The 109,921-nt window shown below is 42.4% G+C and overlaps 1 protein-coding gene across 5 annotated transcripts; it reads right to left on the reverse strand.

The window, feature by feature from the left end:
- Window positions 1-1,431: 1,431 nt before the first annotated feature.
- Window positions 1,432-102,748, reverse strand: LOC136774122 (uncharacterized). Of its 5 annotated transcripts, XM_066728231.1 has the most exons (8): window positions 102,656-102,744; window positions 97,256-97,332; window positions 96,698-97,147; window positions 58,209-58,323; window positions 32,081-32,205; window positions 2,727-2,974; window positions 2,453-2,588; window positions 1,432-2,357 (listed from the first exon to the last, which is right to left on the reverse strand). In XM_066728231.1, exons 3-8 carry the CDS (start codon window positions 96,933-96,935, stop codon window positions 1,573-1,575), a joined length of 1,647 nt encoding a protein of 548 aa, XP_066584328.1. In that variant the 5' UTR covers window positions 96,936-97,147; window positions 97,256-97,332; window positions 102,656-102,744; the 3' UTR covers window positions 1,432-1,572. The 5 variants fall into 5 exon arrangements, with proteins under 5 accessions (XP_066584328.1, XP_066584326.1, XP_066584327.1 ...); XM_066728229.1 differs by lacking the exon at window positions 97,256-97,332 and having other exon boundaries at window positions 102,486-102,748; XM_066728230.1 differs by lacking the exon at window positions 97,256-97,332 and having other exon boundaries at window positions 102,656-102,747.
- Window positions 102,749-109,921: the final 7,173 nt, after the last annotated feature.

A 109,921-nucleotide genomic window follows, 5' to 3' on the forward strand; every position in this document is an offset into this window, starting at 1 on the left:
CACTAATTGGCCGAGCAATTATGCGACGTTAATTAAACATTAGAAGGGTTTTCTGGTGATGTAGGTATGATGCCTTCGCCATCTGGTGAAAATTCACGTCACGTTATCCCGGAAGCTTTCTGCGAGTAACGCCATCTACAGGGTGCCACCAGTCATATCGGGATATTCTACTTTACCAAAAAATTGCTGAAATCCCTGGCTCGCACCGACACACGCACACACACAGACATTGGTATTTTATTTCTAGAAAGGGAGATTAAACGGTAAACTATAAAACAAACACTTTATTACACTCAACTACGTCCATAATATTATGCATATACCGCATTACATACAAGAGTAACATAGATTCCTGCGCGAGGAGAATGTCACATGTCGATTTCCATTCATTTTCATGGGGTCATAAAATAATTTACTCGTTTTCCGTTAAGTCAACAAGAAACCACTGTGCGAAACGAATGAAGATAGACTTTAATAAGAGTTAACGCGTTCCCCACTTATAATTCGTGCAATCAATACTTCTATGAAAATTTTGTCCTGTTTCCTCTTCTCGATTGATATGTTAAAATTTATTAGCTTTAAAGTCGTCCACCATATCACACAGCAATCTACCTTTGAAAACTTGAAAACGAGCCTCGAATTTTGTATTATAGTTCGATAATATTACATCGTTCCACATATTTAACGAATATTTCCATTCTGACTGATCTCTTTATTCATTTAGTTATTCAAGTAGAGTTTGTAAAAGTATAAATCAAGCGGATTTTATTTTAATACATAGTACGAAATCTAATTGTTAATAATGATATTGCAAGAATTTGAATTTTGATGAATAATGTAATGTACCCTCGAGAATTGAGCTTAGAGTGTCAATGTTTTGTCAGAATGTATAACTGCTTATACATAATTTATGTAATTTCTAGTCTAATTTATGTATAATACTATTCTTAGTTTATATTACGTGACAAACTGATTGGCACCGTACTCAATGATATTCCCTTGTATTCCAAATCGACAAAGAAAGCTTTTTCAAACATTGACTCAATATGTAAACGTTATCTGTATCTCTTAATTATTTACTATATATACAATTTCTCATCAAACGACAGATACATCCTAGTTAGTTTTCAATTTGTGTAGGTAGTTATGGGAGATTTCTATTCATTATATATATATATATATATATTTATATTTATATATAGATATACGATAGTTACTGTTATCACATCGTTTCGAGTTAAATCTTTTCTCTTTAGACTTTAGCTTGTATAATCAGTTGCTAAATCTTAAAATCGCGATCCACAGAATTATCAAACTTGTTACCAGTACATCGAAAGGTCGCATAGTACCGACGCATATCGGTATAAAGTTTGAGAAATGGTGGATATCGCAGGAACCGTAAACGAATCATTCACCGAAAAAAGTGAATCAGTCCATCCTTTAGGAATTCTCACTTCCTCCAAGCCGACCCCTTATAAAAGAAAAACTGCGCACTCTTTGAGAAAAGAACGAAGGCTAGAGCGGCGTCTCATCCTCCTTGAGTTACCTAGGGGTCGGTGGAGGAGGTGGTGGTCATACAGCACTACCCGCGTAAAATCCTGCTTTACCGGCCAAACCGCTGGCTCTCTTCGTCTTTTCACACTCCATGGTACTAAAGGTATTTTGAGCGATTTGAGATTTTCGTTTTGGGTTCTGCAGAGTCATGCTTCTCTGACTGGAGTTGGAGCTAGAACTCGTGCCAGGCTCGGAGACTCTCAAGATGCCCGAATGTATCGTGCCGAAGTTTTGATAGATGTACTGCGACTGAATCGCTGCGACCGATGGGTTTTGATGCTTCAAGGTTATCGGCACGGTCTGGCCGGCGAGACTGTTGTACCTCGTGTCGTAGCCGAACGGCGTGTCCAGGAGGGACTCACTGTTATCAACCGCGTAACCGGCCAGTCTCGAGTCCATCAGACCTTCCTTATCGACGAAGCCACTGAGCCTCGACTCAACGACCACTCCGTGCTCGACGGTGTTCCTCGCTGCGAACTCCACGCACCTCGGGTCCTGAGGCATGCAGTGCTCCTTGCTATCCGTAAAGGCAACCATACCCTGCTTGGCCTCCGTGAGGATCCTCGAGTCGATGAGACCGTCCTTGTCGACGAATCCACTGAGCCGCGAGTCGACCACGCTAGCCTCTGCCTTATCGATGAGAGTGTAGCGAGGGTCGGTGACCTTCGCTTCCGGATATGCCGGCAGAACGTGGGAGAGGTCTGCCTTATCGACGTAGCTGATGGCTTGAGGGTTCGACGCACAGATGTCGGGGGCCGATTTGCACAGGAGGGAAGTCCCCTCCTCGGCGAGACGTTGAGGTGCTGCAATGTGCACGGCAAACTTTTTATTTCAGGCTAACGATAATCAAATTTCTTGCATCACGAGGTTCCTCTATTATAGCAGGCTCTTTCCTCACCTTTACTCGCCGGCTGCACGAAACTCCTGGCCGGAGGAGGACCCGGCGATTTCTGATGGGCCCTCACCAAGTACTCCGAGCTCATGCCTCTCTGCTCCCTCAATTTCCTTTCAGCTCCGGGCACCATCACTCTTACCTAGAAAAGCAAAAGCGACATTGACGATGGGGGGGATATCCATGCGTTAAAGCCGAGACGAGCGAGACGAGGGTGAAGATCAACAAACTCGCGGTATCTCGGCTCTGTAGCATTGAAATTTTCCCATGAAAATCTTACCATGTCCTCGACCGTGGGGAATCGAGCCATGTACCCCGAGACTGTTAGAAGGGCCGCCACCTCAGCCAGAATTAAAGCCAATCCGGAGAGCTGAAGGCACCAGCCATAGTAATACTGAGGTAAGCCATTCTCCTCTGCCTGCAGACCGTCCATCGTGCCCGATGATAAGCTGTATCTCCTTGGCAGTTCGAGCGATGCGTCCGAAAGAGCGGATGCTAGCACTATTAAACCTCCGCCCAGTGACAGACCTACCGACAAATTCCAAATCAATTGAATGACGCGCTGATTAAACTTACTTCCCTATAAAACCTCCACTCGCGTTCTCCTTAAGATATTCCGGCAAACGTTTCATTATGGCTTATACAAGCGAAACATCTCATTGAATAATAAATCTGTAATGGCGTCAAGTTTTATGGACTATAAAAAATCATGTTGGAAAATGGTAAAGCCGAGGAAAAACTTCATTAACGATGGCCCTCGTTACATAAACCGTCCCGCGGAGCTTCAATTTACTTGTTTCTCCTTTATTCTCTTTTCGTTTCGTTATGCTTATGATTAGATTGCTCGAAGGAGCTCGTGCCGTTAACGATTCATTCGAGCATTAACTTCTGATCAAAGTAAATTCTAAATAGAATTCTAAATGTTGCGTGGAGCAATAAACAAGTGGGTCTTTAGTCGCGTGGCGCGAAGGAGGTTGAGTAGGAAGTGGTGATGTTGGAGGGGAAGGGGGGGGGGGGTAGAGGGAGAATATTAAAGCCGAAGGCAGCTAAAAGTCAAAGCCTCTCGAGTGCGATGTGAAGTTGGTCAATGGCACTGCACTGAAGTCAGTCGACGAGACACGGGCAAGCGCAAGAGAGTCGAGTCGAGTCGAGTCGAGAAGAGACGCAATCTGAATGCAAAATACTCTTTCGTCTTTATATCCCCTATTCTTTGCACAGAAGATCCATAAAATGACTGCAACGAAAACGCAGCTAGCGTGTCTTGTGTGCTGGCTCGTCAAAATTTCAGCTTTTTCTTTCCAGGGCTTCTCCTTTGCGCCTTCTCTCCCTCGTTTACGCTTTATCCCGTGTCCTTTGGGCGCGAACTGTGCTGCATAAAAATTTGCATACGCGTAAAACACCAAGCCTGGCATCACAAGCAACCTTACTGCAGCTACCTATTCAATTGCAAAGGGCCTTCTCGCAGTAGACGGGACTTTGTTATGACTGGGTTAGCTGCTACGTTATTGCGTCTTTAATGACTGATATCCCAGGCACGTCCTCGCCAGTTGTGAATTATACTGTCGTGCATAACGCGCAATGGCTACTGGAGTACAAAACGAGCCACGCCAATTCTCCTACTTAATGACGGTGCAATAGCTTAACGGTTTTTCATTATTCTTCCAGATTACACAATATATATGTCGTAGCCTATATATATACATATATACATCGGTGTTTCTTCAGTATGCACACACGGACTTTCCGGATACTGGCACGAATTTGTCTCTCTCACCGAAATATCTCCCTTTCACCCTCTGCAAGGTTCCAGTTATCCTAGCCTTCCTCCCCCCCCCCCCAACCACCCTCTCCCCCTTCCCTCTGCTTTTATAATAATGTTTGACGTGGCAAGAACGACGTGCCTTGAATGATAATATGGTTTTAGCGTTCATCATTTTCAAGCCACCCTGGCCTTCTCTATTGTGACATGTCGCTGCGTTGAGAAATAAGCAGAGACGATAGAGTTTCCGCTCATCGTTACCGTCCGTGCTTTGCAGCTCTCCTAGTTGCTTCATCAAATTTCACGAGCCGCTTGTCTTTATCCCGTGGCTGTTTATCAATTAGCCCTAGTTAGTTTCTACAACCCACCCTCGGTTTACTGGCCTCTTTCTACCGTGCTGCCAGAAAACAGGCTTCTTCGGTATCAGGTTAATTGCAGGGCATCCGAGAAGAAACGATTTTAGAACACACCTCGTTAAGATGCCGCAACAACAACATCGACCAGCTCAAAGCTCGTGCGTTTTAACAGTCGCTGCAAATTCTCCTTCATTTTCTACTAATTTAACTGGTTTATATATCTAATTAGGGAACATTGTTCTCACGCAATATTCGAGGACAATACATCGTTTGTCCAATGCATTTTCTTATTTTCTACAATTCAATTGTCCCTCGACGAAGGATCGATCCAGAAGTTAAAGAATGAAATATATTCGATAATTTGATCCTTTACATCGTATTGTTGCTGAGATGCTCCAACAACGACATCGTACAGCATTGAATTCAAAATTCAATACGTTTCAGCACAGTTCCTACAAATTTTCCTCCATTTTCTACCAATTTACCTATGTATCCACTCAGGAAACATTTGTATTCATCGTTTGACGAGATTATATATTGTGTCACTAATACGCTTTCTACAAATGAATTGTCCTTCGATGAAGGTTTGTACGAGGCAGGTCGAGCGAGAGGACAAAGAGTCGGATATATTCGGTGGCTTGATCTTTTAGATCTCGCCTTTCAGCAAAGGGCGTTGTGCCCGGACGAATGGCGAGTAGAAGACAATGGCTCCAGGTTCGCAATTCTTTTTCCTCGAGGATGCCAGTCGCCATTTACTTAGACTTTACTTAGCAGATTCAGACTGGCTCGCTTGCGAAAGTCGTCATCGTGAAACTCGGCTAGAATGACTCATTGGTGCTAAAACGAAAAGTGTACGCTCAATTCGTACCGTTTGTTTTACGAATTTATGCGAAAGTAATTGGCCGGGCTTGGCTAAGCTATAATCCAACGTTATAGAAAGCGAAATTCAACTTTGCACCTAATTGTCGCCACGTGTGTGTGTGTGTGTGTGCTTTAGAGGGCAGTACGTACACGTCGACATGACGACGCACGTAGCGCCAAATAATCAAGCTGTGCCTATAATAGCGAGTATTAGAAACAACTTTCCTCTCCCTGTGTTGATATAGAAATTTCAAGAAAGCTGGGATATAAGACATTGAACGGGGGAAAGGTTGCTGGATGAAAAATATTTTATCGTTCTTTTCTTCCATGCTTTCCTTTTCTTTATAGAAGTGATGCACTTAAAGCTTGGCTGGTTTCGAGGAAGAATGGCAATGCTCGGGTACGATTGGTGCTCGATATCGAAAGCACATCCATCATACTGTAAACATTTTTGCCTTTCCTCTTCGTTTCCTAATTCATTTCCTTGTTTGCCCGCTCACACATATTGACAGACTATTATACACGTTTTATCGTGCTTTCGCATCGCGCTACAAACCTCCTAAAGCCTGGACCAAGGCTCAAAGCCAATTCTATTCTTCAACATATATTCTTCATTCGTCGAAACCGAATTTTTGTTGCCCGATAAAAAAGTAACGCGCGCGCGCGCGAGAGAGAGAGAGAGAGAGAGAGAGAGAGAGAGAGAGAGAGAGAGAGACAAAAAGATATAGGAGAAGGGGAAGAAACAACAAGTTCGTATCGGCTTACGATAAAGCATCGCGCTTAAAATATGATAGCTGCAAGCTCCAGCGTTTCCAAGATTTATAATGGCCTTGGTACATACAAATACAATTTTATATGCACGACGGGATTCCCTAACCCGTTTTCTCTACAATCTTATGGCAAATATTTGCTAGTCAACTCAAGCTCTGCTTCCCGCCTAGGCGCCATTCCAGGACGCGAGGGCAAATAACTTTTTTACAAGTCATGCGCTAGCTTCGGAATTGAACACCTTGCTTTCTAACGTTTCTAACTGAAAATAGAGGCTTGGGAAGAAGGGAAGGGAGAGCTCGGTGAGGTAGAGCATAGCCCACGGTGGTATCCGCGTCCCTTTTCCAACTTTTGCTATTTTCTAAGTTTGCCCGGTCGGAGCGCCAAACGGTACTCGTCTGTGTCCCAAAATAAACTAATACAGTTGACCTCTCGTGCGTAAAGTCAAGTTTATCGGCACGTTTCTGCAGGGATTACACATCTCTAATATTCGAAAGTTTGCGCAGTATCGTTTTTTTTTTAAATACCAGAAAGCTTTTAAGCTTTGGCAAGCATAGTGCGCCGGTTAAAGTTAAATTTCCAATGTAGCGTGTAACGGACGTGTCTCTCGTAGATGTTGAAGATTCTATACTAATCAGGGGCCGCAGGAAATATCGTCAGAAAAAGAGCCACGCGATATTATTGATCACACAAATGAATCAAAATTTCCGACTTTTATTCTACATATATATATATATATATATATATAAATATACATGAGGTTCAGCGATCCAATCTCTCACCGTATACTTTGAACCCTTCCGTATCCCTGATGGCTATTCGTCCAATTAATTAGCGCTGATTACAATCTCGACGCGAAGCAGAGGAGGGACGTAAAATTAAGAGCGTTAAAGCAGATTAAAAAAATCTGGTGCTTATAAGCGATGCTGTTTAAATCCGTCATTTTCCCCCAAAGCACTCAACTCTTTATCCCTTCAAGTTTTTCATGCACGCCTGCACGCCAGACCCAAGACTTAGTCGCGAGTTGTTGTAATTCCTGAGTGACCGCTCGACCCTCTACTTGGCTAATTATGAGTGATTGCAATCCAGTGAACGAGCACGAACGCGGAAAAGGGACCTAAAGTTAGCGAGCGATGTGAGCACAGTCAAATCCGTCAACTATACTTAGTCAAACATCCCGCATTGCATACGAAAACACTGTCTTGACATTGCAACAATTTCATTACAATATTGATTAATTATTCTACAGAAATAATAGCTTTGTTTTACGAGCAAATATCCCGCAGTGCATACTTGTTTATCATCATACTCGACTATATTGCTCTCCGCTAGAATTTCAGTTGTCCTTTTCTTAATGGTCAAACAAATTGAAATTTCGGAGGAGTTGTAAATTCCTGAAGAAGATCCTTCGCTATATCGGCAGCGAATTTCGAGGATGGATAAGGGATCGGTGCGAGATTTTTCCGCAACATCGGTTTGCCTAGCGTTACAACGATGTTTACTCTGAAAAGAAGGCTGTCATTAGTGAGACTCCAAGTGCTTTATTGTGGCAGGGTAAATCAGTTACTCGGTCGTTTGGTGACACTTGTCGAGGCTCGATTATAATCAACAATAATTGCTAGCCACTCGTGGAAAGTGGTGAGCAGGCTTGGCTGAAATTGTCGCTCGTACAATCTATGGTAAGGTCCTTTATTGATGCCAGTGTGCGCAATGTAACCTGTGTTCAGGAACGTGGTTCCTCGCTACGGTGAAGTCGCCAAGTGCCTTAGATCAAAGTTGACAAACTTGATTCACCTTATCGAAGCCCGAAGGAGAGACAGCGTGTAGCAGAATACAGCTAGCGATTCGGTGGCTCCAGGAGATGTCTGGATGCTAGTCGACCCTAGCAATCTTCACTAATCAAACTGCTCCTTCTGCCTCGGGAACTCTTGTTCAAAATGGACCCTTCGCTTTTCGTCAAATTCTACTTCCTCGAATCAACTGCCGAGACAGTTTCTTCTGCACACACACACACACACACAGAGCATGCATGCCATCCACACGTACGTACCCAAAATAACCGAGGAGGAACTTTTACAATATTATTCAAAACTTTTTCCCAGAAACTTTCGCAAGCTTTGATTACAATCGGCACATGCCAATATTATTATTATACCATTGTTTTATATTTAAAGCAGGTTGAACATTTGTTGGAAAACTTGTTGAATTTTTGGGGAAAGTGTAGGAATTGCAGGGTATGCTTGTCTGACAGGAATGGGAGCTGGTCAAAACCATCAGAAATTCGGCGAGTCTCAGTTGGACAGGAGGAATAACATTGAAGCTCGAGGGCTTCACAATCTTGGGTAATGAAACTTCTTCCGATAAGTCCGAAACGTGAGCGTAGGACGAATGGAGCAGGGACAATCCACGTAGAAAATATACAGTATATACAGTAAATATACTATATCTCGTAATAGGAGCCCTCGCACCGATCTACAATGCTGCAAGATAAATTGGCCTATTATTAAATTGTCCTTGCATCAAAGAGTATTATCACACTCGAACAATTTTGTCCCTCGAAATCTTGCAAAATTTGATTCTGCGACCGAGAATGAATTCTTTGAAGAAGCAAGTGCGAATGAGACGATATTTCAAGGCTGTGGAACAGGTAGCTCGATACACGTAGGAAGCTCTCGCAATCTTAGCTAATCAAACTGCAACGGGCAATCCGGAAATGCTGGTAAGGCAGAACGAATTTAGATGGATGACCGAAAGTGGTTTGCAATTCCTCAGTTGGCTGCATCCCTTCAGTTTCTGACTAGCTACGTTGGTTTGCAGTGTTACGCAAACATTCCGAGCTTTCTGCTCCACGCGAAGATTAACATGCAATAACATCACAGAATGTAATTCGTCGAATAAAAGTATCCGCGTAGGTATATATATATATATATATATACCCAAATCACAGAGGGGTATTCCATTATTATTTAAATTCCATCGCAAAAGAAATTTCTCAATCGATATTTTTCGAGTTATCGTTCGAATTCTCGCAATTATTTCAGAATGAAATTCGCCTTTGGCCAGCCCCGGAACATCCAATTCGATTGCTAGCGGCGCATACATTGTAAACGTTATCATCGGCTAGGTTCACCCGAAAGGCAATCTCCCAGCGCGGTCATCCGTTTCCACAGGGTTTTTCAACGAACTCGCATAATCGCAGGCCGATCTTTCTGATATTCGCAGATATTTCAGGTTCGAATGCGCTCTTCTGTGAGCGTGTTAGTGCCTATATATTTGTACACATAAATTTTATATATATGTATACGTGTATGTAGTCGTACCTAGAGGTACATTCTGTTGCAACGCGTTGCATAAATTTCGTGCGTGCCGGCTATGGTTTATGTCTGTAGGATTAAATAACTTGACCCAGTGGCAACATATCACTGCTTCAGTATTAGCGAATGTGCGTACAAGTATGTGTGTATGTGTTCGAGCACGCGCGCACGCATTTCGAAACGAAGCCGATCCTGCGCGCGATCGCACAATCGCACTTGTACAAGCGCACACACACACACACACACTCGCTTACTTTACGAGTGTTTATAGGGTAGTACATACGCACATCTCTACGATTTTCCGCGCCCGCACTCGTGAGAGACGCTCGAGAGAGGGAGAGGACTCTGAATGTATTGGTATTCCACGTGTGAGCTGGTTTGCATACAAGTTTGCTTTTCTGAACACGTCACGCGCGAACCGCAATGTGCGTTTGAACATACACGTTTCTCCCTTGAAATAGCATGTTTCTACGGCTAGCATTATATTATAAATAGGCAATACGCGATAACACAGATCGTGCATATTTTACTGGCTAGTGATATATAGTATATAGATATAGTGGCCCGGTACACATGCGTGTATAGTGCGTGGAGATGTACGCTTTATTCGCGAGTGCGCGTCATCCGTCCTTGAATATGGAAATGTTTGACCGTAATGAATCTGGCAGCGACAGATGTATATTTTCGTCGATCGATGAATAAATTTGCATATATAGGTAAGATTCGGAGGGGAATGCGTGCTTCGTCGGGATGCTCCGATTTGCCCGTGTAAGCGGAAATGTCGGAGAGGCTGAAGATTCCTAGGATGTGCGTTCTCCGATATGTTGCGTGGCTGGCGAACGCTCCTAACGCTCTTGTCGTAGTGGAAATTGGATCGGTCACTCGATATCGCAGACGGCATTCTCGAAACTCGATACGCTCGGTTCTCGTCTTCCCTATATTAATATTAAATTCCCTTCCCAGCCACCCTCGAGCACTCATAACTTACCCTTCAGCGGGAAACTATCGGCCTCTTAAATAATTTCAAATTAGCCAGCCTCGCTTCCAATCTATATAGCTATATCTAATTATTATCGTGGCAAAAATTCAGTTATATATATACAGATTCATCGAACTGTTTATATTAATGAAATATTCGATGCTGCTTCGTTTATCGATCTCTCAACCACATTATTTATTGCTAATGACTGTTGCAACTTTGTATTTCTTTTGATATAGCTCATTTATTATTTGCGCTGCTCGTCAATATTGGATTCTCTCGCTGGATTCTTAATAAAGAAGTTGCGTACGTTCTGCGTCGAAAGGTATACTACATATATATATATATATAGTAGTAGTACTGCAGTATAAGGGAGCAAAAAATTCTGAACTTGTTTTTACGGGAAATAGGGTCGCCCGCTGGTCGATACATATCGGGATCGCGATATGCTTGAAAATCTCCAAGCTCTATATACTTCTGCCCGCTCGACACAGCTTCGCTATGTTAATATAAAATTCCGCTTGCATCTCGCTGTAACAAGAACTCGATGACTCTCGTTCGAATATCCTGGAGCGTCTGCTGTTCCTCCTCCACCGTGAGAATCCAGACTGCTGTGTATGTAGCGTGGGGAGGATGGACAAGTGGAAAGGAGGCAATGCACTCATTCACTCGTTATTATAATGAATGTGGATTTTCCAGACAGAAATAATCTTGGCATTGCTGCTAGTCGACAAACGTGCAGGCAATCCATGCGAGTTGCGCTAAACCTGCTATTCAGCAGAGTTTCGAAGCTTAAACCAACAGAATTTCAAGGAATAAAATTCGATAATTTTATTTCATTGCTATGCATACGTACTTTACCCTGTATACCGGTAGAATTTGTTTTTTCAGTCACATCCACGGTATAACAGGTATATGTATATATATATATATAGGTACGTATGTTACACACCGTCAATCCTGATCCACAAAGACCAATTTTTATTGGTTTACGTTTATTTTCGCGCGATCTCTCGTTAACGGTAAATCGGAGGGATTCGCAAAAAAAAAAATAGAGACCAGTGGTCGCATGCAGGATTGAGATGTAAAGAAACGAATTGAAATGGGAAAATGAAAGTGGTGCTTGGTCCCGCGATCGCGAGTTGACAAGCGTTTGGCGAAAGATCGGAATTCACGTGTATGATGGGCCGTAACAGTGGACCGGAACGGCAATTGCAAACGATCAATTTTGCAAGCTTTGTCACCGAAGCAGAGCCATAAGTAGAGATCGCAGTAGTAAAGCATTGGTCGAGTCAGACATTATCCCGGATGCACTGTTACTATCGGTGCCCTACCATTCCCGTTGCAGCGGCACAAATTACACGCTCCGGCGCAGCTCCCGCTGACCATTGACTACATCGCGCGCGCAAATCTACCAGTCGATAATCGATCCTATCTTCAACTAATTCAATCCTTCAAATATTACTGCGTGCAATACCGAGCTTACCAATCCCTCCCTCTCCCCGCCAGATGAAGAGATATAGCCACATTTTTGTTTTCTCGCATTTCAAGCACGCGCACACACACACACACACACACACACACGCGCGCGCGCGCTTCTGCTCGAACCTCGTCTCGTTATTTTCTTCCTGCATATTAATTCCTTTGAAATTTACTGCAGCTACTGTTTTCTACCGCTCACATTTATTATTAAATATGTTAATACAAGCCATTCCTTTTTACAGAATTTTTCAGTTCTTTAATTATGAGCAGAGCCACAACTCGTTATACCGTGTACTGTTTTCAGGCTAACTTGATAATCTCATTAATTTAACTGATTTTAATTTAATGAGAATGGCTCTCTGCTTGTTGCGTATACAAAGCAATACGTCATAGTGTAAACGCAATTACGTAAATTATAAAACATATGGAAATTGATTGATTCAATTGCGTTATTTAATTGAATATAAATATACGTCGTTTCTTGCATTCTAGCTCATTTGTAGTGGTTACCTATGCTGTAATAAATAATTAGCTGTATCGGCCAGGCTGCTCCGCGCTTTGGACTATACGCACACATTGTCCTTCTTGCTAATTTTGATCATTACCTGGTTAATGACTTCGTAACTCAATGTCCGCTGAATAATACGCAGTAACAATGGAGTAGGTAACACGGTGTATTCGTAAATAGAAGTTGCAATCGTATTCATGAGTCTTGATGGATCGATATCACAGGAATAGTTCACACGGTTTACTATTCAGGGTTAATAATGTAATACTCTATATTGCTCCTCGTGCACTCCCACTAAAACCATGCATTATTAAGATGGTCGCTTCTCGTTATATCATAAAAATTATTATTAAACGTAAATCAGGCTCTGCAAATTCGAAATTACACACACACACACACACATATATATAGATATATATAGTATATTTGATCTCGCGTGGGTTTTCACGTACAAGATTTTTACTCGAAGCTATCGATGGCTACTCCTACACGAAGAAACGAGAGTGAGCTCTGTGAATTTTTGAGGATCCACGAAGATGGAAGTGGCATTGGGTCTAACGATGTTGTTATTATTACGTGAGACTTCCCCCCTTCATGGTACTCCAAGATGACATACTTGACGTTACTCGACTTGGCAGCCAACCACTGCTTAAGGGTCTGAATCTAGACCCAGATTCCAAAGAAAATCACGAAAAACCCGAGCATATCGTATATCACCCTTCCCATCCCCGTTAACGTGGACACGGAACGGGAATATAATATATCGTTCGCGCTTAATATCGTAGAAATTGAATTGGACTATACTTGGACAAGTGCGTAATCAAGTGAACAATTTTTAATTAAAACTTACAATGCCTCCTGGTTTTTTTCTTTTCGTCGAACAAAATGAAAATCAGTGAAAGAAGTCAACGGACAGGCAGTCATAATACGAGTAAGATACGAGCAATGCTGCAAAAATGTTGCAAACACCCGTAACACGCACACACACACACACACACACATATATATATATATATATATATATATATATAGCGCATAAATTGAAAGACAGTTGAATGTTGGTCGATTGGCTGATGCGGTTCGTAACGTTACACACTTTCAAGTTATATACATGCATGCCAATGGAGCTTTTGATCAGTCTTGCGTGAAATGTCATTCATTGTGAAGACTCGGGAAATCAGGCAGGCATTCGTTTGCACGACCACATTAATTCGCGTGCCATTGTTTCGCTTTCCGTTCTGTTCTCCCGGCACACAGATTGCAGTCGCACGTCCCTTGAAGACTGCGTTCGTTCACACGGGCTATATTAATTCGCAGACCATTGTTCCATGCTCTGTCGCGTCTAGCTTACGCGTAAGCATGCATTAATTAGCCTGATCGCCAAAATAGACGAGGCGAGCCAAAGTGAACTATACATATATATATATATATATATTTGTTTGCAAACCTCTCGGAAAACAACCATAGCTGCGTGTGTATATATTCAGGCAGGGGTAGAGAAAGGAGGAACGCGCGACTAAAGCTCTCACCCTCTCAACCATAGCCCAATCTTCTTCAGCCCGACTGTTAAACAAACGCCCCTGTAAAAACCACGTGCTCGGAGACAAACTCTCCCGAAAGCTTTGCCTACCCCAACACAGTTACACACACGCGAGAAGTTTCTCCATCGAGAGTTCGTTGCCCCGAAGCCATTGCAAAACGATGGAGGGAGCAATTGAATCGCAGAGAGCGAACGCTTCGCAGCATTTTCTTCGATGCAAAGACAAGCGTGGAAATTTTGCTGGAATTTCCGAGCGGAATTTATGCGCTCGGATATATATCGTCGGCTATATGATTGCCGAATGACGAGCGTTCGTTCGTTCATCGAGCTCGGCGTTAATTCGTGTGTGATTGTGCGCTACGTTCCGGGACATCTGGTTGTCAGCGGTGCGACGCGGTGCGGCGCGGTGCGGCGTTGGCGGTTCAGCTCGTTAATTAGGTCGATCGCATGTTAGCGGACACCGAAGAGGGACGACGAGACAAAGAGGTGGTGAATGGCGGCTGGGGAATGATTGTGCCAGGAGAGGGTGGTGGAGGGATGATTCGAGCTGAAAATAGAATGATAGGGAGTAGAATGGCCGAGTGGCGGAGAGTTGGAAGGGGGGATGCATGGGCAGTTTCGGAGAGACAGCTTGGCCCGCGCGTGCAAGCGTACGTACGTACGAAGGTATAGCTACGTATTAGGTATATATATAACGTAGGTTTGTTGTTGTTGTCGTCGTCCGTGAACCAGCTGCTTTGGGCCTGAAATAACATCGCTCAAACACCATTATCCGTGGTCCAAGGTAGAACTTAACCGGGTCTGCTGCACGATCGCAAATCTGCCTGACTGATTTCATTCGCGCCCCGATCGAGCTAGCCCACCCCTATCCCATCCCTTTACAGCAGAGGACACGCTTTATCAAATGTGCGCCGTTCATTGTCCCACGACTAACTCGATTCCCGAATTTTCCCAACCCTGTTTTTCCATCGACCAGTCTCGCCATGAATATCTCCCGAACTCAACCTCAATTTTCTCCCGCCCCAACTATTTGCCCTGCGATTCAACAAGGATCCTCTTTCCCAAAGGTGGCTTTTATTTAACCTCGACACTTCATTTACTGAAAATACTGCAACCGTCAATTTTTCATTTCTAACGAATTTACTCCCATCTCTCGATCAGTTTACCCGTGCCAACAGTATTGTTGGTTATTGAGCGATAAAACCTTTTGTTAACAAGCTGTTTTTTTTTCTCTAGAATTCCCATTTTCTTGTAAAGCGCGAAATGGGGAGGAGCGGCAGCGTTTTACGCGTTATTTCGATAGAAAAAATCGTTCGCCAGGCAATTTCATCAGGGAGTAAAGCGTATAGCTATGCTTATACGATATACATACGTATAGGAGGATAGGTTGAAAAAGCTGAAATTTGTTCTCGCGCATTGCTTAGGCGCCCGCTTTAAAAGGATATTTGGTCGAGGAACAAAGCACGAGGGTACCGTGGAAAAATTGGCTAGTGTGTTTTACGTGCAGCTTTCCCGATGTCTGTGAGACGAAATAGGAAGAAGCCCGAACGTTATCGGGGCACGTGATTCCTTTTTTGGCCCGATGGAAGGGAGGGAGTGGGAATTTCGACAAGGATAGAAAAATCCTACCTATACACACACATACACACGCGCACACACATATGGAAGATAGCGCAGTAGATATACCTATCGTTATACGTTACGTGTGTGCATCACTGTGTACAGAGTACACGTACATCTATATGTGTGTATGTGGCGAGTGCGAATTGTGCTCGGTTCGAACGATTCGTATCGATCTTGGAACGAAGTGAAAATTTATCGTTCGATGCTTGGCCCAAAAAGCATTTCGATATATTGAAAATTTTCTGGCGCGTTCCAGACGTCAGACTCGGTCGCCGGAAGCTGGAACGATCTTGGGCATCGCTTCGGCTTAGGCTGTAATATAGGTGGATGGAGTATAACACCTTAACGGCATATGGGACATAAATTATCGCTGAATACAATCCTGGGGAAAACGTTTTGATCATATTTCTGCCGGCTCCCCGGGGGTTTGTCGGCTCGGCTGCCTCCAACTCGGAACTCTCCGGGAGGGTGGAAAGTTTATGAAAGGACAGGACGCCCTTAATTGGATGACATTGAAATTTTGCCGTGGCCAAGAAGTGCGCGCAAAAACTGCGGAATACGATAGTATACCACAAATATGCTTGCGGAGGGAAGTCCGGCTTTATCGAGCTGCATGCTTGGCAGCCGAGCAAATTTCTTCCGCTATTTAACTAAATTGTATTACCTGTGTTGGAAACCTTACACAATCTTGCAATTCTCCTGCCATTATACGTAAATTTATCGGACGTTGACGTACCGTACCTAAATTGCTGTTTAACGACTCACCGCCGCTTTATCACTTTTCCACTGAAAAACTTCATGGCAGTTATACTATAGTATATACACGCGCATATATATATATATATATATACGTTATAGGCATCGTGCGGCAAACTGTATCAGGAATCTTCGCGCATAGTCTCCATAATTTTAATGAAAAGCGTTTCTATTGTTATAATATATGCTATGTTGCTGTAACCTTAAATAATGCAGCTGCAGGTTTCCGCTGGAAAACGCTGATTGTGTTTCCATTACTAATAAATACTCCCGGAGGACGTTGCTGCTCTTGTTCGTTGCGCGCTTTCGAATTCGCCAAGTTCCTAATAAACGCTCTCCAGCTTAATTGTGAAAGAGCGTATACGCCGCGCTCGTAATTAAGCGATATTAAACGATATTGATTAAGTCTATACCATTCTCAATTATTATACAGATGTTAACTCGATTCCGATCTCAGAACGATATAGACTTATTGCTCGTACCAGAGAACTATATATACCTCCTTTCAAATAATAATAACTTTCATAACGAACGTACAGCGATTAATATTTCCTGCGTTTAATTCTTTCGAGTCATTCACAGTTTTCAAGTGGTCTTTGTGAAAGATAATATACAGATAACATTGGTACGGTTTATTAATATTTTAGCAGCAATCAGCATTCGTTTGTCCTTGAAAAGATTACTGCGATACGCGCAGGATTCATTTCGAAGCAATTATCGGGGCGAGCTTTTAATTGGGAAAGTTTCATAGCTTCACTCGTGTACCTCTATTTACTTATTTCAATTAATAAATTGTTACAAAATGTGGTTCCTAAATGAATATCAATTGGTGCAAGTTATCGCTAGCGAAGCATTGGAAATGGTCTACGCACGGGCCGCTCTACCTGTGCAGTTATAATGAAAAACAGGAATATATATATAGCCTTGGACAAAAAGCTGCTAGAAAATTCAATTAACCTTTGTTTCTTATTGTATCCGTATGTTAATTCAACCCTAGAATATTTAGAAAAGTAGCGGAGCTTTTGCAAGCTTGATAACGCTACAGCAGTGAAGCCTCGTATAGGTCTAGGCAAGACCGCAAAAGGACTCGGGAACACAGAATTGAACCGCAACAGGGGAGCACTGTCGCATTCCGAAATCTACGAATACAGGAATAGTCCTGTGGGGAGATTTTCTACCTTAGATTCAACTGGTAAGCACTCTAGGAATAGCCTCGAGTTTAAAGATTTCCTCGACATCATGCAAATAGACTTTGTGCAGATATCCGTGGGAAAAAAGTCTCCTGCAGAGAGAGAGAGAGAGAGAGAAAGAGAGTGGCGTACATATACATTCATATGTATATATCCATGTGCAAATAGATATATATATAGGTACATAAGAATTTGGTTTAATCAAACCTGGAGGCATGTACCTACCAAGGGGTTTGTTGATTTTGGGTGTAGCTATGATAAAATCTAAAATGATCATTAAGCGAACGTGTATGGAAAGGCGAATCAGCGGTCCTCGTCGTTCATCATCTTGATGGCCTGGGTCGACGACGAATTTAATCAAAAGGTAATTTAAAGACTGTCAGCCAATTTGGAGCGACCCCATCGAAGAAGTGGGTACACTGTGATGGTAGTGTCGAGGTCTTACGCTTGGTTAGAGAGCTGACGTGCTCTCGCCCTTAGGGGAAGACTGGTGTCGACAAGCACTTGAAGCCGTCCCAGGATGAACGGACGAAAGGTTGCCATGAGTAAATAGAGGAACGATTATCGCCGGAAGGGTTTCGCAGACAAAGTGCTCTCGCCCCCTTCCATGGACGGAAGCAGCGCTTTGACAGAACTGCCTTATATGGAAAAGTCACTTCATCTTCCCCCAAAAATACTCCACACGCACCTCACATTTTCAGCCTTCCGCACAGCTGTGCTCCGCTTATATATCGCATATTTATACCTTCTCCGACTTAACGCGTATATAATTATATATATTCGAAAAATGTCACTGCCCACGCTCCAAAGTAGAAAACCTAGTCGTCGCTCTTCCACTATGTGGACACGAGATCACTGCTCTTTTTCATTTTCATCTTTTTTTTTTTTTTTTAAGTTGGCCCGTTGACAGAGACCCGTGAAATTTGTTGAGGGAAGAACGAGCGATTCTCCCATAGTAGGAAGAAATCAAGTTGGAAAGTATGGCAGTCGATGGATAGGGCGACAAGACATTGTTGCCATTTGAATAAAGTTGGAAAGAATAGCAAGTCGGCGCTGACTGAAATGACGCGAGCTGCTGGCTCGGTGGATGGGGAAAACGAAGAAGAGAGAAGGGAAGAGAACAGTGTTGCTATTCAAATTGCACGTGACAGAAGCGAAGTGTCTACTGCCGCAGGTTGTCAACTTTCCATTTTAAGTTTCTTGACGTATCTAGTCGAAGTTCTTCTCGACATGTTCAACGCTCTGCTTACATTTTCCTCGTTGGCCCACTACCCTCGAGACAAGAGATATTGCGAGAAATAAAATATTGTTCTACCACTTTCCTCTTGGCGTTCGACTCCTACGAAATCTCCGAGATTGATTTCATTCGTTCCTCACCCTCCGGTCTATATCGTCTCTTCCTCTCTACATACGTACCGCGTATAACGCCGCAAACGTTGTGACTATATATAGCGTGAAACGTCGAAGGAAAGGAGAAAAGTACCGGACTATTTTTGGTCACGATGAAATTCGACTGTCGATCTGTTTAATAATTTATAATACTATATATATATATATATATATATATATATATATATATATATATTATACACGAATCGATAGATCTTTCACGGGTAATAATTTATGCATTATTTATAATGTAGCCGCGACACGCCAGATTGAACAACTCCCTCTCATAATTCTCCATTTTTCTATTTGCTAGGCAAAGTTTGGGAAAGATTTCATGGTCGGTTTCGCAGAGTTGAAGCGGAAGACTGGATGAGCATTGGCTAAAAGCAGCAAGGAACGGGGAGCGGGAGGGGAAAGGGGAGAACGAAGAAAGGGCGGCGAAGGTCTCACGGTGTTTCGAGGCTATTTCAGCGTGGTAGCTCGGCGAAACTCTTGTCGAGCGACTGTCGGAGGTCCGGACGATATATGTAGTCAGCGTCGGGTGTAAGTGTCGAGATATTGTGATTTAGGGATGAAAATGCTGGCTCGCTTACTGGAAGAAGGATAGAAGTGGCACGGCCAGCACTCATCCCTTCCTGTTGGTCGGGCAGCTCTCGAAAATGTAGCTGGGTATCCAGCAACCAGCACGTTTTTGATATTCAAAACCACCTTCGCAACGAGTAATACACGTAAATCTCCCCTCCTTCCCTCCACCCTTGCCCTGTACCCTAACACCCTCTGCATATTCCTGCGAACGATCTCAACAAACGATCTCTGCCATCCTCCAAAACATTTTCATATTTTCCTGAGAATTGTTTGTGTATATGAACAATTAATAGTACCTTTATATTTCTAATTATCAATTGGGACGAAGAAGCATTCAATTTACAAATTCCACGACGAACAGGGAGTGAATTGTTCGTTTGGTTATTTTCTATCCGAAAATAAGAGAGGGGGAGAGAGGGGGAGGGATGAAATTTATCAAGTAGTTCGGGCAACTTAATAAAGGTCTCATCGGTATACTCGAGCACAGGGGGTATGTGCTTGATATTCAAAAGCAGGTTCCTGGAAAGTAATACGCGTAAATCTCTCGTGTCCGTATAGCGTCCACGCGTGCCAAGCTGCATCCTCCTTCGCGCAGAGTTATATATATATATATATATAAATGTAGGAGCACTCCCTGGATACTTCTGCAGTATGATCGCTGCTGAAGAGTCGTATTATGATTTCCGCCTCTAGTCATCCGTAAATGCAGCATGATAGTTCTCGGCAGTAGTAAACGTCAAAAGTTTGTAAGCCTGCACCCCCTTCAACCCCCTCCCCCTTTCCCCCACCAACTATTCCGATCTTCTCTCTTTTCTTCCAGTTTTTTAGCAGCTCGTAAAATAATGGCCATTTCGTTATTGCTCAAGTAGAAACACTTGAATCTTTTAGCGCAACGTTGGTGCTTCAAACTTCGGCTCTCGATCGAGCCAAACTTTGAGGCCATAATAGAAATTACGGGTGACCGATTAAAAAATCAGTCCGATGAATAAAACAGCCAGGGATGTGTACAGGCTACTCCATTCTGTTTTGCAAAATTTCTTAGATTATAATTAAGGGAAGCTGACTCGTGGAAAAAGGAGCATTATAATATCCATTCGATGAGGTTTTCGCTTAATTATTTTTAGTGGTAACGACGTTTGAAGATCTCACCAAATGAGGAAAGTTTGTCAGAAGCCGATCTCTTAGGCAAGTTAATAATGAAAGTACGACGACGATATTCCTGCTATTACTTGGCAGTAACGAAAACTCTCTCGAGAGTTATGATTACGTTGAAGTTTGAGCTTATTGTTAGTGAGCTTGCATTAGTGGCAAGCAAGCGAGAGACGAAGAGAAGAAGAGAGTGCTCGCGTTTTTCCGTGGAGCAGCGATAGGCGAGTGAGAGAATTATGGGGATCGCACCACGTCACTTTGCTCGATTTTTGCACTTTCTTCGTCATCATATCGTCTTTCTGGCGATAGAAGTCGAAAAACGACGACAGCCTGCCGGACGCTGCAAATGAAACGCCTTCCTGCATCGCGGCGGCTATCCCTCGGGACTCTTTTTGCTGGAAGGACGCTTCAGTGGATAGCGTTCAAGCAAGCCCAATGCCATACGTCAGCGAATCTATCAATAAATCACCCAGCTCTCCAACGCTGGTACGCAAAAACCACATGGGATTTGACGTCTATCGGAATAACTTTTTGCAGTAAAGCTCCTTGACAAAATCGAAACATTTCTTGCAATTCCATTTGCTGAAATCTTAAATTCCCGTAATCTTTATTACGGTCCGGCGAGAAAGGTGGGTAATCGAATATATATATGTATATATACGCGATATAGATAATAAAGAATCAAATGAATAATATTCGTTCCGAGTGATCAATCGCGATGTATTTATATACTCGGTAGGAAGGTTCTTTGATCCTTGTCGTAGTTTATTTTCCGTCGAAACGCTGAATACATTAAGCTTGAGCGTGTGCTTTGTGGTGCAAGCTCTTTGGTACTTGAGAGGTAGCTCGGTGGGAAGAGAGCCGGGGTCTGTTGACAAACTGCCAAAAGTAGCCGCGTAGCGAGGTTTTTACGGTGTTGGCTCGTTTTAATAAAGCCGCGCTAGCCGCCGAAAAAGCTACGGTGTGATCGATGCGGTCGCTCGCGGATGGGAAAAAGCGCTGCTTAGCATAGGAAGCTCATCTCCGCCAACTCGCAGTCTGCTGCACAAGCTTTGCTCGAGATTCCACGACTACTAAAATTTCGCTAATGCCCTGCGGTACATTCCACGCGACGCAACTTTTCTCTCTCTCTCTCACTCTTTCTCATTTCTCGCAAATTTTTTCAATGCCTCGCATTCACAAATGTAAAGCTTCGCATCTGATAAGCTAAAAGCTGCTGTGTTGCCTTGTTGCTTCCTTCGATCAAAATTGCTGCCCAGCCATGCAAAAGCCACCTGTAAATTCTTACTAATCTTTTTCCCTACTTATGATATACACACATCATTCACATTCATACATACACACACATATATATGATTTATATATACGTTGAATATATTCGAGACGTTGCACGTTAAAGAGATTGAGGAGCCATTTAAATATTAAACCAGAGATTTTTCCCTTTTCCCTCTCAAATTATACTCCACGCATTACGTATATATCGCTAATTGTATACGTGGGCAATTTTTAAAGTTTCGTCAGTCGACGGAATTAGATTAGCTTCTAAAGTTGTTTTCAAGTGTTTCGCAATAGAGCGTGGTTGAAGATTTCTCGCGGAAGAGCATAAAACGTCAGCGAGCGGTCCCTTTGGTCCATTCAGTTTGACGCCACTGGCGTAACCATCTACACCCTACCTTGTGGATGTCTTTCTAGCCCGAGGAAACTTCATCGTCTTGCTCGTTGAGGTCGACGACAAAACCGCGGGTGGCTTTTATTAAAATGTTCAATCCAGAGGTCTCTCCCCCTCTATTTTTTTCATCTCTCCGCTCCCCTCCCTCTTTTCACATCAGTTTGACTATTGGCAAACTCGATATTACTGCGTACCAACCTCCCTGCTTTCGTTCATCGACTTTCCTTCTCCTCCTCTCTCCATCCCTCGCACCCTCCCTCCATCTCGTTCTCTTTACCGTCCTTGATTTCTATTTTTTTCATTGTGCCATCCACTCCTCTTCAGCTTTCACTCTCTTTCTCTCCTTCATTTTTCTACTCACTTTATTATACTCACTCGCAATTTCTCCGAATTTCTCTCGACGCCCCTTTTCTCCGGTATTCCTTCATTTTGATTTCCATTTCGCACGATCCCAGCAACAGTATCGACTTACTCGACGGATTATCCAAGGGCGAAGTCAGATTTGAGCAGATGACGCGCGAACTGACGCAGCCGAGAGAAGCTATCGTGTTCTTAGTGTACTTAGGATCCTATGCTCTCCCTCGAAGAAGCTGGCGGGTATAATCCCTGTAATCCTACCGTTCAGGGCTGCAAAAAGATCATTTCGCGCATTCATGCGTGAAAATCGCCTCTTTCCCGGCATACTTCAACTTACCGCATCTTTGGATTACGATTTCCATTCTCGCACACATAACTCCACTCGTACGTAACGTACATCTCTCTCTACTTACTTTTATCATATACTATCTACATATATATGTGCATGTGTATATACATGATTCTTGCTGCTCTTGAGAAAGGAAAAATAAGAGCCAAGCAAATTCAATGGTTTAGCTCGGTTACATTGCAAATATTAACCCAAATTGCTGCAGCCTCTAATTTATGCCGCTTTAACGATAAAACTGAAGCCAGAATTATCCTTGGCAGAGCTCGAGTCAAAGTTCACAATCGATATGAAATCCGGGGATAAAAGTCAGGGTGAAAAAAAGGATTCGCGAATTTGAGACTGTTGATTTACAATGTTTGGCTTCGAATATTAATTTAAAGTTGGCGAAACCAGTTATATAGAGAGGGAAGGAAGAGGTCTCGAGTGGAGCCAGGCATCCGACGAAAGTTTCGCGAGTACTTTTGCATAATTGAACATTCTTTTTCGCGGGGAAGGACGCCTGTTCTCGAGAAGCTTCGTCCAAGAAAAAGAAGGGAAAAGTAAAAATAAAAGAAGAAGGGGTAGATAGCACCCAGCTCGTTCGGCTTGTCTATGGGTTCGCGATAAAATTCCGTACTTTTCAAGTGCGCAACCTCCGGCTAAATCCCCCTTCTCCCGTCCCAATGCCAGACTACCTTCACCCCCCCCCCCTCTCTCTCAACCTCCCACACACACTCTCTCTCTCTCTCTCTCTCTCTCTCTCCCTCTCTCGAAATCTTCCACCAATTCGCCAACGCCGTATCAACGCGGAGCAATTTCGTAACGGATTTCGAAATCGTTCTCACGGGGGATAAACCGCTTCAGTCGACTTGACTCACGCTCGATTACTACCCCTCTTATCGCGTGCTATTTTAAAATTCTACAGTTTAACCCTTAATTCTACTCGCGAAACATCGCATTGCAAAAAACATGCCGAATATTTTTCATTTCACAAATGGAACTGCGAAACCCTAGCTCTCTTTGTCATAGATAAAGACATGTATATATACACATTTTAGTAAAACACTTTCAACGTAATATCATTATCTCCATCTCTCTTCTCTTTTCTCCACGTGCTTGACGGTAAAAAATCCACGAGTCGAATCAACTGATTTTGAAAGCAATTTTTAGCTTAATGAAAGCCCCACGAGTAATCCTTCATGGAGCTCTCTTGCAGGATTTGCACAGTTGCTGTTTCGACATTTTTTTTGTAACGTATCAGAGTACGAGATATGGAATTTTAATTGGCGTTGTACCTACTTGCACCTCGCCTCGCCACTCGTCCAAAAGGACGAACAGTTTTTGCAGAATACGCGCAGCGTGCAGATAGCCTCTAATCTTTTTTTTCTTAGCAGAGCGCGGAGAGGAGCGTTTCACTTGTAATTCCAACCTATATATATATATATATATATAGTATATAGCATTCGTTTGGTTTTGCACTTGTAATACAGTGGAGTGTATTTCGATTGGCAAAATAGCTCGTGGAGGTAACTACTTTTTCGAGGATTCGCGAAGGCATCTTAGCGGTTTTCGTGGAGCAACGGGAGAGAAAAGTGGAAACGCGTCCAAAGCAAGAGGGTGGAATGTGAAAGATGGAAGAAGAAAATAGAGGAAAGAAGAAAGAAAGGGGAGAGAACGTGAAACGCAAACGGAGGTCGTCCGTCGCGGTCGAGGGGGATGAAATCGCTAAAAGGAATGCGCAGTGGAGCGAAAGGGGCCTCGAAGGGATAGTGAAGAATGAAATAATGTAGGAAGAGCTTTAAAAAGCTTCGCTTGAAACGACTAGAAAACTCGTGAAGGCATTCTCGCTATTTTTTTCCTACAATCTACTCCGCCATCGTCAAACTCCTATCTGCCAGCTATAATCTAGGCTCTTTCTCCGCAGCATAATCATAGATTTTTGTTTGAATTAAAACGTTATTATTAAAACGTCGTAGCTTTCTTCTTTTCCATCGTAAAGACATTTATTCGTGTGTATTTTACGATTTTATATTATTTTTAATGTTATCAAACTTTTTTTCCTATTATTAACATTTTTCGTTAGCTTGGATTATCGCCTGCAAATTTTATCCAATACTCGATAATGTAATTATAAAGTAAATTGGAATATAATTAGGTACGTGTTACCGAACGAAGCTTTTATTGTCAAACAAACATGTTTATTATACTTTAATACACGTATACTACAGCTCAGACTTTATATCTATGAATGTAGATCGAAATGAAAATAATGAGTTATGGTATGATGATTCGGGACATTGAAACGTTTAGTAATGTGCCAAACAAGGGCACTTTAGGTGTCTGGTATTTTTATTTTATGATAAAACATTGGAAATTATATTAATGATTTCAGAAATATATTATCGCTTATCTGGACTGCCGGCATAATAATCCATATATGAGTTTATGGTATTATTTAATTATTCGTTCGTTAGCACATAATTATCGGTAGTTAATTTTATTCCGCATAAAATATTCAAAAATCTATATTCTTGTGTATAAACACAATCTCAAATACTATTAATTCCTAAAATATTATTCCTTGTTAAACAACGTAATCGATTATCCCATATTTGCGATATACCGTTCGATTCGTAAAAGTTTCAAGAGAATTTCTTAAGAATTTAAGGTCAGACTATACATATATCTATATATATATAAAAAAAAGAAAAAACGCCCGAGTATATTTAATCGTGTTTTTTTAGCAAGTTTTGGCCTCTGAGAAAACCCGAAGAAGAGTTCGAAAATCTCGAGAGAGCGGTTTCGGGTTTATTAAGGTCATACACAGCGTCTTGGAGTGGGCCATGCCGCACTTATTATTACAATCTTTAGTGGTTTCGCATGGTTACTTAAGTTGTGACCTCCTCTTAGTGACTTAATTAAGATATCTCCAGAGACTTATGCAATAATTTCTCAGCCAGTGATGGAATTATGCAATGAACACCCTCGGCGCATAAATATATATAAAAACTGAAATAAAATGCAAGCTACATTATATTTTTTCCTTATTCTAATAAATACTGCAGATACTGACAAAATATTAGCAACAAAACTCACCATATAATGATATAAATCATAACGAGAGGAATTTGTATGAAATATCTCATAAATTTGTGCCCATGTAATATGTGAAGCATAATAATAATGTTGCCTTACAATGATAGAGTTTAGCTTTCTTCGTAAGCACTCTATAATGCACTCCTTGGTACATTAACCCCGACTTACACACAAACTCCTGACTACTTACACTCATTTACTATGATGCATAACGAGCTTATGAGGAAAATACAACTAACAGAATTAAACGTGAGTTAACAACAAATACATAATATCGCCCTATGAAGTATGCCAAAGTCTACAATGTATTTGTATAAAATGGGAAAAATTAAAATCCGGGCTGAATAAATATTAAACAACATTGTAAAACAAATGCAAGCGTATATTTACAGTTGAAACGAAAATTCGATTCAATCCATTCGCAACGACGAATCATAATTAATTAGAATACACTGGCATTTTCAGATTAATCTTAGCTATATACATACCTATAAGTGAAAATCAAGCAAGGCAAATAAGTATAGTTTGTGGCGAACGGTCGATCAATTAGGTTGACACACCTTAAATGTAACGACTTATCAAGTCGTTCAATTGATACGAGTGACGAGAACAAGTTGGTGTATGTACCTATAAACACATCGATCTCCCATCGTGATTAGAAGTAATCTATATCCGGCAGCATAACGCAAATGATATTCTCCAAAGCCGAAACTCTATCAGGACGCGCGTATATACTTCTTTATGCCTGCGCATTCGTTAATTAAAACTTACACAAGTAGAGAAATTTCGTGAATAAAGGTGGAGGTATCATTAATGCAAATGAAGTCATTACAAAAGCAAGGATTCGTCGTAGAGGTTCGTATATGCAAAAGTTAATTATTAAAGCGCGGGGTAGAGAATTTATTAGGTCCCTCGTTCAGCATTATTGGCAATAAATGCACGTCGCAGAAATTTCTACGGGTTCTTTGCTGGATCTGGGGTAGATTTCCCGTCGAAGAAATAGCGTGTATGCTAACGCTGGACAAACACGCTAACGCGCTCAGCCATATATATTATAGAGTATAGTATATGTATATATATAGCCTTGAAGGAGCATTTAAGGTGGTGGTGGGCTCGGAGAGCAATGGGAAAGGGCCGCACAGTGATTCATGCCGTGCTTCTCAGTCTCGCGCGAAACAATTACAACTATGCCCCAACAATTTATATTTCCACGCTTTCCAACACAATCCTCACCTCCCGCCCACCTCCTCCCTCGCGTTTGGCGCAGTTAAATGCTATTACTTCAGCTGTTGCAGATAATTTCCCTCGTTTGTCCGTTGTTGGATTCTGTCTCGCTCAGGTTGCTGGGAGAAATTTGTGAATTCAGGCCAGGACGTCCGGGTAAGGAAGAAGCGAGAATAAGAGACTAATTTCAGGATTAATTGTTAATGCGATGAAACGCCTTGCGGCTAAATGTCAGACTCATTCCAGCTTTGAGGGAGCCTCGCTCCATCCATTTCACAATGAACAAGCCGAGCTTAACTTTCGTTAAATTGTGATTAAAAGGATTAGTGCGTGTTTTTGCGTGAATCCATCTCCAATGCACTTGTAAAATCTTGAGTGAAAAAAGTTTCTCGCCGACTCGCTCGTCCGCTCGCTCGCTGATGAATGCCAGAATTTCCACGCGTTACATTTTGTAATCAGATTTTATAGAGAAGTTATGGTAACGCCCGACACGCTTGAGCTATGACAATAATTAACGCAGACGTGCCGAGGCTCGGGGACTGCCGCCGACGACGCACGGCTAATTGTTGCACTTTCGGCTATTATTTTCGTAATACAGACTCATCTCGCGTCTTCCGCTCCGTTAATGCTAATTGTTGCTCGCCTACCCCTTTGTCAGCAAAGCGAGCAAGAAATGCAGTTTATTCTTAGCTCGACAGGCGCCATGCAATTTATGCATGAGTAATCTGCAAATCAGGGCTTTTTAAGCATTTATTAAGCCATCTTTCTCTCCTTCTTTCAGCTTCTCTACTTTTTAATGGCGTATTAAAAAATTCATTGCGAGTGTTTCGCCAGGTACCATAATAATGATGAAACTATTAGACACATACTCATTCTATTCCGCACTTATACTGTATATATATATATATATATATATATACATGTACATTGCGAGTAACAGCAGCGAAAAATGTATATATATATATATATAAAGATTTTGGCCAGCAATAAAAACGGCTAGCAAGAATGATGTTGACGGGTTGGCTATCGATTTAAAGTGTGTAGCGTCTTTGCTATCGAGATTCCTGGATAATATATTGCACGAGGCTCGTTCGTGCAACCTAAAAGCGATTGGTCCATGGCTCGCATTATTGGGGTCGAGGAAATCGACCCTGTATTGCATACCTCTTCCTTCCTATTTCTTCTTCTTTTTCTTCTTATCCTACCTCTATATATACTTTCTTCTTTTTTCTCAAGGCTGCTTTTGATCTTTCCAGCGAGGGATCTTTTCGGTACGCCGGAATAGGTACACAAAATTGCCAGAAGCTCCATCGTCTCAAAGTCCCATAGTCAAATATCGAGCTTCCATTACTTACATATATCGCTTGCGGTTTTATCCAGAATTGTTCGAGTCTCGAATACGCCTCTTCGCTACATCGCTTAATTTACCCATACACGGTTATATTCGAGAACCTATATAGCTATATGTATAATATATTGTAGATACTACATGTACGTATATTGTACATTACGCTCGCACTGGTTGCGACAAAAATGAAGGAATTATAAGCTGCGCGCTATATACATAGATATATATATATATATAGCGTTATCCTTTGCTGGCAATCATCTGTTTTCTCAGCATCTCGCTGAGGTAAAAGAGCTTTCTGGTAGGTGCAATGTAAACCTTCGAAAGCCCGGAGATCGGCGTGGTAAGCTCGATATAAATCAGAGAGGCTCTATGCCCCCATCTTAACCGGATGCTGCACTCTCGTCCTCCTAGCGATATCTGCCGTGTCCATCTTTTCCCTCTTGCCAGAGAGACCTCTGCGTTCACTGCTCGGACACGTAATTACAAGCCTTAGGTGGAGCACTTCTGAGTTCCGGTGCTTTCAGAGTTAGCGTACCTTTTGACCCAGCCTCGAGAGAAGCTAAAGGATCAGATCGCTACCCACGAGGGGATCCGTTCCTCCTTTCTTCCATTTCTCCTCCCCCACCCACCCCAACTCACCCCTCCTCCTCCATCTTCTTCTTTCTGCTTCACTGAAACATTTTAGCCAGAAGGAAAAGACCTTATTGCATCCTATTTTACGATCTGCCACTCTAGTAAAATAAATCGTGCAAAAAAAACCTATCTTGTTATTTCTGCCTATCCGGCTGCCATGCCAGCATCACCACTCCTGCTCTTGTTTGTTCACCACTGTACTATATATATATATATATATATACGGACCCACCACCACTCTTTGCCGCACTCGCAATGTTTATATATAACATACTTTGTTCGCTGATTTATTCATTTACCATAGCACTTAGGAATACAAATTTGTTTATCGAAAATTGATGCATGAAATTGCGTGTACTTGGCTAAAAGCCGAGTCGAAGGGCGGGCTTTCTTCCACGTGAAACAGAACGTGTTTACCTTGACAATAATTCGGTTAATTCTCTCAAGCTCGCTGCGAGGCGCTCCTTATATATACGTACATATATATGTACATGTATATAGAAGCTTTTTATCGCATTTTTGCTAGAATAAACAGGTAAAATATAAGGAGGTAGAGAGGGAGGGGGGGGGGAGACAAAGAGTAGGATAAATTTGAGTGATTGGAAGAATTGAGTTGGGGTAATCCACATGGAAACCTTTTACGAATTTATCTATTTGAATCCTCCCTGGTGAATTAACGAATACTCAGCTCCTTATTCGTTTAGCCGGTACAGCTGAACGTGTCGGTTTTCTTAAAAGGAAAGACAAGGGAAGCCACATATCCTACTCCTCTCCATACTCGCACACAACACGCACACCCACACACACATATATATATATCTTGTATAGCTTTGCGATTTGCTAAATTCAATGTAGCAGCGAGGAGAGAATACAAAGCATCTCGAAATATCAGGGAAATACGTATATGAAATCGATGGAAATGCGAGAAAAATTATAAATCCATTATTGAAAAGTTAGCACGGCCATTGTGTGGAAAGATTTGAAGAATAATTTAAAAAGACAATGAGACTATAATTCGAGAAATTGATTTCAAGTACGAATCGGAAAACTGTTGAGATATTTGAATGCGTTTAAAAGGATGGAGATGATGCTTTACTCAATTCAGGATCGATCCTTAATTACAAGCCCGGCAATAGGGACGGCTGAATTGCTTGCTCGGTAGTCGAGGTTTGTCTAAAGTGACGTCATTTCCGAGTGAGCAGCTACACGATCGGACTGATTTTTAATCGAGCCATTTCATTATAGAACGAATTGAGGCAGTCGCTGCGTCGTCGCTTCGCAAATCCGTTGATCGATACTCGGCCAGTTTTTTGCTCACGGTGCTTTTCGTAAAAAGAGGGATATAAAGAGAGAGAGAGAGAAAGGGAAAAAAGAAAGAGCGCGTGGGGGGGGGGGGAACCCAATTTCTCCGCTTAAATATCGTAAACAGCGGCAATCTCCGAGCGAATGGTCACGCAATAGCGTGTAAAGCTATAAAGTATAAGGGTTGGAAGAAATAAGCAGTCGGAGTTGGTTTTGCATGGGCATGCGAGGCCGCCGAGTTAAAAGGAAAATCTTAAAGATTGGAGGAGACGTACGTTGACGGAAGTAAATCCCCTCATTGCGCATTCTGGATTCGATTGAAGTGGACCGCAACGATGGCATTAGGGACGGATTTGGAGTGGCTGTGTTCTCCGATTAATTCTGGATCTTCTTGGCCGGTTACTGGTCATTTTCAGGGCTCTATGGCTTTCCCGAGCTCGCCGTACGACTCTGCGCGGCATAAAGTGGCTGGCCAAGGATGAGTGGACTTGCGACTTCACGAGCATCCATTGTCCCTGCCAGAGCTCGAGCATTGTTCGGGCTGACGCGGACAGAGGGGGATCGCTCTATCTACCCCTCTACGTCTGATGCCGTTACTGCGCGCCGTTCTTCCACTAGCTGCTGCCCAACAGTCTCCATATGTATGGCCAATATTTGAAGTCGAACCTTAAGTCCTGTGCGCGGAGGTCATGACTGTTCCCCAACTAACTCGCAAGATCAAAACTCGACGGCGTGGATCAGCCAACACATTGTTGGTTTCCCGCAAAACTCCAGGAGAGAGAGAGAGAGAGAGAGAGAGAGAGAGAGAAGGGGAGAGAGAGACTGCAGATACAGCACAACAGCCAGAGCTGCTACGTGAACAGCTTGCAAACGTCCCGTCGCCACCTCCAAAGTCACTCTCCATCCCTCCAGCCTATACTTTTTCTTTTTACCTCCACCCCCACCCCTTTCAACCCCCTACAGCTGCCTCTGCTGCCTTCATATTTCTCCCGCTTCTTTTCCTTACTCCTCACGTGCTGAAAAAGTCTCTCCTTTTAATCGCCACCTTTGCCTTATTTTTCTTCCGATGCCCATTCATCAGCGACACAGCTTGCTTCGAGTTAAACGATCAAATCCTAGTTCCAATCGATACCTCATATATAGCGTGTGTGTACTGTACCTTCACTATTTATATATATATATATATATATATATATATATGTATGTACCTTTCTCGATCTTCCAGTCCTTAAATTTATTTCTATACGTATATATAAATATATACACACACAAACACATGTAACACTAATTTCCTTGCCTCTCTCGTTCTTCGCTTCATGGAAAAACTTGGTATTTGCTTCTAAACGTTCAAAGTAGTTCGAATATATATAAGATTTTTGTACCGAGATGATTTATCGATTGTTCGGTTAACTCACCGCCGAGAAGAAAAAGGCCGCAAGCTACCAGCGTTCTGTGATCGGAATAGCAATGACCGATGAGAGCCGAAATGGTACCAGCCAGGATCAAAGTAACGGCGACTACTTGAAATGGAGCTGAAATTCTGAAACAATAAAGACTCGAGTTATTATCGCAGTCAATTTATCGAAATTTATGGAGAACATTTGGATAGAGTGCAGTGTGGGGGCAAACGTAATAATCATTTGTAATAATAGTTGCACGTATGCTTGATAAATGTTTTAGCATAGGCCTATATAAGGTCTATTGTCGTGCCGTTGACAGGCTTTAAATAGTTTCGCTCGGGAAGTGAAAATGGATAAAGCAGGCAGCCAACGCACCGTTTGCATTTCCGAGTATATATGCGTTAGTTTATATATATATATATATATGTGAGCGTGTGTATGCGTGTACAACGCTTGCAGCAAAATAGTTTAAACCGCACACACAACCCACAGCCTGAAATATCAATAAAGCTACTTATCCGCAGCCAATAGATGCAAAAATCTTTCTCTCCCATTGGTACATGTAGCTATATGACATCTGAAATTATAAAAGTGGCGCATTTTTCTCTATACTGGATAATTGACAATAATTGGAAAAGTCGTTGAATCTTTGCTTTATAGCGAAGATACTGGAGGAGAAAAAAGATGGAAAGGGGGAGGGGGGGGGGGGGGGAGCAAGGACACAGGGGACATCGTAAAATTTTTGATCGATACTCTCGTTGACTGGGGACTCCTGCCAAACTCTCGTTGATGATCGCGCATTCTCCACTGAGCATCGGAGGCAAGAAAGAACGAAGGAAGGCCTCTCCAGAGTTAAATTTATTACCTTTTTACGTGCTCCGTAAAGTCTCGATGACGTGACGGACCCCCACCTAATTCTACGCTTTTTCCTCGCTCACCAGCACCTTGTTCGACTCATACTTTATGGTGACTGATCGGGAAATTGGAAACGGGGCTCGGAGCTTCGAGATGAATGTCCCGAAGCTTCCAGTCCATGATTATCGTTATCGACGCGCTATCTTCCCATATCGATCGGTTACATTTTAATAACGTTCAATCTCCCGTCGGCTAGAGTTTATCCAAGCCAGGGGAAAGCCAGCCATCCGAGAAAACGATTGTTATTGAAAAATTTTCCGCGGGCAATGTTTCTTCGCAAGTATTTTTAAAGTGATTTCTTCATCATCCTATATATGTTCCGCTCGGAGTTGGAAAACTTTTCTGAGAAATGTACGTCGAAACAGAGCGGATATTATGCGGCGACGGAGGCTTCTGACTGTGGGTGGAATAGTTGGCGACGCCTGGGGGTGGTTGAAATGGCGCGAGTATACCGAGGGCTTGTGCGGAGTCTGCCAGTTGGGCTGTAGGGAAATTTCCAACTCTGGCTATAATACGCGTATTCCTACATATCAGGGTAAATGGCGCGTGCAGGCTAACGACTTAAAGTGCCCGTGTAACCTCCGATTCGTCTAATTCTCCAATCTTCGAGATCGACGACCATCGAATACCGATTTTATTCCCATGCATCTCATCTATACCTATACTATATACGCGATATACAAATTTACCAGCTATATAATAATCGTCAAATTATTAACGACCACGATTTTCTTCACGCCGCTCTCGAATCACGAGACATCAATTTTTATTACACAGGTACACGGGTACTACCTAATGACCCTGACGCTTATAACTCAATGAAATATCGAGTTGCGGGAAAATCGTGCACTTAACGCGCGGCGTCACGAGGATGTATGTAAATTCAAGTAAAAATCCAATGAATATCAAGTGCGGAACATAAAAAAAAGCTTGGCGAGAAAAATCTTCTATCAGCGTGAGCGCGGTATCCATTGTGCGATCGAAACAAACTGGATGGACGAGAACAATTGGTAGTAGCCGTGCGATAAATGAAATGAATATGATGGTAATAGAAGATAATTGGAGCGCCATTGCGGACACACAGTCACGGAATCGGCGGACTACCAGCAGATAACTCTCGCGTGTTCCTCTGCTACTGCATGGTGTAGCCCTCCACATATATATGTATATATAGCTTTGTTGTTTTGGTAGGGAAGCCAGATTGAACGTTTTCCCGTTAGCAGTTTATAAGTTGGAAGTGCAGGAGGGAACCGCGCGGCAAGTTGGACGGATCCAATAATTCCGTCACTGTCCAGGAGGTAGCAATGGTGCAGGTCTCTCGTTAATAACGCCCCGTTGTCACAGTAAATAACAATAAAACTCTATTAATGTGGTAGTACCGGTAGTTACCGGTTCTGGCTGTGAGCCAGGAACATACCAACGGAGCACGGCTATTCAGGCCGCGAAATACACGTACGGGAGGAGCTTGGGACTCCTGCTGGTGGACCTCGACACACACACACACACGAGTCTCTTTCCTCCTTGGTATTGAGGTATGTCGTCCGTTCCCTTGCTCTCCGCCAGATGACCATGATGTCGCTGTAAGCGCTAATGTAGGTGTCGACGTACCCCCTCCCCCCTCCCATACCACCCCAACCACTACACAGAAACTTATTGCTGCAGCCAGCTTCTCCCCCGCACATACCTTTATCTTGAAAGCGTGTGTGCAGTATATCTATACGCGTACAACGATTATGCATCGACACCGATCCACCCCCACGATTATCAACCAATGGCACTGCGGCTTTTCGTCGGGATATTCGTGAAATTGCTCCAATTGATTCCGCAAACAGTTTGACTTAGACGACCAGCAGAGCGGCGCGTGAAGTTTCACTCCCCCGAAACCACCACCACCATTTCCCACGGAGTTTCTTTTTCAAAGTTCGCCAGGGATTATCTAGAATTTACCGGAGTCAATGCGTGGAAGCATCAGGCTTAAAGGCGAAGTGTGACGATTCTTAAAGGAATGGGAGGTAGCTGTGTGCACCGAGCAAACGCTCGTCGGTTTCTTTCCCTCGTGCCCCCCCCCCCCCCCCCCCCTCGCCCTCACCCTCTCTCTTTTCTATGTCGTCTGACCAAGCGTGAATTATTATATCCACTCGAATACCTTTTCGCTTCTTGACAATATCTTTTGCCAAGAGAACCCATGTTTTCCTTATAGCTCCGTGTAGCTCGAGAAACGGAAGACTTATTATTATTGCCGTAATACATCGATGATTCAATATATATATATTTCACTCTCCTCCCTTTCTGCGCTTTTATCTCCGTGGACAAACAATCATCCAAAGCGAAAGTCCATCGAGTCGAGAGGATGAGCAAGGTTTGTGCCGTTTGTTGGCCGCGGTTGATCGTATATCGATGATTAAATTTAAGAGAGGATCTCGGCGGTCACTTTGCGCGATTGCGATAAACGTGGATGCGAAAACTGTTGAGCTAGGAAGGGCGGCGCGGCGGTATAATAGCACCGGGGGAGGAGGTCTTCGTAACCTCTTTCGCCGGGAAATCCTGGTTTCTTTTCTAGCGTGGTTAGCGAAGCGAAACGCCGCCAGCCGAACGGTAGAAAAAGTCGTGCTCCAGCGGCGAAGAAGGAAAGTTTCTTTTTCAGTGGGCGGTGCCGGCGACAAATATCGTTTCCACCTCGATTCGATAGCAATCGAGAGAAAACAAACGCTTAAGCGTCACCGGAACAGCCAATGGAGGAAGGCCTTGTCCTTTTTTCGATGGATTATCCAGAGGATTCTATTTCTTCGCCGCCGTTGCCGCGCGCTCCCCTCCCCCCCCCCCTCCATTGCTTTTATCTCTTCCCAGCCTAAGCCCTGGTCCTAAGACCTTGGCGCGTAAACGCCAATTTTTTTCACTGCCCACCCTCCTCCCTCGACCATTAAGAAGCATACCCTCCCAAAGCTCGAAACGTTACACTGGAAATGTCGCAGTTTATCCGTGCGATTTAGCCTAACCCAACTCGGAATTGCGTATAATTGATAAAATCTCTCCGGGAGAAGAGTGGAAGAGCCCCTCGTGTCGCTCTCCGGAGCGGAATTATGCTTTATTCGGGACACGCGTAAATAGCAAATCATTATACCAAATGGATACTTCATTCGGTAATTTTATAATATGTAATAAAATTGAGAGGAGGAGCTCGCTGCGCGTTATTTCATTGCAAATTCCGGATGAATTAATCAGGGAAGTGGTTTTATCGGGGGAACGGATGCTAGACTTTCAACTTTAATTCGAGCGATTCTCTAATACCACCGGTTTGGTATACTATATATATATATATATATACACTAGGTATATATAGGTGCACGGGTGTACAGAAAAGACAAGGGAGAAAAAAAGCGATGGCAAGAAGATGGAGGATAATTGATACAAGTTTGGTCATGGGATTAAATGGAGCGTAACACGCAGGTACGTATAGGACCATAGAGTTTCTTCGTCGAATAAAAGGTCCTCGAGATTAATTTCCCGTTACCTCGACACTGGATTCTCTTTGCCAGTGGCAGCGATAGAAATGGCGCTTCGGCGCGGAAGGACCGAGCTACCAGGTGGATAGATAGAAAAAAGGAGGGACCGATGGAGAATGGGATAGTTTCCTAGGCCGGGAAGATAAGGGTGTTGAGCAGCGAGCGGAATAATAAAAAAAATTAAAGAAGAAAGAATAAAAGGTGAGAGAGAGCGAAGCTGAATAGCCTTGGAGAGAACGAACTTTCGACGTTCTCCCCCCTCCACCCCACGAACCTCTTCCACCGTGCAGTGCGCAGAGTCTCGGAAGAAGAAAGACAATCTTTTCCATTAAGTCTGCCTGCCCTTCCCTGTTGAGAGAAAGATATGCCGGCAATAGAATTGCTAATCCGGCGATAAACACTTTCCAACGGCTCTGGGACGAGTGCTTTACTTGCTCCTTGCAACCTGCATCCGGAGTCATTAATGCACTCACTGAGAATAGCCTTTGTCAAAGCACTCCTACCGAGCAAAATAAATTTGCAGCTAATATTATCTTTAAATGCTTCCAAGATTGAACAGCGCGGCTACGCTTTGTACCAATCGAGCCATTGCAAAACCAATTCGTATTACTCAACGGTTGACACGGAAAAAAAAGTGAAGAAAAAATACGGGCTCTCTGGTAATTCCGCAAATAGAACGAGATACGCGACAATTTGACTCTATATGTTATTGCACCAATCTGTATACCGCGGCTTATGTGTGACGCTATACGTATATATATATATATATAGTATATATACTATATATACATACAGTATCAACGCTCCTGCAAGTATTTATTTGGGCTCACTTAATTACTCTTGGAGTAGCGTGTTCCTCGGAAGCAGCACGCCAGACTAATGGTATAATCAAACGAAATGAAGTCTGTAGATAAAACGCACTGGAAAGAGAAACGCTATCCAAACCATCGATGCAAATGAAAAAGCTTTCAATGGAAATTGGATAGCTTCGCTGAAATGACAGTCGGAGGGCCGCATACGCTTTACAAGCTGAGATTTGCCTTTACGCGATGTTTTGCATCGCAGATATGCCGACATCGACGTAGACGACTCTTTTCTAACATGGGATTATTATAAATGAGAAGTGGTTCGGCGAATTGCAATGAATGTAACCGGTCCCAAGGGAAGAAAGAGAGTGGGAGAAGGGGAGAGGGGGACGGGGGGCACTTTTACGAGCTTACCGTTCAGATTTATAGCGTAAGACCGCGCAAGCGTTTGATGTTTCTCCACGCTGTGGGATTAAAAGCTTTATTAATACTTAACAGGCTGACAAAGCGGTATATTACTACTAGCCGCGGAGTCTCTCATATATATCATCCGGCAGGCTCTCCAAATATAGTACACCTATAATATAGCTGTACATTTAACCAATACCGTGTACAGTCAGTGGAATACATATAGTATATCTATACATATATATATAGTAGTGGAGTAGCGCGTCCGATAGTAGTGGTAATAGCGACGTTGGTCCCTACTGATCCTGTCCCATCCAGCACCTTTCCTTCCCAGCCAAAACTATTAATTTTGGTCTGCCGGACCGTATCCTACGGCTAATTCAATTTGCGGCCTGCCCCCGCAAAATTAGCGAGCGATATCGTTACGCTCGACCCAATACAGCAGCGCGCGTTCGATGTCATTATTCTACCATGCTGTTTTCTCTTGGCAAACACTTCATGACTCATACACTGCTACACGCTTAATCTATGCATTCTGTACCGTAGTCCTCGATACGATACGCCACTCGTTGATTTTATACTGCAGTGCCAAATATTTGCGCTATCGTTGCGATAATTATCATATTTTCGTTATTTATATACACATGTCGAACGTAACAGCTGCAGCATGCACGGTGCGGCGATCGAGGATCCGCGATGGAGCTGGAAAAGAGTTGAAATAAAAATGTTTTAGTTGGCTGCGGCGTGCAGGAACGAGTCGCACGGGGGACATATTCGCTGCTTTCGCAGTCTGAGTAGACAGGTAGATAGTTAGATATATATATATATATATATTGCTAGAGGGGTACACGGTGGGTTTGTACACAGACTCGACGCCTCTATGCATTTCTATCGGCTACTTAACCCCTTCTTGCCCACTGGAAAGGCTCCGCTCCTCTGTTATTTCCGACGAAACACAGAGCGATGCTCCCATTCTCCGCGCGCGCCTCGCATACATGCTCTCTGAGCTTCCGCAGCTCTCTCTCTCCCTCTCTCATTTGCTCGCTGGGAATAACCATTACAAGCCCTATGCAGCTAATGTGCAAGTACCATGGGAACGACGGTAGCGTCTTGGACTCTCATTGATCAAGAAGCTGCAGCATGCAACAGCTTCGTTCCATTCGCCATTGGTCACATCCCCGCGTCTACTACGATCACGTTCACGCTCGCACATCCATATCCACTTCCGGATTAAATTCATATACCACTCCGGCGGCCATGGAATATCGATGCTACGGGATTAGCAAGTAAAATTCGACGGGTATATATATATATATATATATACAGCGAACGCTTTCAAATTTTCTCGCCGGATTAAATTTCTCGATGGCGCTATAAAAGATTTTTCAAGTATCGCGGAGGCGAAGCATTTCTTCAGGGTCGATATATGCGCGTTTATCATTGGGCATTTGTAATTGTCAAAAGCGAGCTAAAAGCTCCTGCAGCTCTAACCGTATGTTCCATCTGTCCGCGTTTCCGAAACGCTTATGGCATTTCCAATGAATCGCTCGCCATTAATCCTGACCTGCGCCGGATTGCGAGAAGTCCATTAGCAATCGTTGAAAGGCGACGTAAAATAATTTACGCCTGCACAGTGGAAAAATTGGCGCCAAGTCCGCGTGCACCGTTGTTGCCCTCAGCCTCTCTCTTTATTCTCTCGAGCCCTTTTTCTCCCTTTGTTTTCCCTTGGCTTTCGCGCGCGCCCCCCAACAACCCCTTCTTCATTTGGCCTTTTTCGCTCCTCGCTTTTTACTAAACTTTCCACTACGAATTAATCCAACAACGCCTCGGACTGTTGCGCGCTTATCGAATAAATGGACAGCACCAAGCGCGTAAACTTCCCATTGCGCCACTGCTCTGCCACTCCAAACGGGGAATCTCGTTAAATCAATGTGGATATAAGCAACGGGTGATACTTATAGCTACTGTGCGCGATATAGTTTCACGTATTTCACCCACAGCGACTATATATATACGTACGAGTATCGAAATTTAATTTAACCTTTGATAGGGAAGATGCGAGGAGTTTCGTCTGTTTCCTCGCGCGTTCAGGCAAATAAAGCCGAAGGGGCTTCGTCGATTCCTTATCAGAGATAAGCAATTTGCCAAGGGTTCAAAGCAGATTTAGTTTAATTAGATACGGCAGGAATAGCGTAGCGAGATTCTCCAGCCTTCACCGTGCGTTGATATTCGATCGCGTTAACGAGCTCTACTTTCTAATCATCGCCCAATATTTTGCATTCATTTGCCTGCCCGGTATCCCAGATGAAGCTATAGACTATATTTATATATAAGCGCCCTCTATGCCTCTATCTTCTCACTGAACATTATAATTTACGATCATCAAAATAGAAGCGAAGGCCTGCTTTAATTACAAGACATCCCACTTGCAAAGAGAAATATTCCAGAAGCATTAAAGTGTTTAATTATGCATGTTAAGCTGCCTCTCGTGGCCAGATTGCAAATTAATACCGAAATTTACGATCTTTTCTGCAACCTTGGACCAAAAAAAGACAACAAGAAACGGAAGAACCACTCCCCGAACTCATTTAAATTTCTAAATATTTCCATTAAATTTGCAAAATAGGCTTCGGTTATTACTTACTTTTTCCACTTTTTTTTGCATCTCGCTCTTCAATCCAGCAATATATATTTCAATATCGGTGGATATCCTTTCGCGGTGATTTTTTTATCTGGTTAAGATTATATTGGGATTAAGCTTATCGAGGCGAACCAAATTTCAATGAGAGAGGCAAAGAGGGTAAATGTTGAGAATATTCTCAAGTAGCTGAAATATCCAGCAGGTTGAAAAAGGGAGATGCTTAAAATTGGCTTTTTTTTCACAGCGACTATTTTTCTATATCACTTTTTTCAGTTGAATTTCGAAATTCCGAATGATAAACGCGCGTTATTTAACTAGTCGATCTTCCGTGAAAGGTCAACAGTTCTGAAGTGAAAGCAGTGTCAGTTGACACGTAGTGACACTATCCTGAGTGGCACTTTCGTGAAATCTGAACTGCTCGTTCTCTCACTCACATACATACACAAACACACACACACCGAAACACATATTCTCCCTCTCTGTCTACCTCGTCGTTGTCAACGAGACATCTGAAGTTGCAGGCTAAAGTACAAGTAGCTGTAAACCGAAGAGCCGATATTCTAAAGGAAGATGAGACACAATACTCCAGTAGCGTGCATAGATGCTTGCGAATAACGAAGCTATAAAACGTTTTCCTCAAGTGCAACGTAATTCTCCGTTCCACCTGATCGCATTATTCTCGCACTCGTCTCTTGTTAGGTTGCCCGTGCAGTACGTAGAAATTGATTGCCATCATCGTGAGAATCTATGCAAGGATAAACTAAATTAAATATATAGTTAATTTGGATAGTCACGCGAAGCAATGACGACGGTCTATTGAGAAAGTGAGGTAATTCGTAAGATTTTCGTATTACAGTTGTGACCGAGGAAACTTCTGTACGGAAGATGGGAGAGAGAGCTGGGGGATGATTCTTGTGAATACGAAATGGAAAGCCGGTGAGATTATCCAGGGTGAAATACAATTGGATCCCTGATGACGTTTGACAAGCGATGTGATTGCTGAAGGCAAAGATGACAAAGAGATAAGGGTAAGGAGGGGGTGGTGGTGGGTTGAAAGAAAAGAAACGCGAGGTCTTGCGGTCCTATCGACCTCGAGGAGAAGGAAGAGGAGAGCCTGGGGCCAGGAGAGCTCGAAATCTCAAGGTGATTCCCAAGGGACCTTTTCACCATTCTTCCAGATGGCTATTCAGCTACATGTTAAATGGTGCCGAGTCCTCCTGTCTTCCCCCTTGCACTGCTGTCGCTCGGGACTCATCATTCGTGTCCCGTTCCAACCCCCGTTTCACTTGCCAGCCCCTGGGTCTACTCTTTTTCTCTATACTCCACCCCTCTCCCCATTCGTATCATCTACTCTCACCCCTTCCGAGGAACTATTGTTGGCATTCGCTCATTGTCTCTTGTCTCGGCGTCAGCGTGCGTTCGTACTACTACGTGTGTGCCACGTCGAACAGCGGGACCAACCGACAACCTGGCTCGGTGGATCAGCCTCTTGCTTACCTGCTGCTCCACCTACCATATATAGAAAACTTACGGGAGTTCTTTAACCGTACACGCACGATCGCCCGCTCTTAAAAGCGTCGTCAAGACTCGCCTAACGAGACGCGAAAACACACGCGAAATTCTCATCTCGACGGGAAGAAAAAACAAAAAAAAACAAAAAAAGAAGCAAGTGGAAGAAGAATTCACTCAGCGGGGAACTTTTACGATAGAGCTTTGGAAGTTGCACCACTAGGCCCTTTTATATTCAGCAGCCATTAATAGTGAATGCAGGTTAATGCACGAAATTGTAAAAGCGGCATTTGATAACCTTCCCGTGAAATGTTTCAGAGACTCGCGTAATAGGGGCATTATGAATTTTGTTGAAATAACGCGCTGGTCCATCTATCGAGCTTTCAGTTTTGTTTTCACTCCCATTGTTTAAAGCTCGACGCTTTGTGCGAGCGTTGTTAGCATTGATAAATAATGAGTCACACGCATTGCACGTACGAGGCTCGGGGCTGGCGGAGGATGTAAGGCCTTGGGTCCAGCTCGTGCATTGAACGTCGGCTGGTGAATGGGAAAGGAAGGGTTGCCAGAATAGCGTCGAGTCTTGGACAGCTTGCCAAGAGCCTGGATTAAAAACAGCCAAGACTTTAAGTAGACAGATTGGAAATTACCTACTTATACAATGCTACACTATATAAATCACACCTCCCCCGACTACCGAGAAAAACACAAAAATACCCAAAGTACTGTGCAGTTATCCAGCTGGACAAAATGGGAACGAAAAAAATGATTAAAAATGCGAAATTTAGCACATTAGAATAAGGGGTGAGATGGATCGAATGAAAAGTTTTCGAAGAGCTTAGGTGCATGGGAGGGGGTTGTACGTTCACCTCATTAAAACTTGACGAAAAGTACGCATTTGTGGGCATGTTGAACAGAAACCATAATGAACAAGGCTAATTAATTTTAGATTAAATGGAAAGTAGCTTCACAACGCAGCTCAAAATGAGATAAGTACGCCGCTTTCAGTAGTTTTGCTTTGGGTAATTTGCAGTGATTCTAGATTGGCCGAGGTAAATATGAACCGGCATTTTAAGAGTAGACATAAATTTATATTACTCAGGCGTGACGCATGAGTCGTATTACAATTATAAATGCGGGAGTCTAGCATGAAAAGTTTCGCAGAGCAGTCTGATTTTTTAAAGCACTGTAATTTACGGTTGAACGAGTACGGTACGACGAATGAAGCTTGTCCTGCCGACGCCAGTCTGAATAATAAAACACCGTCCAGCGCAAGCCCTTTCTCGTCCAGAGTGGACTCACCCTGGCAACACGCTACGGTGCCTCTGCACTATGACTATAGAGTTGCCAAAACATAAAGCTGTGCAGCAGAGGCAACTGGAAACACGGCCAAAGAGATGGGAATCAATTAAAAATAATGAGATTTTTCGCTGGCCCGTATTCAATACAGTAGGAGCTATCTCTCTCTCTCTCTCTCTTTCTCTCTCTATATATATATACAACTATATCGCCAGAACACTATAGCGTAATAACGAAGGGGTGCATCTCGACGATTACTATCAGTGGCAAGTCTTTAACACTGGAGTCGAGAACGCCATCCAGAATGGCAATAGAACCTTGTCGCCGTTACAGAATAAGCGATGATACCAAAGCAAATCTCCTTATAGAACGTAGTACGACTGACCGATTCTACGTCCATTTTCCTCTCAACCAATGACAGTCGGGGATTTTGGTTTTTCATTAATCTAACTAAATCCTGATGGGAGCTACCGCTGGCCTGACCACCTTTATCCGGCGAGTTATATCGTTAGCGCATAATCCAATCGTCCAGGCTGCGGAGTAATTAAAAAGTCAGCAGTGGAATTGAGACTGCGAGATATGTGTCTCGTCGTCGAGGTGACGTTGGAGAAATGTCTCGTAGGGAAATCAAAGTTACGCCTGGGGGAACCGACTTGGTCCTGCTGGATGGCTATATATATATATATATATATATAGAATAGCTGATTTCGCTGCTGCCTTTCAATTATGGGCCTGGCAAGGCCGTGGACCGGCCCTAATTACATCAAACGCGTCCGACAATTTCATTTGCGCGTGATTCGTCAATTAGCCTGCAACGTGCGACCGGTCGAGAATTCACCGGCTGCCCGATGATACGTGCTGATCTGATCACTGCTCGGCCTTCGATCCCCCAACATTATGCGCCGCACTGGACGTTACTCAGTTCCATTACCAAATACATCGATCGCCGTGAAATCCACTCACTCTGCTTTCCCAGCTATGCACAAATATATATAACTAACATATACCTTAATAAATTGTAAAATTTACACCTATATAACCATTGAAACCTAGAGAGAGAGAGAGAGAGAGAGAGAGAAACTCGTCGACATAATGACAGCTTCGAATGTAATTTTGCAATTCAATTAGCGCTGATTGGCATTTGTTACAAAATCCTTCGAGAACTCATCGTAGTAGAAAATACTGGATAAAATTTGCAGTGTATTGCATTTTACGCAATTTAACGATGCGTGTTCGCTTCGATCATTACATGTTTATGCAACAATCGTAGCCAGTTATCGGTGCATGGTATCAATGCTGCGTTTACGAAACGCGGGTTTTGTGGTGTAATTAAAACTATATCGCGCGCGCTTACGGTGTTAAAGTAAAAGCTGTGTATATATACATATATATATATATATATATATATGTATACCTGTAAGTTGAAATTTCAAGCTGATAAAGACACGATCGACAATTTTACAAGTGCATCATCATGTACGAAGATTACGACGTTTCGCTTACTTTGGAACTTGTTTGGCAAAGTATGGAGTTCGGTAAACCGCGAAAGCTGTACAGGGCGATCGCTGGAATTCAAGCTCAAAGCGGTTTGATACTGTTATTGCTTTGTTGGCCGACCAGAACTGATCCAGTCTTTCAGTTGATTACAGGCAAAGTTCGGATATTGCTCTAACACGATTTATACTGCCTACTATGCAAAAGTTGCATGTATATATATATATATATATATGATGCACGTACTGGGTGTTTCAAAAATTCATATTAATAAGGACTATATATATACACAGATGCACAGGCATCTTAAGCTCACGCATATATCGATGGATGTACCGAGGAATAGCTTTCTCCTGACTTTTCGACTTGAGTGGACGCTGAATAGTTGTAGAACATCTGAATTATTACAACGATAATTACCGAGCTCCGTCGGGAGCTCATCGGCGTGTTTGAGTTTTCGATTACGCCAGCACCTAACAGCTTTTAACTCACACTGTCCAAAGCCCGCATCCGGAGAAATCGAGTAACAAACTTTGATGAAGCTGTGAAAGCTCCCAGGGAATCATCGGTTTTGCAGCTTGTATTCGCAACTTTATGAACAAGAAGGCTTCACGGATGGTTACTGCGAGAGCAGGACACGCTCTGCGACTGGAAAATAAAGTACACTCCACTGTTTGACCTCTCATTTCGGATTCTCCACGCTCTCTGTTTCTTAGTTCTTCGAGCAGCCATCCGAATTTCCCTCTGACGACGATCTGCTATCGATTGTTGTGTGTGTGTGTGTGTGCGCGCGCGCGCGCGGAAAGAATAAAAATATTTCTACAATAATTCGATGATTAGTATAGTATAAAGAGGAAAGAGACGGTCTAAGGGCTCCGTTAATTATAGCGGAGTCAGGAAAGCTTGGTGGATCTTTCGAAAAGTTTGCTCGGAGAAAGGTTTCGGCCGTGCAGCGAAGTCGACGCGAGACTTCTTTATTTGTACTCTTGGCAGCACTTTGAAATTCCAGGTACCCACTTGTAAAATTCTTCAAGCGATAACTGATTTATTGCCGCTATCATTATTGCGCCTCTGAAACTTTGACTCTGCTTGAGTTGGCCAACTCTTTCCGTGGTTCATAAGCGATCTCGATTGCGAAATAAACAGCAAACAAATATAATGAGCGTGCTGAGAGAAGACTCGTTTACAGTGACGTAACACAATATTCGATTAAAGGGAAATAAAGAATGCTCGAGGGGCCAATTGTTAATGATAAGACATATCGTAACCTCGTAGTCTTGCTCGAAGAAGAAAATAACGGAGAGCGCAGTAGCAATGTATATATACATGTATACTGTAGAGAACCAGCGGGGTGCAGGGGGTAGGATAAAAAGAAAATATCAACTAAATGCGTTTCACTGTTACTGCGTTACGAGTTGCTCGCAAGAGGAAATGAGAACATCTTTTGAAGATTAAACGTAAAACAGAAAGCTTTAGTGGGGCAGGAAGGGGTAGTGAGACGGGGTGGGAAAGAGAGTAAGCCATCATCAGGTAGAAACTTTGGCTGTAAAGCTCCATTGTTCATGCAGCGGGGTAAAACTTTCCACTGAGTATAGTATAGCAATGTTATAAATCACGTGCAAAAGAGATCGGTCTGACAGAGCGAAGGAGAGACGATGAGATTCAAAGGATACATTTGACGAAGAGGCAGAGAGTGGAGTGTAGGTCAAGGGTAGAGGAATTATAATAGTATATACATTTAAGAGGAAGCCGCGGAGAAATAAAGATATCCAGTGCGAGGGAAACAAAGGAGAGAGCGAGACGGACAAAGCTTAATCGTGTATCACTAATGTTGAATAAATGTAGTGTAAGCAAAACAAAGACCCTTTGCGCCATCATCAACTTGACTCGATGGGCAAAATTACTTCGTACATGCTGGCTCTCGTCATTAATCTTGATCAGTTGATAGTCGGTACCGTAACGAACGACCGGACAGCATTGACAGCGAACTTTGTCCATAAATCTCAGTCAAAATTCAACGGGACATTTTTATTTCCAGCGCATTACGTATTGCGATGCTCGGACGGATGGATGGAAAGACAGACAGACGCACGCGTGGGCGCGCTCACGTCAAAGCCCGATCTGCGACAACGACGACGACGTTACGGTAATTTGTGCTCGCGCACTGTACCTGCATAATTTACAACTGCTGTCGCTAATGCAAAATAACCTCCTATCTTTATCCATATACATGCACCCTGAGGAACGACGCAGCGTCCCTTAATTTCCCGACGAAAAATCCCCGCGCGAATTAAAAACGGTTCGGGGGCGAAAAATCCATCGATGCTCCCACGTGGATTTTGAAAAAACTACCCCTCCCCCCCCCCCCCTCCCCCTCCCCAATAACGCGTGGTACATACGCCGGCCGATGCAGGAGATAAATGGCGACCGATTTGCTTCTGTCAGAACTTACAATATTTCGACAGAGGGATAACTTATTGTGAGTTATCGCTGTCAGTAATTACTCTAACACTAGTCACGATGCCACAACCGTCGACAGCAGTTTCAAATCGTCCAATCTAGTTTACTGCTGAAGCTTCGGTGTCCAATAACTGGGCAAACTTCGCCGAAGCCACTGAAACTCAAAAGTTACGTTACGTATTCGAACTTTCGTCAATTAACCAAGGATAGTACCAGTGTTATTGATAACCGGCTTCTTCTTGGTAATGCATATGTTAGTCCTGCTGGAGTATAGCCACCGTTAAGAAACTGACGAGAATGCTGCGTTGATAAAAGACAATATAACAATGGGTAAAGTGTGCGTGTATTGGTTCTATAGATGCACGTACGTGTATAGATATATTTTCTTGGATTGAATATCGTTGAAGTTTCTATAAGAGCTATTCAGTTGGAATTTGAGATTAATTGTATGAAATTAAACACTACCTGCTAAAATCTTAAAGTGAAATGAAGAGGAATGGACCTGAAAGGAGTCTTACTTCCGAAGGCTTTAGTGCGCGATATCGTACACCTTTCGAATTTATGAAGCAGGGGCCACGGCTTTAAGCGTGAAAGTTTTCGATGGCAATTTGCCGCAGACGAGACGCTATCAACGACAATCACATTGTATTATACCGCGACCTGATTACGGAGATGGACTTACGGGAATCTTTGATAGTCTCCCGAGACCTTTCGAGACTTCCAACAAAACGGAACTTTGTCAAAGCCACCAAAATTTCCAAGTATAAAGCGACGAATGAAAGCCTCCTAAGCTCAAAACTTACTCCCGCAAAAGATATCTCTGGCTATTTTCTTGAAAAACAAAAGAATATTTTTTCCCCTTTGCGTACTATACGTGCGCTCATACGTCGCACATCCGTTACACACAGACGCATATCCGCGCGTGGTCGTTCGAGCCGAGCGAAGAAATTCCATAGTCATTGGCCGCGTGGCTTATACCCTTATCCATTTGGCACGCTGCCAAGTCTTATAAATTTTTAACAATCCAGTTGTCCGAGGGTTAAATGGAACAATAAATAAAGCTGTAAAATGGTTATGAAAGCCGATAGAGTATAGAATTTGGGGTGTATAAAGCGAATTGACCGGTTGTCCAAGACACGAGGTGCTAAGACGTTATTGGATGGCTATAGGGAACTCTCGTTCATCAGACTTCATCAGCAAGCACCTTGGCCAATAACCGAGTTATTGCCGGAGCGGACGATACACGAATGAGACGGTTGCGCGTTGGCAGGCCGTTATGCGTCTTATCGCCGGCCTTTTGTGGCCTCATCTCACGCTCACGCAACGCTTCACCTCCAGCACAACGCCAGCGCAATGTGTAAACGTTCCGCAATTCTATCCTGTGCACGTACGCGCTTATTCCCGACTACGTGATCTCTAACGACAACGAATAAACCGCCCCACTTGACGCCCCACACCCATTCACTATACTGTCGCACATACCCCTCTATACTCATTACTTCATTTTCCCCTTATTCCTCAACAGAGCCACAACAAGCGTCTATTGATTCCCACCTCGACACTCCACTTTCCCACTTTCATTCCATTCTACGCTCGATCATCTTGTCCTAGTTAGCATTTTCAGAGACTGCAGTATTACTGCTCGCGCAGGAAACTTACAGCTACTACACGTACTCTCGCAGGAAATAGAAAATGCACTTTGAATAGTTCTTTTCTCCTTCTCAGCTGTCTCTTTTTATTCGATTTTGTTTCCTCGCTTCTCGGTACACACCGAGCATTGCTTACTCGCACTCGTTACGTCAGAGCTTACCCCCTGTTAATTTCTCGTTTACAGCCACTTAAAGATTGCACTCGCTCTAGACACGCTTTCGATGTAATAAAAAGTTACGTTCTGACTTTAGCCGGGCTACTCCTTTCCCGGGCAAAAAAGATCTCCGGCAAATTGATTCTTTGGCTCTCTCAGGAAACCACTTTTATTTGTCAGATGTTGCAGGTAGTTAGTAGACTCCTTGCCTGAATGCCTCGAGGAAATTCCTTTGGCACAATGCCTCCATTCGACCTAAAGCGAATCTACTTTTGTTTAGTTTCCCGTTCAAGGATGACACTGCATAAGCCGATTGCACTTGGTATTTTAAAAGCTGGTCCTTTATTCACTCCAAGGTCTCAAGATAATTTGCTTCACGATAATGATGTACCTGGCATTCTAATATGCTCTATACATTTTCTGCATCTTCCCTTTAGTTATATCGAGCTTTCGCTAAATTCTTCTTCCCTCGACAAACCAACCACAATTAGCTCACTTTTTTCATTCCCGTAATTACTTGCCAGGGGCAAATTTTACGTATGTTAATTCCATTTGAAAGCGTACCTTAATTCCACAGCGTGCTGAAGAAATATTTCGACCAAGCGGAGAAAGAAAATAATGTATGAGCTTTTCCTGCTGCGGAGCATTCTTTCGGTCAGTTTTCCCCCTTACTGTGAAACGCCGATGATACACGCGACAAATATATCAGGTAAAAGATGAGAGCGGATCAGGGAGAAAATGTTGCAGGGTCGGAGAGAAGCCCGGAAGAATATCACTTTTTAAAGAGTCTTGCGAGCACGACAGACTTCGGCTGGTCCTGGCATTTCGCGACTCGTTATTCGGGACAGATACAGAATATAATGAGAGAATATACTGCTGTATCCAATTTTTCCCTCAAGTATATACCTGCAAGATATATCTACGGTATATTATACAGAGAACCTCTTGCTTAAACAGCCAGTATTTAACTAAGCATTGAAATTGTAGATACGACTTGTGCTTTGCAGAAATTGTGTGCATGACTGCTACGCACACCCACGCATATTACATTCGCTCGCAATATATAGATTATTTCAAATTCAAATACTTTATAAATTTGCTGTAATTTTCTATAAAAAAGCTCTCGAATGGATAGAGTCGGCAAACAAAATTTATCAACCTTCGAATTATACTTGTATCAAGGTCAAATTGAAATACCATATTTTTAAATAAAAGCATTTACAATTATTTATACAGCAGACATCGCGCGTCTGAAAGGATTCTTAATAAATCGATGGGACGTACCCCATGCAGAGGCCGAAGAGATTTGGTCACGGTCTGGGCTGTCCGCGAACAGAGAAAAACTGGAAAATTGATGAATTATTTATTGATCGTTTCGTCTGTTTTCGAGAGAAAATGGCGATGCTCGGGTAAAAGCTCAGCGTTTTTTGGATACTTTTGTCCAGCCTGTCGGATCCAGACTCGTTGCTGCTGTCGAGGATGGCATTATATTCTTTTAGCGGAAACTGTCCTTGGTCTGACCGATATATACGTGAGTCACGTGACTGCAATTAGGAAACTTGACGAGCCTTCCAGTTGCGTTACTGGGTTTGTTAGTCAGTCGACTATAGAGACCGTGCACACCAACACAATGATAGCGAAGTGTCAATGTATAACTGTATACGTATAAATAAATTACACTGAAAAACTGCGAAAATTGACTGATAGTTTGCGCTGATAGTATGCATATACACCAATATACATTCTTATCTCACTGTCATTGTGTTGGTGTGCACGGTCTCTATAGGTGCATGTCCAGTAATAAGGCTTATTATTAACTGGCCGAAATTAAGCTGACCACATACGTGGATCTCGCAGAGTGTGAAATTCCCTGTTGAGAATATAGCGAAACTCGGCTGATTTTCGCGCTAAAATTTTCTATGGTGGGTACAAAGGGCCTGCGGAATACTTGGCAGCGCATAACGCTGGATTAACGTTCAAAGTCAAACTCGAGGAAAGTTGGGAGTTCGATTGCCCGCGGTGAACGAGACGATGAACTGGAAATTAGTCGGAGCTTCAGGGGAATGCACGCACATTTCAAGATGGCTGCTAGGGAAAGATGAGGAACCGGAGGTTTGCCGCGAAGGAATGAGAAGATGGCGTACATTCTCCCTGATCTAATTTCGAAGGAAGCCACTTAATTTAAATGTCTGGCTTCCGTGCCCCTCCCACCCTTTATCGTTCCTTGGGGGATGGAATTAATTGCTTCTTAAGGAACTGGAATTATGTTTTCAGGAGTCCCTCATTCCACAAAAGCCCCGCCCACTTTCCACCTTCCTCGTCTATGTTTTGTCCCCCTCCCCTCCTTTCTTCCACCTTCTTTTTCTACCTCTCACCTACCGCTCTGTACCACCCGCTACTAGCTGGACATAAATAAGATTAAACAGTTTCTTTGTAAATGCTAGTAAATACTTGCAAATTCCTCTCACTCTGCCAGCCAGTGTGTCAGACTGTACTGCACAACTACCCTACTGCATTCTCCGCTTAACTTTATTCGATCTAATATTTCCTGCTTTTCTCCTCATAGTTTTCCAAAGCTCCTCGATCTTTAACTGTGCATATAGATATATAAGTGTACCTTGGAATATATATATATAAGCTTTTTCGGCACGATCTATAAATATGAAATAATATCGGTCAAAGATTGGGAGAGCATTAAAGAAATTGCTATGAGTAAACAGAGTACATCTCTATACGTATACCTATATATATTGCAGAGAATATATTTTTGGAGTGTAGCGAAAGGCGGTTGGTATGCTCCGAAAGAGATTCGAGATTGTTTAAAGAGTCGCGATTCCAGGATGGTTATAAGTGTCAAGAAGCGGAGTGAATGACGAAAGGGTAGCATGGAAATAAGCAGTAAGAGCAGCGGAGTGCCGCTGTGGGTCGATGTGGTGATGGCGACGACAGTGGTAGTGGTAGCGGTAGCAGCGTACGCATCAGAATTGCAAATGCAATCACTAGAATAAAAATTGGCTGTCATCTGATCTGGAGCGAGAGGGAAGGAGCAGCGGGAGAGAAAAGTAAAAAGAGAAGAAAAAAAGCTGAAGGTAAGCGTTAGACGCATCGCTTGGAAATCGATTTGGTCCCCGCACACTTCTTCCTCTATCTCTCTCTCTCTCTCTCTCTCTCTCTTTCTTACTCGGTAGTTGCGGTATTCTGCGTGGCCCGAATTGCTCGAAATTGCACGCAGCCACCTTTGAACCAATTTACCGTTTCCCCAATGTCGAAAAATTCACATTTGACAAGAGAACTCCTACCTCGCCGTGCTTCTTCATCCTTCTCCGCTTTATAACCTCCTTTCTTTCAACCAATGTATTTTTATACTATAATAACTTCGGGGGGTCTTAGCAATATCATATTATATATTGAAACGCCCGTTTGCTTCTCTCGGATTTTTTAACTTTGAGCAGTTTCGGATAATTCATGAGACGGTTGACTAATATGTTTTCTAGCGCGAGGAATATAATAAAGCGCGCGTGCTCAAATTGATTGAGACTTTGCGGTGTTTTGCGAGCACGATAAATCAAATAAAGTCCGCAGCTCGCGGATAAATTCTCGCAGCACACAGGCGTGCGCGCGCGCTCGCGAGAAGCCAATCTTCCAGGGTAGAAAATCTGTAGTTGAAGGAAAAAAATAAGGAATGTAGGTCGAGAGGGTGGAGTGATACCCGCAGGGTCAGAATCCAGCCGAAATCCTGTGGCTGATAAATTGTTCAAGGGGGTTGGAGCAGGTTACATACCGAGGTGTCCATACATATACACCCACACGCACAGACACACACGATCGTCGGTCCTGCAATTTTTTCCTCCAACATCTTTATCGTCTAATCTGATCCGTATTTAACTCTTTGTCGGCGGGGATCCTGTATTTTATCTCTTCACACCGCAGTAATTATAAAAGCTCCCTCTCACTCATTAACATTACCATTATTATTGCACGTATCAAATTCAACCACTCAGCGCCTCGGCTACTTTTCAATAATTAATTTTGTTCCTGTCGCTCTTGCAAAAAGCTACGTTAATTATTACGGACAAATATCAGATTATCATCTTAACTGTAGAACGAAGAACAATTGGATTATATTTTAAAATACCAACCACGTCCCTTTAAAAACAGTTTAATATCTGGCGTTCCCTTACACGAGCTCCGTGAAATTATCTGCATTTTACACCAAAGAAGATTTTAATATAAATTCGATGAAAAGGCCTTGGAATTGAAGAGAGAAATAAGCGAGCTTTTGATAAACGCTCGATCGGTTAAAGGAATTATTTCTCGTATATAAATAATAATAGGGAGGTTTCGTAACACGTATATATATATATATATATATATGTATAGATTATATAAATTGGATATGAATGTATTATGGAGTTTGATATAGATGTCTGGGAGTCAATGTTTTACGTATAGGCTGGTGATTTGTTTGGAAAGTAGAGATAAATGTCTCCGGACGAGAGAGTAACCGGTAGTGCAGCTTCCCTGCGCTGGCACGAAGGATGCCTCTGTAATTTTGTGGCCGTAGTTTCTCCGCTGTAAACGTATCGCTGTAAAATTTCCAAACGACGCAACACAACGCGATTGCAGGTATAACGCGTACTGCACCAACGCCGTAACCGTAAACGTCAAGTCCTCTATCGGTTTTTAGGCTGTTTTACGTTAGCTGACGTTTACGACTATTTATTCATACGACCAACTAATCCAAACTTATATAACGAAATACCATCCCGAAGCTGACAATTAACAACCCCTCGGAAAGTGCAATGTCAGCCGATCGAGTCCACGGGATAATTTTGTTAACCTTTCATATTCGATGGATCACATTTGCATCTATACGTAAAGTTTACTGTCAGCCGCTCTCTTTTTCAATCACGCTGCTCTTCAAGGTAGGCGGCCGTTCTGAATTTAGCGCTACTTACCCTGGAAACAGAGATTGGTGAATTTTTACGGTCGTTCTCCAGCAGTTTGAAGGCAGGCAGGAGTATTAAGTATCCCCTAATAATGCACGGCTGAAGGCGAATTGTATCTGTGCAACAGGTGACGTGCACGAAATTGTCAGCGATTCGTTGGACGATAAAATCAGGTCGTAATTTGCACCTTATACAAGAGAAGCGGAGAAACAACGCTTGCTTGAGAAATATCGGTCTCGCGACGTCGTTACATCCACCTTCGGCAACTTTATTTGTACCATTTAAAACTGTTAGCATAATTACTGTCATGCAAACATAATTAAGGATTTTCGCCAGATGAATTTTAATCCAATTAATGATGCGGAACGCGAAGCAGAAACGGGATTTAGTAATTGAAAATTTTTAAGGTGCGAAAGGAGGGAATGGAGCAAACGATTCAAAATGTTTATGATGGCAGCACGTAGCTGGCGTAAAGTCTGATTAAAATGAAAGGGGAAAAATGGAGGTGCTAGGCGGAGATTGGTAGAAGAGTAAATGAGACTGACTGTGAAATATGTGGCTTCGCTATTACGAAGACATATATGCCAGCTTCATGAAGCAACCATTGCTTCACTCGACAACGTTTTTCGTCCTTTACTCTATATTTATGCAAATAATAAACCTTTAAAGGATGAAATGATCATTTCGCGCGCTTCATCATGCCGCCCAATTTCTCTCCTTTCCTATAAATATCAGAAATTTATACATTGTTAAAATTCAATCAAAAACTAGATTTTCCCTTACGGCTAAAGGCGTGAAAACTTTCGAATATCACTATGTGTGATTATATAATTTGTTGGAAAAGAGCTTTGATTAAAAGTGTCTTGAAGCAATTACTCTATTTTGGCACTGAAAGCAATATTTAAATTTCAGTTTTTTTATCTATGAGAGAGCTTTCCCCCGCCCTGTTGTAATTTCATTCGTCTCCCTGTTAGCCGGAGAGAATTTTCGGCAGAAACAGGACCGAGATGAATTATTGACGGGTCTGCGGTCGACTTCGTCTCGCTGGAAAACTAATTTATGGTTTGTCCCCAACCTCCTAGTGAAGCTTGTAATAGCAACTTTGGAGTCGATCGAACAGTCTGCTATATATGTATATATATATATATAGTCATATAAGTTGTAAGTCGGTTAAAAAGAAACAACAAAAATTAAAAACAAAATAATAACAAAATGAAGAAACTTTAATTATGGCGAGAATTGTCGCGATCTATTATCCCAGCCGAAGGGAAACTTTTTTAAAAGTTTCTCTTTCGGTATTTGCGGGCGATAAGATATATTTCACAGTCTGTCAAAGACTAGAGGAATATAGGGCAAACATAAGACTGGCAGGTTCCATTTTGTAATATGATAGAATGAAAGCGAGTATATCGATGCTCTACCGGTATTCGAAAAAAGGACACAAAGGCAAGCCGGAAAGGAGAAGAATAACGGCTTGAACGATTTTCAATCTTCTCGGTCGAAAATCGTCCTGATCCTTCGCGGCAAGGATGTGGTACTGATGAAACTTTTTGACTTCTTTCCTGGCTATAGCCTAGCGTGAGTCGAAGAAAGAGAGAGAGAGAGAGAGAGAGAGAGAGAGAGAGAGAGAGAGAGAGTTTGGATTACAGGCAAAATAACGCTGAAACGAAATCTCTTCATCCCTTAATGCCGGCTGCTTGGACCTTGAACGCGGAGCACCCCTGACTCAGGAAGATATTCCGAAGAGTCGGGCCGCTTCCTAGAAAGACACGGAAAGCACTGAAGATGGACTCTTGAAATTTCGTGGCTTCCATCTTCAGATTCCACTTTCTCTCTCTCTCTCTCTCTCTCTCTCTCTCTCTCTCTGACTTTATTTCTTTCTTCTATACTATATAGGTCTCCTTATCCCTCCTTTAAACGCTTTCGCTTTGCCTTGTGTACCATCTCTCTTCAGCTTTTGGAGATGCTTCATCTTATTTGCCGTCTCGGGGCGCGAATAAACCCCCGTTGAGAAGATAAAGAGTCCACACTCGGAGTTATACGGAGAGTGCAGGGCGGCTAGAAGGTGGCTGAGCAGAAATGAAGGGAAAGACGAGAGAAAAGAAAAGTCCATGGACATTTATTATATTCCAAAGAGAGCTTAGGGCGCCTCAAAGCAAACACAGATTAAATCATACGAGCTAGCGGAAACTACTGCTAAGGAGTACGTACGGTGCACCAGAGCTATAAAATAAACTCAGACCGCTGCGTCGCTGCAAAGAAAGTAAATCCGCGTCCTAACAATGTGAAATAAAATAGAGCCACGTAAAAAAGATGTTTACCCAAGCTCGCGCATCTTTATACCAATCAAGTCACATGGCCGATTAAATTCTTCCGGACCAAATGAATATCAATTTTGCGCAAACTTACTTGTTACCGCTAAGTAAGCCATGAACTTTTTGCATCGAAATAGGAAAACAGTGATTTAGCCGGTGGGATATGAATAGATACATATATATAGTGGTGGAAAGAAAGCTCGTAAAGCTCGGCTAAAGTAATGGTGTGCGAGGGGGAAAAAGACGAAGTATCGGAATAAATATGTATTTATCTTTCTTAAAGTTTTAGAACGTACGAGTTTGCTTAGGGAAGTTATGAGGAAGGGGATGGTAGGAGAAAGGAGACACACACACACACACACACATGTATAAGAGCAAGGGAAATGGATAATGAGGAAAAGTGTGTAACTATCTTTCCTGCAGGGGGAAGTGAAGAAGCAGATTACCAAGCGTATCATCTCGCGAAGGACTGTCAGGTCCGATGCAGCTATACGAACTACCACGGGGGTAATCGAGTTTGCAGTGCGATGTAATAACGGGCCGCTACTCCACTGGGCTTCCTTCGGGCGAACTGCTAAAACGTGGGATGAAATAGTAATTGTATTTCTCCACTAACGTATCATTAATTACGTATAATCTTGCACGTTGAACTCTCTGATTTTACTCTCTCCAAGACTCTCTCGCGAATATGACAGTCAACCGATTATATCTTCGAAAATTCATGCCCGCGAGCATATAATGCTATACGCCCTCTGCAAACAAAGCCATGTGATGCATTAACTAATAATCGCTATTATTAACTAATAATTTTACTAATGAATGCTGCTAATAAATGTTATTTGCTGCTATAGTGGCTTTCAATAGGAATTTCATTAAATAATTTAATTAATCCCATCGTTAATCTATTACACCGAATGATCATACGCTTCTGTTTTGTTATTATCATTGTTACTATTATTATATATTGTTATCGTTATAGTTGTTCAACGAAATACGTCATTTTGGATTTTGGCATAGCTGTAAAACTATTGATATGGCTCCTGATGTAATTTCCCTCTGCGTTATTTCATAGTATATGTGTGTACTATGGTGCAGCATTATTAATTGCTGAACCGATGGCCAATATTATCGTGGAATAAAAGTTACGAGAATAATGAAATCTTGATAATATTACATTAGTGGTGTAATGGGTAATGGTAAAGTTGGTCCATTTGGGGGGGAGCTATGCGGTATGGCACGACCTAAGTAAGTGTTGGGAAAACGTGGAAACCGGCAGTGGCTAGCTTTCGGAGCTAATGAAAAGTGACTTTTAATAACTGAACGTTTTAACGACTGCGTTAAGACCTACTTGGACCAGGCTTGCATGTGTCAGGAAGGAGTGTTTGGTTGTGTTTGCCGGAATCGAGAGGGTGGTTCCTCGTGATGCGAGAGTGTAAAGTGCGCTTGGAGGGGGATGAATCGGAGGGAGGGGATGGTGGGGGGTTAGAGGGAAGAGCTGAAAGAGCCTGAGCAGGAAGGAGGAGTAGGGGAGGGGACGCTGGAAGGGTGAAGGGGAAAGGAGGGTGGGAGGGAGAGAGAGAGAAAAGATGGAATTAGCGAAAGCGTCGAGGAGAGGGGGGCAGCTTTTGTTTCTCACTCCTCGTTTTGTTTTAGGATTACGAGCTTATGAAGTATTCGCGTTTATCTACAGTTACTTCAACGTCAGTGCGCGGAGGAGGTTGCATTAAAAACCGACGCACCAAGCGGTCTAAGCGAGAGGCCGAAAGCAAACTGGAATGAATCCGCCAAATTGAGGCTTCTGCTTATAAATCTCCAACGCGTGCCGTAGACTACGAATAAGGAATTTCAAATTCTATCTATGTATACGTATAAGCTTATTCCAGCAATATCAATAATTCTCGCGAAACTATTATAGTATATACAGTCTATAAATAGCTATAGCAACCATGTGTACATAAATTTTTCCCCCTTGCCTCTCGTCGTTGTTTCGAACAACCATACGATTGTAATTATTTTGTAATAAGCGTGTATGCGTATATGTACCTTATTTTCGAAATGACGGTCGGTGTGAAGTCCAATTGGCCAAATCCAAGCTCCTGCGATTTAACGTCCTCCAAGCTATTGTACCTCACGTAGCTGCAAGCAGGTGTAGGAATATCTGAAAGGACGGATAATGAATCCATTAAAAATCGCAAGGAAGATGGATTGTCATAGAAAAAACGTAGCTGCTATATCGAAAAAGTAATAAAGGCACTTTGTAAACATATGTTGCGAGGCGAAACGGATTAAATATTTCATTGCTCTCTAATCGATTATTTGATTTCTATATTGAAGTTATAGCCCATTTAAAGCGATTGCAGCTCGTTCCGCATATTAGTCAGTTTAAAAGCGATCAAATATTTATCCCCAACATGCCTCTTTCCATATTTCACTGCTTTTTTGCTTTTATATCTGCCACTGATAAAAGATTGCCATTTTTTCTATTGCTTTAGCGCGAGTAACATAATTCGCATAGTGCTCATTTTCCGATAATAATCGGCTAAAGTCTTTTTCAGCTTTTACCGGCACATTTTCAGAAGCTTTATTTCACAGAGAATGCTAAACTGAATATGAAAGGCTGACGTGCACACGAGAGTAGGACCGCCACTGCCACAAATACGAAAAATCAATAAGCGTGCTTACATTTCTAATAAATAAATATGAATATTGCGTATTGCCGACCAGTCTCTATGGAGATCCAGCATAAATGTATTATAAACTACCGTGCACACATAGAGCTCGCGTGCTACGCATGTTCAAAATTCGTGTATTAAAGTGAAAGCCGTACATATATATATATATATATATATATACAGTTACACCGTAATAAATATCAGTGTTTTCGCAGTAATAAACTAACTCCCTCTTCTCAACTGTGCTCCTCATTTTTCTTACTTGCGCTAAATGAAAGTGAATTTAAGATGGATTTTTCAGACTGGAATATAAATGGTCGGTATAACGAATCAAATATAGCTCGTATACCGCTGTCCAAGTCTTTTCTCTAAACGCTACAGCAAAAAGTAAGAAGCTATATAAACACACACACACATATATATAGTATACGAGGGCTATAGACGCGCGAGAGGGCCAAGTTGGAGAATGGGATGAGAAAATTAATATGTGAAACATTAAGCAGCTAATTTAAGTGCGTATCACTGTGCCTCGGGCAGAGAGCGAGCGATGAGGGAAGAACGCGCGATAGTGCACTGCAAGACTCGAATTATAAGAGATAGATGGCAAGAAGATTTTGACTGTTGGCACACAAGCTGTGTAATCCTTTGACCAGGCATCGATCGTTCCTCGAGAGAATAATAATATATGCATAGAGAGACTAGGGAGAGGGCAGGGGTGTGTCTGGTTGCTGCAGGAGAAAGAAAAAATCGAGATTTTACGATGGAGGTTCGAAAGGTGAGCGTGAAAGAGTCTCATCGATTTTACAATCTTTCTGTCTAGCGACCCTTCTTGTCTTTCCAGGCCATCCCCGTTTTCGCTTCCATCCCAGGATAATTCTCCTACCTCTCGTTGCCTCTCGCATCCCTCTCGTACCGTTTCTACTTTCTTTTTTGCCCCTTTTATCTTTTTTCATCGTATTATGTTACGCTGATCCGCAGTTAATGAGCCGAGAGCAGACGCCAGTGAATAACTGATAAACTAGCGTGGCTTGCATCCATCCCATCCAAGCTTCCCTGCGCGCACATGTAGTGCTCTTGTATTAACGCCAACCTGTACATCCACGCTATATATGTATATATATAAATGTGTATGTGTACCAGCCTCGGACTCGAGTGTGTGCTTCAACGTAGCAGCATCTTGCCCAGCGATTATAATTATTCAACAATTAAAAACGAAACAACGGATTATTATACACGGTCGCCATTATGCTATATCACAAACTTATCTCCTTTATTATCCATTTTACAATCAGTGACGTTTTACGAGTAGAGAGGCTCTCGTCGAGGACCGTTAAATTACCAAAACGCAAAAACCAAAATCTCTCACTGTTTTGTTTTCAACTACCAGTGCAAGAGCGAAGTGTATTAGCCGTAATTAATATTTGATACGGAAGAAACTGATTGTGAACAAATTATGCATTTCCGGTATATTTTATAACGCCGTAGGCACGGAGCGGGAATAATATTCGCTATTTGCAGGGATATAATTGGCAGCCAGTTTCCGATAAATCAGCCGTGGAACTTTTGTGCAATGCAGTTTTATGTATATATATATATATGTGCCGTTATAATTGTCGAATAACCGGCGAGCACGCGTGTGTGTTTCTACTCCGTGTTTCGATGGAAGGGAGCGCTTGGCATGTATCGGTGCTGAATTTTCTATGGAGCTTCCGGAAATTCGAATTAGCGGCACCAGGTGCGAAACCGCTGCACTATAGTTGGCCCGCATAACGAACGTGTTCATTAAATAATTAGTGGCTCTGTTCTGCAAAAAGCCTGGCACTCGAAACGTCCGGGCAAAATTTACGCGCGACGGTCATCGCGAAAATGTCAGCTTTCGAGGAGAGTAAAAAATGGTGGAAGACGAGAGTCGTGTTATTGCTGATGCTTAACGACTACTCGCGCGTGCCTCATCTGAAACGATGAGAGATCGACTCGAGTATCGCGTGAATTCGACAAAGAATTTAGCGGTCTTTGATGCGCTTAGCGACACGATATACATCGCTCCTTATGTGTGTATATATATATATATAGTCACCAAGATAAAGTATATAGGGTCTGAAAAAGATCTGCTTGAATCTCGCAATAAAGCAGCTCTCCATTGACGACGACACCGAAACGCTTTCGAAGCCATTTATTGTATCGCGTACACTCTAAGCAGGCCAAAGAAAAAACCTCGAATCACGGGATCGTGAAATACCAATTTTCTTCTATTAGAACAATTTTCCATTCACGAGAGCGGTCCATTGATACGTTCAATGCGATCCTGTGAAATCGCTATAGATATGGATGTATGTCGGTAGGAGGGGGGGGGGGGGTGAAAGGATCAAATGATATAATCGAAAAAAGACAAGCTGCATACGTCACGCGATAAAGATAGAAATGGAGTTATATAGTACTGATAGGGGGGGGGGGGGGGGGGGAGTTTGAAAAAGCGGATTAAAAGGTAGTTGGAGCAGAAAGGCAGTATTGCGGAAGTATGTGCGAAAGTGGCGGAGAATGCGTTGAAAAGTGGAGAGTGATGAGGTGATGGCGGGAGTGCGGCTGGAATTGAGAGAGAAAGAGAGAAAGAGAGAGAGAGAGAGAGAGAGGGGGAGAGTTCTGGCCAATTTTGGTGAGTGCAGGCTGAAATAATCATAGCAGCCGGATAAGTGGTGTTTGTAGGTGTGTATTGAAATTTCAAGTAGATGCGCGAGAAGGCTTGAAGTGAGACACGCGTAAATGCGGTAAGTTGGCGAAAGGAAAGGAAGGCGATGTTATGTACGTGTGCGTGTGTATATAGTGTTGGTTTAGGAGTAAAGGTTGGTAAGGCATGGGTGGGCGCGCGAGGTAGATGGTGGTCGTGCGGATGTATATAATATTCATGCAGCGATATTGCATCTTGAGTGGTGCCATTAGAGCGCAACGTCAGCCATCGCGGTCTTGCGGCTGCTTGCTGTTCTCCCGGTTCTCTCCTGGTGCCTTTGCCAGATCCTGCAGCATCCACACGCTTCATCCACCCCCACCGCATGCACAGCCACCACTATTACATCTCGCAAACTCGCGTTCTTTTCGCCACGCGTCGTGGTCTCCCTTCAATTTATAATATCTTGGGGAACGCGTCGAGGGGGAGGAGGGGGGGGGGTGGGTTAACGTATTAGCAAAACTTCGTTTTTGCCAACTTGCCGACTAGCGTGGAATGACGAATGGCTCGCGAGTCTCGCGACTCCGGACGTCTAGCAGTCCTCGGAGACGCAGGCTTAAATATTCATCAAGCGTTTTCGCGACTTCGTGCCGCCACGTGACGCCACGTGGCATGCCTGCAAAAGTGGCAATCCAAAGACGCCACGACGTAACCCCCGTTATCCCCTTGATCCTTCTCCGCTTGTCGAAAACCTCTTCCCTGTATTCTCTTTATGGCGAATGGAGGAGGCAAAAACAGAGTTCGGCAGACGCACGGCCATGATCGAATGATGGGGAGGGAAAAAATTGAATTTCTGCCAATACTGTAATGAATTGGATTGTTGGGCGATATAGCAGCCGATATAGCCGCCCGACGTTACTCACTAATTAACCTGGCAGCGATCCTTTATGTAATGGCAATGCATGGCGAAAACTTTGCTTGATTATAATATAATTGATGGGGTAGAGTTTTCCATTTAATTATGTGCACCAGGCCGATATTACATAAAAGCGTAATTGCTGTGTGTAGAAAATTCACATTAACGCACAGCAGGCGAGGAATAAGGGTAATGGCTGGATATATCAGGTTTCCTGTACCGTCGAGGGCTCTGCAGTTATTTTCGCCATTGTTTTCCAGGAAACGAGGAAAGTTTCTCGCCCGATCGTGTTCGACTTCCAATAGGCGAGCATCGCGAGAAATAATTGCATTTAGCCTGATTGCAAGCTTCTCTTAAATTGTCGGGCTCCATTTGCTGTGTTTCGCCCCTGCTGGATGCTAACCCACGCCGACACGCTAAGAGTTTCCTGCCATCTACTCCATTCTCCTCCGCAGCTTTACCGGATTCTCCGGCTTTTCCCGATGGCCAATAGCGCCTCAAAAACTCTTAAGCCAAATGGACATTTGGCCATGTCCTGCACCGATATAAGATTCGAACTCGCCCCTCTAATTTCTGCAAATGGCACCAAGCACCACCCTCCCTCTCCACTCTATTACACACATGCAGCTATAGTATATACATTGCACGTGTAATAACGGACCGTAGTTGCAGGTGCTTCAATCCAGCGTAGAGTGGATCGACAGCGACGACAAAATTAGCTCGATGATAATCGATAGTCGATAGGGAAAAACTTCAGTCGTTATATGATTATATATATACACGCCGAGCGCCGATGGGTCGCTATATAATCCTTTATATATATATATATATTTTTATACACGCGAATTAGACTACGAAGCGTGTAACAGGGGATAGTAAAAGGATGAGTTAGAAGCTGATGCAGAAGCAGGGAATACTGCAGGCTGCTGGGATGCGTCGGATAAAAAAGTTGCTGAACGCGAACAGTGGCACACCTCTGTTCACTATTCACTATTTTCTCCGTGGCGTTCTCGTTCTTTTCAGAACAACAATATGGCCGCCGAAACAAAGAGCTGGGAATGACGTTGTTTACGGGTCCGATTGTTTTTAAAAGGGACGAGGGAGAGGGTGAGAGGGTGAGAGAGAGAGAGAGAAAGAGAGAGAGAGAGGAGCATCGCTAGCAGTCGTCCGCTGCTATACCGCCACCGCCACATCCACCGCGAGTAGTGGGAAAGAGGACAAGTGGGAAACATAGGGCAGCGAACGCGAGGAGTGTAACTCCCAAACGGAATGAGACAAGAAGCAACGGAGAGCCAGGACTTTAGGATACCTCGTTGAAAAAATACGAGAAGGCCCAATTTTCGACAATTCCACTTTATACCATGAAATAACCTAGCCGAATTCCTGCGCTGCACAGACTCTGTCTCTATTTTCTCCCTTGTCATTATATCCATTGTCAAAGCCAAGACTTTGCACGCTCTCTCGCAACGAGAAAAAGAAAAAAGCTTGAAAGTACGGAAGAACTTTTATGCAGAAAATTGTCATCTCCGACTGTGTTGTGTGCGCGCATGTCTGAATAATTCGGTATAAAACGGTCGCTTAAAAAATTCAATATTCGTATCCAGTGCCAAGCGAAGCCCTTATAGAGTCAAATTTTCGCGCCGCTTGGCCAATATTTATAACGCTTGTATACATATATCCATCTATTATATATATATATATATGCACGTAAAGAGCGCATTCTGGAAGAGAGGCGCGCAGTCTAGCCACTCCTAAATCAAGAGAGACGCACGCGTATACGTACATGTATACATCGTTGACAGGATTTTTGCGAAAAGCGATGATAATTCTTCCGGGCGCGTTGACGACATTACGGTGCTGTTCCGCGGCGCGGCGCGGCGCGAGTGGGCGGGCGGCGGAGTCCTGGGAGGCCCCACGGCTATAATTTCAATTTACTCGGCCTCTCCTAGAGGCCGGCATTGCCGCGACATTTATTGCACCGATGAAGCATCGTTCGCAATTATTATGCCCAGGCCGGCTGCATTCTTATACGAAGCTTAATCGCCCCTGCTCAACACCCCGCGACCATTTATTTTTACGATCGTTTGGCAACGATCTGCCGACCAGAGCTAACCGCGCAGAACACATTAAGATGCAGTGGCTCTTTTAGACCGAAAACTCGGCGAAAAAACCAGCCAAACGTACCGAGCGATAGATCACACGGCTCTTTATCGAGCTGGCGCGAAACACGATAAAATTGGATTCGCCAGTGGCAAATCGTAGCTCTCCCCTTGTAATTCTAATTAATCGGAGCCGAGATTCGATCGGATACCCAGGTGTCGATTCGCTTCCAATCGAATCGCGAGAGGATCCAAGAAAATGAGAGGGTTCGTTAAGGCGTAAAATTAGTATAGTGATTTGCTCCTGCTGTCGAGTGTCATTGAACAACTCGTATATGATAGCTGGGTGTGTGTGTGTGTGTGTGCGATGCCGAGCTTTTCATAAAAAGCATCGCGTTGTAGTCCAATCTAAAGCGGCATGCCGTTCCACGATCACGCGCACGTGGAATTAAGCTGCCATTGAGGCTGGACCTATCCACCCTTCATCCGAGCTATTCCTGCTATTGCTGCCATTGCTGGCGCTGCTGCTGCTGCTGCTGGTTGGTGCTGCTGCTGCTGTTGAAAACTGAAATCAAGCCAGGCATGCGGGATACGTGGAAAAGCAGAAAGCAGCAGCAGCAGAAGAGGAAAGAGAGCGAGGGGATTGGGAGGTTAACGAGCGTTTCTGACTTGTTTCGATCGATTTCCTTCCATCTGGAGCTCTCGTTTCTTCGCAATTCCTCGATGCACTCACCTACGCTAAGCCATCCCTGATGGGAAATCACTCGCGTAAAGTGACTTCGCCAATATATTCCCCGGTTCTCTCTCTCTCTCTCTCTCTCTCTCTCTCTCTCAATACCATTGCCAATTCATCCCGCGATCCGTCGCGCTATTCCACTCGAAAATCCTCGTGTTTAGAGCAGTAAGCTTCCTGGCCAAAGCCTTTTTCGATACTGCTAATGAGCGACCTCTGCAATATGTCCTTGACCTTTGCGCTATTTGTATATATATATGCATTTATAAATATAGCTACACTTTTTTTCTCGCAGAATCGCAAAATTCTTGATCTCTTTGATTCTTACACTCGCGTGTCGCAGGAAGCAATTACGCGTCGAATGGAAGAAACGAGGAAGGTGTGGAGATAAGCGAGCGACACTAGCTTGCAAAAGTAGCATATTCGATGAATCACCAATTGATCCGAGCTGGTGTTATCCGGCTTATCGCCTCTATGAACTGTGATTCCCTTTCAAGGTGGAGGATAAGCCTCGTTATCCATGCACTCACTTCCCAGCGAACTTTGGCAAGCTTTTAACGATCGAGACGCATATATATATATATATATATATATATGCTTACAGGAAGCTGATAAGACTCGGTTTTGAGACTGACGGAGGCACGCGGCAAAGAGCATTCATAAATCCACGAGGATCAGTCGTTGAATTATACAAGGCAAAATTCATTGGAGGGTGGTTAATGGCGTGATCCAATCAGAGTCCTACTATATATACACGCATACCTATACACATCTATCCCTGTTGATCATCCTTGGACCAGGCGTGTGCACACGCGCCTCGTAAAAGTCGACACACAGCTCGGCAGTAAATTCAAACTACCCGGTGATCAGGGAAAGATTGCTGAGTTGGCAGAGCGTCCAAGCACGATGTGATCGAAGAACGGAATAAAGGGAGGATTATCCCCACACTACTCCGCCGCACCGACAAACGCCCACGTTAATCCGACTCTAACACTGATTCCACGTAAATTAAATCTTTGCCGGAAATCCTAGCCCGCGTTTTCGCCTTGCGAATGGCTGATAAAACCCTTAGCTCTCGCCTCGACTTCTTCAACTTTATAAACAAGCTGCTATATACTGTATAATAGTACCTCTCGATTTAACGCCTTTCTATCAGCTTCACAGATCGAGCTGCATTTAATTACAATTGCAACTGAGTGTCCATTAATCGCACGGCGCGAGCGACGTAATACTCGCCGCGTACGGGACACCGAGGAACGAAACGAATAAGCTGAGACCGCACGGAAAAAAACTGATCTTATACCTCAAGAATGAGTGAGAAAACTCTTGGTTCTCCTCGACTTTACAAAAATACTGCAGGTATAGTTTGTATTCCGAAAACAATTTTTATCGGTGAAATAACATCTTCCGATTTAACGAGTTTTAATCTGTTTTGGCTCTATCTGTATTTAACTACTGCTGCAGCTAAGCTTCGACTAATCGCGCGGAATAAGCCACGCGATACCGCGTACGGGACACTCAGGAAAAATATATATATAAATAAAACGAAACCGAACGGAAGACAAAGTGATATTGACTCGTACATGAGTGACAAAGCCTTTGGCTCTACTCAACATCGACTTCACAAACACGGCAATATAGTTTACATATTAAAAATAATGTTTATCAATGCAATCGTCTCTTCTTCGTTCAACGGGATTCCTTCAGCTTCCCAGGTCGAGATACGTTTAATTACGATTGCAGCCAAGCCTCGGTTAGTCTTGCAACACGAGCCACGCGATGCTTGCCGCGTACGGGACACTGAAGAAGGATATATATAAACAGGACGAGACCGCAAGGAAGAACGGGGATCTTTGTAAGGCTGCAGGACGACGATGCGACGAGTCGCGAAGCCAGTGAAGCGGAACGTCTGGATGAGCGCCAAGGATCGAATACGCGTGTCTCGACGGAGTTGTTGATGCTTTCTGATACCCAACAATGCTATCACGAACGAGCAGCTCTAAAAGGAAGTAACGCAGCGATATTTGCAATTTGCTCGCCAGTTTCACATAACGATTTCCAGCTCCCTGAACTAATGAAGTGTCAGGATAATTCTCCTTCCTTCCGATTCCTAAAACACGTACATCGATACCATTTTCGCTCAAAGTCACGGCTGATTTTGCAGCGATAATGGGATCAACGTAAGCGGATAAATAGCTAATCTGTTAAGATCATTAGTGGAAAATTTGCGAGTCCCTGGGCTTCCCGTATATGTGTATATATATATAGAATACGTGTATCGAATTTTCAAATCACTGGATTTGGCTAAAGCTAATATCACAGACGGATCCGATCCACTAGCTATCACCGACTAAGTAGCATTTGGATTTCATGGAAGTTAGGGCCGAGTGTCACCAAGGTGGTACCGTATAGGTACGTGTATTTGTATTTGTATATATATATACACACACACACACATACCGTATATCAGCGGTGCACCTTTGGTAGCTTCATTGATTTCCGGATTTGATACAGCTAACAACTCAAAGCTGTCCATATGCCGCCGGTTTACGACGCGTCGCTCGTAAACCACCGACTCGCGTGTGAGCTTGTTGTCTACCAGTGACACGTGGTGTACGAGCAAGAGGTACGAGCTGGTATTAGGATGATCAAAGGAATACTGGAAGGACGAGACAGACCGCAACTCTCAGTCGGCAACACCGGACCGATTGTACTTGCTTACTGCGAGAGGACTGCATTGACTGCAACCAAATTCAAACAACTATCTATCGTCTTTTGTCACCCCAATAAACATCCAAGAACAATGTTATCTTGCCGAAAATTCAATTCCAAGGCGTTAAGTAGGACGACTACGGTGGAAAGGTGTCAACTTTCCCTGTGTGTGTGTGTGTTCGATATATAACAATGAAGGTAAAGGGGGAGGGGGGAGATTTTTTTAGAAAAGCCAGCAGGATTTTCAATCTACGATAATGATGTTCTGGTATGTAGAAACTACTCGAAGAGCAACGAGTCTCTCCGTTTATATTCGAATGCAAGTAGCAACACTCCAGTCACAGTATAGTTGATAGACTCATTGTTCTCCGCTTGAGATTGAAAGTGGTTGGGTAAATCGTTGAGCAATTAAACCTAGTTAAACGTCCCGTGTCACTGCTAATAATTTAACCATTCGACCCCAGCGTTGAATTAAACCACCGCGGGAAATCTCGCTTAATATAATCTTCTTATTAGTCCTTCCATCACTATCGCTACCTAATTTCCTGCCTCCATCAGACACCTATCAACAGCCGGAGCATCATTTATGTTTTCCCGCTCGCAGATAATAAAGCTTCGCTGATTATATGATAGCTCGTTGGAAATAATTTAAAAAATCAATGTATGAGTTTATATATATATATATATATATATAGAATCGAAGATATAAAATTGAGGAGGGAAGTAAATTTCGTTATAGAATGGTCAGAAATTTATAAGAGAAGGCTTTAATCGGTTCACCAATTTCGTTGTCAGAGTTCGTAGTCGTCGACCTGTAAAGTTCGATAAGACCTACGAAGCGATAAGGTCGGCCTTAAGGTTGGTCGACTGCAGGGTGTGGCTTATCGGGCCGGTCTTAAATCGCTCCTCGAAAGCCTCGCTAGACCCGCAACGTGACCAGCTGTGGACCCAACAAGTTTCCTGGCAATTACATACATTTCTATCCTTCCCCATAACCCACGTTTTATCATCAAGATTTTATATACGCCCGTCCCAAACATAAAATCTCGCCTATCGTTAATAAAATTTTCCCCATTTTATTTATAGCATTCATTTCTTTAAACCTCTGGTCCGCGGCTGGCATTTAAAAATAAGGCGGCCATTGGCGAAACGATCTGGATAAATAAGGGTTGTGGAGAACCGTTTCCGGTAAGTTGGTGGGATTAGCAAGGTTACCGAGTTTTCCGAAAATTCGTCTTGCCAACCTTTCGCTTGGTAGGCTGCTATGAAATGCCGCTGCCGGTTTGTTGCTGCAAAATCAATATCACTCCGCCCATACTATACTAGCTGTGATTCTCTTCCCTTCACCCCTCTAGCAGCCCTCCTGCTGTAGCTCCTGTGCAACCCTGCAGCATCGTTGCTCCGTTTCCTCTCACTCTTCCATTCGCTAACCCTGTGTCTCTCTACCCCCCTCTCCCCTCTCCCCTTCCCCACCTCTCTTCTCTCTCTCTCTCTCTCTCTCTCACTCTCTTGCTCTCTTGCTCTCTTACCCTTTCTTTGCCCGAAACCCCATCTTTCTCACTTACACTTTCCCTCATTGCCTCATCTCTCCTCCCCTCTCCTTGTTACTCTATCAATTTCTCTCTCTCTCTCTCTCTTACTTCTTGCTCCTCATCCTTCACTATTGCACACCTCCGCCTCTGTTCCTGCAGCTGCTTCCATCAAGATCCTCCTGAAAATGCTGGCGGTGCACTATGTAATTAAGTCGTAACGACACCAAAGTGGTGCACTGAAGAAAATGCCGCTAAAATTAATATCATATATAACTGACAGTTATCAAACAAGCCACCGCCGTCACGTTTAATTCAAAAAAGTTTTCCGCAAAAAATTTCAGCTCATCCTTTGTTCTATATATATATATGTACGTAAAAGAAACTACTCCCCGGTATCGTAAGTATTTAATTATGAGATAGGTTTATATGAATCGATTTTCTTGGTGAAAATTTCTCGAAACTTTGGAGCTTCGTGAAAACTTAAAGCTTATGTCTCGGTGTATAAGATGCGGACACGTTGGAGTATCGGGAGATGAGAGTATCCAGGGATTACTATGGCCCGAATCGTAGGAGGACAACGATACGCAAGAGAAGGAAAAAAATCAAGCGTTACCAACGGTCGTTCGTCGACAAGAAAACTGCATTAGGAAGGCCCGAAGTACTCACCGCCGTCGACCGTAAAAACTTTTCGTTAGACAAAGGTTTCTCCGAGGATACAGAAAGAGTTTGTTATAAAGAACTATAGACAATTCTCACGCTTTTTTTCTACCTTATTTCCTCCCAGAGCTCTCGTAATCGTTCTTCTGATTGAAACAGCTAAAATGTGTCTAATGGTTACAACGGTTAATTGATTAGATCGCAATGAGTCTCGATAAATGGAATAAAGAGGAAAATACGAATGTAATGTACATTCATTTTACTGGGAGTTTCTATTTTTCCTAGTTTTTCTCTTCATCCAATCTGCACCTTTCACAGAAGCCAATAATGTCGAATGGATGAAAACCTTAATACATATAGCATGAGCTGTATTGATGCAGCTTCGCTTTTCTCTCCTACATTACAGTTCGGTTCTGTGCCCGATAGTTTTTCTTTTTTCACCCGCGACAGACACGACTTCTCTCAGTGCAAATACCAATTAAACCTATTATGCATTCATGAGATGGATAAGCTAAAATTAAGTAAGTCTGAATGCTCGTTATTTCCTAAGCTTTTTAGGTAAAAATAAAAATTGCAAATGTATAAATAATTAACAGATAACTCGGGGAAAAAAGCGTAGCGGTATAAGGTGAAGCTTGTGATACCGCAAGGGAATAAATACTGAAAGTTGAAAAAGTGCGGGTTTAAATTATTGGGGGAGTTGGAGAAAAATTGATGATGCTACGAACGTATTAAAATTTGTTTAGCTGGTCTATTGGAATTGCTTTACGAGTTACGAGCTTTTTTGTTTGGTCCGTGAGAGTTTCCTTCTCTCTTTTTGTGTTTTTTTTTTATTAATAACCACGAGCATTTCTGAGAAGACTTTATTTTTTCATTTTTATATCGATCTATTTTCCAATGGATTCGTTAGCTTTTTTACCGAAGTCAGACACGAACCGAGGTCGAATATTTTAAATGAAACCCCGAAAACATGAGCTATTGAAGCTGCCAGTCTCGCCCCATCCATCAATTTCTACTTTCAGCAGGAAGCAACTACGCGTAAGCTTTCTAATCAACTTTCAACGCGATGATTCTCCATTTTCCTCCGTGACTAATAGCAGCTTTAATTAGGTATCTCCAAGCTTTCGCCGGCAGTAAAGATTTTAAAGAAACGAGTCGCACGTCGCTTATCTAGAAAAGTTATCTGAACCTTTGAAAAGCGAGGGCTGCGGAGTTAAATCGTGACTGCTTTTAAAGGCTGTTGCTCTCACTCCCATATACATTCTCAGCATCTTCCACGATCGATTCGACAAGATCGATCTGCTGCAACGACAATTTGCAAAACGAATGACGTCACTTGTCGAAAGGTTTATTTTCTCCGAGGTAGGCGACCCAACGACATCGTTCTCATTGTACCTATTTCTACTTCTCTTTTCCAAGTTTTTCCTGCAGGAAAACGTTGGTACAACTATAAACTATACATAGAATCTCATGCAAATGGATGCTTTGAGCAATCCGGAATACTCCGTGGAATCGATTCCTTGCAAAAATTGCGATAACGAATTAAGAAAGGGCATCTCTTTCGAAACTTATTCGAAGGTCTAAACAAGATACGGAAAGGGCTAAAAAAGAATTCGTTGCAATTTCATCAGACACGATCAGACCGCGTTACTCGAGGAATTCCGAATGGGTGGAGTAGACTTCGGTCTCCAAAGGACTTAAGAGACGTGCTCGAGAAATTGCAACCGCGGCTGAGTATTACACGGGAAAAGATCCTCTTGGGAGTTACCGTGGACATCCGACTCCTGCGGCAGGACGGAAGCAACTTGCCCTTCGCCAGCGGCCAAGAAAAGTATGAATGGTTTCTTTCCTGCTTGCACGATGTTATCACTGAACGAAATCGGATTAAGAAAACCTTGAATTTTATCCAGAGTCTGTGAGAAATTCTTATCTCCCTCTCTCTTTTTTCTACTAACTTATCTCATTTAGACCAACTAAAATATGAACAATACTCATTAGAAAGATGTAGCGTCGACTACGAGAAGTCCACAATATTTTTAATTTCTTAAGATTGATGGATAGTACAGCGAACTCGAAGTAAAATAATATAATGCGTAATTACAAGATTTTATTAAGATATGGTATGTACACCTGGATTAAATATATGAAATTTAGTCAAAGAAATGTAAAGGGTCATATCGTTCATAAAATCTAAAATAATTGACGATTTGTTTAGAATGCAATATGAAGGATGTTCAATGCTCGATGCGAGTCGACCAATCTCTCGATGCATTGGAAATTAAATCTCTGCATGGCCAACCAATACATAAATAAATTACAGTCGTCAGGGTGATATATGTATATATTAAAACGCTTTAAATTTCTGTAGTTTCCTACAAATTAATTGATGATAAATTGGTCGTCGTAAGAAGAATGCGGTGTAAACATAGCACAATTCTCTCAAGGTACAATGCAGATATGAAAATAAACATATGTAAATTAGACAAAGAACTGGAAGCATCATCGATACAACCCAAAATAATTGGCAAACTTTTTGGGATCCAGTATAAAGGATGTAGTTCTTTTAAGGCATGGCCAATGCCCGATGAGCCGGTCAGCCCTTTGGTGCATTGGAAATTAGATTTCCACACAAGCCAAGGCCAACTTCAAAGAATCTTTTGACTTTTTCAGTCCTTCCGAAGCGAGTGGCATAACGCGACCAGGTACCTGATCGGAATTTGCTCAAAGCAACCAGGGATTTTCTTCTCTTCCGTATTCCTATCCACTCTCATCATCTACGACAGCTTATTCAAACGACGTCTAAGCCGAGACTACCGATTGTCGAATAAAGTTCTTTGGATACCATTCAAACGCAAGCGCGATCTATGAAAATCTCAGTAGTTCCACGATTTATTGTTGCCGCAACGATATCGAGTTCGAGTGAAATAGGTTAGTCCGTATATTGATAATAATTGATAAAGAAGCGAATATGAGGTTGAACGTGCTTAAGGGTTCGAATAAGCTATAATAATAAAGTAGGAGGATCAGACTATATCTATGTATGTATATAGTCGAAGGAAAGAGGGAGTGTATGGGTGGAAAAGGGAAGGAACGATTGGGGTAGGGTATGAGGGGTGAAAGGAGGGGGCAGATGGTTAATCTTTGCAATCTGAGGCAGCACGTGCAGGCGGTCGGGCGAAGGAAACACGATGAGGCTTCCGGGCGATTAGCGGAATCGGCCAGTTGCAAACACATTTCCGAAGCGTGCCGCGGAACGGTTTGTGGGAATTCGTAGCTAACTTAACGAGCATAATACGTGTCAAAGTTCTAGGGAAGCAGAGAGCACCTGGAACTCGGATAGTGTATGGCAGAGCTCGCAATGCACGGACCCCGACCCAACTCCCCAAGTTGCCGCTAACTTGCCGGCAAAGTGCGTGATCCGGGCGCGGACGTTAAGCTACGAAAAGGAAACGAGCTTACTTACTTACTTACTGCCAGTCTACCTCTGCCTGCTTCGGCAAACTTTCAGGATTCTACGATCTCGAATAAAGAAAGCGATCCTAACGGAAGCATCGAGCTCCGCTTCCTGGAACTACCCGAAGATCCACGGGGAATCCTGCAATTTTCACGGCGCCCTAATCCCGACCTAGCTCAGATCTCGAAACTCTGTCAACAGAAGAACGACGCAAGCGACGAAAAAAAACTCCGAGCACTGAAAGAACTCTCTTCTTGACTTCTCGATATCAACTCGACGACGACGTTCTTTTTCATAAATAAAAACTTTCTGGATTAATAAAGAATTTAAAACTAATTCTCGCAAAATTTTCAGCGAGTTTTCCAACGAGCTTTCCATGATGAAAATAAGAAAAGGGAACTCCATCAACGGCTGTACGATTGCCTTTCTATCTTCGTCTTACTTGACTATTAATGGGGAGTCTGCTCCCGTGCTTTCAGACCCTTTTTTCCTCTTTTAAACTTTCCCACAGAGTAATCCCTTTGGGTTATTGCGTTATTATTTCGTATGCGCGCGGCACGTTTTACTGCCTTTGAAATCCTGATTTTTCACCTTTCGTGGACACTTTCGCGCTGTGATAAATCAAAACCGATGTGCTTACGACGAGCTCGAGTCTCATTTTCTCTCTCTATCTCTCTCTCTCTCTTTAACTTCTTACTTTTCTTTTCTTAAGGTACTGACGTGTATATACGTAATACCGGAGACTCCGATAGGTCCAGAAGGTCTCGGAGGCTCGTTCGCGACACAATAATATATCGTGGAGGTTCGAGTACACCTGAATCCGAGACTCTATGGGGAGTTAAATCGATTGGTTGAGACGAGTGAATACTTGCTGGCATAACTCCGTCTATGAGGAACTCCTTTTCATCCACCTTACCACCACCCCCTACTCTTCTTTCTCAGCCGAGCACATGGAAATAAAAGTGATTTTATTATACGTAACGGGAGCACCTTCTTTATCCCAGCACCTTATAGAGAGAATGTGTATATGCATTCGAAGAATTTAATAACATCGGGAAACGAGAATGAAATTTGATCTACGTCGCATTACCAATGACTGTTCGTAATATGCATCTATATATATTGAATTTTTAGGGGAAGCTTTAAAGGGAAGGGAAAATTGAGGGCCTGGTAATGTATATAGAAGGGATTTTTATTTCCATTGAATTTCTTTCCTGAATCGATGAACGAGCTGCGTTCCGTTATCGCTGCAGGAGCTGATTCACTTGAGCGAGCCTCTTTAATGACTTTAATGACGAAAGAATGAGAAATATAGATACTATATATAAGCATATAATAGAGCAGGCATTGAAATTCACGATGGCTTTTGCTATACCTCTCGCGTGGAGGGACGGCAGTGTATACGTCTATATATATATATATATATATATATAGGCTCACGGCATTCGGTAACTTTTAAAGTGTCGTTACTAAGAGGCGACAAGCCACTCTTCTCTGTATATGTATATATATACCATAACCACCCCAACTGTGATCCCATTCGAATACATGTACACCTATATATACACATATACCACCATATGAACGCGACTCACTTTCACAGATATCAACACACGCGTGCCCCACTCCCTCGCGAACCTGTCCTGAATACCAGAGTCCGCTTTCGAAACTTTTCGCAAAACTCTACTTTTTTCTAATTTACATCGAGCCACCGATATATAGCACAGCACTGGGCGAGCTATAAAAAGAAAGAGGAAGATCCTGGTTGACGTCGAGGATCGAGCGAGACAGACAATATTTTTCACGCTTTGCACTTCACCCTTTTTTCACTCGTTCATACCCATCAGCCGTCTCTTGCATTTTTAGCCCAGAGTAAAACTCGTCGTTTCTTTTTTTGTTTCTAACTACGACGAGGGAGGCAATCTTTCTTTTTTTTCCTCGATAACGAGTATTTAGCAAAAATTCTACCCATCCTGCAGGATAGCAGGAGAAACTTTCAGTCAGCGTTGTTAATGAATTTGATAGTGCGATCAGGGCTCAGGATGGAGATTAAACCAGATATATCGAGTGCTGGAACTAACGACTACTTCGCCATAGGAAGGGAGTACCGTTGTTTGACCGTATCACTCCTTTACTACTGCCAGTTAGCCGCAAAGCTGTCATACTTGTCTGACAATGACTCTCGCTATAGCAGTATAAGCAGAATTCAGTAGCCTAGCAGCTGAGTAGTCACACAGTATCCAGTGAACCAGCAACGTTGCTTCTGTTTGCAACTTACGAAATTAACGGAATATCGTGCTTCAGCAGTACTTGCCGTTAACTAAATATTGAGAAGATTGAAATAGATCCAGTTAGCCTGGGGCTCCCATAGTACAATATCGTATACAGCTATTAACGGATGCCAATGGAGTAAGGCATTATTAAATAAGATGATTACATCCAGACGAGTGCTTAAGTTGCTTTTTTTTAACAATCAACATTCCGAGAACTCTATAAAATATTCTATATAATATGGAGAATGTTTATTCCTCCGAATCCTCGGATGCGTTATATTCGCGAAGCATCGCGTTTAACGCGATTTCAGAGATTTAACGCGAGGGACTCGGAGAGTGAGATTTTTCTAGAAAATTTTTAGGCGTACTAACAGTGCTTCTCACGTCGAACGCAGCGATTTCCATTTGGCTTTTACCGCCGCGTCTTTTCGCGAGCAACTTTCGCGTAGATTCACGCTCGTAAAGTTCAATTTGCCGGGAGACAAAGGAAGGTATATGTAGACAGCGTGGAGAAGGAGGCGAAAGTTTCTGGCATCCCTCTCTGAAGCGCCTAAGAGAGACGGCAAAAAGGTTAGGGAGCTGCTGACTGTACCGGGAAGAGAATAGGTGAATCGACGCCGCACGAGGCGAGTAGCGCCGCGAGAAACCAAAAGGCAGAAAGTAGTGGAGGTAAAAAGAAAAAATTCTCCTGTTAAAGTCGCGCAAGTACCGATCCGTGTCGGCGATATAAGATAAGTAAAGAGAGCGTTATTCGCCTTTGTCCTTTTTCCACGAAGAATCCCAAAGTGGATATCGCAAAACCATTTTGTCGCGATATTAACGTTTATTTAGTACGTTTGCTTAACTCTCAGCTATATTCCCCACGAAATAAGATTCGTCGGTGAATTTTCAAATGCTCGTTTCGCCTTCCTTAAATACATATTTTACGCTCCGCATCAGACTCCAGAGCTATCTCTTCTTGGATTACACCCTTCAACAATTTATTTTTACCAACATTCGCCTCGAAAGCTCGAGTTTAACGCAGTTCAATGATGAGAAAGGAGAAAAATATATGAGTGCTTCTTCGATTGGAAACTTTCAGTGTTTGTTTCGCCAAGCATATTTGACTTGGCACTTGGAAATTCTCCCTGAAAAGGCTTTTTCGTCTCAAAAAACATTTGATCCGGCTAAGTTGAATATGTGCTAAAGTGTCAACTGCGATCTTCCCAATACAGTTTTTCGCTGGCAAAAACTTTGTCCAAGCGTCGCAAAGTTCCTAAGCTTTTTATGCAATTCAAATGTTCGTAGAGTAGAGGAGCTTTATTGCATAATGGTTGATCGCGAGGTTCGAAAAGACGTGTAGATCCTCTCGAATTGCTGTGGTACCGCGTAATAGTATATATACCTACACAAATAACATATTAAAAATAAACACGTGTAGAGAGCATACATAATAGAAGAATAGCAGTGTTTTAATAAATCGAGCGAGAGAAAAATGTGGAGAGAGCCGCGAGAGAGGAGATCATTGGTGTGAATCGTAGAGTATAATTCTAAGATAGAAATTCCGTATTGACAATGCAATAATCGGACACGTGAGTGGAATCGGTAGGTATATAAGGAGAATCGATTATTGCCAAGGCAAGGAGAAGGCAGAGGGGTAAGCTGCTCGTTTGAGTTTAATTGCTGTGAAACATAAATTCTTAGAGGGTTTCTATGGGGCGTCGGGTATTGGTTGCGGGTCGACGAGATGGCTCTCTGGGAAAGCCATATTAATTTGAGGCTGCGAGATGAAAGTGAGCGCAAACGAGCACGCTTGATCCTGTACAGGCTGCTAATAGTAGCGATCGAACGGTAGCACCTTTATTGCCGTAAAAACTTCGGTTTTCGTCGTTTACCAGCGCTACGTCGCTCAGACAAAAAAAGTAAAACAAGAAAAAAATATGTAAAAAAGAGAAACGCCTAAAACGAGCTGGGACTTTAACCGGACCTCTTTGTTCTCGTTACTTTTTACACGCAAGAATCGCGCCACTTCACTACACAGCTCCAGTTTTAATATACCTAGCTCTCTCCTGCCCCGCATCTATATAACTATATACCTTCCACTACCTCACACCCCCCCCCCCCCCTCCCATCATCGCTATAAAAAACTTCATCCATCGCATATTAGTTCCATACTCGTATATCTCGTGCATTATTAAAGTCGCGCAACCTCTGATTGATATGTACCGTTTGAAACGGCTTTTTTGATAATAGAACGCTAAAACATGGGTCCGACTCCGTTTGAAATTCGAATTAACCCGTGAAATTTTCCATTCCATTGACGAAACGAAATGTTCATGGAGGCCATAGGCCACAATGCACGGAATCAAAAATTCAAATGTAATCAGCGAGTCATGGAGGTGAGTGCAATAAGGTCGAAAATAAATAAAGTACCAGTCGACCTTCGATTTTGCAAATCTGAAAATGGAAAGAAATCTGGCTACGGGTGCGTTTGATGATCGGGAAATAATGGATTTTCATCTTATACTCTCGCTCGATCGGTCGTTCGTTTGTACAAGGAACGTTTTCTCCCCCTCGAAAGTATATCGAGAGAATTGTGTCGGTGGAAATGATTAAACCAAATGACACGTTGCAAACGACGCGTCATTAGATCGTCATTAAAGACTTCTGGATCCGCGATTTAGCGAGTGTATCGATCGATCTTTTCTTTCAGAATAAGCGGAAGTGTCTTTTGCGGCGATGCCACGCATTCCCCGCGCGTATCTCGAATCGAGCCCGATTCGAGGCGAGCTTTGAACGAAGTTAACTAACCGGAAGTGACGCGCAGATAGGCACGGTGAATGCTGCTCGAATCAGATTCAGAAAGTCCACGTGGTATTCATACTCGATCTTCTCGTATATACCATGTACGTGCACCAAACGGAAATAGACATGTAACCATTTTAATCAACTACGTTGAGAAACTCTGCGAGAAACATTCTTCATGGTAACGCCGGTTTTTATTCTGGATATATATATATACATACCGAGACTTAAGCCGAGAGAGAATTAAGTATCCGGCTGATATTATTTGTCATCGTCGCATCAGGCAGTAGCTAAACTTTCCAACTGTATAATAAGAATGCTTATCAAATAATTCCCTCCATCTTGCTGAATTTTAATATTCTTCGGCGAGAGCGAGAAGGGCAATAAAATGTATAATTCAATTATTTTCAGAAATTTAATAAAGGGGCGAATTTTCTTACGGCAGAGTTGAAGCTGAATAATCGATACCTAAAACGGCCTTACACTTTAATCTGCTCCACTAGTCGATTACATTTGAATGTCTGAAGTAACAATGAACAATAATTAGAAGAATAATTGAACTTTGAAAAAAGTGGAAAGCCAGGATCCTTGGCAAATTGATCTCTTAGGGTCAGCCGAACAAAGGAGAGAGACTAAAGATGAACCTTTCGTAATCTTAATTGCGTTTCCCAACTAATAGACGAACTTCAAACAATACTGTGCTATTAATGACCTCTCACAACCGTGAACGTCCGACCAGCCACTTCTTAACCTATCCATCAATCCCTAAAGACCATAAAAAATTAAAACAGTCCTTTTTCCCATTATCAAACAATTTATTTCACCGAAGAAATCTTTTCAGCCAAGTTGTCGCTACTCGCCTATATAATGTTTCCCCAGCTGATAGAATTCAAGCTGCAGAATCGTTGTGGAGCCATTCCCTGTTTCGATACTATATTTCTTCCTGTGGATACGGATTTCCTTCGGATGAAAAGAATATGATGGGATACAGAAAAATAATCGTGAATTATTAAGGTCCTACCTGCTGTGCAGAGTAGATAAAACTACTAGAAAATTCATGAGTCACTATACGTATATATACATACATATATATATATATATATATATAGTGAAAAAGAAGTTTCTCATTGTTGAGAGTCAGCGTTGTTTTCAGCGCTATGCAAGTTGCAAAAGGTTCGCTTCGTTTGGGGCTACAGTTAATCACTTTCCTCCGGGTCCTTTCAAGCCTCGTACATCAAGATTTGCGCTTGGCAAGCAAACAGTGCGGCTCAGCCGTTAATTGTCGGTGAATAAAGGCAATAAGGAGAGTTTCGGGTGACAAATTATCCCGACAGGCGGTACAACGATGAAGGACTTGGGAAATCAATTTTCGGGGCTGAGAAAAAGCGTGAAAAATTATCGAGTGTCTAAGTGTGTGAGAGAGTCGCGCGCGGCCAGAAGGTGAATGCGAAGTGTGGACGTGGAGGTTTTAGGGTGGTAGTGAAAAAGCGAGCACGCAAAATTGATCGTCCTGGTGGTTGGGTAGCAAAAGTTTCGCTGCCATGCGTCATCTTAATTGGCTTAATGCCGCCAAGTTACAGGGCGCTATACCGATGTGGCCGGCATGGCAGAGAATCACCCCTCTGTCCTACTTCTCCCCTCTCCCCCCTTTCCTTACCTAACCAAACACTACTTCACAAAGTCCAGTTCCTGTGCCTCCTATCTCCGTGACTTCCTCAGCTGCACCACCTTATTTTTTCCTCGACTTTTCCCTCTCCTGGGAAAAGGAATCATCTCAAAGTTTTTCCCCATGACGTACGTGTCTTTCCCCTCTGGGCAATTTTTACTTTGACCATGTGTTTCTCTACTAGACTATACGGCTCGGTAAGATCGCTTTTCTTCTCTCAGCGCGGACCTTCGTACCTTCCAGTGTACGTATTTATATATATAACACACCTCAAGCTCCCCTCCATCCTTTTTTCCTTCTCTGATCAATACGAATGGCCTTCTTCTTTTCTTCTTTACAGCATCTACTATATATATATATATATATACGTGTGATGCGTACTGCAGTAATAAGTATATATATGCAATTAGATATAACCTGGACTCATACGCCTCCATCTTTGTCAAATGAGATTATGACTTTATTCAAGGCCTTGACGGCGAACAAATTGGAAAACTTTCGGAAAATCAATCTTATTTTAATGCGGCTTGTAGAAAGGTTTCAGTCACATTTACTCGAAAGTAATCAGTCTCGTTTGTCACTACTTGAAGCGCGGCTATAAGTGGAAAGTGATGTAAAGTTCCATTAGAGCGCCACATACATTTGAGTAGCAATTCCCTTCATTCTTATCTGCGATCCTTAAATGCTTTGCAACCTTCGTAAAACTTTTCCTATTTAGATTATACTCCTCTCCTCTGAATTCTCTTGCTTTATAACAATTCATATTTCGTGCGGAATCATTTCTCCGTCCTCTACAAATAAATTTCCAGATATTTGTACGTGCATAGAAAAGTATACGAGCGTATATATGTGTGAACAACGAAATTTTTTATCTAATTATACGTCGTTAAATAAAATAAATACGGTTGGTGGAGCGCTTTGATTCGGTGTTGTCAGAGAAAAACTCCGTGACCGTGTTTAACACGACATGTTTTCACCGCACAGATAGAATAATTTTCTAGCATCAAAGGATAAAAAATGCAAGAATCTAAAAAAGAAGGAAAGAGCAGCTGATTTTATTACAAAGAGAAAATTGCTGTGCTATAAGTAATAGGGAAAGCAAGTCTGTTATTCAGAAGATACGACTTTTGTTATTTTGCGCGCGCTCCAAAAGATCCTTCCTCTGCCTCTTTTGTCTTTGCTTCGAAAAAAAAGAAGGTAGAAGAAAAAAAGATACTACCAGAAAGATTAAATATTGTATTATTAAAAATTTGATCACGAGAACATGTTTTCCTGAGAAGCATTGCGAATCAACCATGAACATCTGAGTTTAGAACCAGGTGTTTGGTCAAATGGAAGGAATAAAAGTAGATTTCATTTAGCAAATAAAAGCTGAACTTTTTGAAACGAATAACTGCCGTCAGAGCCGACCAATCTGTCAATTGATGAACGTACGAGAACATCAAGACTTCAATTCGATGTTTCGTAGCAATGGCGAATCGATGAGAATTTAAGTGAAAGAGCAGAGAGACGTAGAAGGGAATGAAAAAAGTAACACGAACTAGCCAATAAACTGGATCACAAATATTAGCCGAAACTGTCAAAATCTTGATATCGAAATCCATAAAGTTTGAGTGCGCCAATGAAACTTAACGCATTTTTTGTCGTTGTTATCTTTTCAGGCTATATTCCCCGCCGTGCAATATAGTATATTTGCTCAGTTTTATGGCTCTAAATAACGCTGGTGCATTCAGTATTTAGTATTTATTAATTACATGCTACATGTTTTGGATGGGGAGAATTTCTCTTCAATTAAAATATCCGGATACTGTGTGGTTTTATCGTTGAGCGAAAATATACGAAGTGATAACGTGACAGGAGGCTTTGAAGGAGGCTAGGGGTAGTGGAGTGTGATAGGGTGGTAGAGAGAGAGAGGGAGAGAGAAGACAAATTAACGTGACGAAAAGCTTGGAATCGAACTCAGCTCAGCGATGCTTTCGACTGGTAAAGTTTCGTAGAGGAGCCCCTTTTCGGGCTCGCTTATTGCCAAAAGGTCTATACACCCACCCTCTCCTCGAGCTTACCGCAAAAATTCCTCAGCATTCACTTTTGCAAAAACATTCCTGCTCTCTTGAACGCAACGTCGTCGTTTCGAAGCTTCGCTGGTAATTAATAGGAGAGACGAGGCAAACGATAAATAATTGGCCGAGATCGAAAAGCAGTACCGAGCTTAATTGATGCAATTTCAGAATCCCTGGTAAAACTTAGTGAAGAGAGAAGAAAAAATATGCCATTCCCACCAAATTAAAGAATATTGTTTGTTTCTCTTAAATTAAGGACTGGGCGTTGCTTAATGTTGTAATTGCATTCCGTTCTGCTTTCCTTTGTAAGAAGAGTTCGGGACAGAGGGCGAAAAGAAAGAAAAACGGAGTTGCTCGTTAACGCGGCGGTAATTTCAACACAAGGTCAAAGGAAAGAATGGAGAAATTAAGACAGCGAAACGTACAGAATTTCATTTCGGTTTTCTCTCGGAGCTGGCATTCAATATTCTGCTCGAGAGGTATCAAGACATTGAAATGTAGGCCTGTGGCTCATCATCGTAACCAAATGACAATGCACGAACAATTTGCAAGAGCTTGGAAAGAAATATAATAAGTGAAAGAATTTTATTGTATTTTTTGTCGAATTTGGTGAGAAATAAGAAAGATGTAAATAATGCTTTGAGGCGTATATTCTTTGGCATTGGTTAATATTATGGGCGAAGAATCATTCACGGTGGACAGCTGACAAAAAGGAAAAGAAAGAAAAGTTGGCGCGAGACGTTTAGTCAGGCTTGACCTACCGTAGAAAGTTGTCGTCTGGTGAAGTCGAGCATGAACAGTACAGACAGCCTTCTTCCGGTTAAAATGACATCAAAAGCACAAGGAAAACCAGAATTTTTTGTCGGCGTTATATAGTGCAAGGAATAAAGAATATGTGGCATCGCTACTACTCTATTCGTAGAGGGTGATATTGGCATGATAGCGTAGAGTGGTATGCGAGCACGCACTTGAGGTATGACGAAATTTAAAATAAAAACGACAAGGTAACGAAAATTCAAGTTTCATTTGTTAATGTATTTACTTAGAAAATAAACTTTGAAAATGATGCAATTAACAAAATAAGTTTTACTGAAATTAACCGACCACGAAAAAGTAGCGTTTACCTACTTTTGTACATACGGTTATGGTGATAAGAATAGTGGCGTTAGGAATTGTTTCGTGCTACCCTTTTTCACTGGCACACGTTCACAAACAATCTGTAAAAATAAATCTAAAAATAGGGATTTTAGAATGATGAATTTACTATTTCACGTGTTTCAGCATTTTCAAACAGAAGTATTTTTCGTGAAAACATGGTGATTTAAAAAAAAATAGCTATTTTTAAGAATTAAGGAAAATTTGTTTATAAAAAATTCAAGGTATACATTTTGTGGAGGATAATAAACTGAGTATTTTCAAAAAAAAAATCCCCAATAAAATCGGTTGTATATTTTAGAATATATACGCAGCAGTTCGAAATAGCATAATAAAAAACTTATTTCATGAAAATTGAAAAAAAAATTTGTGCAAATTACTGTTCCTACGTAATATTGAACTTTTGTGTCTTCCAAAATATGCACCCCATTTTATTTGGAATATTTGAAAAGTTCTCAGTCAATTACATATCCTCCAGAAAATGTTCGTCTTGAATCTGTTATAATAAATTTTTCTGGATTGTTAAGAACAACTATTTTTCAAATAGTCTAATTTTCATAAAATGTACCTCTTGAAAAAATGCTGAAACACGTAAAGTAGAAAACTTATATCATTCTAAAACCATTTTTCTTATCTAAGTATATTAACGCATATTTGTGGATGTTTGGTTGAAAAAAAGGTAGCGAGGATATAATATGAAAATGGATGAGAGTATGCAGCTAATTTTTCAATGTAGCTGCATAGTTCTTTTTCTTTTACGAAGGTTATACCAGAGTCTTCCCAAACACGTTTGCCTAGCGTATACCTCTTTATTCGCTTACGCGTTCATATTGAACGAACGAGCAATCAAAAAAGGATAAGGAATTCGAAGAAAAAAATGCAACCTACGTAGCTTTACAGAACTTGCTGGAATTTTACTTTACCTCAGGGAGATCCCTGCGTGTCTTCGTCAGTAATATTAACGTTAATGAACATGTTTGAAGTGAATGGACCGAGCCTTTAACTGACAATATATATGTATATAGGGTACATACACATTCTTATGCCATGCACGTACCCTTTACACCAGTACAACCTATCGCATATTTTTGCAAGCTTACATCGACGTAGTGGACTGTGAATATACTTTTAAGCCATTTCCAACGACGATACTTTGACTTTTTAATCTTGTTACGTTAAATAAGAATTTCCAATAGTATCGCTTTTCTCGGTAAAGTTCGCAATTAGATTTGGTTTACCGGGGGTAATAACATTTTACTACGAAGCTATATCGTGAAAGTGGTTCGGCAGAGTCTAGTCAATGAGGTTAGTTGATGTGGAAAAGGAAAACATTGCATTCTTTCAGATTCCGCGATCTTATATTTCTCTATCCGGACGAGGCGACGCGAGGCGACGCGACGGCTCGATTCGGAGGTCGACCGGGTAAACTCTGGGAAAATGTTGGTGGCGACGGTACTTGGAAGCGCAGGTGGCTTTGACTTTTGAATATCCATTTCGATAGTTCCTCCGTTGGAAGCAAATTTGAAATACCGATACGTCTCTCCATTCGAAATTGCACATCTTCTTGCGGTGGCGTGGGAAGGGCAAAATAGCCTTCTATTCGAGTATCGTGTCGCGATGCAGGGAATAAGAAGGATCTTATATAACTCTTATATATATATACAATTATTGAAAGGTCCTTGGATTTTTAAAGATTTAGAAAATGCGCTGGTGCGAGTGTGTCGCAGTCTATATATACCTATATAAGGAAAAAAGAAGGCTTGGACGTATCGGGAATCTTGTCGATTCGCAGATCAGATCAGACAGTACGAAAGAGATTACCAGGCATCTGGAACATGGCAGCAGCGTGTCCCATCAGGTAGTCGATCCAAGTTTCTTGCTGGTTTCCGACCAAAGTCCTCTCGCGCGCGCGCTTCACGACATTCTTTCCCTTTTTACGTCCAAGTCTGCACGAGTCTGGGAAAATCCGCGAGATTTTCCAGGATTTTCCGAAACCACGTAGCGAAAAGTCGAGGTGCTTGCTTCGTGAGGGAGCTTTCGAACGCGAAATGCCAAGTGCACTAATAGAAGCCGCAAAAACCGCACGAAGCATGCAAACCGTAAAAAAGCCATGAAAACCTTGAAGAATCGAATCGGAGGAAAAGCTATCGAGTACTCCTACTTACCAATGGTCCGATGTAAATTGACGCAGAGCCTCCTAAGCTAAGGATTACCGTTAAAGTCTCCAGGTATGTGTGGGTGTGTGCCAATGTATGCATAGAGCATGGGTATAGCGCATACATGTAGATACAGCGGATAAATTAATTGCAGTTGCTCGAGGCCGAGCCGAGCGTGCTAATGAATTCAATGACAATGAATTAAATTAAAAGTTGCTAATTTAGCAATTCGCTTGCAGTGGAATCCCAGCTTGCGGCTGGTCGTACGATTGACGTGAAATACAGGGAGCAGCTCTTAACGAGGCTTAGCCGAGCAGGATTATTCAAATTTCCGTTTGTCCAGAATCGCTGAGCTTCCAAGCAAGCTCGAGTACAAATAAAAGTAAGGCTCTCTGGTTAGGATGCGAGCGATAGCTGAGAGATAGAGCGGGATGGACTTTAATTAAATTGCTCTCTTACCAACCGGAATCAAGTCGAGGAAGACAACCGGGGATATTTTTTCTTTCTTTCATTTAACCGGAAAACCGGCAGTATCGTTGCTGCCATTGCGAGCAATAGAACGGTAGACATAGTGAGAAATAGCTCGTGGTAGTTGTGTGTGTGCGTGGTTGTCCGCGTGTATGTGATAGAGAGGGAGAAATCTGATTCGAGATGGAAGTGCGACGGGAAAGTTTCATTAACCCTCTATAGCGCATTCAAAGCGTTTTACCTTCTTGCGGAATATAGAGGGATTATCTGGCTCATCTGTACTCAAAATATTCTCATTTCTATATAGTGTGCTTAAAAATACCAATTGTTATACTCTTTTACTACTGATTCACCGACATATTCGTTCGATGACACACGCGAATTAATATAGTAAAAACTATAGGCAACCGGATGACGCAATAAATATATAAAGGATGCACGATAGATGAGACATATTCGAGAAATATTTTTCAATGCTGATTCTAGCTTTGAAGAATATATATTATGTAACATGAGCAAAGTATTAAGTATACTCGTCGGGCATTGAAGGTGCATAAAGTCGCCGGCGCACTCTCGTAACAAGTTTGAGAAAATGTAATAAGGTACACAAGTTGGAGATCTAAATGAATTTGTAATTACAGCTGGGGCAAGTAATAAGTAACATTTTCGTTTGATAATTCAGGTAGTATTTGCCAAGTTTTCTTGCGTTCCGAGATACAATAAACATCCATTAGCCCGCCTTAAGGGGCATGAAAGGATCATTAATGCTCATCAAGATCACGTCCTTTGATAGTATAATCTACGAAGTTCATGCGCATAGTTCGGCAATATCAGGTTGTTAGATTTGTGCCATGGTACAGTGTTTCTCTTGTGCACCGTCGCCAATTAATTTCATACTGTTCCGCATCAGTGAGAAGCATTAATGTTTTCCATAAAAGCAAAAACCAAAACTGTGCAAGCAGGGCGCAGTGAGCAACGAGAGGCGACGCAGCATTAATTAAGAAATAAATCTCGACTAGACAACTCAGCTATGCGAGATCTCCAGTGGAGGAGTCAAGAAAAAGACGGAATAACCTGCAGTTATTCCGTGGCACGATAAATTACCGCTTTTGTACCATATAACAATCCCATTCGCGGTATACCTACTATTTTCTCGAGATTGAATTTTTAAACGGACAGCCGATTCATTTATCATGAGGCCAGTTGGGGCCGTTATACACAGATTCTTAAATACTTCAGGCAACTTTATGCAGTACATAAAAGGCTCCAGACGCCGGGCTATCCTCGAAGATTTTTTTCTCCTAAATATGATTTAGTATGTAATAATAATTCCACTTAATCGCTGTACAGCTCATCCTTGCCGAAGCACAGGGATTTTCCCGAGCTTTTTAAATATTCCGTTCACGGGACTAGAAGGAATTCATTGGAAATTAATACGGCGTCGTTGGGCGCGTTCATCGGTCGATTTTTTCCTCCTTTTTGAATCCCAAAAGCCCCGCTCGACCATTCCGCTTAACCAGTACTTTCCGCCGTTTCGTTTCGTTTCGTTTCGTTCCGTTCCATTCCTAGCCGGGGACGATAAAAAAGAAGATGCAGTGCTGAAACACGAAAGGGCATGGGTACAGGGGACTGGAGCTGGTACCAAACGGAAAATCGAGGCGAGTAACAAAAGTGAAGAAGGCGGTGGGCTGGCACTGGCGCTCAGCCCACGAGTAGAATTTTAAGCGAGCAGATCCAGGAAATTAGGAAGATTTGATCAGCCCTGAGTCTGGAATTACAAATAACCTCATTATCGTGGGGCACTCGCAGCTCTCGCGATTTATACGGCCGAATTTCCTTTTTCCTCGTCGCCGAGAAGAGCCATTAGGTGATTTAAATGGAGGTCCTGGCATCCCGGAAAGTCCTGCTCTTCTCGCTTTGCTCGCGACAGACTTCGGGTCCCAGGGAGGAATTGGAAACTTTGCGGTAAACATTCGCGCGGAAATATTCCTGTGGAAAGCGATCTAACCCCCCCCCCCCCCAAACTCTTCTTCTTCTTCCTCCTCCTCCTACCATCTTCTTTTTCTATATATATATATATAAACATGTACGTATATCCTCTCTTCCTCCTAATTTTTCCTACCTTCTCGCTCCCTCCGTTTCTTTTACCCTGAATTAATGACACGCATCGCAGATACCGTGGATCGTTAACACTGCTAACAACCGTCCACATTTTTCTACATTCTCTCCTCTCGCGATACTAACGACACGATGCATCGCGATTAAGCGCGAAAGGACAACGGAAAAAAAGATTCGTAAACTGCATTCGCCGGAATAATGAATCGTGATAAACGATCCAGTGTGCGCAGCTCCTCGCCAGAAACTTCACCTATACACTTGCTCGCTCTCTCGATGAAAATTTCACTAAATCGTTCCTCAAATTTTTACACGTTTCTCCGAAAGGACGGTGCGGTAATCGTGGTACTCTACCATATAATGTATTTGTATTCATACATCAATTTACATTTTAATTAGCCTCTCGATCAGAGAGAAAGCTTTTCTAGATTTTCCGGTAGTATCGTAAATTAGGATAAAGCTGTGGAAAATCGATTTGCCGAGAGTTGGTGGCGAGGATCGGCAAAGGAAGGAAACATGGGCACCCTTGCCTGATGTATTCCGGATTAATGCAAACGGCTAATGTTATGTTAATGCCTCTTGCCGCGGTATTAGTGGTCTTGCCGTGCTACCGTAAATACGCTATGGTATAATCCCTGTGTTAACCGGTGCTCCCAAGGAAGCAACCTTCGAGACGAAGGTGGATTCACCTCTCCTCGTGACTTTCCCCTTTCTGTCCTCCTCAAAGAGCCCGACAGAGATGGAACAAACTTGGCAAATTAAATCGAGCTACGGCCTGCATTCCATGCTCGCCTATTGCTCCTTCTCAGCAAAACCAAATTACCTATTTGCATTCTATTTGTACGACTTTTTGCACCCCCTTTCAATCCGCTTTACAATCATCCAGCAAAATACCACAGCAACACTTGGTTCCCACGTTCCCACCAAACTCCATGACAAATGACATGCATGTATGTGTATCTTCACATATATAGATATACAGCTTCTGTAATATAATCACCAAACTTCCTTAACGGTCGGTACTCTGGGGGTTTGCCCAATAACAACCCTGAAGTTTGCAAAATATCTACATGGCGCTTCCGAAATTACGGTCTTCTAAAAACCATCATTTTTGCGCTGGATCTTGAAAGAGCGATAGCGGCCAGTCGAGCCGGCCGAGCTTACGATAGTCGATCTTGAGCCAACCGTCGTTAGTGATACTAGTGACGTTGCACGATTAGTGTAACACAGCCACGAACGATCGGAGGAGGAATTGATAGATTATCACTTATAGAAATTCTTCGGGCATCCTATGATTTGGACGAATTGAAGAAAGTATAGGCGAATCTGATTCAGCCAAGAAAAATGTTTACTTAAATTAGACCTAAGTAATTGCTCGACAAACACTGTTACCGGTAGATGTAGGATACTTTATGCTTACATGGAATATGTAGCTTATGTTTGTCAAATTGCCCACACATAAAGCCATCAAACATCGTCAATTGCGAAATGATTATTCTTCGTTTTAAAGGCAATTCTTTTAACGTTACTGTGTAGAATTAATGAAATTATTAATTTTATTCTGTAATGTGTACAAAATGTTACAATAGAATTATGTTTATTTCGGGATTTTTGTAATAATAATAATATCTTTGTAACGCACATAATTTTACTGCATATTGTAAATACTACAAATTTACAATGTTGATTCGTAAATTTAATGATTCTGAGTTCTCATTTGGAATAATTATCTTCAAATCTGCAATTATTGGCATCTCGCAATTCACGAAATTTGGTACCTTCATATTTAGGCAATCTTTCGAGTATCCATTTTTGCTGTGAGCTATTACTTCACGTAAAATCCTTCAAATAAATATATTTGCAAGAAGTAGTAAACTGATCAAATTGTCATTCATAGGCAACAAAAATCATTATTAACTATTCAATGTACTGTATTCAGAATCACTGAATCCTATGCCTGCACAAATACAGTTACGCAAACACCACTACGTTCACGATTGAAAACAAAGTACGTGCGAAACAGGGCGATATTGCGTTGAATGAAGTATTCACTGTCCTTGTCTTTTCTGCGATAGATTGAAACGATTATATATAGCTCTTTTTACGAGCAATGATTGACCTATACAGGAAAATGTTCTGTGAGCATTTCATACAAATTTAAAAAAAAAAGTCCCTGTTCTTGTTACATTACTTATCGACAGTATATAAAATTATGCTCTTTATTTTAAGATGTTCGTCGAATAATCGTTAGTAGGTAGAATTGTGAGAAAATATCGATCCCTCTATAAAATTTTGTTAGCTGATATAAACTACAAATATGCAGATAAGTTTTACGCAATTGTAGAAAATAATGGTTCGCTTTTAATAATTATATTATTCAACTGAAAGTTATAAAAGCTCGGGTATTAAAGGTTTTCGCTGTTCGCAATGAAATAATTGTTTTAACCCGAAGGAACTCATAAATGTGTGGGTATTATGTATCGAAAAATCTATGTATATTATAATCCAAGAATGCCCTCAATATTTTTTAATAACACGTATCGATTAATTTATTATGTTTTAATATTCATAAAAGCAGAGCGAACACAGTATTTATCTATTAGCTTTTACGTAAAAAAGTATCGAGTTTCATTTCCAAACTATTACATGGATCGTGAGACATTTTTTAGTCAATTTTGAAAAATGTTTTGATTAAAAATGTATAAACGAAAAATAAGAATTGAATAAAATGTACGTGCGCATTACGAGCGTGCTTTTTTCTTCGTGCATCGCTAAAACAATTTCAAGGGGAATTTTTAATAACAAGAACCAGGCAAGTGACAGAAATCTGAAACGTCTATGAATGTTTCTAAAAATCCAGGTAGAAACGAATACGAATTAAATAACAAACAATTTCATTGTATTAAAAAAAGATATCACACACAAGGAATATAAAATATGGAATTATTATTTATTATCATATATTTGAGATTAAAGTAGTATTGAATTTCAGAGCTACCAGCTAAAATTAATTATTTCTTGTTAATTGATAAGACTTTGTTTAAAAATTTATTCTGTCGATATTCTATATAGGTACCTATTTTACAAGTTTCAGCTTAATATTATTCACCAAGCGAATATATCGACGTTATAAAAACTATTGCCATTACGATTTGAATTATTTTATGCATAGCTATCGATTCGAAACAATTTATGATCATAGGTTACTGCAGAGTTTCGCTGATGTGAACTTAAAATTACGATCCGATTGTACCCACTCCGCGAAGAGCTTAACGCTGTTACTAAATCGGAAAAAAATGATTACGTACAAGCAGTTTCCATGTGTACAGTTTAAGCGTTATGAGAGCCACAGTCACTTCCGTTTACCGCAGGAAAGACAAGGACAATCAACGCCGAGCGCGCTTCGTCCTTCGCAAAAGACGCAGATTTGCACGTTCTTTGTTTTCCCTCGTAAACGCGGTGTACGTGACTGCGTTTGTGCGTACGAGCGGCTCAGTGATTCTCAATAGCGCTAGCATAGAATTGTTAATAAAAGTGTTTTTTACGTAAATAATAAAATTAGATAAATCTACTGTCTTATATACATTTTTTATAAGATTTTACCTTAGGTGTCAAGCTCAGCATTATAGCCCGTGTGCATATACCTATAAATGTTTGCTAATTCATTATTTATTCCTAGTTAAAATAACTCATAATTCGCTTAACTCAGCATGCTTGTAGAATTTCTAAAAATTATACCGTCGCTGAGTCGACCGGACGCTCGAAGCTATGCTGGGCTGGCTGGATACGGTGCTACACCACTTGCGTGACGTCACTAGCAGCGAGGCGACTGGGGCTCGCTGCTCGTCTGTCAAAATCTGACGCAAAAATGCTGATTTTTGGAGGGCTGTAATTTCTAAATCACCGTGTAGATTTTTGGAAAGTTTGGAACCATATAACCAGTCTTAAGAATAAAGTATACATCGATTGTGTTACAGCCAGTATAATAAGTATTAAAGGGGATTTATCGCTGGACTATTTCGAAATTGGTCCGAGCGAAGGAGCGCGAAAGAAGCACTGGTTCCTCCAGGTTGTTAAATATCTCGGCATGAATTACGGTCTTCCTGGGAAAGGAGAATAGCAGCTGGCTCATTCCTCTCCATCAGAGCTTAAAAGTGTTCTCCTGTTGTTTTCAACGCTCATTTTAAGTAATAACTCGCAAAATCTCTAGTCGACACACCACACTGTTGAGAGCCGCGGTTCCTTACAGATGATTCAACCTATCCGGCTGGGTTTTTCCCACGCTGGGCAAACTTTCCGATTTAATTCAGTTAACCGCTCCAGTTAGCCACTTCGGGCTTTTACGACGCTGCATGATTCCAGCTGACGCTTTCCTCCCGGTAATTAGTGCCAAATTTCGGCACCTCGTTAGCGGAAATAAATTTCAAACCTGACCACAGGTCAGAATGTTTGCCAGACCTTTAACGTCCTGGCAAAACTCGACTCTGATTTCGTTTATTATGCTTATTGGATTCGCTTACTTTTAACGCGCTCCTATATATCATCTCGATTTTACCGAAACATCTGAAACTCCTTTCTCCGCTCAACCTTTATCGCATCAATATTTCGACGAGGTTCGTCTCTCCTCGACTCATCGACGGAAGTTTCTATATGTATATGAAATAAGAGGAGACTGCTGGGAGCGAACGCCTTATATAAGGATAGATAGAGTCGTTGCTTGGCGCAATTTGCGTTGTATATATATATATATATATATACATGGGATGGATCCGAGCTTCGGAAAGACACTTATTGAGGTTGGAGGAAGAAGAGATTCGAGCTTGCTACGGCTACTACAATTAATTATTCGCTTCGTAAAACTGCGGGCAGCCGACAATTTGTCTTCATTGGTGAGACGACTTATATCAGAGACGGAGTGGAGACGTTAAGGTATAGGACGATGGAAAAACTAGGAGAGCGTGCGGGGGATGGCTGAAAAGACTACGTCGATGTTAAGGACCGGTGGGAATGGAACGGGGTTGAAAGGTGAAAAAGAGGGAGGGAGGGAGGGAGAGAGAGAGAGAGAGGAAGAAGAAAATAAGTTTGCCGAAGGAACATGCGCGACCAGCCTGACTTGGTCCCTGGTATCGGGCCATCCATCAATTGTTTTATAATATCGCAGCGTCGTTTGTCAATCTTCTTGCGCTCTACGATATATATATCTATATGTACGCGTCGAGTGAGATATACCTAGGTATATAGAACCCACCTCATACCCACAATTGTCGGCTATTCGCACATTTTACCAGCGAAGGCAGCTGTGGCCAAAACTCTTGGCAAACTATAATCAACTTCAACTATTAATTTAGTAGTGGAATTGGTCACACGCTAACTATTCCCAATATAATGATCAATTTCAAGCTCCTGAAAACGTCCAAATGGAATTAACGAAAAAGATATTCGCTCCTCTCGAAAGCTATTAATTCTCAAAGTCTGTGGCATGTGGATTCCGCAAAGCTTCGTGTACCACGAGGATTCTTCGAAAGTCGCGCACCGTGCGCGTCGTCGCTTCTTTTAATTCAAGGTTTTTGGCAGCAGCAACAGCGTGTGATTTGTAATCCTCAGCAGGACTGACAATTGATTGATGTTACATTCTGCGAACGCCACAGCCGCCACTTTTGAACTTGCAGCTAACAAGCGCATTTATAACCGTCACTGGCATTGGGTACCTACAAATTGCAGCTTGTTACCACCATAAAACTGCTGCTAGAAAAGTCAACCCTCCGCTCCTCTGCTCAGTCACTACTCCTTTTTCTCGCCAACCTGCACTCGCGCGCGCACACTCGAGCACTCTCCCATTCACTCGCAATACATATAAAATTCGTCGAAATTTTCAAAGATAATCCAGACTGTATCTCGACGATATCTAAATGGTGAAATAGAGAAAAGGGGTATTCATTATCTGGTGCAGGGGTGCAGGAGACCGAAACCAAAAAGGAATTTCACGAAGTAACGAAGCCAAGGGAGCTTCGTGCGGGTACCATTACGCGATAAAGATTATTGCCCGGGGTAGTCCCACCAGAAATTATCTCGATAATAAGGTTTTGCAGTAAATCTACAAGGAAGAGCACGCATCAGCCCGGAAATGGCTCGTGGGTGCTATTCTTGGGTTATGGGAAGACACGACACAATATCCTGAGGGAATTTGTGTGTGATCAAAGCAACCGGAAGTGGCGAGAACAAGCTTCGCGTAGAAGCCCCGAATGATTAGATAAAGATGAGTGAGAGCGAGCGAGCGTCGAGAGACGAGAGGGGGAGGGGGAGGGAGGATGGAGCGTTCTATTTAATGTTACGATCATTAGTCACCATCAGGCGCTATTGGGAGCTGCGAAGATCGGCCATCCGATTGACGTACCACCCTTCGAGTTTTCTTCAACGAAGAATTCATCAAGCCGTAGCGAAAACGGCCCAATGATGAGGATAATAAGGACTCGTTAGCTCCCGGCAAGCTCTGCTTTCCTGCTAAGCCTGAAATCTCCAATTTTTTCAGACTCGATTACGCTCGTTTCAATCCGCAATATGGAGTCGACCCCTTTTTTAAACGTGGTCATTTTTCAAACCATCCCCTTCTCGATGCGTACAACCACTGCCAAATTTTATTTCACGCGTCGCGTCTTGTTAATGGATAATTTATAAACTAAATACGAGAGTCGAGCAATGAAAACGTCGTTACTCAACAAACCCCGTCGGCATTAAATAAGCGATAAATTATCAATTTCACGCAAGAAGTAATGCATACTTTTATGAAACACTCGTAACATTAGCTTGCTTCTTCCCGAGTCCCATATTTTCCCAAGATAAATTTGTTATCCCTCCATGAATTGCGTATAAAGCCATTTATTAGTATACGATGAGTGTATACACGCTCCGACTGATCGCGCAATAATAAATCTATATTTTAGTTGAATTAATGTTACGTCGAATGATATTCAATATTGGCAATAGGTGCACGAGGATTCAGCAATAATATTTCTTTCGCCTTTTGTATATATATATATATATATGTACATAATGTATAAATTACCATCGATCCTCGGGAACGAGATTATTCGACGATAGAGAATTATCAGGATTGATGTAAGAATAGAAATCTTCTTGGCCTTGGTTGAGAAAAAATGTCAAAGCTTTGAAGTATAACGCGGAGCATGCGATGCTTATATATATAGAGAGAGAGAGAGAGAGAGAGAGTTTTGCGGGGCTATGTGCGTTCTCAGCAAAAGGAAGAGCGAAAGAGGAAAAAGGAGACTGCAGAATTATTCACTTTAATGGTGCAGAATGCAACTCCTTGTTACTCTTTATATTGCCTTGTCGTGAATGCTGAGAACCATCGCTACGTTGGGAATCCCTGCAACTCGAATGGTGTTCACATGAAGAAAAAGGGGAGAAAGGAACGCGAGGAACGAAGATCAGCACGGCGTATCAGAAGCTCGAAAGAATTCGTGGAGGAAAGTCTGGATCGCAACGATGCTGTCCTTCGCTACTTTCACAGACTGGCCTCCCTACCAGTTGTTTCCCACCAGTGGAAACTAGATCTCAGCTCGTTTCACGGCTACGACAGCGAGGCCCGAACGAATTTCAAACTTTCAGCCCCGGGCTAGTGGAATTCGTTGGGAAACTCTTGAAACTACTGCGAACATTTTACAGAAAAGATAACAAGAAAAAAATGAGGAAAAAGTAGAGAAAAATCTGGAAAAAAAAGAAGGAAAAAACTACATAAACTTTGATTTATAAGATTTTTTGGTGTATCGTATATATAATAGATGCGAGTGGTTTTACTATAAGCAATAGATTATGGTATTTTCGGGTTTTCATCGAGGCTCTTCTTGAGAAAGGAGTGAGGGGTAGGAGAGAGAGAGAGAGAGAGAGAGAGAGAGAGAGAGAGACGAGGTTATGGGAGGAAGGAGAAGAAATAAAAGTCGAAAGGGTGGAGACGAGACAGGGGAATAAAAAGGAATTGTCATCGTACTGGTAGCTGGGAGCCATGTAACCACAGTGAAACCCTAAACCACCGCAGCACCGCACCCTCTCTTTACTGGCGCTGTCATTTGTTTTTACGTTTACTCCTCGTCGTTCCTGAAAATCCTGCCCCCATGCAGCGAGTCTGCGGTATCTCGTGAGCGCGGCGGGAGGGATCGAATCTCATGCTGGAAGCACACAGCTCAAACGTCGTTGCTTGCTTTTGCCTGCCTGCCTGCCTGCCTGCCAGCCTGCCGACTACCTTTGCGCGATCCTCTTTTTCCTAGCCAACAAGGATCTACGCCTTAGAATGCAGCTGACAGAAACTTTCAACGCGCTCCACCGTTCTTATTCGGTACTATCGCTGATTGCTTTGAATCTTTCACTGACTGAAAAGATAGAAAAATCTGCGGATATACTTACGGATCGTTACGTTGGAAGGTTTTACGATTTTCGGGCAAACCCTGAAGAGTCCGAGCTTGAATCGTACACTGACGGCGTTTGCCAGATTCCGGGGTAGATTCGGCAAGGTCAATTTCTCTTCGGTGTGAAGCCAAGCAGGGCCTAGAAGGGCCGAGGACAAGGCCGCAAGTGCAGCCAGTCCACAGACCACGCCGCACCTGGTCATCCTGGTGCCCCCAGGACCTCCCGAGCAGCACATCTTTCTCACTCGAGGGCCTCTTTGTCTCTACATCAACAATCCTCGCACTATCTCGAGAAATCACCTTCCTCCATCCATGTCACTCCACTCCCCTCGCCCTCCACACATTCTCCCCTGTCCACTTGGATTATTCCGCTCCCGCAATAGCAGCGACACTCCGCATTCTCCACAGCTTTCTCCTTCACACTTTCATCCAGATCTATTTTTCAGCTCTGCGCAAAATATTGGAAATTATATTCAATTTTTTGAAACGAGAACAGAGAGCTCACGCACATGCAGGCTTTTCGTAAATTTAGGATCATCATTTGGGATATATGTACTTTTATTTCTCGGCGCAGAATATGAAAGCAGTTTATATATGTTTCTGATAGGATTTTCTGGTAAAATTGTGCTGAAACTACGATTTTGCCCTGGTAGTGAGGTGAAGTAGTCTAGCTGATATTAAAATGTATTATATGGAATTTTAAAATGAAGCCGTGTACGTGTTCCTGTCAAGCCCATCAGGGCGATTTGTCCGCTGAGAAGCGATAGTGCGGTGCTCGCTCGACGAAAGCGAATAATCCAGCAGGCTAAGCGAGTTATCGAGGGTCCACCGAGTTTGACTTTATCGAGTCTCCCTCGAGAATTGCGTTCGACGCGTGCCAGAAGGTCTGCACTCCCGATCATCTTCAATTTCCAATGATTTTTACCTCGAAAACAAAAATTGCCATTATTCAGTCGACCGTGTTCCCCATGAAAACCTAACTACCGTTCCAATTTACCAAATTCCTGGATTTAAAATAACACACAGAAAAAGAGAGTAGCACTGCATGCAGGTTCATGGTTTTAATCAAGTTTCTATATTACCAATTTATATACCTTTTATAATGAAAAAAAAAACGACAAATCGCGTCTCCTAATTACTCTTTTTCTACCGAATAAATAAACATGTTGATTTTAATAAAATTTCGCATCATTATCATCATTGTCATCGTCAATTTTCACCGGAGTTTAGCGGTCTAACGAAGATTATATCGCGTTAAATTATTGTTATAATGATTCCTGTTAATCTAAAGTGGATTCTGCCTATCTATGGGAGATTACGCTGAAATCATAGTACACTGGCATTTGCTGATTTGCTCGGTTAAGCGCTTACCCACTTTTACCATTGAATCACTCAACGTTTCCTCCATCTCACACTATGAGCTCAGGAATTTCACTTCGCTACAATTCAAATAGTTTTCGTCCCGCAAATCTACGGAGCCGTAAAATTCTTTGTGGCAGTCAGCCCCGACCACCCTGCCTCCGTCGGCAGATTACACTGAAATTTTAGTTAGTAATTCCCATCGAAATTATTGGATACTTTTTATTTAAACCCATTTTATCGAAGGTAAAGTTTCACAACTAACCCAGCCAGAGATCAAATAACTGTGTGCGGCTGAATTACAATATCCGTTTTAAAACTTGAACGAAAACCTAATATGACCATGAAGAGACGATTAACTATCCCAACTCAATTATTATATCATGATTGCACAGCCTTTTATTATAATTTTTTTTAACAACTCGATTTTAAAAAATTGTAATTAGCCGCTTGTTCACAGGTGTGACGGATATTTTGCAAAAATGTGGAGAATATGTTGAAACTGATCGAATAGCAATTATTTTATAGGACTTGTGTACTTTGGCGAAGGATTCTCGTTTAATTGAAAAAATTCCAGATTAATGAGATTATATCAAAATTTAAAATGAGCAAAAATTCAAGCGGTACCGGTAAAAAGCGGTCGTAATCTCCGTTATATTAATTGCGTACGAGCTGTCAGTTGGATCCCCTCCACCACCCCCTCTCCTCATTCTCTCTGCCAGAGAACGTCAATCTGAAACGTTCAATTTCAACAGACAGTCGCGAAAAACAACGCGTTCGCCAGTTTACCGGCCCGGAACCGTCGCCAGTCCATTTTTATAGGATATATACTACCGGGGGAGCACACACCCAGTGACAATGAACGCCAGGAATTCGTTGACTGGAAAACAAACGAAAAGGACAATACCGCGTGTGAAGATCATACGTCTGCCACGCCTGGTCGGACGCTCGATCGCATCTCGTAATTGATTATTGAACCAATAAAAGATACTCTCTGAAATCGACGCGGATATTAAAGTTAAAAAGGCCAGAGCCGATTTTTTTTCGCCCAAAAATTTAGGTATTAATTACAATAGCGAACGGTCTAATGTAGCAGATCGAAGCATGCAGATGGTAATGATATTTAATTGAGTATCAATAATGAAAAACACGAAGAATATTTGCAATAATCTCGATGTTGCTAAATAGAATTACATGGCGATATAGAGCTGACTCGTAATAATAATCGTAGCGAGAAATGCATAGGTACGCTCTGATAAAGCCGGTACAAATGATAAAGTGGCTTTATATTTCTAACGATAATAATCCAAACAATAGCTGTAACGATGCAAAACGCAGAAAGGGAAACCAATAATACGATAATAATAAGAGTGCACGGAGGGAAATTTAGCCTGTGACAAAGCTCGTGAGAAATTTGTACCGGTAGGAGTATAAATAGGGAGCCATAGAAAGGCTTACGACGAGTTGCGGTTGAGAGCAGAGAGCAAGTATTATCGTTGGAAAAGCAATCACACACGCGGTTAACCAGGCGATGTTGACAGATTCGGAGGACGCCTAGACTAACTTTTTATCTGCTTTTATTTCAAATAAACAGTCGTGCGGCTTTATTCATCCCAGGATAGCGAGGTTAGCATTGGAAAAAGCAGAACGGTTCTGCCTCTGCTACCCCCCTATTCTTCTCTCTTTCTCTCTCTATGTACATTTCCCTCTCTTTTCTCTCGCTTACCCCAACTCTCTGCGGCTCTCCAGAAAACGCGCCGGTGGTAATGGCATCCCCTTCAGGACCGCAAGCCGCCCCAAGCCTACCCCTACTTTTTGCTTTTTTCAAGCCGGCCGCGATAACGGCAATCGGAATTAATTTCTTCGAGAACGAGCAAACGTTTTAATGGTTTTTCCACATAACTAGAAATCCATTAACGGTCCTAGCACCTCCGTGCTACGCGTACCCTCTCCCGGCCCTTCCCGTCCCATCGCTCTCCCTCTCTCTCTCTCACTCCTAAGAATTACACGTTTTTATCCCTCCGAGAGAGCGCGGTCACCCTCTCCAACCCCCGAGGCCGATCCCTACCACCTGCAGTCGCGCTCATCCTATATACTCAACCAGCCCACGTCTCGTTATTTCTCTTGCCGCTTTGGCCTTCCCATGGATATTCTCTACCTTCTTCTGCAACATTCGTTATGTTTCTCTTTCTCCTACCATCCCCCCCTCCCTCCCTTCCCATCTCTCACTCTCTCTCTCTCTATCTCCCTCATTTTCTCCTTTTTCTTTTTCCAACCTGGAAATGCGAGATCATCCCCCCACCTCCTACTTTGGTTCACAAGCTTCCTCTCCCTTTTTATCCAATATCCTTTCCTTTTCTCCTCTACTAACACTCCTGCCTTCATATTTTTAGTGCCAAGCTATTTGTACCTCAGCGAACTGTACCCGGTTTTACATAGTTGCTTCGCCATCATCGTTCGATCCTCTCATGTATATTACCGTTTCTCCTTTTATTCCTCCTCATACCCTTTGCCCTCTAGCTCACCGCTCATTTTTTACACACCATTCTCCTTCGTCATTCCACCCCTACTCATTGTTATCCCTTCACCGCTTCACCCCGTTACCTCCATCGCACTCCTAACTGCTTTAATCTCTGCGCGAATGATTATATCTCACTTCACCATGCTTTTTCCTGCCTCGCTACCATTACACGTTTCAAATCTTTGGCCCCTTCGCAAAATTCGTCGCTATTAAAAATTCCAATTGACGCGCTACGTATATATATATATATATATATTCTGATCAAATTATTTCGCTCAACGTTCATTGGAAAGTTTTAATTTTTACCGAATTAGCTGCTCTTTCTCGTTAAAACTTGTTGGTACAAGCCGTTGTCATGGCTAATTCATTAATTTTAGAAGGATTTCATTGATTTAAATTGTTAGCAAATTTTGCTCAGTCTACAAGTAGCAGAAAGAGTAGGGTCTGAAGAGAGAGAGAGAGAGAGAGAGAGAGAGCAAAGTGAGGTTAACGTTGAAACGTAAAGGGCGATGGTCCTCCCAGGCGTGAATGCTAGTCGATTCGAACTTTTAATTACCTGGTACTTAAGAGGCGATGGAAGCGAGTGGAGGACTGGGAGGGAGAGAGTGGAAGGGGTAAGGCAAACTAGACGGCAGAACTCACGTCAGAAAAACAGCCGGCGGCCAACCCCTCGAAACCGCTCTTCCTAACAAGACCAAAAATCTTTCCAGCACACCTGCGAGTATCTTAAGCCTCATCTTCGTTTGTAGCATCAAACTTTTTGTTTTCATCCCTCGAATTGGTAAATTAGCACCCCTCCCAATATGTACATATTTCTCATTCTTTTTATCCAATAGTGTTTCTCTATTCTGATTTTCAGGAAGAACTTATGGGAGAAACTTTGTCAAGAAAACTTTCTACCGAGTAAAACTTTTCAGAGACTCGTAGCGCAAGCTAGTGAAATGTAACCGGCTGGATAGAATCGTTGCGATCATCAACGGCTGAATCGACACGCGTTAAGAGCTCAACTTTAAGGGACGATTGATAAACAGCTTATGATAACGCTACACATCTTCCTGATAACATCATTCGCGTGTAACTCTGATATTTCCCAAAGGGTGGACATCTGTGTGTTTTATAGAAATACAAGTAATTTTTGATTTCCCCCGGGAATACAGAGCATACCTACGACACTAGAAAAATAGAAATTCTTTAATAACATGAAACTTGACACGAGTCACTCTTGCATTTTTCAATATTAGCTTGTTAGATTAATCAGACGATCAACATTATATAGTAGTTTGTGTGGAATAATATTGATTGAGGATGACTACATTGGTTTGTATGGAATGATCTTGTATTGTTCGTGAGTTTGAAAATTTCATCTTTCTAAAAAGAAATAATGTAAAAGCAGAAACGATCAATCCCACTGATTTGCAATTAATTGAAAAAAAATTAGGTAAATAATTACGTTACTTGCCACGTGTTTTCGGCCACTTACACCCATCCCCACATCATTAAACAGGAATATAATTTACTTCCACCAAATTCATCAAAGAATGAGGGTATCGATGTACTTGACTTCAAGTAGTTACAGCATGTTTCAAAGTCCCAATCGGACTGTCATCGTCAGCTAGCCATTTTTTCCGGACAAACAACTCCTGGCCATTAAAATGAACAAAGTTACGTGCGATATTTTTTACTGTCACGAACGACAGACTAGCCAGACCACTGCGCACTGGCAATTCTCAATAAAGCCTCAGCAGTAATACCAGCTCAACAATCGTAATTCCAATTAAGGAAAATTCATCAACAATCTAGTTATCATCAGTCTGCGCGTAAGCATTCTCTCAATTAGAACCGAGATCAATAAATGAAAGATAAAACGCGGGAACTAATAAATACTTTCACACAGATTGATATTCACCCTTCGATAAGTGAAGAAAAACGAAAAGAGATGATACATTAATGATGTTGTCGGGAATCCACGAAACGTCACAACACTCGAGCGCGATAAGGTCGAGAGGGGATGAATTTTGTGTTAATGGAGGTAGTGATTGAAACAGGGTGTGCTAATTTGTCAAAAATATTCTTTACGGTTTTTGTATTTGGAGCATAGGTATAGGGTAATGCGAGGTTGTGCTGTCGGAAAAATGCCGGGTTCTCGGAGCAAAGCGACGACACGTTCGAGCGGCACGGCGAGCAAAGTCGTACTGGCGCCAGGCGGCACTGACTACGACTATGACTACTGGCCCTTCGTAACGCGCGCGCCACCCACAGAAGCGAACCGGCAAGTAGAAAAGGATGGATAGTGCGCGCCCCGCCTCGCCTCGCCTCGCCTCGCCTCGCCTTGCCTCGCTTCACCTCGTTCTGCCGTTTCTCTCATGCACCAACCCACACAATCAAGAACATTCAACACTCTTCACGAGCGTCCACATGTTCCAATGCGTTCTATGATTATGTTATAATAACGATGCCAGATGCTGGCAAATTGCTCCACTCCTTCGATGATTTCCAAACATGTTCTTCCGAAAATTTACTCTTTTCCTTCCAAAGCATACACTGAATTCTATTACAACTACCAGTCGGTATTTTCTTACCGATCGACAAATATTGTAATATACTCGTAAAAATAACGCACTTCTAACGGTATAGCGATATAATTTAATGGAGGTAACTATAGGGTAATTGAACATTAATAATTATAACAGTCAACTAACCAATACAATCTGGAACATAAGCACACTACGAGTGTGTCCACATGTTCCAACGCGTGCCATGAGTGTGTTATAATAACGATGCCAGATTCTGGTAATTGCTCTACACCTTCGAGGACTTCCAAACATGTTCTTCTTGCAACATGAGATTTTTCTTTTGATAAATACCTCTTACAGGTATCGATGAATATTTTTTACTGCTAAACATTGTAATGTATTTGCAGAAAAAACGCACTTCTGACGTTTTAGAATTTTAATTTACCGGAGATAATTATTGGTTAATTGATTACTAATAATCATATCAGTTAACCAATCCACATGATTACGACATTCAAGAACTTTTACGAACATCCATGTATTTCAATGTGTTGAATGGTTATGTAATAATAACGATAACTGATACTATATAGTAAATTACTCAATTATTTCCATTATATTTCCAAATATAATCTTCTTGGAAAATGAGACTGTTTATTTGATAAAAATTTATTCCAGCTATCAATAATTATTAATTTTACTGCTAAATATTGTTATGTATTAAGGAGAAGGCACTTATGATGCTATATATATATATATATATAGCATTATAATTTAACGGAGGTAACTATTGGTTTATTAAACACTAATAATTATATCAGTGAACTTTATGCGAAGGAGCACTTGGAGAGTAACATTACGGGACCTTCTATTCAATTGCAGACCTCGCTCGCCAGGGTTCGATGGGGCTGCTTCTAGGTCCTAGATAATTATATCACGATGCCATAATAGCTATAGCAGACACATACCTGATAAACTAAAACACGAATCCTGAACTGACGGGGCGGCATGGAAATTTGCCCGAAAACCATTCAAAGGATAAGTACGAGCTGGCTGTGAATTAAAATCAGACCAGAAATAAATATGGTCTCATGTGCATTATTAATTGATTAAAGTGTGTCAGTAAAAAGCTTTACATAACAACATGTAGGAGTGGTGGTTGGCATACACAAAATGTTGAAAATATTCATTCGTATTTACATCGAGAACAGGTTGAATGTAGACTTTTGGACGGAGTGCAACTATTTTAGTACTCGCGTATCTACTTATCGCACAGCCTGCAGCACGAATCTTGAATATGCTCACGTTTCTACACTCGTGCGCTCTATATATAATTGTGTTATAATAGCTAACGCAGGTGTCGGCCCGTTAAATACTTAATACGTTGCCGCAGGGGCTTCCAGGAAATTCCAGTAGTTAATTCAAAAGCATAGCGATGTTGCACTGCAGAAAATCTTTTCAATTATTCCGGCAATATTTCACCAACACTCAAGCCAATATTTACCTTATTCATTAAACACGGGTAAATATTGTACTCTATAACTCCCCCCTTGCCAATACTATACACCCTCTTCCCCATGCCCCTTTTGCTGCAATCCCTAAAAAAAAAAAACGCACAGGACGATGTCGAGAGAATTTTTTTTAACAATTTATTCGATGGCGAAGGGTTTCCGGATTACTCGATAATATAAAGGGGCGATACCCCGCTAAAGGAATTTAAGCGGCTTTTATCGAAATAAAATTACCCCCATATGTATAACGCGCGCGCTCACCGTCATTTTGTCATTTCAATGAACAATTCTCCAAGTCCCAAGTCGACCGGAACATCTAATGATAATTAATTGGCGAGAAATTCGCTAAATAATTAATGGTAGATAAATAATTAATAGCACGAGGTGCTGAAATAAACACGATTGAGCTGTAATTTATAATGCGCGTGTTTCGGACAAGCGCGAGAACCTTTTGAATAAATACTGAAGCTACGGTCACCGACGTTCGGCTAATACGCGCTTTTAATTTGACATGCAGAAATATCGCATTTATATCCAACGAAGAATATTCGAAAGAGCTTATACGCTGGAGAAAATAGCGCAAAGCTCATCTCGCGCTAACGTCAGTCAAAGGTATACTGCAGTACACATATATGCACCACATACTGCACACATAGCCACGCGCGCGCCTTGGTATATACATACAGTTTTAGATGAAGCGCTACCTAAACTACCAAAAGCATCTACATTTTGATCGAAAACTAACGCGGGACTTTACGGGCGATAAGATAAAGGTTTCAGTGCACTTTATGAAGAAGATAACCAGATTGACATAGTCATGCAAGCTGCAGAATCCAGTCACTGTTTTCAACGCTCGCACGAAGGGGGCGAAGATCCACCGGCAGGAATCCATTCCGACGGAATTTATCTGCATCCAAGCTTATCACATTTCTTCCGGATTCATCATGGTACATCGAGAGGGCCAGAAACTTTCATTACCCGGCGCAAATCGCAATTTTACAAGGTTCAAACGTTCCCGAATGACTGCGATAAACATCAACCCGTAAAGTAGCAGGTATTATAATCTCGACGGATAAAATTTATCACCGAAAGATGCTTCGTTTTACGACGAGTGCTAGACGAAAACTATAGGACGCGATGGCGGCTGGCGAATCGCGATTCCCGCTTCACGGCCATCCGCGCCCAATCGATTTCTGCAAATGCTAATTATCATATTCGCGGCCGACAAGAGTGTAAGCTAATTTGCTAATTACCAGAATGCATCGCGCGCGATACAGCCGAATACAGCGGCGGCTTTTATATACACGCTTTTCGTTTGCAATGATTCATTATTCGACATTGATGAATGTAGCCAATTTTCCATAATGATAGTGACCGATGGTAGAAGTGCCGGCAATGCCGAACGAGATTAATAGATGACAATGGAAATAATCTATAATTCAGTAGACACATTTGTTGAAACGCGGTCGACGGTGGGGTTATAAACACACGACGTGCTCTCAGCGGGAAGGAGGGGTGAGGTGCGTGGGCTGTGAGTTTGGTGAAAAAACAGAGGATGGACGTACCATCCGCCAGACTATACGAGCCAGAGAGAGAGAGAGAGAGAGAGAGAGAGAGAGAGAGAGAGAGAGATTATAATTGCCGGTATGGTCGGAGGCATCGTTATTCGGATCACACGAGAAATGAATCGAGTTGGGGCACGCCCAAATCAAACCGAATCAAACCGAGCACAAATTGCGAACAACGAGGAAGCAGGAGTACTGCACCGGTAATGAGCCAATTGGATTGTCGTATTCTCCCTGTTTATTCGTGGCTCAAGGTCAATCGATCGAAATCTAACAATTAATCAAGAGCCTCGCGGCGCGTTACTCTACATCCTCGTTGGGATCAGAATGCACACGTCGAATGGATCATCCGGAAATCTCCCGGTTCTCGCGCGCCTATTCTAATAGCGCTCAGCGAGCGTCTTCCAGGAGCGGTGGAGCTCTATATATATATATATATATATATATATATATATAGCACACCATCTCATTTAGCAATTAAACAACGCGAGGGTCTCGAAAATGCTGTTATGCCTGCGCGCGGAGAGGAACCCTCAGACTTACGCGTGCTTCGAGTCATTCGACATCGTTAAATCTTTACGCACAAGTTAGAATGTTAAATGGGAGGTGGCGGTTTTACGTACAGCACAGCACCTATGCGCGTAAAGCTCGTCGCTGTACATGGGACCTGCCGACCTGTCTGCTTATACTCCTTGCGTGTATCTGTATGTATATATATACCCACGTAGGCTAGCTACCTGCAAACCTTCCCTTGCTTTATGTCAAGCCGTTTGGATTACGCGGGCTAACGCCAGCGTGACTTTTTTATCGTCGCATTTATGTGCGTTCGCGCGTTTATATAAGAGCAAGAGCAAGAGGAAACACGGCCAAGGAGCAAAAGAATGGCTACGGAGTGACGCGGAGACAATTACGCGGGATTAAAGTGTTTCATGGCTCGAAAATAACTGAGCGCTTTGCTGGGAATGTAATTTGTTTCAAGTTGAGTGGTAGCTGCATGCGCTGCAAATTTTTTCCTTTGCGGATATCCGTGGCGAGAGGGCCACATGCTCTTTTTCGTTGGACCATACCACTGTTGTAGCCGCGCGTTGTAGGTTGGCCGGTGTGTAGAGCTGCACTCGGGAGGAGAGCCGAGCCGTGTGCGTTGCGCGTTGCACTAGCCACTCTCCCTCTGCAAAATATACCGCAACGCGAACGTAACAACAGAGGTCGCTTTCGGTAATCCATGGATTTCAGGGGTCAGGAAACATTCTACTTTTATTGCTGCGCGAACCATTCGACCTAGCAAATTATATGCTAAACTCCTAGCCAGCCAGCTTGTTTGCTTATCAAAGGAATTTTTCGGTTTCGTGTATACATGTATATATATATACATATTATATGCATGTATTTGGATGAATTGTCATTATGAGAGAGGTATATATATATATATATATAGGGTACGTGGGGTGTGGGTTTTACAAAAGAGAGAGAGAGAGAAAAGAGCATTAAGGCTGAGAAGGATCGAGAGTGGTTTTGAAGGGGGTAGAACGATTCGAGGGTTGTTTCTAACTCATCAATCATGGTATTTACGCGGACAAGCCAACGCTGGGTCCTCGCCACTCGCGGCGCAACAATACGCCCAATGGAAAACTTCAAGTTTTCCGAAAGAGCTTTTGTGCCAGACTCGCCGCCCTCTTCAGCTATTCTTGCCGTAATAATATGTGCATGTAAGTACCGACGCCCTGCTGCTTGCCGATGTAAGTCAGCCAGGAAAATTCTAACGCCTCCGTGAAAGGATTTCTCGCCTTGATAAGCTGATCCATCGCATCTTACATTAGATAAAAGCCCCGACTAAGTACACCTAGCTCGGGGCTGGATCTTTGATGACTCGGCGATTTTTCATCATTATTCACGTCGATGGAAAGCCCGCTTTACAATACACCTCTTATTCCTCGCGTGAAAATCAAATTTTCCCACTGCTGCTTGTTTACAGTTGCTGTTTTCGGGCCAATTAAAGGGGCGAGCAATTTCTGCATGTTATATATATATATATATATATATATGTATAAATATACTAAATTGGGAGCAAAGCGAGCAGGAAACGGACGGTTGAATACAAGTCATAAGGAAAGAATGGTAGTGGCGAGATGAGAAGTAGCCAAGTGGATGGGAGAAGTCAGTTTTTGCGGGTGACAGGATTCGTTCGGGGCTAATTAGTCGCCGACAGACATTACAGGTACAGGGACTGTAAAACCAAGCTACAGAGAGAACTGGCAGGTATACGCAGCTAATTGAGTGGGAACAGACTGTCGCTGCGACGCGTGCACCCTGGCAAAACCATTCCCGAATGCAGCCAGAATGCTGGCGGTAAGCGGAGATTGTTAGAGGAACGACCAGGTGTAAATACACACAGCCCACTATTTTCTCTATGTGAGTGCGCACGTTTCCTCCCAGAAATAGTCTCTCCTCTCTCTCTCCCTCTTTATCTCTTCTGCCCTCACCAGTTACACGTTCCATCCACCCCACCGCGCACACAAATACACTACACACTTGGAAGCACATGCACACTTAAGATGCTACTCGAGATACTATTCCGAAACTAGCCAACAAAACAAACTGGACTTGTTGCAAAGACACCCAACAGCCAGAACGTGTTTTGCGCCTAAATTATTTCCAGTGATCATTGCACAGCCACAGGCAAATTGAAATAAATTAGAGCACAACGGCCAATCAGCCAATCTCCAATATCTCACAACTGCAGCCCGGGTATTAACTCGGTTTTTTATGATTCTTTTGTGGTAGCCCGTCGGTTAATGAATATCATCGAGAAACTCGCCTCTTCACCAAGCTATACATAGCATGGCGCTTCGTACAAGGTATTATATACGAGTCGTTATTAAAACTCGTAAGATCAAAGCTGACAGGATATCCGGGCACAGACATTATTGTGCATTGTGTTCCATGTGCATAGCATGGCTCAAAATGAGATGAAGGCACGCAATTTATATTATAACTATGTATATATATATATATATATACATATACTTACGTATTACATATCCATTAAATATTGCAAAGATTTTCCTCGCTGACGTATACAATATTCTATATACACATATTATACATTGTAATAAGAATACATATAGAAATATTTCGGCCGGTTGAAAATCTACAAGTCGACACACAAGGTTCGTGGGTTTTTGACAGTGATTCGGTAACGCAACGGTCAGAGGGAATGGCGACAAAATAGCGTGTTGCCCGTGTGCATGGGAGGAGGCTGAATTACCAAGCCTACATCCTGTGAGTGACGTTATCACGGTGCATTTGGTGCATTTGGCACATTTGATGCGTCCGTTAGGTTCGTGTCGAGGTAACTGTCTGCCGGAGACAGGAACGGCCATACATTCGACGCTGTAACTATACGGTTATGTCACGCTTAAGGACTTTCATCCGTTTTCCATGACCCTAAAGTTAGCGGCAGCCTTAAATTCATTATCGTATCGCGATAATAACGATATAGCTCGACAACTAAAACAGCTTTGATTAAGATACACAGGTAGTTCGTGCTCACCATTAAAGGTAATACTTAATTCATCGAGCAGCTTTCTCCTGACGTTCGTTAGCCCATTGGATAAGTGTATTTTAGCCGAGTTTGGCTCGAGTCTATTTATCCTATTCCAAGTTTGCGTCTCTCTCATCCAGCCTCGTTGTGTCAGAGTCTCGCAACCGGGAAGGACTAATTCCCGGCAGTCCTTCGGTGAAATAGCAGTGCGA

The sequence above is a fragment of the Prorops nasuta genome, unplaced genomic scaffold (genome assembly GCF_024137725.1).
Source record: "Prorops nasuta isolate Cenicafe-Biocafe unplaced genomic scaffold, Cenicafe_Pnas_1.2 PNAS00006, whole genome shotgun sequence".
NCBI lineage: Eukaryota > Metazoa > Arthropoda > Insecta > Hymenoptera > Bethylidae > Prorops > Prorops nasuta.

Bases quoted from the DNA above. Each gene is read 5' to 3' on its own strand.
- LOC136774122 (XM_066728229.1), bottom strand. From the start codon at position 96,935: ATGTGCTGCTCGGGAGGTCCTGGGGGCACCAGGATGACCAGGTGCGGC. The intron at 2,975-32,080 runs GTGAGTTAACCG...ATTTGTCGGTAG, and splicing joins CGGCCTTTTTCTTCTCGGCG to GTCTGTCACTGGGCGGAGGT. The intron at 2,589-2,726 runs GTAAGATTTTCA...TTGCTTTTCTAG, and splicing joins TCCCCACGGTCGAGGACATG to GTAAGAGTGATGGTGCCCGG.